The sequence below is a fragment of the Procambarus clarkii genome, chromosome 1 (assembly GCF_040958095.1).
Source record: "Procambarus clarkii isolate CNS0578487 chromosome 1, FALCON_Pclarkii_2.0, whole genome shotgun sequence".
NCBI lineage: Eukaryota > Metazoa > Arthropoda > Malacostraca > Decapoda > Cambaridae > Procambarus > Procambarus clarkii.
In genome coordinates, this window is record NC_091150.1 from 33,771,743 (window position 1) to 33,893,867 (window position 122,125).

Sequence of the window (122,125 nt, forward strand, 5' to 3'; positions counted from 1 at the left end):
CAAAAGAGAGTGCTATAGAAGAAAAGTCTGCACCATCAAGCATAGATTGCTTGAAAGAGGTTGTTGCAGTAGTTTTGTCTGAACCTTCAAGCATAAAGTGCACAAAGCATGGTACTGTAGACACATTGTCTGTACCTGCAGAAGCTCTCTCTGCACCTTGAGTCAGATTGCTTGATATTTTTGACTGACAATCCTGTTGCAAGAAGAGAACATTTGCATTTTCTGCTTTTTAAAGCCATAATTATGTATCCTCCAAAAGGATTCCTTATAGTTTTCACTCTTTTCATGTATAGTGGTACGTGAAATATCTGTCTTGTTATTGGACCATGTAGCTCTTGGTGAGCCCATGGTGACAGATTTTAAAACCATGTTAACAATTGGGTGTAATTACCTAGGTGTAGTTACAGGATGAGAGCTACGCTCATGGTGTCCCATCTTCCCAACACACTTTGTCATATAACACTTTTAAATTACTGACGGTCTTAGAATCCTCCACCTTCTCACCTTGTGTGGGTGTGGGTGACCTTCAATGATATCTTGAAAACTATATGAATTGTTGCCCCCAAATTACTACACACTTGTCCTGATAGTAAAACAAGTGTGTGTAGAAATATTATTATTGTGATGATAATAATTATAATATTCTCTGTAACACAATAAATTAGGGAGCTTTGCAAAACAGTGAAAGCTCGCTTGAATGGAACCGGCATCTTTGGAAAGTTGTATGCAAAGGAATCAGCGACTCCCAATGTTAAAAATCGGTTGACACCAGTCTTTCTGAAAAATATAGGAAAAGTTCTGTGTAAATAGAAGGTATTTTTGGGAATAGAAAATTGTTGAGATAAACATAAATTTAAGTAATTAGGAGAGGAGAAGCATGGTTTTCCAACCAAACATATTTGGCTCTCTGGAAGTCACAGTTCTGGATAAATCTGGTTGGTCCATATTTTAATTTATAGGCCTTGGCTACAACCGACTTGTATATTAGCTCACTTTGTTTCATAAATTATGAGCAGCATACAAAAAATTTATTTGCCTTGGGTTAGTGAATGTTCTTAGATTTGCCAGTCCCTGTTTATTGGTTTCCCCTATTTAATAATGTCAGTAAGCATATGTAAAAAGCCCTTAGGATAGTAAATAGAGAAAGTATAAGACAAATGACATTATACAATAAATTTATACAAAATACTGTATAAAATCTTAATTAAATTTAATTTAGTTTTTCTGAGTTGGCCCCTCAGTAGTTGCCAATGCATTAGGCTCTGGTACAATAAAGCGAGAGAGCACTACCAGGCCTCTGGACATGCTCATGCATACTGAACACTAGGAGCAGAATCTCCTAGTGATTCTGAATTCACTAGGAGCAGAATTCTCCTAGTGGTTAAATCCCCAACTGACCAAATGGTTGGGCACCATTCCTTTCCCCCATCCCAATTTCTTATCCTGATTTCTTCCAAGTACTATAGTCATAATAGCTTGTCACTTTCTCCTGATAGTTTCCTTCCTTCCTTTGCTAGTGATTCTGCACCTAAAATCACTAGAAGATTCTAGAATAGACAAAAAAGAACATGATGACTAGAGATTAATCCAAAACAGAAAACTAGCCCTAACTGCAGTATGCCAGTGGAAAATGATCATTAAGTTGATGGACAGTGCATCAACAAAGTGGCAGTGACGGAAAGTGGCTGACTTTGGGACTCCTGTTTCTCTGTACCAGTACTATACTATTCTCTCCTGTGGTGCAGGTACATATGCCACTCTGTACAGTACTGACAAAAAAAAAAAAAGACTTCTTGAAACCTGTAACTTCAAGAACAAAAGGCCATAGATTCAAACTAAGGAACCTCAGAAACACTGACCACTCGTGCTACTGATATTTTAAATTTCTATATAAATATTGAATTCCAGGTGTCAGAACCCAGGGCTAAGTGCATGGGCATGTTGTCAATTTCTCTTCCAAAGTTTGCTGTGCATATGCTATATCAGTTATATTGTCAAGGGTTGGATAGCATTCATAAAGCTGCTGTTCAGACCTTCAACTTTCATGTGGTTTATTGATATTATTAACCCTTAAGCTGCTACAGCCTGGGCTGTAAATGGTGTTTTACAAAACACACAGAAATCACAATTGTGTGATGTATCAAATGAACAAATCCACAAGGGCCGTGACGAGGATTTGAACTTGCATCCGAGAGCATCCCAGGCGCTGCCTTAATCGACGGAGCTCAGTCGATTAAGGCAGCGTCTGGGATGCTCTTGGACGCAGGTTCAAATCGTCGTCACGGCACTTGTGGATTTGTTCTTGTGTTTTACATAAGCTGGGGCTGGGCAAAAAAAATATTCGAATTATGTGAAAATTAATATTAATGTTAAATCTCCAACTTATTGGCTTCAGCGTCGTGAAAGTTTCATCCCAATATTTTCAGAAATGGATTTTAGACGAATTTTTTTGAAAAAAGAAGAACGTTTTATTGATAAGGAGAACAGCTCATATTAACTGGAACTGATGATAATGCAGTAATAAAGAGATGTAAGCACCAGTTCGACGCACAAAGAAGAACAGTAGTAAGAAGTGTCCACAAAGTGGATATGCAGCTGGTGCCTTTATAGCATTGCTGAGTAATACATAATAACACAATAATAATGAGTGAGTATGTTATTATGCTCTATTTTGTTATACTGTATAAATTTTGTTGTCTAAATTTGGCACATATTTCAAATGCTACATTGACAATTTTTTATTTACAGTAAACTAAACTGAAAACCTATGTTCTAAATCTATGAAAATGAAAATCATATGCTATTCTGAGAGCATAATAACACCAAATGAGTAATTAGTGATACAGTATTTTATATTTTTGCAGCTAATTTGAAAATCTGAAGTTTTTAATATTCAATTTTATAATTATTTTTTATTTTCTTATTTTTCAAGTTATGTTTGTGATCATTTAGACACAGTTGGAGGATTTGCTAGTAGATTATGCACAAATAATTGGAAAGCATTTTAGCAAGTTTGAAAAATTTAACTTATGGTACCATTAAATCCTGCCGTATATGTATGCCATGTGCAGTTTAAGGGTTAAACATTACCATTTAATGTTCTTTTAGGATTTCACTAATTTCTTTATTGTCCTTTGATTACCTGATGTACCTGAGGGCCACTAACCCTAGTGGTCTCGATGAGGACAGGAAGCCAGCAGCTTGTCAAAGGTCCTCCCCATTTACCTTCATGATCTTTTCCAGGTATATTTTGAAATTCAGCACAGTTTTAGCAGTTACGACTTTGGCGGGTAGGTGGTTCCATGGGTTAATAACACTGTGGGTGAAAAAGCATCTCCTGTTCTCAGTCCTACATTGTTGGCTTGTTGAGGTTGAAACTGTTGCTTCTTGTTTGCGTTACATCTGACCTGAAGAAAATATTCAGATCAACATCCTGTAACTTGTTCAGAATTTTAAAAGTTTCAATGAGATCCGCCCTGTCATGCCTGGTTTGCAGTGTTGCCTTCAAGCGTTCTTGATATGAGAGATAACTCGGCTGTGGAATGAGTTTTGTTGCCTGGTGTACTGTAGTACCTTCTCTAGAACAGCTATGTCATAAAAATGAGGTCTCCATGCTTGGATACAGTAATCTCAATGGGGGTGCACCAGAGATTTATACAGTTAAACCATTGCCTTCTTTTCCTTATAACCAAAAGTACACTTGATTGATTAGCTTTTCTGACTGCTGCACCCACCTGTTGTGCAACTTTTAATGAGTGGTGGATCTTGACTCCAAGGTCCATTTCTTCTTCAATCTGCTGTAACGTAATGCTATTATTTGGTAGTCGTGGCATGGGTTGTTATGCCTCACGTGCAGGGTCTTGCATTTGTCGATATTAAAGAGTATTTGCCAGTCTTCTGACCATTTGTGGAATTCATGTAAATCTCTTTGAAGGGCTTCAATATTGTTACCCTTTCCAACTTTACCATACACCTTTGTGTCATCTGCAAATTTGATGTGGTTTGTAATACAGTATTCTCGTCTGTGTCGTTGATGTATATGACAAAAAGATTAGGTCCCAAAATGGATCCTTGTGGCACCCCACATATCAAATTTCTCCATTCAGATTCGTTTCCATTTAGCACAACCCTTTGTTTTCTTTCCTTCAACTGTTGCTTTATCCATTCTAATATTTTATAATTTATTACATGGGCCTGTAATTTCCTGGCCAGTCTTTCATGTGGTACCTTTGTGAATGAACCTTCATTTGTAAGTATAGGTCCAACACTGGTGGAGGTATTTATTTCTTGCAATCCATGTATGCATATCTACACTTATATGTCCTGTCCCCATAATTTCTTTGCTACCTTCTTAAGACCTCTAGTCTGTAGCAGTTTAAAGTCGTACTAATTGCTGCTTCCAATGAGTCCACAAGTCACTACCCTATTTTTTATATACAGTCCTTACCTCATGTGCACTCAAATTCTTGTTGATAAATGGTATTGCACTATCAAAATACCTGTAGTGCCTTTCAAGTCAGCCATATACTGTACACTGAACCATGGCAAAACTCCACATATAATAGGAACCCCTCCTTTTTTATACACTTGTCAAGTGCTAACTTGAATTTATTGGTTCCTTACTTCAACCTCACCTAACCAAGAGGCAAGCAATATGATTGTTCTCATTAGCCGATACAGTATCCATCCTATTCCCTGTCCCAGTTCCAAGAAAATGCACCATCATTTTATGATGTACTGTGTGTGCATTCCTTAAACAAACTATCCTGTTTACATCTTATCAGAATCATCAGTAACCAAGATTTTCCTACCTTTCTAACACTTTCATGTTCTGGTGATGCTAAACATGTCATTCATTTGTTATTCATAAACATTTGTATATTCTTTGCTGTAGCACATAATCTATTTTAAATACATTTTTGTTTTTGATTCTGTTCTCTAGAGAATTTATTTGCAAACATTTCGACACCGAATTTGTAGTTATAATCTAGTAAATAACTGAGACTATAAAATAATTGTTAACGTTTTCATCATCGCTGATTGGGATCTGCTAAGCCCACTATGTTTAAGTTTGGGAATGCACAGAAAGGAACAAAATCTATTATAAATTCACTTGTTTTTGCAACTATTTTCTAGACAATTCATTTGCAAACATTTTCACACCAAATTTATACAATACTGTAGTTTTAATTCAACAAATAACTTAGAAAACGTAAAATGATTGACAACATATTTTGCATAGCTGAGTGGCCTGAAACATTTATGATTGGGGAACACATAGAGAAGCCGGACTGCTAAAGTGTTAAGATACTCCATCACCCCACCCACTGAATTCCTTCTTAGATTTTACTCTCACAGCATAAAGAATTTGTTTGATGTCTCTACTGTCAACTTCCTCATGGTTATCCTGTCATCCATATTGGGAGGATTCTCATCTCTCCACAACCATCCAGCTCCAAGGTGGCACTGTTTTGCTCCATCTTTCTACACTGATGTCTGCTCCTCATTATGATGTCTCCTACCATCTGTTAATTGACATACTGTACAGTAAAAGCTTTCAGCTTTAACTGCCATTACAAGACCAGTACCACCAATAATCCATCTCCCAGGATCTCATGCTGAATTTGAAGGTTCTCGTAATCCATCTTATCATTTTTCTGCCTGATGCTATACAGTATTTCCTTGGTTATGCTCCCTAAACATTAGGTCATTAGACATTGTTATTCCCAGATCCTTTACATGCTGCTTTCCAACTATGAGAAAATGTAGAAGTAATTATCTAAATTAGGCATCAGGCCAGGAATACTGCAGGATATTCAGGTCCAAATATCAGGAGGAATACCAATAAGTGACTAAAAAGACAAGACCAGTAATATAAAAGGCATCAGTTTCACCCACAATTCTGTTTAGGGACAAGTGACTCAAAAGGATATTGAGAAAGGAAGACTTTTTAAGTCATCCTGAAATTCTGGACATTTACATCGGAGCTGCACGACTAAGCAGGATAATGCAATTTTAGATAAGGAGCAATACAGGTAATATAGGTTGAGTAATATAGTAGAAATATAAATATTAGTGCAAAGTGACATTATTTTACTAATAAATTTAGTTTTGTTCTGATCTGTGAACTCTATTAGACAGGTATGTACAGTGTTATACTTGTTAAAAATGTACTACTACTACTACAATAAACTACAGTACTCAGAAATTGTATTTCACTTAGGATTATTGATGAAAATGTACACTACAGTATTAGAGGCAACTACGAATTTGTTAATAATGTCCTAGAACATTTTAATATTTGTTTAAAAGCATTTAAATTAATAATAGTGTATTTTAATACAATTATGGTTTTGTGTGGATTTATCTTACCTTGAGGTTACCTTGAGGTGCTTCCGGGGCTTAGCGTCCCCGCGGCCCGGTCGTCGACCAGGCCTCCTGGTTGCCGGACTGATCAACCAGGCTGTTGGACGCGGCTGCTCGCAGCCTGACGTACGAGTCACAGCCTGGTTGATCAGGTATCCTTTGGAGGTGCTTATCCAGTTCTCTCTTGAACACTGTGAGGGGTCGGCCAGTTATGCCCCTTATATCTTAAGGCAAACCTGTTTATGCATTTTTGTACAGTAGTTGTAGGCCTTTTCAAAATAGTGGAAGAGTTTAAAATTAAAATTTTGTATAAAATATTGGTCGTTTGGGGATGGTCAAGGGCCTTGACAGATTGAAAGAAATCACAGATGGAATGAATATGCTCCATCCCACAAAGCAAGGTTCCACTGTTGTTCAGTGGTAAAACTAGAAGCTTCAGAGGAGGGGCACATACCCTTATACTGTATGTTGTGTTTGAATGCAATGGAAAATCACACAACAGTTACAGATTTAAAGCCATCGGTACAAATGGCTAGAGAACAGATATGTACCAAAATATTTCAGAAAGAGTTGCCATGATTCGCCTTGTATTTCCCATAGGGACAGAAATTCCGTTAGGTTTATCGAGGTCCCCCTAGGCTAACTACTTACCTTCCCCAGGATGCAAATCCACAACAGCTGCCTAATTTTTGAGTACCTATTTATTGCTAGGAGAGCAGAGGCATCAGGTGAAAGGAACATTTACTCAGACACTTCTATCCTGCCATGGGAATTGACTCTTGGATCTCTCAGCAGTGCACTAATAATAATAATAATAATAATATAATAGCTAATAATTATAATATATACACATTTATTAATGAGAAGAATCTTGGAACATGTGCATCATGTCCAAAAATAGGTTTGTGAAATAAAAGTCTTAAGATATGTAATAAATACTTGATTTCCTTTACAAAACAACACAGTCATAACATTAGGCATATTTGTTCTGCCTATAAAATTCCTCCAAAATTAATTATTGAATACCTAGCACATTAATAGTTTATTATTAATTCATATGAACAAATATGAAGCAACTTGAGGAAAGTAAGATACCTTGCCATCATGATATAAATAGTAAGTGGAATAGAAGGTGGTTTAACCCCCACAACTTATATCCTCCAAAATTTCAGAACCAGAGAACTGACAAACTCACTTGTAGTTGTAAAAAATTATACTGGTTTGGAATTGATCATTTTATTATTATTTGTTAATTGATCTCACCTTTTTACATATAAAATATACTGCATTTACTTAATGAGTACGTTTTATGGCCTACACAATCTTTGTTGAACCCACAATGAGATTTGCATCACAGCAGACTGCACATGCTCCTGAATTTAATATTGCTAAAAGGTGAGTTTTGGAGAAGCACCAGTGTTCTAGTTAATTTTAAGATGAGGGATAGCAAATAAGATTGTAAAACATATGGGTTTCTCTTATTAGCCTGGTGCAAAAATTTTAGGAATGCAGAAACTAGGAACTAATGTACACGTGTCACTCATAAAAGCAAACAGCAGCTTGTGATGGATTATGCAGTATTACTTGGAAAAATAAACTGTCATTTGAATTACTGAACAATTAACACTGCCCTAAAGATCACAATATATTACTGCGCTGGATGCCTCACCAGGAAGGAAGGAATAAGATATCTACAAGGAGTTTAAACAACCTAAAACCCCTGATAAAGCTTTTAAACAGACCCTAATATTGCTGCTTATATATCTTGTATTGTGTTCTGAATACACTGTACAAGTAATTTTGCAAACTGCTAAATTTAAGGCAAACGGAGTTTATAAATACAAACCATGTACAGTACAGTACTGTAATTGAATGCCTCTAATTAGCAATGTAGATGTCTAATGCAAATAAAATAAGATTTAATTAAATAGATGAAAATTAACTTTCTGGAAGATTTTAACAGAAATCCTGAGATTTTCTGGAAGGCATTGAGACATCAAAGCTTCTCATCCAAAGCACCATTTGAATACCATAAAAGATAATGGCAAAAAGCAAATAATAGATATCACAGACTATGATTCCAGGTAATTTGTGGGTATTCCTAGATGTGGCTTTATGCCTTTATAATATATACATGTAATAGCCAGAAAATAAGTACAATTCTACTGTTTTATGTATTCACAGCAAAGCAAAAATAAATTTGGTTGTATGGTAAAAATTATTCAAATTATTACAGTCAAAGCACTTAATTTCTGACATTTAAAAAGCACATCTAGGATTGAAAATAATACTGCTTAAAACAGCAAATAGCATATGATTCAATGGAATTATGTAAATTTTTGTACAGTCCACACATCCTTCACATTACATAAGAGTGCAGTGGTTATACAGCGGTTGATTCACTTGTGAAAAGTAAGGCATGATGATCCGCTATATTCATCAACATCAAGTATTCCTCTTTATTTTACATCTGAACATAATCGGTTTCTTAAATTTATGTTAACATCACTACACATGTGGGTATTGCACCAACACTCTGGCCTAATATGGTATTACTTTGATTATAAATGACTAAACATTACAGGTCATAAGAGAGCACCAAGGATACAGAAGTACAGTAGCATATACACAAATGACTCAACAATCGAAAGCTTTTTTGCTTTAATGGGGTAGAAATCACAGTATTAAAATAACGTTAAATTGTCTGGTATGTCAAAGTGAACACCAACAAGATCACCATTTGCCAGTTAATCGAGATGTACTGTATTGTGTATAGTATAATGAACCAAACGCTACTTGGCTCTATCTTAATTTCTAAAATATTGTCCTTTTAATCCCCTTTGAGCAACAAATCACAGAATGATGTATTTTTTTCACTAGCACTCATGAACCTAAGCTCATACAAAATTACTTGTCTTTCATATAAAACTCTGAGGAAGTTCTCTGCTGATATGTATGTAGACATGCTAATACATATACTGACTTCCAAAAACAACTGATTATTAATGACTCTTTCACATTTTCTGTTAATTTATATTTCTGTTTATAGTACACAAAGAATATTTAAATATGAACAGGTAAATTCCAGATTAAAGGCTGCATTCCACTTTGAACAAAGCAGCATTTATCAGGAATATAGCCGAGGAAATATGATGTGCAGCTGAAGTGAATCTTGATAAACAACCGAGTTCATAAGTGCAAAATCTGCTTGTATTGTACAGTACAGTACCTTTCATTTCAGTACTCTCACAAGCATTTTTTCCAAAGCATAACCATCTACTCTTGTGAAGTATCCACTACTATACAGTATTCATAAACTTGCAGCCCCAAAAAAATGATTTCTTTGGTGGTTGCAAGGTACATTCTTTTAACATAGTCTTCATGAAGGTAGCGGAGACTCTGCATCCCTCTGATCCCAAGGTTCTTCTTGGCTTGCAACAGTATTTAATGGCTTAATTTCTTCTAAATTACAAATAGCTGTCTCTGGAGATCTATAATTTGGTGGTTTCTCATCATAAGAGGCTCTGAAGTTCATGTGAGCCATGGAAGAATTCTTGGTTATAGATGAATGGTAATATATTGGATGATGAGGAATGGGCTCTGAAGCACCCCCAGGATATAAGGGGTCTTTCAGATAACGCTCTCCTATAACCTAGTGAAAAAAGTTATTAAAAATATGATGAATTCATTAATGATAACGTTTTCAATGCATTACATGAAAATTTCAAAATTAAATACAGTACATACAATGTAACCTCAATGAAACAGAATACAGTACTTGTTATGCCAGAAATCACGTAATGAATGTGATTAAATGCACTTTTTCTGGTAGGCACTTTGTAGCTTCATTGTGCAGTACGAGCTGAGAGGAGTTTGGAGGTCAAAGAACTACCCAAAACTAAGGAAAACCGGCCAGAAAATCAGACAATACACAACAAACCACTGCTTGAACAAATTAAAAAGGTGAAAACAAGTGAAGAATCAAGCTTGCCAGCAGTGATAAGCATACACACCCAGTCAGGCAACAGGTTGACTATTAACCAAGGTAAAGTTAAAAAAAAAAATGCAAAAGTAGTTGATAAACTTGGGTGGAGAATGACAACAACCAAACAGTCTGTACCTCATTTTGCCCGGAGGAGGTAATTCTAATGTGCCAATAAAAGTAAAAGATCCTGACAAAAAAATGAGTGATCATGCTGTGTGAAATATTCACTAAAGCCTATTGCACAGAAACAAAAGTTTCAAGGATAAATGCAAGGTTAGCTACTCCCTGTGATTCTGTTGACATGTGTTATGTTGCCACTGTCTGGAGGTCGAGGGTAATGGCCAGATGGGCCTATTAAGTTAGCAGAGCAATGCTTGGTGATCACTGTGAGGGCCAAGTATCATTTGGGAGGGGGAGAAAGGGAACTGGTGGGGGGTTAAGATTAAGCAAATGTTTCTTCTGATGGTCATTCTAGACTGGAATAATGTTTAGTGTCTTACAACAGTGCTATGGCATACCCATATGAAAAGATGCCTACCACAACATGAATTCTGTGATTATACTGTAATTACCTAAGTGTAGTTACAGGATGAGAGCTACGCTCGTGGTGTCCCGTTTACCCAGCATCAACAGAGATGTGTTATAGCATCCATTAAATTGAGGTCACAAATTATGTACTGTGGTATATTTCATTGGCAGATACAAAATATAATAAATCATAAAAATAATTACCCATATCTTATTACTAAATTAATATTTACCTGTGCCATTCTTTGTCTTTTATTTTCTTTAGCCAGCATTCTACTAGCAAGGAGAACTAAAACAATCAGGATAAAGCCTCCTGCTATGGGAACTGCTATAGTTGCAGCTCTGAACCATAGTGTCTCCATCATCTCAGAGTCCCGTCTCTTCATATCTGCAACATTGATATACAACTCAGGCAAATAAGACAATACCGTATTTTAAACACGTTTTATCAATTCCAAGATAATTTACAATACAAAAATAATTTTTCAAACTGCCAAGGTTGAGATTCAATACTGTATTTGTATTTAGAATGAAAAGAACAAATTTAAATGGTTCGATCTGAGTGATGGATGGCGTAATAAGTGTAATTAATCATGCCCATAGTGATTGAATGGGGAATCAACACCAGTCAATTTCCTAAAAGACAAATATGATGACTCGTTGCATAGCATATAGAGTATGTTTCTCCGCAAGAGAGTATCGCCACTCAACTTCCCTAGACGGGAGGTGGGCTGAGGGATCTGTCTGCTGTCTCTCACCTGTCTGGCTGTCGTAGTTGCCATCCACCTGGATGTAAACGTCAATATCGCGGTAGTTGCACATGTCCTGGCTGCAGCAGGTGAGGTCGGGGTCCGGCTGGGGAGCGGTGCTGGGGGTAGGAGAACCAGGCGACTCCACACTCTTTATTCCTCCCTTCCTGGCGCACTCCACATGTCGACCCCTGAGCCAACACAACCACCAGTATTATTATACTGATTGTTCACATGTAAAAGTTAACAACATTCATTCAGTAAACTTACGTTCTAATACACGTTGGGGAGGGGGCAGGGAGGGAGGGAGAAAGAAAGAAAGAAAGAAAGAGAGAAAGAGAGAGAGAGAGAGAGAGAGAGAGAGAGAGAGAGAGAGAGAGAGAGAGAGAGAGAGAGAGAGAGAGAGAGAGAGCACGAAATAGAAAGAAAGAGACTGCGGGAAATGCACCTCACGTCACTGGACGACAGAAGAGTAAGGGAAGACATGATTACTACCTAAAAAATTCTCAGAGGAATAGACAGGGTAGATAAAAGATAAACTGTTTAACACGGGTGGTACACGAACAAGGGGACACAGGTGGAAACAGAGTACTCAAATGAGCCACAGGGACGTTAGAAAGAACTTTTTCAGTGTCAAGAGTAATTAACAGATGGAATGCATTAGGCAGTGATGTGGTGGAGGCTGACTCCATACACAGTTTCATATGTAAATATGACAGAGCCCAATAGGCTCAGGAATCTGTACACAAGTTGATTGACAGTTGAGAGGTGGGACCAAAGAGCCAGAGCTCAACCCCCGCAAGCACAACTAGGCGAGTACAGACAGACAGACAGACAGACAGGGGGGGAGGGGGTACAGACAGGTGACACTTACATGGGTAGGAACTCGACACAGCCGTGCATGGGTGCCCAGCGGTGGTAGACCTTACGGGCCTGAGTGTAGGCGTGAGTGGGTGTGGGCGTGTTCCTCGTGAAGCAGGCGCCCAGGAGGCTCTTGCACATGTAGCCCATAGTGACACACCTCGGCAGGTTACAGTGGCACCGCACCTCGCCACCTGAGCGACACAAACATGTATTACTAACAATGCCACACATAATCACTTTGGTCATTGTCAGCTCGGACAACGTAGCTAACTAGTGGCAGACAGTGGTGGCCTATTCAGCAAGAATCAGAGGTAAATAATCAAATGTTTATTGTGTCTACTTTCTTTCCGCAAAAATGTTAAATTATTTGTTTCAGCGAACTATGACTGTGAAGTGGTAAATTTTAACAACAGGAGGAATGATAATATATTTAATGTTTATTTTAAATTAATATCTACATGAATGCACAATGGGCTCCACACCAATGTTGGTGTATAAAAAGGTACTTTCTCGCAAACCCAGTCCCTTTACAAATCAGAAAACGATGAATGCCTAATAAAAACTTACACATGCAAGAATTACATTGGGTACTGGTGATTCTTTCACAAGTTTTGGCGCATTTACAATAAGTATTGTAGTATTACTAGAAGTATTTACAATACTACAAGTATGAACAACAATAATTCAAAGATTAACTTCTCCAAGGAAAGCATTTGGTCATACAGCCTACAATACACGTAGACCCAACACGTCTTTAACAGCACGCAGCCACCAGAAACAAGGCGTGCGGCCACGAACCAGCACGCCGCCGCCACCCAGTTTTAGTTTAGTTCATTTATTATGCACATATTTTGTGGGCGGTAGTGGAAAGGGTTACAGAGGCACATAAATGAGCCTCTGTAACCCTTTCCACTACCGCCCACAAGATGGGTATGGGAAACAAAGGGGCGTGTATCACCGTAAATGTTTTTTATTTATATATTTACTGAGAGCACTAGAGCAATGGGGTGTAGCTCGACAGGAAACGGCGACGCCAGACTGTCTGTCACTAGACAATGGAAACTCGCACCTCGGAGTGCTAAGGTCGCACTATGACCCAGAGGTCAGGTCTTATGGTGACCAGTTACTCCTCGAAAGATGCTAAGCTGATAATTGCAGCGAGACGCCTGTACGCCGCCTGTCCATTGTTCTGTAGAAAGATTGTGCTCTCTCATGTAGGCGTGACCTAGCTCCTTAGCCCCAGATAAATACCCGCGCAAGTTTAGAGAGATAGGGAGAATCCACCCTGACATTGAGTTCGGCTTGTCAGGCAGGACTCTGTCCCAGGCGCCAGGCCCGGTGTGGTTGGGAACGAGGCCTAGGAACGTGACACCACCCCACTCCTCCCCCTCTCCTACAACCGACGTTCTACCTATTAAATTTCATCAATTGAAGTTTTAATGTTCTCGTAGATAACAAGTTGGAAAGATTTTTGTCTATAAATTGTTAAATGGCTGGTGACAGCAATTCTTTTTCTTCTATTATTAGCGTCTTTTCTTTCCCGTATTAATTATCTTTCTTAATTTCTTTCCCTTCTACTTTTAGTTTGCCTCCTCACTTCTTCCCGCTTTCCTCTCCAACTCCTCCAGCACAGTTCTTCTACGTTAAAGTTTTCATCTCTCCCCTTATTTTCCCCCTATCACTCACCACATTCATTACAAGCGAGCAGCCACCAACGAGCACACCACCACCAGGAACAACGAGGCGGGCGGCCACCAACGAGCACACCACCACCACCAGGAACAACGAGGCTGGCGGCCACCAACGAGCACACCACCACCAGGAACAACGAGGCGGGCGGCCACCAACGAGCACACCACCACCACCAGGAACAACGAGGCTGGCGGCCACCAACGAGCACGCCGCCACCACCAGGAACAACGAGGCTGGCGGCCACCAACGAGCACACCACCACCACCAGGAACAACGAGGCTGGCGGCCACCAACGAGCACGCCGCCACCACCAGGAACAACGAGGCTGGCGGCCACCAACGAGCACACCACCACCACCAGGAACAACGAGGCGGGCGGCCACCAACGAGCACACCACCACCACCAGGAACAACGAGGCTGGCGGCCACCAACGAGCACGCCGCCACCACCAGGAACAACGAGGCTGGCGGCCACCAACGAGCACACCACCACCACCAGGAACAACGAGGCTGGCGGCCACCAACGAGCACACCACCACCAGGAACAACGAGGCGGGCGGCCACCAACGAGCTCACCACCACCACCAGGAACAACGAGGCTGGCGGCCACCAACGAGCACACCACCACCAGGAACAACGAGGCGGGCGGCCACCAACGAGCACACCACCACCACCAGGAACAACGAGGCTGGCGGCCACCAACGAGCACACCACCACCAGGAACAACGAGGCGGGCGGCCACCAACGAGCACACCACCACCACCAGGAACAACGAGGCTGGCGGCCACCAACGAGCACACCACCACCAGGAACAACGAGGCGGGCGGCCACCAACGAGCACACCACCACCACCAGGAACAACGAGGCTGGCGGCCACCAACGAGCACACCACCACCAGGAACAACGAGGCGGGCGGCCACCAACGAGCACACCACCACCACCAGGAACAACGAGGCTGGCGGCCACCAACGAGCACACCACCACCAGGAACAACGAGGCGGGCGGCCACCAACGAGCACACCACCACCACCAGGAACAACGAGGCTGGCGGCCACCAACGAGCACACCACCACCACCAGGAACAACGAGGCGGGCGGCCACCAACGAGCACACCACCACCACCAGGAACAACGAGGCTGGCGGCCACCAACGAGCACACCACCACCAGGAACAACGAGGCGGGCGGCCACCAACGAGCACACCACCACCACCAGGAACAACGAGGCTGGCGGCCACCAACGAGCACACCACCACCAGGAACAACGAGGCGGGCGGCCACCAACGAGCACACCACCACCAGGAACAACGAGGCGGGCGGCCACCAACGAGCACACCACCACCAGGAACAACGATGGTTTGCCTTCCCAACAAAAGTTCCTGTCAAGGTCAACATTAGCCATCTGCACTTGTGTGTATTCCCAGTATGTGTTGGTGATTTTTGCAAGGTTGCCCTCGCCCGTTCTGTGTCACACTGCATACCTTCCTCGCCTGTTCTATGTCACACTGCATACTTCCCTGGTCCGTGTAGGTCGCTTTACACACCTACATGGCCGGTGTAGGTAGCTTTACACACCTTCATGGCCGGTGTAGGTAGCTTTACACACCTTCATGGCCGGTGTAGGTCGCTTTACACACCTCCCTGGCCGGTGTAGGTCGCTTTACACACCTCCCTGGCCGGTGTAGGTCGCTTTACACACCTCCCTGGGCGGTGTAGGTCGCTTTACACACCTCCCTGGCCGGTGTAGGTCGCTTTACACACCTTCATGGCCAGTTGTATGCCACACAACTCCTAGTGTGACGGGAGGTATGCGTGTTCCCGTAAAACAACAATGACTGCAGGAACACAGTACTCTGTATCATCCCCACCAGCTGCCTGGTAGAGGCCCCCCACCAGCTGCCTTGTAGAGGCCCCCCACCAGCTGCCTTGTAGAGGCCCCCCACCAGCTGCCTGGTAGAGGCCCCCCACCAGCTGCCTGGTAGAGGCCCCCCACCAGCTGCCTGGTAGAGGCCCCCCACCAGCTGCCTTGTAGAGGCCCCCCACCAGCTGCCTGGTAGAGGCCCCCCACCAGCTGCCTGGTAGAGGCCCCCCACCAGCTACCTGGTAGAGGCCCCACCAGCTGCCTGGTAGAGGCCCCACCAGCTGCCTGGTAGAGGCCCCCCACCAGCTGCCTGGTAGAGGCCCCCCCCCCACCACCAGCTACCTGGTAGAGGCCCCACACCACCTGCCACCTTCAGTACACTCACCACCACCAGGGGGGGGGGGGGGAAAGGGTGTTGGAGAGCGAATAACCGATGAAGACTTATGCTGATCATGTATTCACCTAGTTGTGCTTGTGGGGGGGGGGGGGGGTAGAGCTCTGCTCTTTCGGCTCACCTCTCAACTGTCAATCAACGACCTTCCCTCCTTCCGCACACACACACACACACACACACACACACACACACACACACACACACACAGAGGAAGCAGCCCGTAGCAGCTGTCTAACTCCCAGGTACCTATTTACTGCTAGGTAACAGGGGGCATCATGGTGAAAGAAACTGCCCATTTGTTTTCTGCCATCGCCGGGGATCAAACCCCGGTCCCCAGGATTACGAGTCCTGAGTGCTGTCCAATCAGCCACCAGGCGCCCTTGGTGGGAGGAAGACGCTTGTGGGAGACCGAGATCAACACATCTAGAGGAGGAAAATTAAAATATTATGCTCAACGAAATGAGCATTCCCTCAACCACTACTTGATCAACCGGAACACATTCCAGCAGGCAATAAACTACAAAATAAGACTATCACTGCCAGATCTACCCAAAACCCTATTTACAAAAGGAGAGTACAGTATTGTACACCCCAAAGAGCACTAATCTCTGTGAGTCTCCGTATTTGCCAACCCATGCACTCAGCCCTGGAATTTAATATTTATAAAGAAATGCAGTCCCAGTAGCACAAGCAATAAGTGTGGACAAAAAGCTTGAACACTGGGGAGATACCAGAAGCACTTAAATCAGCAGATATATTGATGACCAGACCACACACTAGAAAGTGAAGGGACGACGATGTTTCGGTCCGTCCTGGATCATTCTCAAGTCGATTGATATTCCATACACAAGAGAGGGAGCAAAGCATTGGCTAAGTATTATAGATCAGTCGCATTAACGTCCCATATAATAAAAAGATGTTGAGTGTGTGATCAGGCGTCAGATTTCCAGTTTTATGAAGACAAATGACCTCCACAACCGAGGTCAACATAGATTTAGAGCAGGAAGGTCATGCCTTTCGCAGCTACTCGACCACTGTGACAAAATCACTGACGCATTAGAAGAAAGCCAGAACGCAGATGTGGTAAACACGGACTTTACAAAAGCATTTGATAAATATGACAATGGAGGTTACACTTGTGTAGTTTGTGTAGTCTTCTATACTATTACCTGTGTAGAAGACATTTAAAAACTACATTAATTACTATTATTATTAAAAACTATTATTAATAAAGTTTTTAATTGAGCAGCAGAAAATAACAAATGTTTAACAGTGATAAATTCCAGGTGTGGTAAAAATGAAGATCTTGAACAAAATACAGGGACCAAAACACAATCAAATTTGCTCATAATAGGAAAGCAACATGTAAAGGATCTGGGAATAATGATGTCTGACGACATAACGTTAAGGGAGCATAACCAAGCAAATACAGTCGGCTAGTATAATGATAGGATGGATTATGAGAACCTGCAAATCTAGGGATCCCATCACAGTGCTCATACTATACAAATGACAGGCATTGTCCTGTCTTTAGTACTGCTTAATACTCACTTTTCCCTTCAAAGCGGGAGAGACTGCTGAAAAAGAGGGAATATAGAGAACATATATGGCACGCATTGACACGATAAAGCACCCAGACTATTGGGATTGTCTCAAAGCTCTCAAAATGCTTTCTTCTAGTCTCTTAGAAAGGAGACGAGAAAGATACATAATAATATATACATGGAAAATACTAGAGGGCCAGATCCCAAATTTGCACAGTAAAATAGCATACTGGAGTGAACGATATGGAAAGAAATGCAGAATACAACCAGTGAAGAGCAGGGGTGCCATAGGCACAATCAGAGAACACTACGTGAACATCAAAGGTCCACGGTTGTTCAATATCCTCCCAGCAAGTATAAGAAATATTACCTGAACAAAATTGGAAGTCTCCACGAAAAAAACTAGACAGTTTTCTGCAAGAAGTGCCGGACCAACCGGGCTGTAGTGGGTATGTGGGCCTGCGGGCCGCGTCAAGGAACAGGACCAGCCTGTTGGACAGCCTGTTCACAAGTCAAGCCTGGTCTCGGGCCGGGCTTGGGAAGTAGAAGACTCCCTGACCCACCATCCAGGTACAATCCACGGATAAACAAAGTGTGAAAATAAAAATACTGGCGTAGTTTAGAAGTGGGGAACACCAGCGAGCGGAGCGACACCTGTGTGGTGAGGAGTGGCCCAGCTTGCTCTTCAACAAGAGCCAATGATTGATTGATTGATGAAGATTAAGCCACCCAAAAGGTCGCACGGGCATGAATAGCCCGTAAGTAGTGGCCTTTTGGAGCCATTACCAGTATCATTAGCTGATACTGGAGATCTGTGGAGGTGCGACTGCAGCCTACGGAGAGGCCGTGACCTCTGAGAGCCAATGACAACTGCAGGTAATATACCACCCTCGGTGAAGCTGGTGACCTCGGCTACACTAATGCAATAAAGCTCTCTCAACGTGTCAATAATCCGAGGTGTGAGAAATAATATCCCAACAAACAAGCAACAGCCACAACGTTGCTTGCTGGAATACCTCATTCACAACTGCGTTAACCTGTTAACTGTTAACCTAAACCCAAATTGCTGAACAATGACTTGTATTTAACATATAGGATGGGTGTTGAGAGTGGTTGAAGGAGAGGGCGGTCCAGGTAGTGGGGAAGGTGTGGTAGTGTAATCAATACCTGGCGCCAGGCTGGCTGTCCCACCTGCCCCGCCTGGCTGCCCACACCTCGCCCCTCACCCCACCTCACGCACTCGCCCCTCACCCCACCTCACCCCTCACCCCACCTCACCCACTCACCCCTCACTCCTCACACATCCCTTATACCTCAGCACACTCGCACCTCATGTATACTCTCCCTTCCTTACCAGGCGATTGAGAGGCGGGACCATCAAAAGTCGCCACAGAGCCAAAGTAGTGGAAGGAAGATCCACTGCGATATGGTACGAACAAGCCACTGGGTACTACTCTTTCAAGCCTGGCAAAAAGATATCCAGAGACATTGCAGTAAGCATACACAGACTCAGACTTGGTTGCAAGTGGTGCTAGGAGGTGATAAACCCAATATTTAGAGTGTCATATCTGTGGAACAGAAGCGCCACTATTGCACTACTTACTGGAATGTGAAGCTACTGAAGCCCTGTGCATAAAACTCAACATTAATCCAACGACAGCAGCTGCATTAGAAGCACATTCCACAGCCACTACAATGATTAGAAAAGCCGTTGAAGAATGGGACACACTAATGAACATTCTGCACCTACATCCGCCACCAAGATATGTTATTAAAACAAGACTAAAACAGAAGCGGAAAAGAAACAGGGAAAAGGGAGGAAACCCCACCTCCATTTAATACTTTGACTCAAATACCAGAGTAACAAGGTTATCATGAATAACCCAACTCAATTACGGGCTCACCATAGCCCGTGCTACATGGACATTTCGTTCTGAGTAGCTAAATCTAAAACAACAACAACAACAACGTCTCCAGCCGTTTGGCGTCCAACTAAATTTCACAACTCTTCCTCCTGCTTATAAAGTAGTTATTTACAACTATGTGTACCATAATACTTATATACACGTAATGGTTAACTTGATAGTACAATTTAGTACTATTCACTTTATAGTCAGAAAAAATAAAGCCAACCCCCAAACTTAAATATTCCTAGGCCTAGTATAGTACATATATGTATTATATTAGGCCTCAGCGTGTATTAGGCCTAAGAAGGTTAGGTAAAGTTTTCTTAGCAACATCGGTACAAATACTTTTCCGGGTTGTCCAAATTCAGTACTACTGATTTGTACTTTCTAATTGCTTTCAGATCAATATACGTATGATGGCTCTCGTCGTTACTGTAAGTACTACATAAACACGAGGCCCGGCTCAAATTTCAAGATCATTTAACCTTACTGACTTTACATTGACTAGTAATTGTGTGTATTTCAACCCGCCGCCCATAAGTGCTTACAGCAACTGTGGCTGGACGTTACAGAAGTGGACTGTACACGACAAGACCAGATAATACTGTAAATTTGGTGTAAGTTTGTCACGAACAAACCTTCCGTGATATGTGGTCTTCAATGTAATAATTGTACTTCCAGGCAAGGCGGCTTCCTCACACATCAGCACTCGTGAATGCATGACCTGGTCTCCCATCATCGATGGCAGCGAGCCTGTTAGGCTATCGACTGACCCAGTATGCAACCCACAACAGGAAATGTGCCCAAACGTCTCACCTTGTCATGAAACTGAACCGGTCGGCCGAGCGGACAGCACGCTGGACTTGTGATCCTGTGGTCCTGGGTTCGATCCCAGGCGCCGGCAAGAAACATTGGGAAGAGTTTCTTTCACCCTATGCCCCTGTTACCTAGCAGTAAAATAGGTACCTGGGTGTTAGTCAGCTGTCACGGGCTGCTTCCTGGGGGTGGATGCCTGGTCGAGGACCGGGCCGAGGGGACACTAAAAAGCCCCGAAATCATCTCAAGATAACCTCAAGATAGTTGGTTTTTATTTGGTTTAAAGCGAACTTATCACAAAGTGGCTATATACACTGGCTTAGCGCATTCCCTTATCTTGTCACAGTCTCTCGTTAGTTCGGCTTTATGTCTGCCAATCTACACTACTTCCTGTCACTCTGTCAAGTATATTATTATTATTATTATTATTTATAATCTTACACTTCAATTCTGGAAGGTTGAAGTCTCCTGTAAGGACAATTATCGTGCCGGGTTTGTTGTCTACAGTCTTGATACTTTATATTTATATCTCACTCTGCGACTGCTGCATCTGAGGGTCGCTATAAGACGATAATTCCTAAACTTTTATTCACTACTTTGATCACTAATATCTCAACCACATCATATGAGTACCTTAACATTTCTTTATAACAAGTAAGAGTAGCATGCAGACCTGCTTCTTGATGCGTCCTCCATATGTTTAATACATGTAGATAATCTGGAATCCAAGCTTCACTATTTATGAAATTTCTAGAATGGGTTTCTGAGACTGTATTTGTACGAGGTCATATATGAGGGACACTAGTCTTCGTTAGGGTTTTTAAGTGTCATATTTGCCAAGATAGAGATAGTTACACTGAGAAAATGTTTGGAGCAGGAAGGATAGATCGACCTAGCGTCATGGATCACCCCAGGACTGCTTCAATTATTTTTTTAGACTCTTTTTGTTGATTTTTTTTCGAAGCATAATTTATTTATTTATTAATATGGGAGTAACAGTCTTTTTCATTTTATAATTTCCATGTGTTTATATCCGCTACAGCCCAAATGACCCCCCCCCCCCCACATTCATTAGCTCTGTACACTGTAATACATACACTAGCATGTATATATTACCCTATGAGGACAGGTTAAGGCAACTGATCCTTAATATCAGTTCTCCCCCTCCTCTCTCTCTCTCTCTCTCTCTCTCTCTCTCTCTCTCTCTCTCTCTTTCGTAGTGAGTAAGGGAGGAGGAGAGAGAGAGAGAGAGAGAGAGAGAGAGAGAGAGAGAGAGAGAGAGAGAGAGAGAGAGAGAGAGAGAGAGAGAGAGAGAGAGAGAGAGAGAGAGACAGACCCCAGGACACAGTCACAACATAAGATACTCTAAGATACAGGTAAAGTGACACGGCAGAATATTTTAATATGAATGAGACAGGAAGGACAAGACAGGAGTGAAAACAGGTAACATAAGAGGAACATTAGACAGTGTTCCTTCAGTGTCGTAGTAAAGAACAAGTGGGAGACAGATATAACAAAGAACAACAAAGGTTTACCAGCTTACAATTCATTTATGTAGTACACAACAGCAGTGACATTAGCGCCAAATAAAAATAATTCCATCTAACCAATTTGTTAACCACAGATGTTCCCGTTATCTTCCAGAGTAAATTGGAGAGGGGGAGGAGGGGGGGGGGCAGCACCCCCTCCCTAGAGGACACCAACACACTTAGTCCATGTCCTCTCCTAATGGCCAAAGTACTCACCTAATTGTGCTTGTGAGGAATGAGCTTCAACTCTTTGGTCCCTGCCTCTCAACAGTCAATCAACTGGTGTACAGGTTCCTGAGAATATAGGGCTCTATCATATCTACATTTGAATATGTATATGGAGTCCATCACACGTAATGCATTCCATTAACTACTGACATTGAAAAAATTCCTTCTAATGTCTGCGTGGGTCATTTGGGTACTTAGTTACCACCTGTGTCCCCTTATGTGCATACCACCCAAGTAAAATTATATCTATCTCTCCTGTCAATTTCCCTTTGAATTTTGAACGTTGTAATCATGTCTCCCCCTAACTCTTATGTTTTCCAGCGACGTGAGGTGCAATTCACGCCGCCTCTATTCGTAACTCACGCAGATGACGAGTGAAAATAACGTGGCTGAAGATATGATGACCAAACTACACATCAGAAGATGGAGAAACTACGATGATTTGGTCCGTGGTGAACCATCACACTACTTGATAACGGTCCAAGACGGACTGAAACGACGTCGTTTCTCCATCTTCTGATGTGTGGTTTGGTCACTATACCTCGTGCCTCGTGGCTCTGGAACCAGTCTAGTTGCATACCTTTGAACCTTCAACTTCCTCTTGTGCTTGACATGTATGTGCTCTCATGTTCTAGCCGCATTTTCTAGGATTGGTCTGACATAGGTGGTATACAGGCTTCAAAATGATTCCTTAAAAAGATTTCCAAAGGCAGTTCTGATGTTAGCCAGCCTTGCATACGCCGCTGATAATATCCTTTTTATGTGAGACAGGTTCGGTGTGATTAACTCTCAGGTCCTTCTTTCTGTCAGTTTCACGGAGAACTTTGGTACCTTGTCTCTGGCCTCCTGCTCCCTCCACCTAGCTTCATTACTTGACATTTACCAGAGTTAATATCTAGTGCCCATTTGTTGGACCATTCCTTCAGTTTGTGTAGGTCATCTCGTAGCCTCTTGCCATCCTCCACTGTCTTAAGCCGCCTCATAATTTTCACATTAGCAGCAAACATTGATAGGAACAAGTCTATTCCCTCTGGGAGATCATTTACATACATCAGTAACAGGATAGGTCCAAGGACTGAACCTTGTGGGGTGACACCGACGTCTCGCCACTCTGACACCTCAGCCCTCAGTGATTCGCTGTCTTCTGTTGCTTAGGTACTCCCTTAGCCTCAGGAGTACCTTCCCTTTTATTCCTACCTTCACTAGTCTCTCGTGGGGTACTGTGTCATAGGCTTTCTGGCAAACCAAAAAATATGCAGTCTGCCCCCCCTTCTCTTTCTTGTTGAATTTTAGTAGCCTGGTCATAGAATTCTATTAAGCCTCAGATGCAAGATTTGCCATCCCTGAACCCTTGCTGGTGATGTTACAAAATTATTTATCTCCAGATGTTCTTCTAGTTTTTTCTTCACAATCTTCTCCATCACCTTGCTTGGAAACCCGGGGGGGGGGGGGGAGGAGGTATCCCCCCACCATGCTGGCAGACCAGGGCTGGGCACCAGGCACCCCCCCCCACCATGCTGGCAGACCCGGGCTGGGCACCAGCCCCCCCCCCCCCCAGCCGCCAGTCATAACACCAACATACTGGCTGCCAAACTCCTGACAGACCGCTCAGCTTATACGCCCAGTTATCCTCCACCCAGACTTAAATATGACCTTCCAGTCGCGCCTCGGCCACACGTGTAAACTATGTTCACTTGTTTATTTTGTTCACTTATCCCAGTAATCCATATTTATTGTATATTTATACAATGTCTCGTATAAACAATATCTTGTATCTCCACGCAGCCGCCCACGACACTCACTTGTACACGCCCACGACCGCACCTTCACCGGTGTAGCTCCTAGGCTCCGGCACAAGTGTGCTTCACTGTGCTGAAGAAACAATTACTAAAAGAATTAATACCTATGGACCCGTTGACGACACAGAGTTGTTCTGCTCCCTCAGACTGGTCCCACTGCCGCCCCCCGGGGGATGGAGGGAGGGGGGGGAGGAGGAGGTTTGCCAGGCTGTCTTCGTGGCCTGAAGACCCCCATAGTCCTCACACGGAGGCTAATCTCGTAGGAACTTGTACAGGTCTCTTGAAATCTTGAAACCTTCTACGTAGCTTTATGAATTATATATATATATATATATATATATATATATATATATATATATATATATATATATATATATATATATATATATATATATATATATATATATGACAATGTCAGACCACGGAGGAAAAATGAAACGGGAAATTTCCTTAAGTACTTTCGTATATTAAATACATCTTCAGAAGGTCTTCAGAAGGTTTTTCGTGATATACACACACACATATATATATATATATATATATATATATATATATATATATATATATATATATATATATATATATATATATATATATATATATATATATATATATATATATATATATATATATATTATACATTATACATAGAGAATGTCTGTGTCTAAAGTAGTCCAGATACTTGGGGCTGGCCTGACCCAAGTTCCAAGAAGACACATGGTGGGTGTGGGAGTGTCATAGGCCAGTCGGGGGTCAGGCCCAGTGCTACCCTTTAGGGAATATTGGCATCTAGAGCGACTCCTGTGTTTTTCATAAAGTCTGACATCGGGGATTTGTTACATATAGTTTGAACAGTTTTCAATGTATATAATATTACATTTCCTTAGGGAGGGAGGGGGAGAGGGAGGGGGGAGAGGGAGGGGGGAGAGGGAGGGAGAGGTAGAGAGGAGAGGGAGAGAAGAGAGGGAGGAGAGAGGGGAGAGAGTGGTTGCACTCCCGGTTTCAATTATTTTAACCATGTCGTGGCACAGTCGATTAAGACGCGTCTGGGATCCTCTCGGACGTAGGTTCGAACCCACATCACGGCCCTTGTGGATTTGTTCACTTGATGCATCACGGTATTGTGATTACTGTGTGTAATCCTATTTCTAATTAATGTCTGTTTCACTTCCCACCACATCTCTCCCTCCACTATGCTCTATTTTTAGTGTGCACTGTGTATTCTGGCCTTGTAATATTTCCCCTGTGTGTATGTTATGAAATCTCTCTCGTCTCCATTCCGAGGAGTACAGTTACTCCGGCGGTGCCAGTTGTTTCAAGTGTTTCACTGCTGCTTCTCGGGCAGTAAAGGTCTCTGTAAATGTCCTAGTTCTCCTGCCACCTGCCTTGGAAGGGGGGATGCAAAAAGCAAACAATATTGCAATGGAGACTGTACCTCCTGAAGCAGTGGCACTATCACTGGTGTGGCACTGGTGTGGCACCCCTAGTTTTGAATGCTCTCATTATCCACCCTATCATTTTCCTGGTTCGTGTTGTGTTTGCATATTATGCTCTCTAAACATTAGGTCTTCTATTATTATTATTATTATTATTATTATTATTATTATTCCAAGATGCGTAACAGGACCAAGACTGCAGCAGCGCTACTGGTCCATGTGAGACAGGACCTGTTCACACTCTACTGGGTGTGGGAGTCAAGAATTTACACTCGTACTCGTGCATCTTGTTCTTAGGACCCAACAACGTACTCACCTCACTCACGTTACTCTCTATTATTCCTCCTCCCACCCATAACACCACAACTATTGCAAAACCATTACCTACTATAACCAGACCTTTATCTTTCCAAAATCAAAATTTGTTTCATTTTGAGTCTTTTGATGCACGTTGTACTGAATTAATATAATCAACACCCAAATTATATTGCTCTTCGTCCATTTGTACTGCAATCCCAGGAGCCGTGACGGCATAATCCAAGCGTGGTGCCGGCCGGGCAAGGTCAAGTAGTTGGATAGCCTTATTATTAACAAGTCTAAATATAATATCAAGTACCCAGCTGGCCTTACTGCGTTCCTCCGCACACTGCTCTCTTCATTTCAAGTCTTGAGGGGTAATAATCACGTCCAACCATAAACGTTGCAGATCAGACTGTTGGCATTGTTATTCTTCAGGTTGGTTACTTAGGCCTACTCCGCCAGTCATTCCAGCCTGGCCCCAGGCCGGGCTCAGGGAGTAGGAGAACTCTCGGAACCCTCTCCAGGTATGCTCCAGGTATTCTACTTTCTGGTTACTCCTAGTCATTCTACAGCGTGGATTCGCAATCTGGGATAAATTACCCTTTGTAATTTACAAAGGGGTAACTATACAAATTCTATGTATAGTTGGGCGTAAGTTAGGTTAGGTGTTTAGGTTCCGTTGGCGATTATTTGTAGTACGTGGGTGAAGCATTTACAGCGTTGTGGTTCGAACAAAATTTGTCAGTGATGCACTTGTTTGGAAGTGTTCGAAGGAAATCAGTTGTGAGTCGTGTGTAAACCGTTTATCATTCATAACAGGGGGTTTGGCGGGTGCATGGAATAGACTTTGGCCTTTGTTTATGAGGATGGGCTGCAATATCAGCCCGTCCTCCTAAACAAAGGCCAAAATCCATTCCATGCAACCGACAAACCTCCTGCTTATGAATGAAAAACGATAAGTCGACAACCGCCTGCATGCAATACCTACATTAAGCTTATTCATATAAGACACTTTACTAAGATTTTATATTTTTACTAAGATCCACAAGTCTTGGTCCCTGCCAATAGTAACCATTCCACAACCCCCAACATCAGCGCTAACTAGCATCTTTGCAGGTAATATTACTAAGAGCTTGACAGCCTTAACTCTGTCCTAAGAATACATCCTAACGCTAAGGAGAGCGCGTGTCCGACATTAAGCAGGCCGGCTAAAGGAGTCAATCGTTGGTCGAGGGATTAATAACACGCAACTGCTCCTCATTTGCATAGACCCTTCCTGTGGTGGATTACAGGAAAATCGCCATCTATCACTGTCGGTATTCGGGCGCTGCTCTTGAAATAACCCAAGCGTCCTCAGGTGGGCAGGCTTTTCTCCATGTCCTACTCGAGTCAAGTAACTCTCCAAGACTGTCAATAAACAGCCGAGGGAGGTGGGAGAAGCGTCCTTCTGAGCCGAGCTCCAGTAAAGTGCATTCCATGTCGTCCACCTCCCACATACACACACACACGCTCCTTGCTGGTGGATAACAGGTGACAGATGAAGGGTGGCAGTGTGCAAGGCGGAGTGAACATTGTAATACAATTATTAAGTATTCTCCCATACCTACAACGGAAATAAGACTATGCTAAACTCACGCACTAGGAAGTGATGTGATGGAGGCAGACTTCATACACAGTTTCAAATATAGATATGATAAGAGCCCAATAGGCTCAAAAATCTGTCCACCGGTTGATTGACAGTTGAGAGGCGGGACCAAAGAGACAAAGCTCTGGCAACTACTGGTAGTCCACGGAGTTGGGCCAGGTGCAGAACTTTGAGGATGTTGGCCTTGTACATAACAGTAAGGCCACCAACGTCACGACGGTGTTACAGGTTTTGATGTCCAGACCGTTCCCACCAGACTTGGTCAACAGTAGAGATGAGCCTTCTTGCCCGTCTCTCCACTTTGTCCAACAACATGAACCCTCGCATACACAGCTAGGCGAGTACACTTTGTAGCCAGTAAACCATATACTCGCTCCAGTCTCTCATTACCTTAATGACAGACTAATTAGCACTACTCACAATCGACTTGAGAATGGTCCAGGACGGACAGAAATGTCGTCCCTTCAACTTCTAGTGTGTGGTCTGGTCAACTACTCATGACTACTCAAATCCTTTCCCTAATTACAGTTTTTTTCATCCTGTTGAAGGAAGCTGAGGTGGAGTCACCAAATATAAGCAAGCTTGAAGTGAATAGCCAATTACGGGCTATTCATGCCCGTGTCACCTCTTGGGTGGCTTAATCTTTATCAAGCAAAATAGCCAACAGTTACAGCTCCGCTCCTGTGCCAGGTAAATCCACTACGGGCTCACCATAGCCCGTGCTACTTGGAACTTTTTGTTCCCAGTAGCTGAATCATGAACAACAACAACATGAATAGCCAAAAGTACAATTTCCACAGTGATTCAGTGAACTACAATACAGATGGTTAGGACGTACCACATCTCTTCAAACCTCAAGAATGTAGCACTCTGTGTGTACAGGTCTAATCGACCCCAAGACGCTACAGCTTCGACACAGAGCAGACAGAAAACTACGACCACATCAAGCTACATTGCTCTCGCTCCCCATTGAGTTCAGACACTCACAATTCCCCATCGAGCCGCTACACTCTCCCACATACAGCTCCACGACTTCCGGCCTCACTCAGCTCTCTGCTCTGCTCCAAGCTCCGTCTGAGCATCTACGATAATGCTAACAACCTACTACTGTAATCAAGACTACTAAATAAATATGAAACTCACTAAACACTTGTATCTAATCTAAACGTAACTTTAACTGTACGTTACAACTTGGACTTGTGAAACGGCACCAACAAGGTAACAAATATTTAATATTATTGGCCTTGGGTCCCAGTGAAATGCCTCTCGCGACCCTATTTTTTAGAAAACCCCGACTAGATCACTGTGGCTGTTGTGAGACGTCTCTCCGAGTGTGGCATAAAGAGCTACAAGGCTTCTTGCTCAAGGTTGGCCGATGTTTATGTACCTCGTTTGTATTAACAACATTACAGAGTTGTTCCATTTGACATTGAGATTGATGGTCAACATCTGGTACCCATGTTGGCGTGTGATAATTATGTAAGTTGCAGTCAAGAAAAAAACATGGTGTTCCTTACTTAGCGGAAACCCAGCTTTCCTCTGCAATTTTAACGGAATGTGTTCTCTATAGTGTTTCTAGTGTTCAGAAATATGTTAATACAAGAAAGACCCAGGTAAATGCTGTGGTGAGAGCGGTCAGCAGTATCCATTAAGGTGTCACGGTGTTAATTATCTACTACGAGGGGAACATAAATGGCCTTGGGAGCGGGCCAAGAATCGGTTAGACATGGCGGCCGAGTCCCCGTGCCAGGAGGCTGGAAATGGAGAAAGAGTTGAGTAACATAGGCCTAGAGATAGAAAAGAGGGGAAGCAAAGTCCACCCATCTCCATGCAACCTGGAGCCTTTGCCTGAAAGTGGTTTGTAGGCTCAGTGACTGGGAGACGAGGCTAAAAAAAATTACCAAGGGGTAAAGGGGACGCGATCTTTTCTTGCCTGGAGACAGAAATGAGTTCAGAGAGGGGGATGTATGGGGGGCAGTGGGGGGTAAAAAAAAATAAGAGGAAACCCAACCCACAAACCTGAAAATGAATAATTGATGGTTCATCCCAGAGCATTATCAAGTAACACACGTGATGTGACTAAGCTCAATCCCTCTCTACACTCGCTCTCCTTTCTGACCCCATGTTGCTAGCTCTTTGTCTCCGACAATTGGTCTCCAGCAGCTTTCCTTTTTGGCCTTGTATACTTTTATCTTTTTCTTATATATCTACCTTATTTCCACTCTTATTCCTTTGTCTTTCCCTCGCTTCTAACCTTTCATATATGTTACCTTATTCTCTTAATTCTTACCCTATCAACCAGGAGGCCAGGTCGACCAGACGACCCACCAGGAGGCCTGGTCGACCAGACGACCAACCAGGAGGCCTGGTCGACCAGACGACCAACCAGGAGGCCTGGTCGACCAGACGACCAACCAGGAGGCCTGGTCGACCAGACGACCAACCAGGAGGCCTGGTCGACCAGACGACCAACCAGGAGGCCTGGTCGACCAGACGACCAACCAGGAGGCCTGGTCGACCAGACGACCAACCAGGAGGCCTGGTCGACCAGACGACCAACCAGGAGACCACTTTCTAAACTGGTCTGAAAGCCTCTTCAAGAACAGTACACACATTATATCCTTCAGTAACGCGTCCTCAGTCCCTGTAATCTATAACACTGGAGAATTCAGGACCTTCACATTCTTTACCTACACACATAAATGATTTTTTGGCAAAATCTCGACAGTGGTAAAAAAAAAGTAGTTTTTGCTGACGAAAACTTTATATATCACAGGTAGACTATCACACAGGTGGAAACTGAGTGCCCAAATGAGCCACAGAGATATTAGAAAGAACTTTTTTAGTGTCAGAGTGGTTGACAAATGGAATGCATTAGGAAGCAATGTGGTGGAGGCTGACTCCATACACAGTTTCAAGTGTAGATATGATAAGAGCCCAGTAGGCTCAGGAACCTGTACACCTGTTGATTGACGGTTGAGAGGCGGGACCAAAGAGCCAGAGCTCAACCCCCGCAAGCACAACTAGGTGAGTACACTCCCAAACCTTGAGGTGCTTCCAGGGCTTAGCGTCCCCGCGGCCCGGTCGTCGCCTAGGCCTCCTACATCAACACATTATATACAAATTTAAATATACTTCAAGGGAGGGGAGTTTTGTAGCAGTCTTTCCCTTAACATTTGTAAGGCTAATAATTATGGAACACATTACTAGGTAACTTCATGAGCGTGGGATCGCTGGAGTGTTTCAAGAGTAGGTTAGACAACATAGAGAAAATTGTTCAACTTCAGGTCTTCAACTCCCTGTAGTCCCCCGCCTATTTTTCTAAGATCTAACTCAAGAAAACCGGAAAAATCCCTAATTAAAGTAATATATACGAATTGTGTAATTCAATGGAGACGGGACCAGACTTAGCCACAACTGCTTAACTTGTCTGACACTTAAATGATCCATCGATCTCTTTATATACAAATGTCTTAACAACCCAATATACTCGTCAATCATTCACAATAGTAGAGAAATGTGGCCGTGACGTGACACGTGTATAGGTCCCCCCCGCCTGCCACTCAGCCACCAGCCCTGCTCCGGACAACATGGGCGTGGCCACCCCATGGGTACCCGACCCCCCCTACAAGTGCATGCAACATTGCATATCATGACAGAAGTTCCTATTATAAGTATATACTAATTGTGTTTATCCCTGACCTTTCTATGGAAGTTCTTATTATCATGCTTAATTACCTGCTTAATTACCTGCTTGATGGTGTTCTGAGAGTTCTTTTACTGACTTGTGAGAGCTTGGTCCTGAGCTTGGCTTGAGACTTGCTTGGAGCGGCCCGCAGGCCTACATACCAATCACAGCCTGGTTGGTCCAGCACGCCTTGAAGAAAACAGTCCAGTTTTCTCTGGAAGATGTCCATGGTTGTTCCGGCAATATTTCTTATGCTCGCTGGGAGGGTGTTGAACAACCGTGGACCTCTGATGTTTATACAGTGTTCTCTGATTGTGCCTATGGCACCTCTGCTCTTCACTGGTTCTATTCTGCATTTTCTTTCATATCGTTCACTCCAGTATGTTGTTATTTAGTGTGGTTGTTATACAACCACACTGTGTAGATTTGGGACTTGGCCCTCCAGTATTTTCCACGTGTATATTATTTGGTATCTCTCTCGTCTCCTTTCTAGTGAGTACATTTATAGAACTTTGAGACGATCCCAATAATTTATATGCTTTATCGCGTCTATGTATGCCGTACATGTTCTCTGTATTCCCTCTATTTCAGCAATCTCTCCTGCTCTGAAGGGGAAAGTGAGCACTAAGCAGTACTCAAGACGGGACAGTACAAGTGATTTGAATAGTACCACCATTGTGATGGGATCCCTAGATTTGAACGTTCTTGTAATCCATCCTATCATTTTTTCTGGCAGACGCAATTTTGCTCGGTTATGCTCCCTAAACCTTAGGTCGTCAGACCTCATTATTCCTAAATCTTTTACATGTTGCTTTCCTATTATTGGCAGATTAGATTGTGTTTTGTGCCCTGTATTATGTTTAAAGGGAAGTGGGGTATGTTTAGGAAGGGGGGACAAGGCCTGGAATAGAGGGGGAGGGACAAGGCCTGGAATAGAGGGAGAGGGACAAGGCCTGGAATAGAGGGGGAGGGACAAGGCCTGGAATAGAGGGAGAGGGACAAGGCCTGGAATAGAGGGGGAGGGACAAGGCCTGGAATAGAGGGGGAGGGACAAGGCCTGGAATAAAGGGGGAGGGACAAGGCCTGGAATAGAGGGGGAGGGACAAAGCCTGGTATAGAGGGGGACAAGGCCTGGTAAAGCGAGGGGGACAAGGCCGTGGTATAGAGAGGGGGGGAGGAACAAGGCCTGGTATAACGGGGGAGACAAGGCCGTAGTAGAGAGGGGGACGACAAGGCCGTGGTGGAGAGGAGGAGGTGGGGTGGGGACAAGGCCGTGGCGAGGACAGAGGTAGAGCACGGGTGTGGGCGCAGGTGACCCAGCGGAGCGAGTAGGAAGCATCCTGCCAACACCCCCACCCACCAACCACACTGCTCAGCAACATGTCGACTGTTCGTGATGCGGGTAAACAATACATGAACACTAGAACGCGGCGGTACTAGCATGAGCTACCCCATCCCTCTGTGTGTACTTATATTTTATTAATAACACCACGTACGCTGTGTGTACCCAGAGCACACCCGGCTCCATGCTTGCCTACTCCACGCCGAGACGAGCAGCCACGCCAGTAGAACTCTGGATAACCTCCACAATGTCTCCCACACCTTCCAACATGGTTACCCGGCTCTTGTATATATATAATTTCAATTATATTTTATAATACAGCAGCAGGAAATGACACGCTACCAGAAGAAAGTATTGAGGCCACAACAGTGGGATCTAACCCGCATCTCTTGACTCTCCAGGTAAAAACAAAACAATGCCTGTGTCCAGGGGGGGGGGACCACAACCCGATCAGGGATGCGGGTCGGAGCCCATTTTATGGCCCCAATATTTTATCATAAATAAATCGTGTTGTGATATCGCTGTACATACTACTAGATTATCAGCATAAGAGTAATATTTGGGCAGAGAATATATACACGTATCGGCAGCAGCCTCGGCAGTAACGCCAGAGAGAAATTCTCTGGAAGTGAAGAACAAATGCACGAGGTGTGTGTGTGCTTGTACCTAAACCATCCGTATCCAGTGGAGTTGTTAGAGCGCCGGGGGGACGATGGTGGCAGGACGGCGTGTCAGAACCTATAGTCTGGCCCGGAATAAAATGATGAGGTGCTAGTGAGGTCAGGCGCCTTGTGGTGGTGGCGTTGACTGAAGGCCGGGCTTGGGGAGTAGAAGAACTCCCAGAACTCCCAGAATGAAGAGCAGAGGTGCCATAGGCACAATCAGAGAACACTGTATAAACATCAGAGGTCCGCGGTTGTTCAAAGTCCTCCCAGCAAGCATAAGAAATATTGCCGGAACAACCGTGGACATTTTCAAGAGGAAACTAGATTTATTCCTCCAAGGAGTGCCGGACCAGCCGGGCTGTGGTGGGTATGTGGGCCTGCGGGCCGCTCCAAGCAACAGCCTGGTGGACCAAACTCTCACAAGTCGAGCCTGGCCTCGGGCCGGGCTTGGGGAGTAGAAGAACTCCCAGAACCCCATCAACCAGGTATCAACCAGGTAACTCCATCAGCCAGGTATCAACCAGCCGGCGACGATCGAGGGAGGGGATGCGCCCACACGCCGCCTGCATACCGCATATAAAACAAATTTGAGCTCATGCTTTGGTAAGATTAGGTTAGGATAAGACTGATTATGTTAGGCTGGGCTTACTTAGAGAGTAGAGATGACGCGGTGGTGACAGTTCTCAGATGTTAGAGCCTACTTGGCTCTAGACGCGGCCTGAACCAGCACACACCACACTGCTCCACCACGACATGCCTCATCACCAGGTACACGCACTGGCTCAACTAGAAGCAACACAACCATATCTTCTGACAACCCATCCTCCCAAAATGAGACTACCTACAGCTGCTACATATGACGTGTACGGAACATGGAGTGTTCTACTGAGGAGTGTCCATGTTTTCTTTATAGTTTAGTCATTTATTATGCACCCAATACCCATCCCGTGGGCGGTGGAGGAAAGATTGATTGATTGATGAAGATTAAGCCAGCCAAAAGGTGGCACGGGCATGAATAGCCCGCACTGGAGGAAAGAGTTAAATAGGCACATAAGGAGTTCAGGAACTAGACCTCATAGTTCATTTAGCTAAGCAAGTAATCTTGTGAAGTAACTTTTTTTTAATATGCACATGCACATGTGACAAAGGCTGCATGAACGCGCGAGCCATTAATCACTAAGAACTCTCATGACTCGACCAGGATTCGAACCCCCGCCGTCCGGGATCACCCCACCCTGGCGTACAGGATACTGTATCCAGGCGGTCATTGGTGTAGTGGCTACACCAATGTACGCCATGGGGTGATCTCGGGCGACAGGGGTTCGAATCCTGGTCGGGTCAAGAGAGTTCATAGTGACACACACATACACGAGTCTAACACACACACACATACATGATTCTAATACACACACATACTATACACCTACAAGCGATGTCTGGTTGCTGCCTTCTTTCTTGGACTCTACGAAACAATTGTACAAAATGTGAACTTTTTTGTGGTAAAGAATCCATCTTCATTAATGGAAGCTATAAGTCTACCACTACTATTGTTGTTGTTGTTGTTGTGGGGGGGGGGGAGAGGGTTGGCTGTCTACTTAATATACAAGACGTTTAGAAAGTCCCAAGCTGCTTCCGCCACTGTCACTGTGAAGCTGTAACCTTTACTAATATTCTGACAGGATCCGATACTGGCTTATTACTCTATACTGATACTTAATAATACTTTGTTTAGATGTTAGACGTTACCAAGACATAACGATGGTGCTTGTTATCTCAGGCGTTGTAAAGGACGACATAGTAAATTAACAACCCAATAATTATACGCATAATAGTACTCAGAGCACAACTAATTCTGCAGAATCTAGAAATGATACTTTAATGAACTTCCCAGCAGTGATTACTCAATATTAACTCTAATAAATAAAACTATAGCTATTTTACATAGGCTACCAACCCAGTCCTGAAGTGGTTAGGGATAAGATACCTTAAATTACCACTTATGTCGATGTTTAAACAACTGAATGGAACCATAAGTGTTCTTTAAAAGGATTGGATACCTTCTTGAAGAGGCAAGACCAAAGAACTGAAGTTCAGTTCAAGCAAGCACAATTGGCACGTGTCGAGCAGAAGGGTGCGGCGTGGCGGGGGGGGGGGGGGGGGTAGAGGGGCGATGTTGGCAGGAGTGGGTTGGGGAGGGGGAAGGGGGAGGGGGAGGGGTTGGTTTTCCACCAAACACTCCCACCAAACGGGTGACCCGCGCACAACTCCTGTGCCAGGTAAGTACGACGGGCTCACCATAGCCCGTGCTGCTTGGAAATTTTGTTTGTTCCGAGTAGCTAAATCTAAAACAACAATGGGTGACCCCAGAACGCTGGTTCCTATGGTCCCGGGTTCGATTCCGGGCGCCGGCGAGAAACAATGGGCAGAGTTTCTTTCACTCTATGCCCCTGTTACCTAGCAGCAAAATAGGTACCTGGGTGTTAGTCAGCTGTCACGGGCTGCTTCCTGGGGGTGGAGGCCTGGTCGAGGACCGGGCCGCGGGGACACTAAAGCCCCGAAATCATCTCAAGATCATCATCATCTAAAGATAACCTACAAACTCTGCCCCAGGAACAGGTCCACTCGCAGCCTCAACACCCACACCTGCCCTATTTAATGTGCACAAACATCCAGCTAAAACAGCGATAGCGTGCACACAACTTTGTCTCAAGTTGAAATACCACAGTGTTGAGTGCTCCCCATGCAGGGGACTCTCCTTCAGCGACACCCTATGTCTACAATAGGCAGTACGGCTCAACCGACAGTTCCTGTATTTCAGTGACCCTTCGCCTCGTTGTCCTATTTCACATCGAATTAAATTGCGTTTTTGGTGGGGAGGGGTTGAGACTCAAGCTAACAGATAAGGACTGCATGGTTTGAATTGTGTAAGTAGCAAAGGGTGGCACTTAAAGAGTTTCAGAAAGCATGGAGAGAAGCCTCGCCTGTGCTGGCTGCCTTGCAGAGAGAATCTCGTTTCCTAATAGCCTGAAATATCTGTCATCTCGCCTTCCGTTATTCAGAGCTTAGGTTAATCGTGAGTGCAAGAGTAGCAGCAGTATTATACAGGCAATAGGAAAATGTAGATGTTTATCTCTCAGAATGTTTGGTAATATGTTTATTGTTTGTGATGTGTTTATATGTATGTATTAACACGATGTACTGAACGGGGTGAGAATAGCTTGAGCTACCTCATCCCTTTGTGTGTATTTTACCTCAATAAACTTATTTCAATTTCAATATACACGCAATGGTTATATTTTGGGAAGCCTGGTCTATACTGTGAAGGTGTCTACAGTCCTTGGATCAGTTCATCAGGTTATCATTCTAAACTCTCTCAGATCGTTGTACAAGGGGGCGCTGATGTAAATGGGTGACGCACAATAGGAGGGAGCGAATTATCACTGTTACAGCACCTATTAACGAGACAGGGGGGTTCGGTCGATCAATCATTATCTCTCCCTCCCTCTCTCAATCTCCCCCCCCCCTGTCCTTGTCTTTCATGTCCCTCCCTATTTCCGTTAGTAGCGACACAGTGCAAGATTACAGGCAGTGTAATGAGTACAGAAAATGCTCTTTACACGCAGCATACAATATTATATATATATATATATATATATATATATATATATATATATATATATATATATATATATATATATATATATATATATATATATATATATATATATATATATTACTGACTGCATCATCACTTCTCCCGACTCAAAACGAGGTATTTGTACAGCTCAATCTTGAAGGGGGGATACAGTACAGAAGAACAAGTGTACGTGTAAACCCATAGCAACACTTTAAAACCCACTAGAGGTAAACCTGCAGCTGGTATACAAGACCATAGAGGGGGTGGGGGGGGGGGCAGACACCAGTGACGGTGTAGTAGTCAATAACGGTAGTGTGACGTGCGTGACCCGTCAGGGTGCTAGACATGGTAATGTGTAGGGACACCTCACACAGTGTGTGTGTGTGTGTGTGTGTGTGTGTGTGTGTGTTATAAATATTAGAAAGAACTTTTTTAGTGTCAGAGTGGTTGACAAATGGAATGTATTAGGAGGTGATGTGGTGGAGGCTGACTCCATACACAGTTTCAAGTGTAGATATGATAGAGCCCAATAGGCTCAGGAATCTGTACACCTGTTGATTGACGGTTGAGAGGCGGGACCAAAGAGCCAGAGCTCAACCCCCGCAAACACAACTAGGTGAGTACACACACACACACACACAACCATTACCAACACAAGGCGACATTTTCAGGGCAACCTTAACCCAAGTGTTCCTTCTTGTGTCACATCAATGCTGACGCTTCTGAACTAAGCCCATGGAAATAATGCGAAGTGGCTGGTCAAGAAAAAACAAGACAAAAGTGGTGGAGGCGCGAGGCCTGGCGCCAAAGTGCCGGTGACAAGCGGATGAGCGGCGCCACCACCGCCACCACCACCACCGGGAAATGTGGCCCACCTGTTCTGTATACTGATGGCCGCCGCCGCCGCCGCCCTTCTCCTCAACACCCAGTAAGATGATCTGCCACGCTTACGCTCCCTCCCTCCCTGCCTCAGCTGTGGGTAGTGGACACTCCTTACCACACCCGCCTTCTCTACCACTACTACCACCCCCCACGCCCTCTCTAGCACTACCACTACTACCGCCCCCCACGCCCTCTCTCTAGCACTACTACTACTCCCCACATGCCCTCTCAACCACTACCACCACCCCCCCCCTGCCTTCTCTACCACTACCACCACCCCCCACACGCCCTCTCTAGCACTACCACTACTACCGCCCCCCCACGCCCTCTCTAGCACTACCACTACTACCGCCCCCCACGCCCTCTCTCTAGCACTACTACTACTCCCCACACGCCCTCTCAACCACTACCACCACCCCCCCCCCTGCCTTCTCTACCACTACCACCACCCCCCACACGCCCTCTCTAGCACTACCACTACCCTCCACGCCCTCTCTACCACTACCACCACCCACCACACACCCTCTCAACCACTACCACCACCCACCACACACCCTCTCAACCACTACCACCACCCCCCACACCCTCTCAACCACTACCACCACCCCCTCACACGAGGAAGGCAACAGGAGTCGGAAAGAGTAAAGGATTAGGAAGCGGATATACATGGATCTCTCCAGAGCCACACACAAGCATGGTAACATCAGCAGCGTATGGGACGCTGCCACACATTACAACGTCGCTCATAAACCTAAATCAGGAGCTCTTTCGAGGCAATTTACACAGCTAAGCCAAAACTCAAAAAGTCACAGGTTTGCAACAAGATTAGTGAGAGAGCAAGGGAGGGGTATGTAAGGAGTGGGTGGCGGCTGTGGTAGAGTAAGGGGAGCCAGTACCGCCAGCAGTACTGGCGGTACTGCTGGCTGACACATGTCAGTCATGACATGTGTCACTCACATGTCAGCCATGACATGTGTCACTGGCTGACACATGTCATGAACACAAGGGTAGAGAACATAACAGGAGCTGGGGGAGAGGGGAGGAGGGACACTGACGCCACCACACAAGGGGAAATGCCTGAGCACTGGCATAAGGTTCATCAAGAGCAGCCCCCCACTGCCTTACACTCATCAAGCTTTGCAACACCCTCAACCCCCACTAACCTCAACAATGTGCAAGATGGGGGAAGGTGGGGGGGAGAGGAGACATCTCTATATCCCCCCCCCCCCCTCAACGGCAGTACCAACCCCCCAACCCCCCTCCACCACTCCCCAGCACCCCCTGCCTCGCTCGGCCAACCTGTACGCTGTATAGTAGGTCGTATTTTGTCGAATAATTTACCCAAGGCCAAAAACTGTCACACGAAAAAATGGTGGCGGCTCGCGAAATTGACAAAGTCACATTTTTACATCAATAATAATAATCCCCTACCACCCAAACTCCACCACAACCAAACCCTAACCCAACGACCCAGCCCAACCCAACCCCCATTTGCCTGAAATTATAAATGTTGTACAAATATATTTTCTTTATACTGCTCCTGTCTCTAGTATACCCTATGACTGTGTGGTATAAGTATATACCACACAAGTATATATAAGGACACCGGCTGTAATGGTATAAAGGATTATATATTCACAAAACTACTTTATTATGAAACGCTGCTTTGTACCCAAGTGTACTATAATTATAGGGACTAGCTACCACGGGTTGTGTCTGGGTGCAGTGTATCTTCTTATCTTGTGATGATTTCGGGGCTTAGCGTCCCCGCGGCCCGGTCCTCGACCAGGCCTCCTTTTTGTAATCCACATTATCTGCTTGATACCTGCTTGATAGGGTTCTGGGAGTTCTTCTACTCCCCAAGCCCGGCCCGAGGCCAGGCTTGACTTGTGAGAATTTGGTCCACTAGGCTGTTGCTTGGAGCGGCCTGCAGGCCCACATACCCATCACATCCCGGTTGGTCCGGATTTTTTTTTTTTTTAGAAAACAGTCTAGTTTTCTCTTGAAGATGTCCACGGTTGTTCCGGCAACATTTCTTATACTCGCTAGGAGGACGTTGAACAACCGTGGACCTTTGATGTTTATACAGTGTTCTCTGATTGTGCCTATGGCACCTCTGCTCTTCACTGGTTCTATTCTGCATTTTCTTCCATATCGTTCACTCCAGTACGTTGTTATTTTACTGTGTAGATTTGGGACTTGGCCCTCCAGTATTTTCCACATGTATATTATTTGGTATCTCTCTCGTCTTCTTTCTAGTGAGTACATTTGGAGGGCTTTGAGACGATCCCAATAATTTAGGTGCTTTATCGCGTCTATGCGTGCCGTATATGTTCTCTGTATTCCCTCAATTTCAGCAATCTCTCCTGCTCTGAAGGGGGAAGTGAGTACCGAGCAGTACTCAAGACGGGACAGCACAAGTGATTTGAAAAGTACAACAATTGTGATGGGACCCATGGGATCCCTAGATATTCCTAGGAACCAAGCAGCACATGGCAGCTGTCTAACTTCCAGGTGCCTGCTAGGTGAACAGGCGCATGAACACCTGCTAAGTACCTGCTAGGTGAACAGGAACAGGCGTTCACCTGCTAGGTGAACAGAACATTTACTGCTAGGTGAACAGGCGCATCAGGGTGCAAGAAACTCTGCCCATTTGTTTCCGCCTCCGCCTGGGATCAAACCCGGAACCTTAGGACTACGAATCCCGAGCGCTGTCAACTCAGCCGTCAGCCCCCCCCCCCTGTAGCAGGCACACTAAGAAATGCTTACAGTATAAAACCATTCTAAGTGGAAGAGTCTTGATATCAAGCCACCTTGGCTTAGTGTAGATAAAGTGTCCCCCGCCCGCACAGCTGTCGGCCCCACTAGTGTTTACCTCGGAGCCTGGTGGCTGGAAGTGGCGCCAACACGCCCCCAGGCCGCCACACCAGGCTGTGGCGCCACACGTGGCCACCACACCAGACTGTGACGCCACACGTGGCCACCACACCAGACTGTGACGCCACACGTGGCCACCACACCAGACTGTGACGCCACACGTGGCCACCACACCAGACCGTGACGCCACACGTGGCCACCACACCAGACCGTGACGCCACACGTGGCCACCACACCAGACTGTGACGCCACACGTGGCCACCACACCAGACCGTGACGCCACACGTGGCCACCACACCAGACCGTGACGCCACACGTGGCCACCACACCAGGCCGTGACGCCACACGTGGCCACCACACCAGGCCGTGACGCCACACGTGGCCACCACACCAGACTGTGACGCCACACGTGGCCACCACACCAGACCGTGACGCCACACGTGGCCACCACACCAGACCGTGACGCCACACGTGGCCACCACACCAGGCCGTGACGCCACACGTGGCCACCACACCAGACCGTGACGCCACACGTGGCCACCACACCAGGCCGTGGCGCCACACGTGGCCACCACACCAGGCTGTGGCGCCACACGTGGCCACCACACCAGGCCGTGGAGCCACACGTGGCCACTACACCAGGCTGTGGCGCCACACGTGGCCACCACACCAGGCTGTGACGCCACACGTGGCCACCACACCAGACCGTGACGCCACACGTGGCCACCACACCAGGCTGTGGCGCCACACGTGGCCACCACACCAGGCTGTGGCGCCACACGTGGCCACCACACCAGACCGTGACGCCACACGTGGCCACCACACCAGACCGTGACGCCACACGTGGCCACCACACCAGACCGTGACGCCACACGTGGCCACCACACCAGGCCGTGGCGCCACACGTGGCCACCACACCAGACCGTGACGCCACACGTGGCCACCACACCAGGCCGTGGCGCCACACGTGGCCACCACACCAGGCCGTGACGCCACACGTGGCCACGACACCAGACCGTGACGCCACACGTGGCCACCACACCAGGCCGTGGCGCCACACGTGGCCACCACACCAGACCGTGACGCCACACGTGGCCACCACACCAGACCGTGACGCCACACGTGGCCACCACACTGGGCTGTGGCGTCACACGTAGCCACCACACCAGACTGTGACGCCACACGTGACCACCACACCAGGCCGTGGCGCCACACGTGGCCACCACACCAGGCTGTGGCGCCACACGTGGCCACCACACCAGACCGTGACGCCACACGTGGCCACCACACCAGACCGTGACGCCACACGTGGCCACCACACTGGTGTAACGACCGCTTACCCTGCCGTAATAACCGCGGCCTCTATTGTAATAACCCAATGTTCCCCAGTATTAATCCTGTTATCTTGTGATCTCTCATAATCGTACTATACGCTCTCTATTGTAATTCTCCGTCTTTCTTCACTCAATACCCCAGCTTAACACTGTTACAGTCCAGCATGACCCCTCACTGGACTGCCACGTATGTAAGAGGAATATTAAATGAGGAAGATACACCAAGGACAAGGGTTATTAGTAAAAAAAAAACAATAACAAAACACATTTACACTGCCACCACCTTCCTGACCAACCATACCTGAATGTGTCAATCACCGATCCCCCAGGAAGGCAAGGAATCAGTAACCATGGGACTCCGGGTAATATGAATTTCAGTAATAAATTTTGGAAAATTAGTTTGTGTAATTTACGTTACTTATTTGAATCCAAGGGCAACTTTAGTATCTATTAATAGTAGGAGAACATGGGGGCTTCCAATACAACACCTAAAAATGACAAAGTAGCAAAATATATCAAAGGGGAGTTAAGTGAATACCACTGGACAAGCTATACAATTTATTTTATGAAACATGTAAATTAAGACAATTTGAACACATCACCTATTCTATTTCCCTAGAGGCAGAATGGATATTTACCGAGGACACAAAACTCAAGTGCACTATACCTTAAATACCCGCACCACGGCCACGATGTTGATGGCTGCCCTCAGCCCCGAGGATACGGGCTTGCGGCCCTGTTCCTAATACACTCCCAAGGCACACTGATGAAATTTGGTTTTACCAACTTATTGCTGGGAAGGATTACTCCTCCCACCATCTAATACAGCCCCAGGGCTCCACCCATTATTTTGGCCCTGGCCAACCATTTAACACGTAGGCCTGAGGTCTGGCTCTCTAGGGCCAATAAGGACTTGGCCCTTATCTCAGGCCAATCACCTTCACTGATCTGTCGTGGAAGCTACATGAATTTCTGAAGATTGAGTCAGCTCTCCCCAGCTAAAGAGAAGAGGGACAAGGCGCGTCTATGGAGCCCAGGCACCTGCGAGCAATGTTTACAAAACTGATAATTTATGTTCAAGCCTGTCTCCTCTAAGATAGGAGTAGGGACATTTGACTCTGCCTGGTATGGGGAAGGCCGCTGCTGAGAGGGACAGAGAGGGATGAGAGGGGGTGGAGAGGGAAATATCTGAGTGGGGAAGTTGAGTGGGAGAAGCCAAGGTATCCACGACCACCCTACCCTCAGGTCAACCTCTTGACCCTGACAAATGGGCGACAGGGGGGGGGGGAAGAGGAGGAGACGAATGACGGCCAAGGGGAGGGGAGAAGGAAGGAGGGGAGAGGGAGAAGGAAAGGAGGGGAGAAGGGGAGGGAAAAGAGGGGAGAAGGGAGAACCAATGATCTGAGCCCCAGATCATTACAACTCCCCCTCCTCGGAAATTAAGAAATTTGTGTGTAAAGCAAGTTACACACACTTTTCTTATCCAGAAATCCTGCCCTACCCTAACCATTAACTCCAAAAACAACATTTTTAACCCAACACTATTTTCAACCAATGCCTCAAAACAAAAGAAATTATCTAATCCTAACTAATTCCATACAATACTCCAACAACAATAACGGCACACCCAAAAGGTGTGCTCCAGCATGTATTTATACCTATCAACACAACAGTAATAATACATAAAACATAAGGACAGAGACCGTCCCTATAATCCTGACTGTCCACTTGGATGCAGCCCCGGACCCTTCCAACTACCTGGAAGACAAAACATCCTATACCTGTCTTGATATAGTAACAAATAACTGGAGAAATCCCAACCTAACAATTACTAACTAGCTAAAATCAGCTGATAGCCTTCCGCTATCCCAGTATTCCACCTGGAATAAAGATCAAACACATCACACAAAACATTAAAAAAAAATCAATGCCATTAAAAAATTAACAAAATTATAAAATTATATCAAAATAGAAGAACGCTACCTCTCAGGGACCTAGTGTTCCACTCCACACCTGTGGCAACTGTCCACCACAGCGCATCCCAATCTTAAAATCTAAAGAAAATACACAAAAATATTTTTATTATTAAAAAAAAATTCAATGTCCACAGACATGTCCCTTAACCAACAACAACACTCTGGATATAAGTTCCTCCAACTCCTAATATCCCAGAGTTCATATTCAAGTCCACAACAACAGCGGGTGAACACATTTGTCAGACTGTGTACCACACCCTTATTGTTCAGTAAACCACAAAAAAAAATAAAAAAAATATATGTATAACTATCAGTATCTAGGATCTAGAAAAATCTAGATAAAGTTCCCCACTGATCAACGTTTCTAGAGACCCTACTAGATGGTTCTCAAACCAGTTTACTCATACAACTTATCTAGAGACAGGGTCATTTTCTAATGTTCACTTTCTAGATTTATTTCTCTATTTCACTAGTTCTAGTTTTCAACATTTAATACTGGTCCAGAGGACTTTCCGAAGGTGTATAGGTGCTTACTATCAGATGGAAAATTAAAAGTTGAACTGTTCCGAGTTACCACAGTTTACTATATTAAGAGCGTTTATTTGTATATGAAACTTTTCTATAAATATTTTCTCTCGTTCGTTCCTGTTGACATTTCGTTGCTGTAGATTCCGGCGACTACCTCATGTTGCTTGAAGATCCTGGTCGTCTGGAAGTTCCATTTCCGGCCTCGGCCAACTACGGACAGTACAGGGGGTCTCGTACTACCCGCACCTGACTTGAGTGACAGCTGACAGCTGGCGGCTGTCAGCTCAGGTGGACCCCGCTAACAGGAACCCGGGTTCACCTCTTCTTATCGCTCCCCAAACAGTCGTGATGGATTATTGTTAACCATGGCTGCCACAGTAGAGCACAGCTTCGACGTGTCACGATGTCTCGCGTTGGTAGTGAGGTTCGAGTGGCGTTGAAGAGGATGGCATGGTGACAGGACAGGTGGGCCCTGCCTCAGCTCCTGGGCGACGTCATCTACCGGCGTTTACTTGTCATCCCGGTACTACTGGGCCGGTACACCTTTCGTGCAACCCCTCGTGTAGCTGAACTTGGGCCGAGGTACAGGATTGTACCTCATCTGGCGATTCCGCAAGCACTCTGTAGGGGTAGTGCTGTTCGTACCTGAGACCACCGCGTTGCATCTTGGTTTCCACAGACGACGCAACCGCAGGTTTTGACAAGAGCTGACAAGTCCTTGCAATTAGCGTTCTTCTTCGTAGACCACTCGTCTTCCACTTCCGGTTTTCCCGCAGTCTTGACTACGCGGCTGGTGGGCGTGGTTGGTGACCTTGAGACAGCTAGCCCACGGTTGTAATGGTGACTGGACTCTGCTCCGTGATGACAGCATGGCTGGACTGGGACAACCTCGTTAGTGACGTGAGGTGTCGGCCGGGTGACTGTACGCCAGTCACCCCTTCCGGATAACCAATTGACGAGTTACCGGGTACAAGGGGGGAGGACTTTATGTAACGTGCCTCAGACCCCGATCTTATCAGCCAGGTGGGTCATCCCCAGACCTGCTGATCTCGATCCCTGGTTCACGTGTGACTGGGAGGCTGGAACTGGTGTACCATCAGACCTGAGAAAGACAGACAACAACAAATGGCGGAAGCATGGGTATTACTCTGAGGTATAGGTAGTTGGAAACCCCAGAGCAAGGCAAGTATGCTACCTGAGCCATGCACCTCAGTAAATACACACCAGTGCCTCTACAGGATAATTATTATGAAATTACTAAACCTGACTAGGGGAGATCATTACCAATTTACTGTACAGCTCGCGACCTCGTTACCATAGGGTGACAAGATTGAACTTGACTACTGATGAGATCTGACAGAAGGTCATCCTCATCATCTGACTCAGCACTTGGATCATTAGACAGGTCAGGAATTAGACTTGCTGAAGGCAGCTCTAGTTCCTCCCTCGCGTGATAAGGTTTTAACTTATTAATGTGAATCGTTCTCTCAACTTGGTCTTCAAAAATACCTTTAATAACAAAATTAACCGGACCTTTTCTTTCAATTACTCGGTAAGGGCCCCGCCATCTAGGTGCAAGTTTCCTACTCTGATTGGCAGGAGCCGCCTCATTAACTCTCAACACAAGACTCCCGACTTTCAACTCAAGAGGTCGTACCTTCTTGTCATAATGCTGAGCATAGCGGTCTCGTGCTGTCTTGGAAGCCCTAGCTGCAATTCTCCATGCATTTTTCATCTTATTTAAAACTTCTGATGGGTAATCTTCCCCATATACAATATTATGTCTGTTAAGCAGACCTGACGGGAAATTACATGAATGCCCTGTGAACAGCAAAAGGGGTTGGGTGTTAATGGACTGATGGATGGCAGTGTTCAGAGCTAGCTGGACATAGGGGAGTTGTTCGTCCCACGAATTTGCATCATGCTCTGCAAGAATTGCAAGCATATCTTTAACTGACCGGTTCGTCCGTTCTGTCATGCCGTTAGCCTGAGGGTGATAAGCCGTAGTGAATGCTGACGTGGTTTCTATAATTTTACATACTTCTCTAAAAATATTCCCATTAAATTCCTGACCTCGGTCAGAAACTAACACTTTAGGGGGACCGAATACAGTGACGAACCTATCTAAGAACGCCTTTGCAACAGTTCGTGAATCCTTCTGAGACAATGCAATCAGTGTGGTGTACCTGGACAGGTGGTCTACCAACACCAATACGTAACGGTTTCCTGAATGACTGTGATGCAGATCAATCAGATCAGCCCCCACCCGATCTAAAGGTTCCAAAATTTCTGGGAATTCTTGCAATGGAGCTTGTACCTTAAGGGTACCTTTCCTCCTTTGACAATGACCACAGGACTTAACGAAGTTAATGACCTCTGTTAACATACCGGGGAAGAAAAAGAGTGACTTGGCTTTCATGTGAGTTTTAAAAATCCCCGGATGACCTGCAATCTTAGACGAATGTGCGAGTTTCAACGCCGACTTCTTCAACACCTCTGGGATAACCAACTGAAAAACTGCACGATCCTGCTGTCCCTTTACATAAAATAAGACCCCATCCTTCATTTCAAAATCATGAATTGCCAAATTACGTTTCTTCGACGGATATTTTCCTCCCTCCAAAAGTTCAATAATTTCCTTCCACCTTGGTTCGTTCATCTGGAATTCTCGCATTTTCTCACTGGAAATATTTTCAATATTAAGATTTACGTTAATAGTAGCAATGTTTCTACTCAAAGTGTCTGGTACAACATGTGATGGACCAGGCTTGTAAAGTATTTGGAATGAGTGAGCAGCTAGTTCATGAGACCAACGTGACATGCGAGGGCACTTAGTTCTTTTCTTAAAAATATGAGTCAACGCCCTGTGATCTGTATAAATGACAAAGTGACGTTGGAAAAGATACGGTTCAAAGTACCTGACACTTTCTACCACAGCCAAAGCCTCCCTATCCGTTGCAGAATAGCGGACCTCCGGACCCTTAACCTTCCTGCTGAAATATGCAACTGTGTGAGGAAGATTGTCATTATCACGTTGCATTAAGCACCCACCAAGAGCTATGCCACTGGCGTCAGTGTGTACTTCCCACTCCTTATCAAAATCAGGTACTGCCAAGACTGGGGTGGTAATGAGTTGACTTTTTAATTTTGCATAAGCGTTATCATGCTCAGGTTTCCAAACGAATTTAACATTTTTCTTAGTGAGCTCAGTTAATGGTGCTGTTGTACTTGCAAAACCCTCAATGTGGCGACGGAAATATCCGGCTGCCCCCAGAAACCTTCGAACATCCTTTGCTGTCTTAGGTGTTGGCATGTCAGCAATGGCACGACAGGAGTCGGGGTCAGGTCGGATACCGTCTGTGCTCACCTGGAATCCCAGAAACTTAAACTTCTGAGATGCCAGAGTGCACTTACTCACGTTAAGTTTGAACCCCGCCTTATCTAACAATGCCAACGTCTCAGTCAAATCTCGTAAGTGCTCATCAAACGTCCTGGAGTAGATAACCACATCATCCAGGTACGCTAACGAGTGCCTCCCCAAGACTGGACTGAGGATATAATTAATTGCCCTCTGAAATGATGAAGGCGCTGTCTTTAACCCGAAAGGCATCCGCTTGAATTGATAAGTATGAACCCCATCAGAGAAGGCGGTCTTTTCTCTATCTTTCTCAGCAACTGGGATGGCCCAATACGCAGATTTCGCATCCAGAGTGGAAAAGTATTTGGCTGCCCCAAACTGATCTATTATTTCTTGTATCCGTGGCAAAGGATACACATCACCTTTAGTAATTTCGTTTATCTTTCGGTAGTCAACACAAAACCTATAACTACCATCCGGTTTACGTACCAACACTACTGGCGACAACCATGGTGATGTACTAGGCTCTATCACATCCTGTCTCAACATTTTCTGACACTCATCCCTAATTACTTCCTTCGCCCGTTCCGGAAGTCTCCATTGACGGGTGTAAATAGGAGGATGATCACCTGTAGGAATAACATGCTCGATCCTATCCAGAAGCCCGATCTGATCGTCTTCTGTTGCAAACAGTCTCGGGAATTTACGTAAAATCCCTCTCAAAAGTTTCCTATCTGACTGTTGCACATGTTGCAAATCCAGAGCCGAGATTAACTTATCAACTTCTTGAATATTACTACTTTTCCCTGTCTCGGTCTTGTGTTTCCCTTGTGTACTACTTTGTGTAACATTAAGTGCACTACATTGTGCTGTGGTGGCTGGCATCTCCTGGCTTTGATACTGAAAAATTCCTGTATTTTCTACAATTGTAGCCTGAGACACCCTATCACCTGCCCTGAAACGATAGGTTTTGCGCGAGAGATTGACAACTGGAATAAGGGCACCTTTATCAAGCACTGTGATCAAATGATGAGGGATCAACAACCTGTCACATCTCCCAGCCACCTGAAGGGTGGTACCTGGTGCAATGTGACGTCCCACTGATACTTTAATGAATTTAACTGAATGTGGTGGGCAACATTGTTTCACCAAGGCATGTAACCCACATGATTTCTTATCTGTGTCTGGAAGAGACTTAAACAACAACTTAGGGTAGTGAATGTTGTACTTCTGTTTCTTACTAATGGAAGCAATTACTGGTGGATGATCTACCATTTTAATGGGATAAACTACCTGACCCAGCTTCAATCTGCACTTCCTTGCTCCCTCTTGAGCCGACAAAGAAAAGTTAACTCGTCCCAGAAAATCCATTCCCAACAAAATGTGACCAGGGAATGCAAGATTCTCGACAACCGTGCAATTGTGTGGGTAAGCTTCCCCCTTACCCACTTCAAAATTGAGAGTGGCCTGGCCCAAGATATTGATATGTTGACCATTCACTGCTGTTAAATGCTTCCCACAACGCTTAAGGCGTGTCTCTTTAAGTGTGCTGAAGGCCGACTTTTTAATGAGAGTTGCTTGACTTCCGGTGTCCACAAAAACTGTCAATCTCACACCTTCAACCGTCATCTCAAACGTAGGTCTGCCAGCCAACGTGCTGACCTGTTCTGGGTCACCCTTGACCCGTGTGCTCGTGCACACATACCTGTAATGGCCTCGGCCATGACACTTCCAACAAATTTCATCATCAATTTTACGTGTCCCAGAAGCCCGCTGGCTACCTTCCCCAGCAACTTCTGTAGAGGCGACACTAGGAATGGGGGTAGGAGGGGAAGAGCGGTGGAGGGGAGGTGAGGAGCAAGGTGTAGGATTAATGGAGGGGGTAGGGTGGGTAACAGGAAGGGTTGGGGGGAGGGGTTGGGGGGATAAGAGGGAGGGTGAAGGCAGGCCGGGGGTGGGTTGTGGAGGGGGGTTGTAAACAGGGGGTTGTAAGGGTGGGAGTTGCGAGGGAAATGTAGTTTTCCACAATTCTAATAACGCGTCGACAAGGGGTTGGGTGGTATTTGGCTGGGGTTGGTATGGGACTGCCAGGGATTGGGGTGGGCATGGGTTGGCCTGCAGGCAAGGTTGGGGAATAGGGTTGTAGGTAGGGGGGATTTGAGGTTGGGGGTTGTAGGCAGGGAGGGGTGCTTGGGTAAGGATGGGGTATTGGGGAGGGTGCGTCTGCATACATTGTCCATTCATTGATAAAAACCATTTTCACCCCAAGACGTAACTTCAAGACCCGTCGTCGGATCAGGGTAAAATTTTAACACACCATTTGGTTTCATCAATAACTTCTAGCAAACCACAAAATGTTTCCTAACCTCAATCCTTGATAAAAATGTTCCGTGTGACCAACCGGAAGTACCATATATCGCCACCCTTCCTAATCGATTTCTCGAGCCCCAGTGAGGACCGTCGCCCGTTGACAAGGCGATGACAGCTGTCGGCGTCAGAGTCTCGCTGACTACGCTACACCAATGAATGAATTTCTTTAGTCATATTATCCTCTTCTCTCATTCGTAAAATTTATATGCGGACAGATGGAAATACGCAGCCGGCATCGACTACTAATCATCACTTGTGAAACAAACACTGTATACGATGTTGAACCAACTATATATGCGCCTTATAAACCACACAAAAAGGTGACGTTAATTATTAATTGATCGAACTACTAGAATAAACTAGAAAAAAAAATGTAATTAATTTCCACTATATTTATTAGACACTCGAAGTGGACTGGTAACGCAAATATAAAAATAATTATAGTACGACTTTGTCTGTAAATGCAAATCCAATATAAATCTTAGAAAAATTGATAGTTCCCGAATTCTTTAACAAAATATACTGAAATTATACAAGTAATATTTACGCGAAAGAGACTACACTGAATTTACTGTAAATAATTTAGTTTCCACTCTGTTTTTATTTATCGAAAATAATCAGTCTAGTTCACCAGCGCACAATAAATACAACACTTTACGTTAACTGAATTTCTTAAATTTTTCTTGAAAATCTTAGGCGCACTAGGAATGAATGACGTTATCGTTAATTTAACACTGGCGCGATGTTTATATCTTCAACAATTATTTTTAATTCCGTAACGCCCGACGCTAACAACGGCGCTCGGATATAATTATAAGTATTATTAGTTAAACCAAATTAATGTTAAATTAATTATTTACGTTATTGTATGAACTCGATGTTTACATAGCATACACTTGTTCACCGCCGGTCGCGTTGTAGAATACTGAGAAATATACACTGATAGCTGCGACACTCACGGCTACAGAGTCGCGCTGAACCTTAAGTAAAAATTAGTAAATAATTTCCCAAAATTATAATTTAAATACTGGCGCGTAGTTGACTTGTTACTTTAACCGAATATAACACTCGCTAACCACTTGGACACGTTGATAAGTATACAAAAATTGAAAATGCGCTCACTGTCACGAAGCCTAATCCTCAGAAAGTTGTCTCCGCACTAATTCTTAATTAACTAAGTATTTCTTTTCTCAAAATTATAAATTAAGTACCGACGTGTAGTTCGCTTAACACTTGAACTGAATATACTACTCGCGAGACACTTAGACACTTGGTTGAGCGCAAACAATTACTGAGCGCTGTCACACTGGGCGCTGAGTAAAACCGCTAGAAAATTCAGAGTCCCAACGCTAATTCGCTTAAATGACCAAAATTCGACTTTTGGTCTCTCAAAGTTCGCACTCGGATCACTTTAATCGCACACTTGAATTACCACTGACGACCCGATGATCGTATGGCCAGGCACAAAACTAGAATTTATTCCGAAATTGAGATTTTCCAAGCGACTTTGAAAAATGTCATCACAAAAATTTTCCACGATTTCACTGATTTCAGTTCTTTCACTGACTTCACTTTATACACCGCACTTCACTTGAACACAGTAAACCACTCACCTTTTAGTAATCCTCTCAAAGAATTAATACTGCACAATACGAAAACAAAAATTCCAGACTTAAACATGTAAAACAAATACTTAGAAAGATAATAACACTTATATATGAGAATTAGGTAACCAAGGGGGAACACTTAACTACCGAAGGGATACTTAACCTGAAAGGGAACTTAATATACAGGGAACTTAATTTAGTACTTAAGGAAATCTCGATTTAACCTATAACCGTCCCGTCCCGGCCCGCCCTGTCGCTTCTCCAAGCCTAGGTAACCACATCCACCTAGATCCCGACAGTACCAAATAATCCTGTCCTTCGCGGTCAACGGTTAGACTAGAATGCGGAACAACCGACGGATCTAACTGTCCGACACCACCGTTATTCCGTTGCTAGAGAATCTACTACGCCATCCCTCAGTGAACTCTTGGTACCTTCATGGCTGTACCGTAAAAATCTAGCGATTGGGTCGCCTACCACGCCCTCGGGGATAATAATTAGCGTCCTAATACTTCCCCGCCCCGACAATTCGACACCTAGAATTGTTGCTGCGAAAACCACCACGCAGCACCCTTGTCCGTAGTTGCAGAGGGTCGAGAAAAAAAATACCCTGTCCAACTACCCAAGGCGGCCTCCACGCTAAACTGCCTGCTTAGCGCATACGCTTACTGTATATACTTGAACTTCCCAGCCCGCACGACCCTAGAATCGCCTACTCTATGCGAATCGCACCACATAGGATTACCGTCGACTCTATCTCATGGGCCCCGGCTGCACCCTCACCACATAACATAACCGAACGGACAGGCGCGTGAGGCTTCAATAATCGTCAAGAAATTATTGAAACACCGCTGCTACCATTGTAACGACCGCTTACCCTGCCGTAATAACCGCGGCCTCTATTGTAATAACCCAATGTTCCCCAGTATTAATCCTGTTATCTTGTGATCTCTCATAATCGTACTATACGCTCTCTATTGTAATTCTCCGTCTTTCTTCACTCAATACCCCAGCTTAACACTGTTACAGTCCAGCATGACCCCTCACTGGACTGCCACGTATGTAAGAGGAATATTAAATGAGGAAGATACACCAAGGACAAGGGTTATTAGTAAAAAAAAAACAATAACAAAACACATTTACACTGCCACCACCTTCCTGACCAACCATACCTGAATGTGTCAATCACCGATCCCCCAGGAAGGCAAGGAATCAGTAACCATGGGACTCCGGGTAATATGAATTTCAGTAATAAATTTTGGAAAATTAGTTTGTGTAATTTACGTTACTTATTTGAATCCAAGGGCAACTTTAGTATCTATTAATAGTAGGAGAACATGGGGGCTTCCAATACAACACCTAAAAATGACAAAGTAGCAAAATATATCAAAGGGGAGTTAAGTGAATACCACTGGACAAGCTATACAATTTATTTTATGAAACATGTAAATTAAGACAATTTGAACACATCACCTATTCTATTTCCCTAGAGGCAGAATGGATATTTACCGAGGACACAAAACTCAAGTGCACTATACCTTAAATACCCGCACCACGGCCACGATGTTGATGGCTGCCCTCAGCCCCGAGGATACGGGCTTGCGGCCCTGTTCCTAATACACTCCCAAGGCACACTGATGAAATTTGGTTTTACCAACTTATTGCTGGGAAGGATTACTCCTCCCACCATCTAATACAGCCCCAGGGCTCCACCCATTATTTTGGCCCTGGCCAACCATTTAACACGTAGGCCTGAGGTCTGGCTCTCTAGGGCCAATAAGGACTTGGCCCTTATCTCAGGCCAATCACCTTCACTGATCTGTCGTGGAAGCTACATGAATTTCTGAAGATTGAGTCAGCTCTCCCCAGCTAAAGAGAAGAGGGACAAGGCGCGTCTATGGAGCCCAGGCACCTGCGAGCAATGTTTACAAAACTGATAATTTATGTTCAAGCCTGTCTCCTCTAAGATAGGAGTAGGGACATTTGACTCTGCCTGGTATGGGGAAGGCCGCTGCTGAGAGGGACAGAGAGGGATGAGAGGGGGTGGAGAGGGAAATATCTGAGTGGGGAAGTTGAGTGGGAGAAGCCAAGGTATCCACGACCACCCTACCCTCAGGTCAACCTCTTGACCCTGACAAATGGGCGACAGGGGGGGGGGGAAGAGGAGGAGACGAATGACGGCCAAGGGGAGGGGAGAAGGAAGGAGGGGAGAGGGAGAAGGAAAGGAGGGGAGAAGGGGAGGGAAAAGAGGGGAGAAGGGAGAACCAATGATCTGAGCCCCAGATCATTACACTGGGCTGTGGCGTCACACGTGGCCACCACACCAGACTGACGCCACACGTGGCCACCACACCAGGCCGTGGCGCCACACGTGGCCACCACACCAGGCCGTGGCGCCACACGTGGCCACCACACCAGGCTGTGGCGCCACACGTGACTTTGATTGTTATTAGACTGACTAAAATATCATTGACGTCTTCACCGGGTAATCAACAGCCGAAGTATAAACACATTGGAAAAACATGGTGAAGGCATTAGCCTAAGCAGCCTACGTGCACCCTAATCGCAACTAAATATAACCTAGCTGAAACAGTTGGGGGCTAGACCCCCCCCAATCAGGACTCAAACCTAAGGGATAGAGCACTACCCATAGGATGGGGGGCGGGGGGCTGTAGGATTACAGTGCCCCTACAACAGGTGGACTTGTAATGAGCAGTGCTTCAACTTGTTTAATCCCTCCGCGTCTGGGAAAGGTGGTACGGGGAATGGAAGAGTGTGGTGGGGTGGGGGGTGATTATTGACCAGGCAGGTTGTGTGGTGGTGTACCAACGCTGGCTCTGGTAACCACGCCACACTATGTACACCACACACTTTCCGCTCATCAATAAGTGTACCTTACAACCCTGTCCCCCATCCCCCACCGACCTTTATTTTAAAACAATTCCGATTCTGTGGCAATGGTACACCTCGGAATAATATATATATATATATATATATATATATATATATATATATATATATATATATATATATATATATATATATATATATATATATATATATATATATATATATACACACACACGCACACGAGTGGTTGGTGTACTGGAAAATTATGATGAAGCTTGGAGTATTAATTTAAATTAAGGTAGAAGGGAGTCGAACCCTCAGTAACAATGCCAGAGCCACCCGGGGCGTGGCGGCCCCCTGGGCAGGAGACGCCTTGCCCCCCCACACCGTCACTCCCCCCCCCCCCCCCCCACAACCCCCCCCCCCCCCAGCACCAGTCATCAACTAGCCTCAGACACACACATTAGGGCAGGAATATATACACAAGCGGTGTGTATGTACCCCCCGCTTCCTGATGTATATACACTGAGGTTTACTATAATCCTGGACTATGTTCAGGACTAAAGTATACTTTGCTGTACAGTCAGTAAGATATTGTTATCTTATCTTGAGGTTATCTTGAGATTATTTCGGGGCTTTTAGTGTCCCCGCGGCCCGGTCCTCGACCAGGCCTCCACCCCCAGGAAGCAGCCCGTGACAGCTGACTAACACCCAGGTACCTATTTTACTGCTAGGTAACAGGGGCATAGGATGAAAAAAACTCTGCCCATTGTTTCTCGCCGGCGCCTGCGATCGAACCCAGGACCACAGGATCACAAGTCCAGCGTGCTCTCCGCTCGGCCGACCGGCTGCCTTGTGGCCTTAATAACTCTCTCGCGCCTGATAGACCTTAACACAGAAACTAGCTTTATGGTATTCCAGATTATATGTCCGAATGGGCGAGTTTACCGGGGAGCGCCACTCATCCTATGAGCGAACACGTTGTTGTAGATTTAGCTACTCAGAACGAAATGTCCATGTAGCACGGGCTATGGCGAGCCCGTAAGAGTGAACACGCCGCCATAGCTACATGTACATCACCTACCGAGTAGGGGGTAAACCCGTTGTGTTCTTCGTCTTGTCACTTGTACCCAGTACCTTAGCTGTCAAGTGAACATTCAAATGGGGGATTAACATTGACCAAACTCTGAATTAGGTTATCTTGCCAGTGCTAAGTGGGGGATGGGGGGGGGGATTCCTTAGTATTTGGTAGGGTGTGTTCATAACTCAAACAATGTGGGCTTTGGTATACTATCACTTCCCAACCACTTGGGCTGAACGGTAGAGCGACGGTCTCGCTTCATGCAGGTCGACGTTCAATCCCCGACCGTCCAAGTGGTTGGGCACTATTCCTTTTCCCCCGTCCCATCCCAAATCCTTATCCTGACCCCTTCCCAGTGCTATGTCGTCGTAATGGCTTGGCGCTTTCCCCCTTGATAGTTCCCTCCCTTTCCATCCAGAATTTCAACCCGTTCTCGCACTTGCTTATAGTCAATATTGGCTTATTTAATAAGTGCATATGTGACATACTAATTGATTGTGAATATTTTAGTTTACCTTGAAAAGCTTCATAGAAAACACCGACCTCACCTAACCTTCTTAGTTTGTTAAGATAAGCATCTTATTGCTTCTTATTTACAATTATTACTTAACCTATCAACGGTATAGGTTAAGTAATAATTGTAATTAAGAAGCAATAAGATGCTTATCTTAACATACTAAGAAGGTTAGGTGAGGTCGGTGTTTTCTATGAAGCTTTTCAAGGTAAACTAAAATATTCACAATCAATTAGTATGTCACATATGCACTTATTAAATAAGCCAATATTGACTGTAAGCAAGTGCGAGAACGGGTTGCAACATAATATAGATTATCCCATCTTGGCGAGCGTTAGTGCTCTTGTTTTCCCCAATCAACGTTAGCTGCCAGGACAGTGATTGGGTGCCCCTAGTTGTTGTTACTATATAAAGCTCTTGCTCTCCAGGTACAGTATGTCGTAGGAAGCGTTCCTTACTTATTTCTACATGGGAAAGGTTGATGCCGCACCACTCTTGCCTGTTACTTCCTCAACCTCATCATTGTGAGGCCTGTGGAGCAGGCCGGGTTCTGCTCCCGTTGCTATATGTAGTTTTGCTCTCACTTTTCATGCAGATGTTTTTCTCCCACTGGAGCTTGCGAAGTTGAAGCCAATGTCAACTACTGTCAACGCCTTCCTGGAGGCTCACCATCACCGCAGCAATATTTACATAAAATAGTTATTTGGATGACGTTATTGCAAAGTGCCCGGGCCGGGCTTGGGGAGTAGAAGAACTCCCAGAACCCCATCCAGGTACAAAGGGCTACAACAGACCCACAAGTCTGTTGGCAGGGGCGCAGCGGACCGGGTAGGGGCGCAGCGGACCGGGCAGGGGCGCAGCGGGCCGGGCAGGGGCGCAGCGGGCCGGGCAGGGGCGCAGCGGACCGGGCAGGGGCGCAGCGGGCCGGGCAGGGGCGCAGCGGGCCGGGCAGGGGCGCAGCGGACCGGGCAGGGACGCAGCGGGCCGGGCAGGGGCGCAGCGGCCCGAGGGATCACGTCAGCCGTGTTAGGGGAGGGGCAGGAGACGCCAGCAGTGACGCTGCCATCACCAACACCAGACGCTGAGCAAAAAATACAAAGTGAAAGCTATAAGGCTAGGAAGTTATGGTAGCCTAGTCTCCAGGGGCGGGAGCTAATGGGGCATTGAAGGAGAGGGGGGGGTGGGGAGAGAGAGTGGGGGGGGGGGAGAGAGAGAGAGAGAGAGAGAGAGAGAGAGAGAGAGAGAGAGAGAGAGAGAGAGAGAGAGAGAGAGAGAGAGAGAGAGAGAGAGAGAGAGAGAGAGAGAGGAGAGAGAGAGAGCACTAGACATCTCAGGCTCCATCTTTTAGTTAATAAAAGACTACCTTCAAGAACGGACTCTAAGGGTTGTCCTCAATGGAGCAGAATCCGATAGCCACTCAATTAGCGGCAGCGTTCCACAGGGTAGTGTACTTGGCCCTCTGCTGTGGAATGTTTATTTCAACGATCTACTTCATCTCATTCCTGAAGCTCAAGCCTATGCTGATGACTGTACTCTAACCGTCACATACAGAAAGGAAGAAATGCCAACTGCTACAAGAATCTTCAATCCACGACTTGCAGCGATTTCTACCTGGCGTTGGAGATGGCAGGAGATGGCAGAAGATGGCAAGAGATGGCAGGTCACATTTGCGGGTGAGAAGACACAGGCGATGATGATAACTAGACTGCACATGGCAAATCGGACAGGCCTGCAAGTGAGTGGCAAAACCCTAGAATTCATAGATGAAATTGACATCGTGGGAATGAAGTTCGACTCTTCAATGACAATGAAGAGCCATGCTTGCCAAGGCCGACTCTGCCTGTCCCGAGGACCACATGTATAAACTCTGAGCAATAACTGGGTCATGATCTCTCACGCTACATTATTTAGTCATCAGGCTCTTCAAACCTGCGGGTTTAAAGCACACCCTGAGCTTTAGAATCACTTTATCTTGAGTTCTTGGAGATATTCACACGATGCATCTAAAGTTTGCCAGTGCAGACTACTGATCACATGCCCATGTATGGCTGACCATTCTCTGAGATAGGGCTATAGCTAGAAGTAATATATGTAACCCTTCGTATAGTCTAGGGTAGCTGTATCAATGCGGGTGTAAACAAGTATGTTAATAACAAGAAATGTGCCTAGTGTGCGCGGGCGACACTTGCCTATGCAGCTTCCTAAGATAAAGATTAAACATCCAGGTCAAACTCGATAAGCTAATCAAACCAGAGGCAAATAATATTCCTGCCAAGAAGGTAGCGGCTGAGGTGATATAAATCACGAACACACATCATTATCGTCTAACAGCCTGGTTGATCAGTCCAGCAACCAGGAGGCCTGGTCGACGACCGGGCCGCGGGGACGCTAAGCCCCGGAAGCACCTCAAGGTAACTTCAAGGTAAGGTACCCTACGATTCTTTCGTTAGAAAAGCGGTGCACTGGATAGGTGACCGCAGTGATAGGGCCTCGCCCTTGGTGGCTAGGGGGACCTCGACAAGTCGCGAGCATACACGCTATGCCTGGTGGTTACCTTGCCATGATTTCAGGGCTCAACGTCCCCGCGGCCCGGTCCTCGACCAGGCCTCCTCGTTGCTATGGTCACGTTCTCCAGACAGTTCGTCTACCACTGGCGCCACGATTACCATTGGCTGGTAGGATTTTCAAGAATTACTTCCTTTGTAAATTCTTATTTTTTTATCTAATTGTAACCAATCTTTATTGTTGACATAGAACACCAGACACACACCCAGCAAGCACAGGGCCAACTGACACACACACCCAGCAAGCACAGGGCCAACTGACACACACACCCAGCAAGCACAGGGCCAACTGACACACACCCAGCAAGCACAGGGCCAACTGACACACACCCAGCAAGCACAGGGCCAACTGACACACACCCAGCAAGCACAGGGCCAACTGACACACACCCAGCAAGCACAGGGCCAACTGACACACACACCCAGCAAGCACAGGGCCAACTGACACACACCCAGCAAGCACAGGGCCAACTGACACACACACCCAGCAAGCACAGGGCCAACTGACACACACCCAGCAAGCACAGGGCCAACTGACACACACCCAGCAAGCACAGGGCCAACTGACACACACCCAGCAAGCACAGGGCCAACTGACACACACCCAGCAAGCACAGGGCCAACTGACACACACACCCAGCAAGCACAGGGCCAACTGACACACACCCAGCAAGCACAGGGCCAACTGACACACACACCCAGCAAGCACAGGGCCAACTGACACACACCCAGCAAGCACAGGGCCAACTGACACACACACCCAGCAAGCACAGGGCCAACTGACACACACCCAGCAAGCACAGGGCCAACTGACACACACACCCAGCAAGCACAGGGCCAACTGACACACACCCAGCAAGCACAGGGCCAACTGACACACACCCAGCAAGCACAGGGCCAACTGACACACACCCAGCAAGCACACGGCCAACTGACACACACCCAGCAAGCACAGGGCCAACTGACACACACACCCAGCAAGCACAGGGCCAACTGACACACACCCAGCAAGCACAGGGCCAACTGACACACACACCCAGCAAGCACAGGGCCAACTGACACACACCCAGCAAGCACAGGGCCAACTGACACACACACCCAGCAAGCACAGGGCCAACTGACACACACACCCAGCAAGCACAGGGCCAACTGACACACACACCCAGCAAGCACAGGGCCAACTGACACACACCCAGCAAGCACAGGGCCAACTGACACACACCCAGCAAGCACAGGGCCAACTGACACACACACCCCACAAGCACAGGGCCAACTGACACACACCCAGCAAGCACAGGGCCAACTGACACACACCCAGCAAGCACAGGGCCAACTGACACACACCCAGCAAGCACAGGGCCAACTGACACACACCCAGCAAGCACAGGGCCAACTGACCCAAAACCAACAGACTGAAAGTCACTAAGTTAATATTAATTTAAAACATACCTAAATTAAAAGTTTATTTTTTTAAACAAATGAAAATGAAACATACAAATAAAATATAAAGTTGCATTCAAGTTATCCCCACAAACTAAACAATTGTCCGGGAAAAAGATACTCCTAGATACCTCGGCCTAAATGTTCCAAGCTTCATGACAATGAGTAGGAACATTAGCAAGATACAATGAGTAGTTTTTGGGGGGTAGAAATAGCCTAAGCTACTCTATCCCTTTGAGATGTATTTATTGCTTATCTCAATAAACATACTTGAGTAGGAACATTAGCAAGATACAATTTTCATCTTTTATATTTTAATATAAATTGGGGTCTAAACGCGACTGACAAGTGTCACACCACCAATTAGTTGTATTTTTATTATTATTTTCTCGTTTAAGAAATAACTTTAGCAATATATTGTTTGACAGCGTGACACTCGCGAAAATTAAAGACACCCTCTTACAAAAAAATAAAGTATACAGCAATTTAAACCAGTAACAAGGCTGAAGAGTGACGTAACATTACGCCATAAGACATACACGGGCAAAATTTTCATCGATGTATTAAATTAACATCATTGAGATATTGGCCCAAAATGCACTATACAATATACATTAGAGAGATGTAGATATATTTCAGTGTCAAGAGGAAGGCCTCCGTGACCCTGTGGTCGGTGCACCTCGCAATACAGTAAATATTAAGCCCGTCCTCTCAGGCGTCCTCTCTAAACTGATGTGCTAACTTGGTGGGACCTGACCTAACCTAACCTAACCTAACCTACCCGAGGACCCACTAATAGAAATTAGGACATCACGTCAATTTTGCGATCTTCTATGATTTTTTGACCTCCGGAAGGGGGAGTGGGGGGGAGAGGAAGCGGGAGGATCTATTGGAGAGTACGCAGGGCCATATTCACGAAGCAGTTACGCAAGTACTTACGAACGTGTACATCTTTCCTCAATCTTTGACGGCTTTGGTTACATTTATTAAACAGTTTACAAGCATGAACACTTCCCAATCAACTGTTGTTATTGTTATAAACAGCCTCCTGGTGCTTCGGAGCTCATTAAATTAACTGTTTAATAATTGTAAACAAGCCGCCAAAGAGTGAGAAAAGATGGACATGTTCGTAAGTGCTTGCGTAACTGCTTCGTGAATCTGGCCCCTGGTAGATATACTGGTTACCGCTACAGATCGATGAAATATGCCCGTTTTCTATGTATAGGCTCAACGCTGCACAGGTTTTTATCGATTTGTGAAACACTGTTCTGTTTGGACACAAGAAAAACATTGGGTTATAAGCTGTACATTAGGTCCAGCAACACAAAATACTTGGACGTGGCAAAAATAGGGTATATGATACACTTACGTGATATTTACTCCAACGTTGCCATCCGCAAAGCACAATAACCTAATCGAACTGAATCTAACGTGCACTATTAGGCCCCAAAGAATTGTTGGTACTCGCTTAGCTATGCTTGCGCGGATTGAGTTTCAGCTTTTTGATCCCGCCTCTTTAACTGTCAATCAACTGATAAAAGTTGATTAGCTGATACCAATCAACTGGTATCAACTAATTGGTGGTGAGCGATCAGTGATTAGTTAACAATTGACTTCGTCCTCGACTCTCAGAGATCCAGAGTTCAATTCCCAGTTGGGGGTATAAATGGTTGGGCACGTTTCCTGCCAACTAATGCCTTTGTTCATTGAACAGTAAACAGGTAGCCGGGATTTGAATTGACGAAATACTTCTCAATTTAGGACAAAGGTTCACTTGCCAGTTTACAAATAGATCATTACTGGAACCGTAATATGCTTTGAGACTATCACAAATATCTGGATAACTATCCAGGTGGTGTGTGAGTGGGTTTGGTGTCTCACCTTAACATAACATAACATAACATAACATAACATAAGAACAAAGGTAACTGCAGAAGGCCTATTGGCCCACACGAAGCAGCTCCTATTTATAACCACCCAATCCCACTCATATAAAACCTTACCCTGAGGACGGGTTTATATTAAACAGCATGAACACTGATACAGGGAGGGAGTGTAACATGCAGCTACAATCCTGGGGTACTGTATGGTTCTATGTGGATGTGAGGATAGGTTATCTTCTTGAGGTTATCTTGAGATAATTTCGGGGCTTAGCGTCCCCACGACCCGTTCTTGGTTGATACCTGGTTGATGGGGTTCTGGGAGTTCTTCTACTCCCCAAGCCCGGCCCGAGGCCAGGCTTGACTTGTGAGAGTTTGGTCCACCAGGCTGTTGCTTGGAGCGGCCTGCAGGCCCACATACCCACCACAGCCCGGTTGGTCCGACACTCCTTGGAGGAATAAATCTAGTTTCCTCTTGAAGATGTCCACGGTTGTTCCGGCAATATTCTCAACCAGCAAATTGTTCCGGTAATAATCCTCGACCAGGCCTCCTTTTTGTTACACATCCCCAGGAAGCAGCCCGAAGCAGCTGTCTAACTCCCAGGTACCTATTTATTGTTAGGTGACGCATCACCTAACAGACGCATCAGGGTGAAAGAAACTGCCAATTTGTTTCAGCCTCCACCGGGGATCGAACCCGGAACCTCAGGACTACGAATCCAGAGCGCTGTCCACTCAGCTGTCAGGCCCGCCCCCAACCTACTCTACCCTAAAGGTCCACCTACCTTTAGGTGGACGGTAGGGCAGCGTCCCCGACTCCCTATCACGGTACCTGGACGCTGCACGAGTCTAAACAGCAGCTATGTCGGCTTGTGCTTTACGTAGTAGACCAAGCGGTGTTGGACAGAGAACCAGACACCGTCTTAACAGGCAAGGCGAGGGAAGAAGATTAGCGAGGGTTTGCGCAGCCGAGGACAGTGGGTGGTGGGTGTAAGGATTGAGGGGAGAGATGGATACGGGTGACGCGAAACAAAGTTGGGTGGAGTGAGGGAGGGATGCACATTTAGCGTGTTAAGGAAGTGTTTACATTGAGAGCATTAAGTCGCTGGCAGCTCCACCTCTCCTCTCCCTTCACTCCAAGAGAGGGGAAGCAACGGGGGAAAACGAAAACACAGGGGGGAGGGCGAAGGAGGGAAGGGGGAGAGAGAGCCAGGGCAGGGAAGGGGGAGAGAGAGAGCCAGGGCAGGGGAGGGGGAGAGAGAGCCAGGGCAGGGAAGGGAGAGAGAGAGAGCCAGGGCAGGGGAGGATAGCTGTGACGGGGAGGCAAGGGGTAAGGGGCACACATGGCCGGCAGCACAGCTGGGAGGCGGGTCTTTTGTGTGGGGCACCACCGGAAGCTAGGTGTCGGTGGACATCTTGGCAGAGTGAACCGGATTACCGGGAAGTGGAGCGAATATTAAGAGAAGCTCGGCAAGTAGGTTGTAACTGGGTGAGGGTGGGGAAAAATGCCGGAGGGATGGGAGGGAGGTGGAGGGGTACGGCCTGCGATGCTGAGGAATGCGCCCTGTGGGATTAGCGAGGGTGGGAGACCGGGAGGGGGGAGACCTAGAGGATACAAAAGCAGAAAGCTGCTTTATCACGTGTTAACATGCTAACATCTCTGCTAGCCACTCCCCTTAAGCCTTACCCCTAGCTCTAGTTCACCCCGGAACAGTTAAGTATTGGCGCCCATTCGTCTCTCCCGTGCACATGGGTCGAACCCGGTTAGTTGTGGCTTGCATGGTGAGCGGAGCGTGGGTGTAATCCACTCGAGGGGCGAGGCGTGTGAGGGATGGGAGCACCGACACAGGTCAGGGAGCATCAGCAGGAAGTGTTCTGCGTAACAGTGGCTTTAGGCATTGTATGTACTAGCTCCATCTATAAATTCATCAATATTTGTATCACCCCTTGTATGTACTTTACCTGAATAAACATTTGAATTTTGAATTTGTTTGGTGGCGTCACATGGAAGGGTAGCGCCGCGCCCAGGGCAGCTACTGTGCTGCAGTGTTCGTGAGGCCACCACACACTGTCCCCAACCTGTTCCACCACCAGCACTCACCCCTCACGCTGCCTCACCACCAGCACTCACCCCTCAGTCTACACACACACACACACTACACCAACAGCGAACCCTCACACTACACTGCCTTGTCTCCACTACAACAAGCACCCATGTTATCAACGAACACAAACAAACGTTTAATATCGAGAACAATCAATGGTGAGACAATATTTATAACAACAATACTACTCGGGGTCCTTCTTTTTCCAGGCGTCAGGCCAACTGCCTGGTGACCCACCACGTGAAGGTAACAGGACGACAACCTGGTGTGGACATCCCCCCACCGTCCCATCATCATCATAATCGGTCCGCAGGTGATTGGTGGAGCCGGGAGGGGCGATTGGTCTTGCACGCTTCTTATTGGTCGATCGCTGAGGCCGGTGTGTGTTGACGTACCACCATTTCATTTCTCAAGACAAGCAGGACGACTACCTTTAAGTGCTATCTCCATTACTTGAAACGTATTTTACTTAACGGGCAAAGCAGTATCTTATTATTTAGGAAAAATCCTTACTCAAGCCTAGGACCACTCAAATGAATAAAATCAAAAACTTTAATTCATAAATGGTTGTGCATATATAATTGGGAATGTTTGTGTATAAAATTACAATACATAAGTGTGTCACATTATTGTAGTAATGTGTAGTCATTATAAAAAAACAGAGACTTTATTCATAACTTATACAAATCCTTACAACAATGACTGGACTAAACAGCTTGACTATATTACTCTTCTTGACTGCTGTTGCAAGCTACGTCTTCAAATCAGTTATGAATGACGTCTTGTTTAAGCTAATCAAAACCTTAAGCAACTACCAGACCATTGGGTACATTCTCTTAATACACACTATTCGAGTTTGGCTTCTCTGTGGGTAGTCCTGGTCTTGTGGTGTTCCCATAGTGATGATTGGTCATGAGACACTAATGGTGCTATTGAAGTACTTACAGACTCTCTCGGGGTCCTCATCAAATTCATATAAAAGTGACTAATAGCTGGTACAATGCTTAAAGCCTGAAGGAGCAATTATAGTGTTATGACACTGCGAGTAGCGAGTATCTTTGGAGTGGCTTAGGTACTTACCCTGGAAACACAAACCGAAACTGTCTCTATTTTCCGCTTGTTACAACTTGTAATAAAGTTGTTACATTTTGGCTTAACGTGTTTATGACGTATTAGAACGTTGTTACAACTTGATATATTGGTTGTTATAACTGGTTAGGTGTTAAAACTTGTTCGAACGTTATACCAACGTCGTAGTTTCGGTGTGTGTTTGGCGGGTTAGTGACTTCACGAAAGGACAATTAACTTAGTTTAATCAATAAACAGGAGGTTGTATTTAATCGCGATTGGAGTCAAAGATAAACCGCGTTAGACATGGGGCGCGTCTTACCGATAACCACTGTCTGCCGGAACCACCACACTTAATTAACACTTAGGGGGAAGCCAAACATTAACGTGGCTCGTTAATCACCGCCTGTACTCAACTGGGACAAAGGAACCTACTGACGCTCCGCCAGTCACAATATATACTTAATAATCCAAATTCCTAGTCAATCGGACAAATAAGATGTGCAAAATTATTACACAATAATCAGTGGTTAATGTGTATGTAATCACTCAATAACCAATGTAACATTCACCTGTCCAGGAAGAGGTGCTGGGTAGGCGAAAAACCATTGGTGTTCACTCAGAACTGTACGCAGAAAGATAATCTTGAAGCAGAATACTGTACGGTGGCCGGCCCTTGTTACCACTCAACTACTCAGGTACTCAATGGTGGATAGTGTCCTTGGCACAGCAGCACGCGGCAGTCTTCTTGGGACGACAATGCAACACTCCCTTGATGATACGTGGCAGAGTGGTGATGAAGTGGTGGTTGGTAACACTGCACAATCCGTTCTCGCACTTTCATATAATCAATATTGACTTATTAAATAAGTGCATATGTGACATACTAATTTATTGTGAATATTTTAGTTTACCTTGAAAAGCTTCATAGAAAACACCGACCTTACCTAACCTTCTTAGTATGTTAAGATAAGCATCATATTGCTTCGTAATTACAATTATTACTTAATCTATACCTATAATAGGTTAATGTAGGTATATAATGATCATGTAGGCATTTTGAGGCTTAGCCACAAAATGTATTTGAATAATTACAAAATTGCAGTATAAAACACTGCACCTGTTGCAGACGGTGAGTTACAATAACGCGACTGAAGATATTATGAACAAACCACACATCTGAAGATGAAACGACGACGTTTCGGTCCGTAATGGACCATTATCGTGTGTCGATAACACACGACTTGATAATGGTCCAGGACGGACAGAAACGTCGTCGATTATTCATCTTCCGAGATGTGTTTTGCACCGGTTACGAATGTGACCATGTCTGAAGGTTAATTTAATATGAACAAGATAATTATCTCTAGGATATGGTGAGTGGTCCCTAGTAGGGTGGACGTGCTGATGCGTCACTTGTGACAAGATGGTCTCAGCCCGTGATCAGAGAACCATCTCTGCCTTCCAACTGCGGTTTATAAGGCTTTGGGATAAGATGAAATCATTGTATCGTTTTCCATTAGGCTAGTGCACCTTTTGTGGTCAGCTCAGACCTTCACAATGGGGCGGGGCAGCGGGAGTGTGTCAATCAATCACATATTACTATAAGTCAGCTATCACCTTCACCTTAAAAATATTTAAATAATTAGGCCTATACTGTTTTCCACGCAATCAAAAAAAAATCGAGACCTGTAGTTATGATAAAACTCTGTAAAATAACTTGGATGTGTAATGTTATCTTATATTGCATGAAGAGTTATGCAATTACAAGTGATGCCTCATGTGTTCAATATATTTTTGTATTTGCGATGTATTATGGATGCCACAGAGACGGTACACAACACGGGATGTACGAGATATCAGCATGAAGGCGCCAGGTAAAATTTTTCAGCCGGGGGCTGATAACACAAAGGACAATTGTCTGCAGCGTTCGTTCTTACCCCACAACAATTTTTATCATTTACACAGGTGAGTACAGGGGGCAGACTACTACAGAGTTCTGTTAACGGATTGATAACTGTTGCCGCCGGAGCCGACTCCTTTATTGTGCACTCAACATCCATCCTGTGAGCGGTTGCGCAAAAAAGATTACAGAGGACACAAAAGTGCTTTATCATTCCTCAACGGATATTATTACATAAACAATTACATCTATTACAAAAGGGAGCCGGTCGGCCGAGCGGACAGCACACTGGATTTGTGATCCTGTGGTCCCGGGTTCGATCCCGGGCACCGGTGAGAAACAATGGGCAGAGTTTCTTTCACCCTATGCCCCTGTTACCTAGCAGTAAAATAGGTACCTGGGTGTTAGTCAGCTGTCACGGGCTGCTTCCTGGGTGTGGAGGCCTGGTCGAGGACCGGGCCGCGGGGACACTAAAAAGCCCCGAAATCATCTCAAGATAACCTCAAGAAGATATCCTGCACACATTATAATTATTCTGTCGGCAAGTTACATAGATTGTTCCATTTCATTAGCTATATACTTACAGTTAAGCATTATACATTAATGGTAAGTCTTTTTGTCAATACATAATTGTTTTAGCTATGGAGATATTACAGGGTGATAGGGGAGCTGCTGTTTGTTATTATTGGTCGTCACGCTGCACTACTTGCTTCTTAATCTCGTGTGTGTCATTTATCTACTGGAAGCGAAACGTGGATACAGCGCAAGGATTTTAGATACAGTTTATTTTATCCTTGATAATAAGATGGCTTGCCATTTCCTACATCGTGAGTTTAGATTTCTCTCTAAATGGTTCAATTTTATCACGGTCTAAGATGTAATGCTGTAGTGTGTGTCCCTGTCTTTGTCCACACGCTTTGTACTTTACTTCATCTAGATCCCTATACAAGCCCAACTGCCAGATACTTGTAGCCAAGTCTTATTCGAGCTGTGATTACGTCTGTTAGTCTACTATTTTCTTACTTGCCCCATACACACGTTTTACTTGACACATTTCATTGGAATGAACAATGGGCCTGCTAGTTCCAGTTTGCACTGTTCTACTTTCTTCGACCAGTAGCCCTACTGGTGTTTGGTGTAGCTCTTAAACTATAATTAGATTATATTGAAGCATATTACATTGGTTTAAAATCATTATTTGATAAGTTTCAAGATGCATTTTACCCCTAGAAGGCGCATTTCGTTCTAAGGCGAGACAAAATTCACATGAATCAGCAGAGGCTCTTGTGGGTTTTCCCGTGAAGGACCTCTCATGTGAGTCAGCTCAACAAGGAGACCATTAAGACCCATCTAGATGTGAACGAACACTTATAAACATTAGTCAAGTGTCACCGAGGGTGGCTCCACTTCTCATTATCATGCTGCAAGTTTAGTCATGACACGTGCATCACCGTCTCGGATCTTGACGACGTCTCCTCCAGAGGCACCCCTCGCCAGTCCCTCCACCACCCACCATACACCCCTGGGACACCCTGGCCAGTCCCTCCACCACCCACCATACACCCCTGGGACACTCTGGCCAGTCCCTCCACCACCCACCACACACCCCAGGGACACCGTGACCAGTCCCTCCACCCACGATACACCCCAGGGACACCGTGACCAGTCCCTCCACCCACGATACACCCCTGGGACACCGTGACCAGTCCTTCCACCACCCACCATACACCCCTGGGACACCCTGGCCAGTCCCTCCACCACCCACCATACACCCCAGGGACACCCTGACCAGTCCCTCCACCATAGAGGTCGGGGAACTCCAAGAGTCAGCAAGATTTTTTTTTTTAATAAATTTACTTTCATTTAAATATTAATTACCAAGGAAAACACAGTGAAGAATAACCGACTTAAAATGCAAGAACAGCAACTGGCGAGTCACCCTACATGAGGAAGTTAGCCTACAATGCAGGATATCATGAGAGATGGATATCTTGAGATGATTTCGGGACTCGACCAGGCCTCCGTTTTGTTTTTGCATGGAGAACATTTATATCATTCGACAGGCGATTCATCCATTCCATACACGGCAATCATTAACTAGTCTAGTGATGATTTACTAATTCAGTATCAATACAAGAGAATGTGTGTGAGACCAAGGATGGAGGCCAGACGCCCCAGGCTGTGACGCCGGGTATGTTAATTTAACAGAGGGGGGGATAATGGTTTTGATTTAACTAAGATTGATTCCTGCCAGAGACTTACTATTAATATATTTATTTCGTTAACAGACACAGAAATCAGCCGAGAATGAAACGGTAAAGAGTAATACTTGATTTCGGTCCTAATTATTTATTAATCAACAAAATGGAATTGACATCCTAACACGAGAGACAGGCGGGCACCCCACCTAGTAACGTGGTGTTTCACAGGCATTCTATTAAGCCAACTAGCTGATTTTTCAATTAACTGCGTAAGCTTGGGGAGCCGGTCGGCCGAGCGGACAGCACACTGGACTTGTGATCCTGGGTTCGATCCCAGGCGCCGGCGAGAAACAATGGGCAGAGTTTCTTTCACCCTATGCCCCTGTTACCTAGCAGTAAAATAGGTACCTGGGTGTTAGTCAACTGTCACGGGCTGCTTCCTGGGAGTGGAGGCCTGGTCGAGGACCGGGCCGCGGGGACACTAAAGCCCCGAAATCATCTCAAGATAACCTCAAGATAAGAAGCTAATTTGCTTGTATTCGAATAGGCCTAAGGTGATGATTCCATAAATTCATTATAACGAATAACCAAAAGATTTTGGGGAATAACTTATCGCTAGTTAGATATCTAAGAGTACGTTCGCAACCACCATAAGGAGTCTAAACATATATTGCCTAGGTCACCAGCAATTCTGAAATTTCATGTAAGCTTCCCCTTTTATACGTCAGCCTGGATTAAATAGGAATCCATGAGTCAGTCGCAGTTTTCCGAAAACCTGAATATTCTTCAGTTTCAACCTTTGTGGGAATATTTTAAATATAGCCTCCCCAAAAAACCCACACTGTGGCAGCTCTCAACCCTTTTTCACCATCTTCACGACGCGCATTGTCCAGCAGTACAATCTAGGCCTGTGACAGGATGAACAACCCAGCGGGTTTTTTTCCTATTGGGGAGTGTTGTACATGCTGCTATGGCGGTGTGTCCACTCACAAGATGAGTGGCGCTGCCCAATAACCTCGCCCCTCGGGGCAAAATTTAAATTTAAATTCACAATCTAGGAGATGGTCTGCCACTTGTCCTTGTCCTCTGCGTCGGACAGCTTCGCCATGACGAAACAAGTGTCGATATTCAGGTAAATAAAGTGTTGGATATGCTCGAACAATTGCGTAGCCTAGTTTAATATACATTACTTTCAAAATAGCAAAACATGATCAGCACATCCTTTACTGGTGATTCCTGGTGTCGTGCCATTATTTTTTTTAGTTGCGGTGCGCTGGTCATTTTTAACATTAAAATATAAAGACTATACACACAAAAATCACAATAGCGTGGTATATCAAATGAACAAATCCACAAGGGCCGTGATGAGGATTCGAAACCCTCATCTCGCCCCCTTGTGGATTTGTTTATAAAGACTATTGTCTGGAAACTTTAAACAATAATAATGAAAAAATTACTGAGATAATAGTTTGAACATCTAGGCGCAAGTTGATTTCTTTGAAGAGAACCAGAATCCCATTACCTAACACTTCTAGAACTAACTAGGCCACAAATAGCCTACGGTAAGACATTTTAAACATAGCTGTCTATTTCTTCCTGCCTCTTACAATTTATGACGACTCTTCTTTAATGTGCAGACATCATTTGTAATGGGAGGTGTGATGAACTTTGATGATTCTATAATTTACTAATAAAGGACAAAACAAGAGTTAAACAAAAGCTGTGAATTTAGTTTACTTTATATTAGCATTCTTAAAACTAAGAAAAATCATTGAGTTAAATGAAGATTTTAACACATTTACTACCTAAAGTCAATCAATAAAACACTAAATTATGAAAAGCTGTCGAAATCCAAAAAAAATTATTCCCTACACTCAAGAGTTGATAAATATTACAGCTAATATAGGATTATCGATATGTGGAAATAATAAGGACCGAGCTCAAATCTACACAACGAAATAATGCCTATTAATTCCATAAGAGACCAAGAGGCACGGTAGATAATGCAAAAAAGCCCAAATGAAAAGTAGACGTACAATATAGCCTCAGTATACTATATTATTCTATCAATATAGCCTGAGTATACTATATTATTGAATAAACGCCCTGACCATCATCGCCCCCATCAGTAACGGTGAGAACCATCACTCCAGCTCTCACAGTTACTCACTACCCGCCTCCTGGCCCCCACCATTCCCCTCATCGCCCCAACCCCCAGGAACCACCCACACGCCCCCTCGCTGTTGGAGATACCTCCAAGCTCAGCCAGCTGGCCGACCCCTCACATGTTCCTCTTGCTGACAACTAAAACATTTGTTGTGACAACCACCATTACGCCCAGCCTCAATTGTATTAAAATTTACCCTGGCTGCCACGCCACCTTCGCTTTCTCCATACTTGGCAACGTTAACTTCTTTTTTTATATGCTTATTGTCAAATGCTATGTAATAGAGGTCTAGAAATGTAAACATTTAGTAAATAATAGAAGACCTCACCCAGCTCTTGGGAGGTGGGATGCGTGCCCAAGATACAACAAGCATTTCCTCTCTGGATCGCGACACTTGAGTCGCTGGAACAGGAAACTGGACACCCGTGAGTCTCTATAGTTTGCCTAATCAGTTCCTGCCCCACTTCCTTTAGGAACTTAAGTGCACTTTTACCCCAGGTGTCCAGGGTCTCAGGAGCCTATTGGCGCATTATATATATTATATATATATATATATATATATATATATATATATATATATATATATATATATATGACAGTGTCAGACCACGGAGGAAAATTGAAACAGGAATTTCCTTAAGTACTTTCGTATATTAATACATCTTCAGAAGAAGTCTGAAGATGACTCCTTCTGAAGATGTATTAATATACGAAAGTACTTAAGGAAATTCCTGTTTCAATTTTCCTCCGTGGTCTGACACTGTCACATTTTTAATCACGTGTTTATTTTCGTGATTTATACACATGTGTATAAATCACGAAAAGTGTATATATATATATACACACATGTGTATATATATATATATATATATATATATATATATATATATATATATATATATATATATATATATATATATATATATATATATATATATTTGTTGAATATGAACGAAAAAAGTAAGATTAATAATTCTAACACGAATTTGTTCATTATTTGTTATGTTTTTCTTCACTGTCGGTGGTAATAAAAATATCAATTCTCCAAAATTAATTTTTATTAATAGTCTGATGCCTAGAAGCGTTTCGTAAGGGCTTCTTACATTCTCAAAGACTTCTTTACACTTAACACTACACTTATGATACACTTGATACTCTGTGTATGAAACATTTGACATAACACGATTTTTATTGGTTTGGGTGAGGTGGGTACATGAGAATGGAAATAACTGTAGAGGGCCTATTGGCCCATACGGTGCCTTGAAGTGGGTAGAATATAGTTGTGCATTAATTGGCTGTTGACGGCTTGTGTTGACTTTTTGATGTGTAGTGCCTCGCTGATGTCGAGCCGCCTACTATCGATGATTTCTGTGTTGTTTGTTAATATTTCTCTGGTGATGGTATGGTTGTGAGATGAGATTATATGTTCCTTGATGGAGCCCTGTTGTTTGTGCATTGTTAGTCGCCTGGAAAGAGACGTTGTTGTCTTGCCTATATACTGAGTTCTTTGGGGCTTACAGTCCCCAAGTGGGCATTTAAAGGCATAGATGACGTTGGTTTCCTTCAAAGCGTTCTGCTTGGTGTCTGGGGAGTTTTTCATGAGTAGATTGGCCGTTTTTTTTGGTTTTATAATAAATTATCAATTGTATCTTCTGATTTTTGTCTGTAGGGATGACGTTCCTATCAATAATATCTTTCAGGACACTTTCCTCCATTTTATGAGCCGTCGAAAGGAAGTTCCTGTAAAATAGTCTAATTGGGGGTACAAGTGTTGTGTTGGTTGACTCTTCAGAGGTTGCATGGCGTTTTACCTTTCTATTTATGATGTTTTCAACAAAACCGTTAGAGAAGCCGTTGTTGACTAGGACCTGCCTTACCCTACAGAGTTCTTCATCGACTTCTTTCCACCCTGAGCTGTGGCTGAGAGCACGTTCGACGTAAGGGTTGACAACACTCCTCTTGTACTTGTCTGGGGAGTCACTATTGGCATTGAGGCACATTCCTATGCTTGTTTCCGACTGTTACATCCAGAAAGGGCAGCTTCCCATTATTCTCCATCTCGTAAGTGAAACAACACAGAATTCCGCTCAAATGCCTCCTTCAGCTGCTGCAGACATCTGGCATCAGGTACCTGTGTAAAAATGTCAACATACCTATAGCTATATACCTGCAGTATATGGCGGGTCTCAAGTCAATGTCAACTAAGACCCTCTGCTCGATGGTGCCCATGTAGAAGTTCGCAAACAGGACACCTAGGGGAGAACCCATGGCGACCCCCATTTACTTGCTTATACATGTGCCCATCTGGGTTCAAGAAAGGTGCCTCTTTAGTGCAGGCTTGAAGTAGTTTCCTCAGTATGCTTTCTGGCATGTCAAGAGGAGTGCAAGCCGGGTCACGATACACTCTGTCTACTATCATCCCGATTGTTTCGTCCACAGGTACGTTGGTAAATAGTGACTCTACATCTAACGATGCTCTTATCCCTGTGGCCCGTGCTCCCCGCAGTAAGTCGACAAATTCCTTGGGAGACTTCAGACATTCGATGCGTCCGACAATCTTCGCATCATCATCAGGTTGTAACACCGCTCTCTTGTATCACCGCCACTATTAAAATGCACCACTATAATGGAACACCACTATAATGGAACACTAACTATCCTGAGTAACACTTCCTCATCGGTTGCACTTGGTAACACTGTTATGGGCTGACATATGATGGTTACACCGGGACTACAAAGTACACTGCCAACAAGGAGATGCTAACACAGGATGAAATACGCTGCCACCATCTGCCTTTGACCATTGAAACTATATCAAGCAACGAGGCAAGAAACATTGCTTGACTAGGAGAGTACTTTCTATGACTGTCATTAATTATGAAAATGGTTGTCAGCCACTATATCCAAAAGGCTAAGAGGATTCAACAATTGACACAGACGGGAAATTTCACGTAAGTTTATTGAGACCAAAATTATGTCAATCACCAATTATAAATCCTACCCTAACACTGGCAAAAAGTTAAGAAATTTGGACATGGAACAAAAACTCAGAGATCACACACAATACCTTAATACCTCTGTCTCTCCCTGGCTGAGATGTTCTTCACAGCCCCGCTCTCGATCCCGGTGTACCGCCCTCTGCCTTTCCTATGTTCCTACAGGCCCTCTATATACAACCCCCCACAGGGGGGAGGGGGAGATCTGCTGTTGCTACCCACCAAAAGTGTACAAACACTCAAGAAATATTTCAATAAGCTTGTTTGACATTCACCATACACTCTTCAAGAGAGGAGTTATTAATTACATGTGACTGACCTCTGACCTGGCCAAAAGGGGGAGATCCAGGGATGTTTACACATAAGAATCTGGAGTCTAATTTCCTTGCATGAAATATTACATACTTGAAACTATGCTGACTAAGACTAACCCAGGAATTTTTAATCAATATACAAGATAAACCGGAGGTCATCTGGGCTGACCTCTTGGAGAAGGCTTCCCTGGGTGTGAACTCTAAGGGGGGGGGGGAGGTCACGGGTGTTACAAGGTGATTAGATTACCAAAAGGAGAATGAAACACAATAATGATTATGTAATGTATGTGCACAACGTTTCATTCCTGCCTGGAACATCTTCAGGTGAGATATGGCTTTTAACATGATTGATGATTGATAAAGAGTAAGCCACCCAAGAGGTAGCACGGGCATGAATAGCCCTTAAGTTGTAGCATGTATGGTAAGGGGGATATCGACTCTGACAGAGGTGAGGTAGAGGGTCAGACGGGTCAAGCCGCGGGGCTCAGGTGCCGGCGTAGAAGCAATGTTTTCTCTGCTGTGGCATTGGTGTTAGTTAACTCTCTATAGTTGGTTGGATTTGTTTGATGTATAATACCTCGGCAATGTCCAATCTTGTTTAGTCACTTTATCTGTCGATTATTTTGTTGTCAGGATATATCTGGTGATGATCTGGTTATGTGTAGAGACTTTATATTCCTCGATACCTTGCTGTTTGTGCATTGTTGGGCACCTTGAAAGGGATGTTGTCTTCTTATATATTGAAATTGTTAAGGCTGAGAGTCCCCAAGTGGGCACGTGAAATCATAGCCGACATTCGTCTCTTTTTAAGGAGTTTTATTTGGTGCCCTAAGTTTTTTATGGGCAAGTTTGGCTGTCTTCTTGCACCTATAGTATAATATTAATTCAATCTTCTGGGTGGTATTGGTAAAGGTCACATTTCAATCAATAATCTTTTTCAGGACACTGTGCCTGTCACTACGTCTGTGTCTGTACTCACCTACGGGTGGGCGCCTGACAGCTGGGTGGACAGCGCTTCGGATTCGTAGTCCTGAGGTTCCGGGTTCGATCCCCGGTGGAGGCGGAGACAAATTGGCAAAATGTTTCTTTCACCCTGATGCCCCTGTTACCTAGCAGTAAATATGTGCCTGGAAGTTAGACAGCTGCTACGGGCTGCTTCCTGGGGGTGTGTGTAAAAAGGAGGCCTGGTCGAGGACCGGACCGCGGGGACGTTAAGCCCCGAAATCATCTCAAGATAACCTAGTTGTGCTTGTGGAGATGTTAATGATAATAAAACGAAATGTAAATCTATGTCTCACACCCTTACCTTGAGGTTACCTTGAGGTGCTTCTGGGGCTTAGCGTCCCCACGGCCCGATCGTCGACCAGGCCTCCTGGTTGCTGGACTGATCAACGAGGCTCTTGGACGCGGCTGCTCACAGCCTGATGTACGAATCACAGCCTGGTTGATCAGATATTCTTAGGAGGTGCTTATCCAGTTCTCTCTTGAACACTGTGAGGGACACTGCACCCTCACTCATTATGTTATTGATAGCCCGTTGATTAATGTATACAGAAACACTGAGATAAGGATTGTTCCTGAACAAATAGCCTGAATTTGTCACAACGGAAAGATTGCCGATATTCTGGAGATATATAAGAATTTTGCACCAAGATTGTAACTTTGTTGAATTGTCTGAATGTCTATTGCACACTGTTTGTATACCTAGTCCTAAAAGTTTGTGGGTTTACGTCTGGTAACATCCTGCATGTGTAAAGGAAGAAAGGAATATGTTTATCACTCAGAATGTTCGTTAATACGCTTATTGTTTGTGATGCGTGTGTGTGTATTCACCTAGTTGTGCTTGCGGGGGTTGAGCTCTGCTCTTTCGGCCCGCCTCTCAACTGTCAATAAACCGTTTCTAACTACTACTATTTTTTTCCACACACACACACACACACACACACACACACACACACACACACACACACACACACACACACACACACACACACACACACACACTTCAGGAAGCAGCCCGTGACAGCTGATTAACTCCCAGGTACCTATTTACTGCTAGGTAACAGGGGAATAGGGTGAAAGAAACTCTGCCCATTGTTTCTCGCCGGCGCCCGGGATTGAACCCAGGACCACAGGATCACGTGTCCAGCGTGCTGTCCTCTCGGCCGGCCGACTCCCGGTGAGTGTGTGTGTGTGTGTATAGATGGGTAGAGTGAAATGTACATTTCTTCCTTTTCACATGCAGGATGTTACTATTTGTTTAGGAACAGTCCTTATCTCAGTGTGTCTATATATCCTTATCTCAAGTTTTTCGACTGGCAGTAAGTTTTTATTTATACATCTTTCATTGAATATGGCTGCATATTCTGTATTAATTGTTTTCATATTTAGGGGATTCTATCCCTCTGACTATTGCTCTTGCATCTGGGTTTAATTGGAAGAGGAATTCTTAAAAAGTCATGTTCGTTCGAGGTGAAGGAAAAGAAATAAATAACTGTAGAATGTATTACACTTATTATAAATTTACACAACATTTCGAACATACATGGTTCATTCTCAAGTGATGTGACAGCATAGGGCATATTGTATTTATACCATTAAAGGGTCAGATGATGACAAATGGAACGAACAATGGGGTCAGGTGTAGACAAATGGATCGAACAATGGATTATATAGGGGTATACAGATGGATTAAGAATAAGGCATAAAGGAGAAAAGAGAAGAACAAAGCAAAATAGAGTACGAAACACATGCAAAGATTAATCAGGTGTAGTGGGCGTGGCATGTTGAGCAGTGACTTCTATGTTGGCATCTTCACGTCTGGTCTTGCTCTTACTCTCATGATGGGTAGAGTGAATAGTTTCGTAATTTGGGTATTCATGGTGAGTTGTTCTATTTTTATGTGGATTGCTTCAAGAATTTGTAATCTTCTTACATCTTGGGTTTTGTCTATTATACAAGTGTTTTTATTCAACATTTCTTTTCTTAGGGTGAATATATATATATATATATATATATATATATATATATATATATATATATATATATATATATATATATATATATGCAGAATAACCACATGTGAAAAATAGAGAACGCTTAACGCGTTTTCGGCTAATTAGCCTTCATCAGAGCAAAGTAGAATGCACATTTTTATCTATTTTCATCTATTTTTCACATGTGGTTATTCTGCATACTTGGATCAGTGTTTTTGTGATCATTGTTGCATATATAATATGTTGTACCTAGTAGCCAGAATGCAGTATGCGGCCTACTATGCAAGGCCCGATTTGCTTAATAAGCCAAGTTTTCCCGAATTTATATATTTTTCGTGTTTTTTTCTTATGAAATGATAAAGCTATTCATTTCATTATGCATGAGTTCTTTTAAGTTGAGTTAAAATTAACTTAGATATATGACCGAATCTAACCAATCCAACCTAACCTAAACTAACATAACTAAGTCAATAATTTATGTTCTGAACATAATATAATAATAATATTTCAAATAAATAAATTGGAAACAAAATTTTGAAAATAAAGAAAATCACTCGGCCTATTAGGCAAATCGAGTCTTGCATAGTAGGCCGAGAAGTGCGTTCTGGCTACTAGGTACGACATTATATATATATCATACATAAATGTAACACGTTGTACTGAACAAGGTGATAATATACCTGCTTGATGGGGGCTCTGGGAGTTGTTCTACTACCCAAGCCTTGAGCTATCTCATCCCTTTATGTGTATTTATACCTCAATAAACCTGTTTCATTTTGATTGTATTCATCAGGAATAAAACTATAACGTTAAGTAATTATTTTATAAAAGACATGAGCCAGGAACCAACTGCGTGCCAGAGCCTTCATATGGTTATCTGTCTGAGTGTCTGTATTAAAGCAGCTGGAAATCCACGAGTACAGTATTGTAGACTAGCAAGGAAAGTGGTGATGCGAACCTAAATTGAAGATGATGGAAGTTAAGAAACCTCCATGCATAGCTGTCAGTACAGATATGGCGTACTGCATGTACAATATGCGCACATAGATAAGCAAATGTATCCTAGCCTAAGTACGTATTTTTACTTTTTACTCACAAAGTTCGTAAACGTGCAGGGAAAAACAGGTTACGTTCCCTGTCTCATTGGTGTCTAGCTCACCTTCGGTGATCCGAGGCATGTTCTGGTCTCAGCGCTACATGAAATGTTCCCAGCCTCACCTTCAGTACTACACGTCATGCGCAGACGAGGAGTCACAATAACATGGCTGAAATATGTTGACCAAACCACACACAAGGAAGTGAAGGGACAACAACGTTTCGGTCCTTCCTGGACCATTCTAAAATCGTCTTGAGAATGATCCAGGACGGACCGAAACGTCGTCGTCCCTTCACTTTCTAGTGTGTGGTTTGGTCAACATACTACACGTCATGTTCACAGCCTCACTCTCAGCTCTACATGTTCCCAGCGTCACCTTCAGTACATATTCCCAGCCTCACCTTCAGCACTACATGTTCCCAGCCTCACCTTCAGTACATATTCCCAGTCTCACCTTCAGTACTACATACTCCCAGCCTCACCGTCAGTACTACATATTCCCAGCCTCACCTTCAGCACTACATGTTCCCAGCCTCACCTTCAGTACTACATGTTACCAGCCTCACCTTCAGTACTACATATTCCCAGCCTCACCTTCAGCACTACATGTTCCCAGCCTCACCTTCAGTACATATTCCCAGTCTCACCTTCAGTACTACATACTCCCAGCCTCACCTTCAGTACTACATGTTCCCAGCCTCACCTTCAGTACATATTCCCAGCCTCACCTTCAGCACTACATGTTCCCAGCCTCACCTTCAGTACATATTCCCAGTCTCACCTTCAGTACTACATACTCCCAGCCTCACCTTCAGCACTACATGTTCCCAGCCTCACCTTCAGTACATATTCCCAGTCTCACCTTCAGTACTACATACTCCCAGCCTCACCTTCAGTACATATTCCCAGCCTCACCATCAGTACATGTTCCCAGCCTCACCTTCAGCACTACATGTTCCCAGCCTCACCTTCAGTACATATTCCCAGTCTCACCTTCAGTACTACATACTCCCAGCCTCACCTTCAGTACATATTCCCAGCCTCACCATCAGTACATGTTCCCAGCCTCACCTTCAGTACTACATGTTCCCAGCCTCACCTTCAGTACATGTTCCCAGCCTCACCTTCAGTACATGTTCCCAGCCTCACCTTCAGCACTACATGTTCCCAGCCTCACCTTCAGTACATATTCCCAGTCTCACCTTCAGTACTACATACTCCCAGCCTCACCTTCAGTACATATTCCCAGCCTCACCATCAGTACATGTTCCCAGCCTCACCTTCAGCACTACATGTTCCCAGCCTCACCTTCAGCACTACATGTTCCCAGCCTCACCTTCAGTACTACATGTTCCCAGCCTCACCTTCAGCACTACATGTTCCCAGCCTCACCTTCAGCACTACATGTTCCCAGCCTCACCTTCAGCACTACATATTCCCAGCCTCACCTTCAGCACTACATATTCCCAGCCTCACCTTCAGTACTACATATTCCCAGCCTCACCTTCAGCACTACATATTCCCAGCCTCACCTTCAGTACTACATGTTCCCAGCCTCACCTTCAGCACTACATGTTCCCAGCCTCACCTTCAGCACTACATGTTCCCAGCCTCACCTTCAGTACTACATGTTCCCAGCCTCACCTTCAGCACTACATGTTCCCAGCCTCACCTTCAGTACTACATATTCCCAGCCTCACCTTCAGCACTACATATTCCCAGCCTCACCTTCAGTACTACATGTTCCCAGCCTCACCTTCAGCACTACATATTCCCAGCCTCACCTTCAGTACTACATACTCCCAGCCTCACCTTCAGCACTACATGTTCCCAGCCTCACCTTCAGTACATGTTCCCAGCCTCACCTTCAGTACTACATGTTCCCAGCCTCACCTTCAGCACTACATATTCCCAGCCTCACCTTCAGTACTACATACTCCCAGCCTCACCTTCAGCACTACATGTTCCCAGCCTCACCTTCAGTACATGTTCCCAGCCTCACCTTCAGCACTACATGTTCCCAGCCTCACCTTCAGTACTACATGTTCCCAGCCTCACCTTCAGTACATATTCCCAGCCTCACCTTCAGTACTACATGTTCCCAGCCTCACCTTCAGCACTACATATTCCCAGCCTCACCTTCAGTACTACATGTTCCCAGCCTCACCTTCAGTACTACATGTTCCCAGCCTCACCCTCAGTACTACATGTTCCCAGTCTCACCTTCAGTACTACATATTCCCAGCCTCACCTTCAGTACTACATATTCCCAGCCTCACCATCAGTACATGTTCCCAGCCTCACCTTCAGCACTACATGTTCCCAGCCTCACCTTCAGCACTACATGTTCCCAGCCTCACCTTCAGCACTACATGTTCCCAGCCTCACCTTCAGCACTACATGTTCCCAGCCTCACCTTCAGCACTACATGTTCCCAGCCTCACCTTCAGCACTACATATTCCCAGCCTCACCTTCAGCACTACATGTTCCCAGCCTCACCTTCAGTACTACATATTCCCAGCCTCACCATCAGTACATGTTCCCAGCCTCATCTTCAGCACTACATATTCCCAGCCTCATCTTCAGCACTACATATTCCCAGCCTCACCATCAGTACATGTTCCCAGCCTCATCTTCAGCACTACATATTCCCAGCCTCACCATCAGTACATGTTCCCAGCCTCACCTTCAGTACTACATGTTCCCAGCCTCACCCTCAGTACTACACGTCATGTTCCCAGCCTCAAAACCCTGGCGTCTGGGCTCACCTTCAGTGGCGTCATCGCTGGCGTCGACTCCCCTCAGGGCGGGCGTCGCACTCGTGTCCACGACGCTTTCAGTGAAGTTTTTGTGTACAAATTCTCCCCTAGCAACGACAATGTCTCCCAAGACGTGCAGCACCAACACCCAGATGACACAGAGCGGCATAGTCCTGCGCCACGCCTCACGCACCGAGTAATCCATTGTATCTTGCTAGAAAACCTCCAAGATTCTCTCTCTCTCTTAAGCACAGACGGGCATGACGGCAGCGAGACCGTCGACACCCTTACACCACCACTGCTACACGCATACTGAAACGTCTCGCTGCTATTAGCCTAATTATAGCACGACGCTGATTGGCCGCCGATACGAGTTCCTGGTTTTCATTGGTAGACGGCCGGAGAGGCGAGGTTCCTATTGGTTGGGCTGATCGTGTAGCCAGATGACAGTTCTGTACGGACAAGACTGTCCGCTAATGTCTCGGTTACTTTTATTAGCAAAAACTTTACATAAACTTCAGAATTTCTTTATAAAGTGACTTTAAATAGATTCATATATAAATACAAACCTTCGTCCATCTATAATTAAAACGTATTAGAGGTGCTAGGTCTGAAAATGATATAAATATCCTCACTTGACATCGGCGTGTGTCAAGGGAGGGGAGACTGCAGTAGACAACAACAGGACACAAACACTCGCTCCATCAATACAGTACACCTATCATTCTGATATTAAACGAACAATTCCATCGTCTTGTTTCTATGTACATAACAACGATTAAAACCTTACCTACTTGTGAGTGGCAAAGGGCTGTCAACATATGATACAATACACACACACACACACTTAGGGCGAGTGTGCGAAAATTTATAGATGGAGAGGGATGGTGGGGAGTCGGAGGAGGAGGCTTTGTGTCGGGGGGTTTGTGGCACAGTTACTGGGTGCTGTGTGTGTGTGTGTGTGACGTTTACGACACCAGCCTGGCTGGACATGTTGTGACGTGGGACAACAGAGAGATAACAGGTCGGCGCCAGTCCAGGCAGGGGGAGGAGGTTGACGCTGTGGCGTCTAGGATAACAGAGATAAAGGTTGGCGCCAGTCCCGGGAGGTGGTTGACAAGTTGTATAACAAAGAACACAGGTCGGTGCCAAATCCAAGGAGAAGGTTGATGTGGAGGATAACAGATAACAGGTCAGCGCCAGGCCAGAGAGAAGGTATTGACGTGGGATAACAGGTCAGAAAGAGACGAAGTTGACACTGTGATGTGCAGGGTAACAGGGTTAATGTCTGTACAGGGAAGAGGTTGACACTGGTTTAGGATAACAGAAATAGCAGATCACAGTCAGACCAGGAAGGGTGGAAATTGGGGTGAGCAGACGACTTCTAAGATCTGTTAGCAGGCCGAGAACTTTCCCACCATTGAACCTTCATTGTACCTTGATCGAGTACTGAGAGTTCTACTTGCAAAGTCCTGCCCAGGGCCAGGAGCAATTTTTTTTAATAAAACTAATTATAATTTGTTTTTAATATATGTTATTGTGATAGCTGAGAGTCATAGGCATGATTTCAGTTGACATTTTTGTTTGATAATCGTTTTTGACCATTTTTGGAATTTTTTTTGATACATAATTCAATATTTTTTTTCTTCTTTCCTATTTATGCTATGATGCTGAGACTTGGACCAGATGAAACCCTTTTTATATACAACTTGTCAAAAAAGTTTGATTGAAATCGAACGAGTTTTCATTTATTGCATTCTTCCCAAGTCAGACCCCTTAGTCCAACAGGCTGTTGCTTGGAGCGGCCCACAGGCCACATATCCACTACAACGCAGTTTGTCTGGCACTTGTTGCAGACAACTATCCAGTTTACTATTGAAGACGTCCACTTTTGTTCCGGCAATATGTTTTATGCTCGCTTGGGCTGGACGGTAGAGCGATGGCCTTGCTTCATGTAGGTCGGAGTTCAGTCCCCGACTGTCCAAGTGGTTGGCACCATTCCTTATCATCCCCCCCGTCCCATCCCTAATCCTTATCCTGATCCCTTCCAAGTGCTATAGAGTCGTGGTGGTTTGGCGCTTTCTCCTGATAGTCCCTTATAATCGCTGAGAGTATATTGAACAAGCGTGGACCTGTGGTGTTCATGCAGTGTTCCCTGATTCAGCCTTTGACACCTCTGTTCTTCACTGGCGCTATTCTGCATTAGAGACATAGGTGTATGTGTGTATATATATATATTATATATGTATATATATGCATATATGCAATTGACGATCACAAAACACTGATCATTTTATGCGGAAAATCCACAGAGAAATATGAAATGAAGTGAACGTTTCGGCTTGTTAAAGCCTTTGTCAACACCAGACTGACTCAGACTTAGTCAGTCTGGTGTTGACAAAGGCTTTAACAAGCCGAAACGTTCACCTCATTTCATATTTCTCTGTGGATTTTCCGCATATGCATCTATATATATATATATATATATATATATATATATATATATATATATATATATATATATATATATATATATATATATATATATATATATATATATATATATATATATATATATATATATGCGAACAAGCCTGAATGGTCCCCAGGAGTATATGCTATATATATATATATATATATATATATATATATATATATATATATATATATATATATATATATATATATTGCTTGTGAGGTTCATAAGGTGGTGGTGGTACCCCTTTTAGGTATTATACTATTATATATATATATATATTTTTTTTTTTTTATATGTATAAATATATAAATCAATATTTATATATATACATATATATAACTGTATGCCATGTATGTATAACAAGCCATTCAGGCTTGTTCGCATATACATACATACACACACACACACATATATATATATATATATATATATATATATATATATATATATATATATATATATATATATATATATATATATATATATATATATATATATATATATATATATATATATATATATATATATATGCTAGCTGTACCCGGCCACGCGTTGCTGAGCCACTGCAACCTTCTCCTGTCCCTCAGTCCTCCCCCATCCCCTTGTCCTCCCCACCATCCCCTACTCCACCGTCCCTTCGTCGTCCCCACTCCATCGTCCCCTCATCCTCCCCACCATCTACCATGTCCCCTCGCCCTCCCTTCCATTCCCCTCTCCCCAGTCCCCTCTTTCTCCCCAACATCCCCCACACCTGTTCCCTCGTCCTCCCAACTCCCTCGTCCAATGCAATCCCAAATGATTTGATGTTCCCATCAGAAAATTGGGAACATCAAATGATCTGATGTTCCCATCAGAAAATTGGGAACATCAAATGATCTGATGTTTCCATCAGAAAATTGGGAACATAAAATGATCTGATGTTCCCATCAGAAAATTGGGAACATCAAATGATCTGATGTTCCCATCAGAAAATTGGGAACATCAAATGATCTGATGTTCCCATCACTGATAAATAAGAAGAACAGTTAAAAAACGAAATGAAAAAAATAAAAAAAATAAAAAATAAACTATCCTCACGAAATGAACGGTATGGTAAACAACACAGCTCAATTCCAATGCAATGTCACACAAAATAATTAAATCAGAATGAAAATAAATAGAAATTTATGAAAATTTCATCTATTAATGCAATCGGAAACAATGAAATGTAATTGTAACATATCTAGTATAGTGTGTGTTGCTCTTACGTCCAATAGATGGCACTGTTTAAAAAAAACATGTTTTTTTTCCCACTCACAGGTGAGTCATGTATATAGTAGGTATACAAAAGAACGTGCCTATTCGAATTCAACGTTGTGTCAAAATTTCAAAGCAATCGGTAAATAGGTTTCGAAGATTTCACTCACATGAAAAAAAAAATCAGTTTAACAAAAAAAACATGTTTTTCCCCGTCACAGATGTGACATCTATATAGTATGTATATAAAAAGGGTCCTAGGTAACTAGGGTGTTGGTGAGGGTCCTAGGTAACTAGGGTGTTGGGAAAGGTCCTAGGTAACTAGGGTGTTGGTGAGGGTCCTAGGTAACTAGGATGTTGGTGAGGGTCCTAGGGTGTTGGTGAGGGTCCTAGGTAACTAGGGTGTTGGGAAGGGTCCTAGGTAACTAGGGTGTTGGTGAGGGTCCTAGGTAACTAAGGTGTTGGGAAGGGTCCTAGGTAACTAGGGTGTTGGGAAGGGTCCTAGGTAACTAGGGTGTTGGTGAGGGTCCTAGGTAACTAGGGTGTTGGGTAACTAAGGTGTTAGTAACTAGGATGTGAGTGAGCTCGTTGTGATGTGTGCAGTGAGTGACAAGGGCTCCATACAAGTGTTGTGATTTGCTATCATTTTATAATATTAATATTTTACATTTCAACAGCACGGAATCGTCTTTCTGTTCGCTTTAATTTAAAGATAACATGTTATTAAGAGTGTGTATTTGATCTGTACGTTGCTAAGGGTGAGAGAGAGAGAGAGAGTATGGTCTTATCTGAATACGTTGTTTCGAAACCTTAGGATAACCATATAGCCAACCTGGCTTGGAACCAGCTACATTGTCATAAATCTTATCTCATATTTGAATTAAAAACTCTTATGAGCTTCTGTAATTTATCTTCGTGTTTCAAACTAAAGAAAAACTTATCCACGTTGAAAAGCCTAATTTATTAATATCCATTACGATAGTGTAGTGAAAGATGGTTTCTGATAAACTAAAGCAATTGGGAATGACCACCACTAATAGTAGTTAATATATTCACGTTAATGAATCTGTATGACTAACCATCCTGTGTGATGGGGATTTTTTGCATCACGTAGCTAGTTCTTGACACACTCTGAACGCCCCTTCATACAGTCTAAGTTAGCTGCACATAGGCAGATACCTGTATACCTAAATGTGTTAACAAAAACAATATTAGGCATGTCGGCAAGAAGTATCTGGGAGATTTTATGCCATCGTCCAGACGTTACTCTGATCTTTTTGAGTGCAGTTTCAAGTTCAAATAGAAATGAGTGAGCTTGATAACAACTAAGTTGGCCTATTAATCCAACTCTTTCTTTCCGAACTTAACGATGGCATAAACCTTGAGATTTCTTGTCGACATACTTAATATTTTTTTTTGTTAACATATTTCTGTACATCTGTATTTGTGCGGCTATCTTAGACTATGTGAAGGGGCGCATATAGTGTCAAGAACTAGCTACGTGATGCTAAAAATCCCCATCACACAGGATGGTTAGTCATACAGATTCATTAACGTGAATACATTAACTACTATTAGTGGTGGTCATTCCCAATTGCTTTAGTTTATCAGAAACCATCTTTCACTACACTTGGGTTACATAACTTAGGCTTTTGTACTACAAAAGAAGAATACCATTAAAACTTTAATTATTTACTAAGTTATTTGATTTTTTTTTTGTGTGAGATTTCTAATTGGATATTTACACACAAAAATATTTTATAATATTTTGAGGAAATGTATATACGTGAAATTTTCACCAGATATTAAAATTTGTGCAGTCCCGAAATAGAATACAACAAATTTATATTATTTAGGTCCTATAAGCTGTCATATTCACGAAGAACTTATAAATATTTTGAGAAATAACTTTTCATAGATAATTAACTTAATATGTATTCCCAATCATCCAAACCATCTTTCTAAAATTAAAAATTCTTATAGTAACTATTTGGTGGAAAGTACCAATATTGTAGTGATATACCATCAGAAAGTTGACTTTTCTGCTATTGAATTTGGACAAATTGGACACTTTTTTTTAAGCGCAACATTAGATCTAACATAACAGAGCCTAACCTCTTCCTGCCTTTTAATACCCGATAAGTCCTAATTTAAAGAAAGTCCTGTAAAAGTAAAAAAAAAATAAAAAAAAATAAAATATATATATATATATATATATATATATATATATATATATATATATATATATATATATATATATATATATATATATATATATATATATATGTCGTACCTAGTAGCCAGAACTCACTTCTCAGCCTACTATTCAAGGCCCGATTTGCCTAATAAGCCAAGTTTTCCTGAATTAATATATTTACTATATTTTTTTTCTTATGAAATGATAAAGCAACCCTTTTCTCTATGTATGAGGTCAATTTTTTTTTATTGGAGTTAAAATTAACGTAGATATATGACCGAACCTAACCAACCCTACCTAACCTAACCTAACCTATATTTATCGGTAAGGTTAGGTTAGGTAGCCAAAAAAAGCTAGGTTAGGTTAGGTTAGGTAGGTTAGGTAGACGAAAAAACATTAATTCATGAAAACTTGGCTTATTAGGCAAATCGGGCCTTGAATAGTAGGCTGAGAAGTGCGTTCTGGCTATTAGGTACGACATATATATATATATATATATATATAAAAGTTTGTGAGGGTACCACCTCTGGTGCCAATGTGGGGACCCATAGCCTCGGATAAGAAAATAAAAAGTATTCAGAGGAGACCTTGTGGTTTCTCACTGAACACTAATATTATCTTCTCCTACCACCCCCATTCTTTTGTATGTACACATATATATTTACTTTATTTGAACTTTGTTACAAAAAAGGAGTTACATATGGGTTATAAAGATGGTTATCATCAATAACACAAACAAAAAAGGATTCCCATTGTAAGTTGGGAATAAGTAAAAAATTATATAATAGTTAATAACTATTTGTCCTTTTGTCGGCCACAAGACCTACTATTTGACAGCTTAAGTTTCAGTATATAAACTTAGGGCTAGTTACCATCCACTTAAAATGACTCAGTTTATCTATGCAGGGTAGAATCGAACTTATTTTAGCAGTCTATCCAACACAGTGTATCCAACTCTTTCATGGTGTTTACTGTTAGAGTTGCAGGCAAATTTGAGTCAAATATTTTAACTGTGAATTTATATAGGCATCCTTATAGTTTCCAATAATAATAAAACTGGCTTTAAATTTAATTGTGTGAAGTACGTACATATTATGTATACAATCTTCACTAGAGTATTCACATATATCCTCCGTTGATAAACAGATCAAAGATAAACAGTATAGAATAATAAATAGCAGAGACGTGGTCAATTTATGGACAACTGAGTTTAGGGTGCCGCAGGCTGCTGCAGCCTCGCCTCTTCGCCGCCTCACCCACAGTGACACGCCAATTGTATCAAATGTCACTTTAATCACAACACCAGGGGCGTTTGTACTTATCACAACAAACATGAGATAATAATATAGCAATGTTCCTAAATAATGCAAATTTGATCAAGCTTGGCTAGGTTATCTCATATTCCAATGTATATAACACCTCTCATATGTAACAAAATCATGTAAGTTCACTAAATATTTGATCTAGGTCACCAATGACTGAATCAGTAACATGTTTTAACTGAATTATATTAGCTCGCAAACTAAGTAAGCTTAAAAGATAGTCTCTTAAAGCTTCACTCTTTCAGGCAACACTTAGCACAAAAACGGGCCGACCTCTACACAAACAGAATAGCGGCACTACAACTAGCTACCAGAACATACAAAAATATACGAGGAAAAATAATATTTTGTGATCTAAAGTTTGCTCTTCAAGCAATTGAAAACTTCTGCAAAATCGACAGCAAGAACCTCATACTAGCAATTATAAATGACCTAATTGCTGCACAGAGTAAAGGGTTTCGAATCTCATTTGTATGGATACCATCACACATAAATATAACCCATTATAATGACACAGACATTGCAGCCAAATTAGCGTTTAACAAAGATGAAGTTGAATTACATCTAGGTATCCCCATCTCTGCTATCAAAACTATACTATACCAAACACTCAGGTCTGATAGGAGATAAATTACTGACTCCCAACGACCTAAAAGCACCTGCATAAAAAGCCATGATTTGTTCAGATCTGAAACCTAAGTTTATGAGCAGCACAAAGCGTCCACCAGACTGTGCGACAAAGTGGTTGCCAGGATCAGGTTGGGTTACCGTTTCCTGTGGCAGGTGGCTACAGGTGACGGATCTCCCAATCCTGAGCACTCTAGGTGCAAACTCTGTGAACAGGAACTGCGGCATGATCTCCCACACTACATCACCGAATGCCCGGTTATTAGACTTCTCAGACCCATTGGCATGAAGTACTTGTAGCTTTGCATTTACTTTATTCAGTCTCGTGTTCTTGAGGATATCCTCATATTGCACCCAAAATTTGCCAGTGCAGACTACTGAACATATGGCCCTGTATGACTATAACCATCCTGCGAGATGGGGACTTTTAGTATCACTGCTGCCTTATTCACTCTTGTGTTCATGATATCCTCATACTGCACCCAGTGTTTGCCAGTGTAGACTAATTATCACATGCCTTTGTATGACTAACCATCCTGTATAATGGGGATTTTAGCATCACGTAGCTAGCTTTTTGACATGCTTTACTCCCCTTCATATAGTCTAGGGTTGCTGCACAAATGCTGATGTACCAAATGTGTTAATAAAAAAAATAATTAGCTCACAAACTAAGTGAGCTTAAAGATAGTCCCTTAAAGCTTCACTCTCTCAGACAACACTTACCACAAAAATAATTAAAGCAGGAAATACAGGAATACTGGGAAGGTAATAACATACAATGAATATGCTATTGAGCAGCTATGAGATATTACATATCGGCAACTATAGAGTATTCCCAACTTGTGCGTAAGTGACCACATCACTTTAAAGAATTAAACTGATCAATTGCCGCCGACCTGTACACTTAAGCTGGTTAATAATAATAATTTTAATAAAAATAGCAACGGGTCACCAGGAGGCGCGGCGTCCGTACCCAAGCGACCTCCCTCGTGTTGACATTGCCATTGTGTATACTCTCGTCCGTGTCCTGTGCACGTATATTCGCCCTCTGCAGGTGTAGAACTTGACTTGCCCACAGCAGACATGTGCGGACTGCGGCACCAAGTGATAGTGGCGCCTCATAGATAACAAAAAATAAACCAGGAAAACTAAGTTTAGAGGTGAAAATGAGTGTTAAATGGTGTTGATACTTGAGAACGGTGTGCGCACATTGCCTCTGCTCTTGGCCTGGCACCAACGATTGTCAGGACAATTATTTAAGACGCTGACAGTAAAGGAGAAAGTGCTATGTGTGTGTGACTTCATTTAGTGCTGCAAAAATTATAAAATGCAAACATTGACTTTTGAAAGAAAATTTGAAATTTTAAAGTGTTTGGATTCAAACTCATGTAAACAGGAACATGGCCGTTAGTTTCTTGATGATTATATCATAGACTTGTTATAGACAAGACAAGACATTGTCACAGACAATACCATTTATTTATTTATTTTTTGGGGTTTGTGAGAGTACCTTGAGGTTATCTTGAGATGATTTCGGGGCTTTTTAGTGTCCCCGCGGCCCGGTCCTCGACCAGGCCTCCACCCCCAGGAAGCATCCCGTGACAGCTGACTAACACCCAGGTTCCTATTTTACTGCTAGGTAACAGGGGCATTCAGGGTGAAAGAAACTTTGCCCATTTGTTTCTGCCTCGTGCGGGAATCGAACCCGCGCCACAGAATTACGAGCCCTGCGCGCTATCCACCAGGCTACGAGGCCCCGCCTAATATTGGTATTTTTTCCATTCTTGCAAAACCACTAACACGCATAGCGTTTCGGGCAGATTGAATTTAATCTGCAAATTGAGAGTTCATTGACGATCAACTTCACAGCAAGCAAGGAGTGCATTAGAAATAATTGCAACCTTCACAACATGAAGATGAGAGATGAAATGCAAGTACAAACAAGGAAGCACTAAAACAGTATCTTCGGATAAGGAACAAATAATTGAAGGAGATGGCCACACTCTCAGACAAGTTCACAATGTGACGAAACAGACTTAAACTGGAAACTAATGTCATCAAGAACATACCTCATCGGGAAAGAAAATAAAGACAGTCCTCCCTCTAAGTAACTTTTCCAGAAACGTGGGCTTCTTTACCAAGCCTCAAGAAAAGCTCCGCTGTTCTGTCTGGTAAGTGCAACTGTATTTTACTAGTACTGTATACTACCCTATATATATATATATATATATATATATATATATATATATATATATATATATATATATATATATATATATATATATATATATATATATATATATATGTATATATATATATATATATATATATATATATATATATATATATATATATATATATATATATATATATATATATATATGTGTATTTTAGATGTAGATTTTTTGTTAAGGAATGCATTCTTAAATTATGTTATTGAATCCTATCGAAAAATAGGTTAAAATTTGCGTCGGTTTTTATTTAGGGTCATGTTTCCAGAAACATTTCGAACGTAAATAGAGGGATTGCAGTAAGTATAATACAGTATATATAATGTTGAATATGACAGGGGTTTTATCATTGATTCTAACATGAATATTCTCTGTATTTGGCATGTTCATCTTAGCTTGAGAACGTTAAAAAATTAACTCCACAGTTCATTTTAAGGTTTATATGGTCTGACGTTAAGAGATGCGTTTCACTGAGTTTGTAAACAATTCCAAAGGTAGAAGTGAATGAATTGGATACAAATTAGCTGGGGAAACGAAGAAGGGTCGAGTGAAGTACGGTACATGGGCCCAACAACATTTAACAGTTCAAATTAACTTATTAAAAAAATACATTTGTATATTACTTTCTATAAAGACTAACCATCAAAAACCATGTAGAACAATTTAGAAGAAAAAATGAAAAAACCTAAACTTGAGAAAATGGGAACTCAAGAAATTGGCTGAGATTTTTTTTATTAACACATTTAGGTACATCTGCATTTGTGCAGCAACCCTAGACTATATGGAGGGAAGTAAAGCGTGTCAAAAAACTAGCTACGTGATGCTAAAAATCCCCATCACACAGGATGGTTAGTCTGCACTGGCAAACTCTAGGTGGATTATGAGGATATGAACACATGAATGGATAAGGTAGAAGTGATACTGAAAGTCCCCATCTCGCAGGATGGTTAGTCATACAGGGCCAAATGTTCGGTAGCCAGCACTTGCAAATTTTGGTGCAATATGAAGATATTCTCAAGAACACGAGAATGAATAAACTAATTGCAAAGCTACAGGTACTTCATGCCAATGAGTCTGAATGGTCTGATAACTGGGCATTCGGTGATGTAGTGTGGGAGATCATGTCCCAGTTCCTGCTCACAGAGTTTGCACCTGGAGTGCTCAGGATTGGGAGATCCGTCACCTGTAGCCACCTGCCACAGGTAAACGGTAACCCAACCTGATCCTGGCAACCACTTTGTCGCACAGTCTGGTGGACATTTTGTGCTGCCCATAGATATAGGTTTCAGATCTGAACAAATCATAGCTTTTTATACTGGTGCTTTCAGGTCGTTGGGAGTCAGTAATTTATCTCCTATCAGACCTGAGTGTTTGGTATAATATAATTTTGACAACAGAGATGGGGATACCTAGATGTAATTCAGCTTCATCTTTGTTACACGCTAATTTGACTGCAATGTCTGTGTCATTATGATGGGTTATATTTATGTGTGATGGTATTCATACAAAGGAGACGAAACCCTTTACTCTGTGCAGCAATTAGGTCATTTATTATTCCTAGTATGAGGTTCCTATTGTCGATCTTCCAGAAGTTTTCGATTGCTTGTAGAGCAGACTTTGAATCACAAAATATTTTTCCTCCTATGTTTTTTAATGTTCTGGTAGCTAGTTGAAGTGCCGCTAGTTCTGTTTGTGTGGAGGTCAGCCAGTTGTTTAATCTGACACTGATAGTCTGTGTGTAAATATTATTTCTATAAAATCTACATGCTGCTGCAGTCCGTCCAGTAGAAGATTGGACTGAGCCGTCGGTGTAGACACAGTGCTCGCGAGATCTTAAATTTTCGATGGAGGAGACAATTGTTTCAAGTATGACACCTTTGAGAAGAGCAAGATTCTCATTACATTTCTCATTACTACTTCGCTCATAATGCAAGTTGATTTTTTTTATTCCTTCTTGTATAGTTAGGGTTAGTTTTAGAGTAATTTTAAAGTTGTTTAATTTTGGTTTCTAGTAATGAATATTTACTTGACTAATTTTTGCTAGGAATATTGTAAACTTAACGTTTTAGTAATTTGTTAAATTGTTTCTTGCCTTTTGGATCCAATAATGAACACTGTTCGAGACGTTATGAAGTTTGTAAATAATAGTAGTACAGTATTCAAAAAGATATTTGCCACTGCATTAGTCATCCTTTTTATTTTCAAATTAAGATTTCCAAGTGGAACCTTTATCACACACACAAACACACACACAAACACACACCTTTGAGGATCACCCTAAACGGTGCCAAACAGATGGAAGAAGTACTAAGGAATGCTAGAAAATTGCAAAGGGATGAGGATGGGAAAGGGTGGTCGTTAAGACGAGATCTTTCAAAAGAAGATAGAGAGAAGCTGAAACTGAACCTCGCCGAGGCAAAACATTTAAATGAGAGCAGGAATGAAGAAGAAATAAATTCTTTTTTCTACAAAGTGATAGGGGTAGGCAAACCAGTAAAGTGGTACATAAAGGCAAACCAACAAAATCAATAGAGAAAGGGGGAGTGAAGAATAAGGAGAGGGGGAACAAGTTCCTGAAGATTGCATACACCAACATAGATGGAGTGAGATCGAAGATACTGGAGTTAAGTGATGTAATACAGCTGCAGACACCAGACATTGTTGCACTCACGGAGACAAAACTTGAAGATGTAATTTTAAATGAGGTCATATTCCCAAGGGGCTACTCAATTTGGAGACGGGACAGAAAAATTAGGAAAGGCGGTGGCGTTGCTGTGCTGGTAAAAGAACACCTAAAGGTGAAGGAAATAATGACTGCCAATCCACAAGAAGTTGACATAATAGCACTAGAGATCTGCTATGAGGATGATAAACTAATGATGATAAATGCATATAGTCCACCGCCAAGCAGCACATGGTCAAAGGAGGAGCTAGATAGTAAACGTGAAGGTCTTATAACAATAATGAGAGAGATTATAGCGAGAGCGGATAACGATAGATCACGACTGTTGATAGTCGGTGACTTCAACTTGAAATCCATAGACTGGGAAGCATATGAAGCTAAAACAGAAGATTTTTGGACCTGTAAATTTGTAGACCTCATCCTGGAAACATTCTTGTATCAACATGTTAAACAAGCTACGAGGATGAGGGAAGGGGACGTTCCCTCCATGCTAGATTTGATATTTACCAGGAAGGAGGAAGAGATATTTGACATTCAGTACCTTCCTCCCTTGGGTAAAAGTGACCATGTCTTTTTGGGAATAAAGTATGCAATGTGTTATAAGTTGGAAGAAAATAAGGAGGTTGAAGCAGTTGAAAAACCAGACTTCAGGAGAGGACATTATGGTGACCTTAGAAATTTTTTTAGTGAGTATAATTGGACAGACTTGATGCTAGGCAAGGAAGTGAATGAGATGTATGGCAAGTTTTGTGAAATATATGATAAAGGCACAAAAAAATTTATACCAAAACAGAGATGCAGAACTAGGAAACAGGATTGGTTCAATGGAAATTGCGAGAGGGCTAGAGACCGAAAGACACAAAAATGGAATCAATACAGGAAGAGGCCGAACCCCCAAACATACCAGCGATACAAAGATGCGAGAAACAACTACACGGCAGTGAGGAGAGAGGCAGAAAGAAATTTTGAAAAAGGGATTGCGGACAAATGTAAAACAGAACCAGGTCTATTCTATAAATTCATAAACAACAAATTGCAGGTAAAGGATAATATTCAGAGGTTGAAAATGGGAAATAGATTCACGGAAGATGAAAAGGAAATGTGTGAAACACTAAACGAAAAGTTCCAAAGTGTGTTTGTACAAAATGAAATCTTTAGGGAACCAGATACAATAAGAATTCCAGAGAACAACATAGAACACATAGAGGTGTCTAGAGACGAAGTGGAAAAAATGCTCAAGGAGCTCGGTAAGAACAAAGCAGCTGGCCCAGATGGCGTTTCACCATGGGTTCTGAGAGAATGTGCATCTGAGCTCAGCATTCCACTTCACCTGATCTTTCAGGCATCCCTGTGTACAGGAATCGTAGCAGACGGGTGGAAACAGGCTAACATAGTTCCAATCTACAAAAGTGGCAGCAGGGAAGACCCCCTCAATTATAGACCTGTATCATTGACAAGTGTAATAGTGAAAGTATTGGAAAAACTAATCAAAACTAAATGGGTAGAACACCTAGAGAGAAATGATATAATATCAGACAGACAGTATGGTTTTCGATCTGGAAGATCCTGTGTATCGAATTTACTCAGTTTCTATGATCGAGCCACAGAGATATTACAGGAAAGAGATGGTTGGGTTGACTGCATCTATCTTGACCTAAAAAAGGCTTTCGACAGAGTTCCACATAAGAGGTTGTTCTGGAAACTGGAAAATATTGGAGGGGTGACAGGTAAGCTTCTATCATGGATGAAAAATTTTCTGACTGATAGAAAAATGAGGGCAGTAATCAGAGGCAATGTATCAGAATGGAGAAATGTCACAAGTGGAGTACCACAGGGTTCAGTTCTTGCACCAGTGATGTTTATTGTGTACATAAATGATCTACCAGTTGGTATACAGAATTATATGAACATGTTTGCTGATGATGCTAAGATAATAGGAAGGATAAGAAATTTAGATGACTGTCATGCCCTTCAAGAAGACCTGGACAAAATAAGTATATGGAGCACCACTTGGCAAATGGAATTTAATGTTAATAAATGTCATGTTATGGAATGTGGAATAGGAGAACATAGACCCCACACAACCTATATATTATGTGAGAAATCTTTAAAGAATTCTGATAAAGAAAGAGATCTAGGGGTGGTTCTAGATAGAAAACTATCACCTGAGGACCACATAAAAAATATTGTGCAAGGAGCCTATGCTATGCTTTCTAACTTCAGAATTGCATTTAAATACATGGATGGCGATATACTAAAGAAATTGTTCATGACTTTTGTTAGGCCAAAGCTAGAATATGCAGCTGTTGTGTGGTGCCCATATCTTAAGAAGCACATCAACAAACTGGAAAAGGTGCAAAGACATGCTACTAAGTGGCTCCCAGAACAGAAGGGCAAGAGCTACGAGGAGAGGTTAGAAGCATTAAATATGCCAAAACTAGAAGACAGAAGAAAAAGAGGTGATATGATCACTACATACAAAATAGTAACAGGAATTGATAAAATCGACAGGGAAGACTTCCTGAGACCTGGAATTTCAAGAACAAGAGGTCATAGATTTAAACTAGCTAAACACAGATGCCGAAGAAATATAAGAAAATTCACCTTCGCAAATAGAGTGGTAGACGGTTGGAACAAGTTAAGTGAGAAGGTGGTGGAGGCCAAGACCGTCAGTAGTTTCAAAGCGTTATATGACAAAGAGTGCTGGGAAGACGGGACACCACGAGCGTAGCTCTCATCCTGTAACTACACTTAGGTAATTACACTTAGGTAATTACACACAAACACACACATATATATATATATATATATATATATATATATATATATATATATATATATATATATATATATATATATATATACATATATATGTATACATACATATATATATACATACATATATATATACATACATATATATATATATATATATATATATATATATATATATATATATATATATATACATATATATGTATACATACATAAATACATACAAGGTTTCCATCGCCTAGTTGAGAAAACCCTTGTAAATGTGGTGTAAACAAAGGGTCATAGTATAGTGTATATATAGTATATATACTATAATATAGTATAGTGTATAGTATAGAATGGATCAGTATAGTGTTACGTTACAGCAGGTGTATGTATATCTTATACATTGTTCACCTGCCAGATTTTTACAATCCAGTGGACTGGACTAATACAAATCTTTTATTGATATAGTTGAATTTAGCCTAATTATATTTTAGTAATAATACATTAAATATGAACCTTAGTTTGTATAAGATTGATCTATTTTTGGTTAAAAGAATCATTTCCAAGCCTCTGGATAATAGTGTAACCTAACTCCGTATGAGTCATTTCTACTCTCACATTTTAAGTCTAGCCAGGTCCCATCAACAAAGGCTAAGCATGATTCCATGAAGCCACCAAACACCCTGTTTGTGAATGAAGAACGTTTTAAACATGATTCATAACTGATGGCATTCGACTTGGGTTATTTCAAATTCAGTTATGGCTAACCTAGCCTATTTCAGGACTCTTTCCTCCGTTTTGTCAAACTATTCTTCAGGAACTTCTTTTCTGCGGCTCACAAAATGGAGGAGTCACGAAAGACCTTATTAACAGAAACGTAATCCCCTACCGACACCAACCAGAAGATAGTTGACAATCTTCTACAAGAGCAAGAAGACCACCAACTTGCTCACGAAGGACTGTCCTTACATCAAACAAAATGCTTTGAAAGGGACGAATGTCGTCTATGTTTTTATATGCCGACTTGGGGACTTGTTAGCCCCCAACGATCTCAGTATAGAGGGAAGACAACAATATCTCTTTCAAGTGCATAATAATGCTTAAACAATAAGGCTCCATCAAAGAACATATAATTTTAATGCACAACGCGATCATCACCAGAGATCGCGTTGGTTATACCCTTCTTGGTTATATTTGCAGTTGCCCCAGCTAATTTGTATCCACTTCATATTTGCCTTTGAAAAATTGGATAAACTAAACGCTTCCTATTGCGTCAGAGTTTACAGTATAGTAAACTGTAACATGAACATTGTAGAGTTAATTTTTCAACTTCTTTCACAAGAACACAAGAAATATATATATATATAGTTGCGCACTTCAGTTATTGATTTAAGCTTTGTGATATTCAATAACACTATGTAAATATGTATGTTGTACTTAATAGGCCAAGTTGCCTAGCAAGCAGAGTTTTCCTGAAATTATATATTTTTCACAATTTTCATCTTGTGGGATGATCAAGCTTACCATTAATTTGCACAGTAGAATAACATCATATTGGAACAAAAGATACGAAAGGAAATGCAGAATAGAAACAGTGAAGAAAAGAGGAGCCGTAGGCACAGTCAGAGAACACTGAACGTCAGAGGTCCACAGCTGTTCAACACCCTCACCGCAAGCATTAGAAATATTGCCCGAACAAAGGTGGATGTCTTCAAGAGGCACTTAGAAAAGTTCTTGCAAGAAGTTCTAGACCAACTAGGCTGTAGTGGAGATGTGGGCCTGCTGGCCGCTCCAAGCAACTGCCTGTTGGATCAAATTATCAAAAGTCGGGCCGGACTCGGGGAGCAGAAGAACTCCCGAAATCCTCTCCAGGTAAACTCCAGGTATTATATATGATTTTAATTTTTTATAATTTGAGTTAAAACTACCACTGAAATTTAAGCAAACCTAACCTACTGAACTATCCTAACCCATCCTATCGTATCCTAACCTAACTTAACGTATCCTAATCTATCTTAACCTAACTTAACTAAGACGGTAATTCATGTTCTTTATGTAATATAATAATATTAATTCAAATACACAGAGAAATCACATTAACGTGATATATCAATGAACAAATCCACAGGAGCCTTATTGAGGGTTCGAACCTGTACGGCGTGTTCCCAGACACGCTCTAGTCCACTGTACCACCACATGGTCAAAAGAATGTACTGAGTATCGAAGTCAGAGGTCGTACTACTGGTTGACAAGAGCCCGAGTGTGTGGAGGGAATTATGTGAAACCCCAGATAGGCTTCAATAGAAACCTCGGGACCCTGGTGGGTGCAGTAGCACTCCAGGTTGCAATTTGTTGACCGTGTTGGGGTACAGTTGACTAACAGTAACCCCGTGTCGGGGTACAGTTGACTAACAGTACCCCGTGTTGGGGGTACAGTTGACTAACAGTAACCCCGTGTCGGGGTACAGTTGACTAACAGTAACCCCGTGTTGGGGGTACAGTTGACTAACAGTAACCCCGTGTCGGGGTACAGTTGACTAGTATGTAAGCCTCCGAATAATCGGGTCTTGCATACTAGGTCGAGTAGTGCGTTCTGGCTATTAGGTACGAAATATATAATATATAAATATATATATATATATATATATATATATATATATATATATATATATATATATATATATATATATATATATATATATATATATATATATATATTACACACGTGTGTGTGTGTGTATATTTGTATAGCGATAATTCCAAGCCAAACCCGTTGTGGCGGGGTGACGGCGGGCGCTCAGCGGCGGGGCGCCAAATATGGGTAAACACGCCAGACTGGTTTATGCTTCTTAGGTTAGAGTTGGTTTTCTGCCGCATGCAAAAAGCTGCATTGTTGCTCTTAATGCAATGACAGTGTCGGCCTCAATATCCAGAGACGCTGTCCACAATATACCAGGCAGTTGTCGCACTAAGTGAGCGCCCGGGGTAAGTGTGGGACACCCGGGGGTAAGTGTGGGGCACTTGGGGTAAGTGTGGGACACCAGGGGTAAGTGTGGGACCTTCCCCATTCCCCTATCATTCCTCCCGCCTATCCCTCCTCGTCACCCCTTCCCCAATAACTCCCACTAACCCTTTTCCCCGTTCCCTATCACCCCTCCCCCCCCCCCGCCTCGCCCCCTCCCTACCCACAATAATATTTGAACAAAAAACTTGCTCCTCCTTAATTAAATATTTTCATTCAGTAGTGCACTTGATGTTGAGATGGGCGGAGGGGGATGGATGGTGCGGGAGATGGGTAGCTGCAGATAGGTGGCGGGACATGCCCTATAGCAAATATATATATATATATATATATATATATATATATATATATATATATATATATATATATATATATATATATATATATATATATATATATATATATATATATATAATGTTGTACCTAGTAGCCAGAACGCACTTCTCAGCCTACTATGCAAGGCCCGATTTGCCTAATAAGCCAAGTTTTCACGAATTGTTTTTCGAGTACCTAACCTAACCTAACTTTTTCGGCTACCTAACCTATAAAGATAGGTTAGGTAGGGTTGGTTAGGTTCGGTCATATATCTACGTTAATTTTAACTCCAATAAAAAAAAAATGACCTCATACATAATGAAATGGGTAGCTTTATCAATTCATAAGAAAAAATTAGAAAAAATATATTAATTCAGGAAAACTTGGCTTATTAGGCAAATCGGGCCTTGCATAGCAGGCCGAGTACGACGTTCTGGCTACTAGGTACAACACATATATATATATATATATATATATATATATATATATATATATATATATATATATATATATATATATATATATATATAATGATTTTTTTTTATATTATGAACATTGCCACACACGTGTTTGTGCACTTATGTCCAGGCAACTCGGACATAAGAAATTAATTAAACTAAATTGTAATGTAACATTAACATATTTAAACTGAGATTAACTTGAGATTTTCACCAAGTTGACGTTGGTGAGCTGCGCAGGCTTACAGGATATTACGCAGCAGTTATCCTTTCCCAGAGATAGAGCGCAGACTAAGGCCGTCTGCAGTGTTTACTTGTCTGAAGCAGTTAAGAGGCAGTGTTGGGTCGCTTAGCTAGTGGGTCGCCTCGCTAGTGGGTCGCCTCGCTAGTGGGTCGCTCAGCTAGAGGGTCGCTCAGCTAGAGGGTCGCCCAGCTAGTGGGTCGCCTAGCTAGTGTGATTGTCAAGTAGTGGTCAGCAGTCGAGACCGAGCACTAGACTATGGACTCCGCCTTGTAAACACTACGCTTCCTGCCAATAAGAGCCATTTGTGTCGTGTTTCTTCGTGTTTCTTAGTCATAAAACACAGATTGAACCAGTTGTGTCGCGTTTCTTAGTCTTGAAGCAACCCGTCCTCGACTCAAGTCCATTCCATCCAGCGGTCGACCCCCACAGACGCATTCATAAATTTTGACATGCTGTTCATTCAAAACGGGAATTTTCCCAAATACAAATTAATATTATAATATATTAGCATATTGTGCATATATAGGCATAGGTTAGGTTAGGTGTTTAGGTTCTGTTGGCGATTATTTGTATTTGTAGTACGTGGGTGAAGGATTTACAGCTTTGTGGTTCGAACAAAATTCGTCAGTGAAACACTTGTTCCGGAAGTGTTCGAACGTCAACAGTTGTGAGTCGTTTGTAAACCGTTTATCATTCATAAACAGGGGGTTTGGCGGGTGCATGGAATCACATTTGGGTCTTTGTTTGGAGGACGGGCTACAGATTGAACCAGCTGTGTCGTGTTCTTGAAGCACGTGCTGAACCAGTTCTGTTACCATGTGTTTCTTAGTCATCAAGGACAGATTAACTATCCGCCCTCATCAACAAATGGCGAATTCTCGTGTTCCAGACACCAAACCCATTTTTATGAATTAAAAACACCTAACACACGACTCACAACAGGTGTATGTATTTTTTTTTCGAGCAATGCTTCTTTCACGTCCTCCGCTCGAATCCCACCTCTATACATGCTTCATTCACGTACTGCAAATACTAGTAATGGCAGCCCATCCTCCAAACAAAGATCCAAAAGTGATTCCATCCACCCGCCATACCCCCTGTTTATGAATGAAAAGCGGTTTACACACGACTCACAACTGCTGACGTTCGAACATATCCGGAACAAGTGCTTCACTGACGAATTTTGTTCGAATCACAACGCTATAAATGCTTCACCCACGTACTACAAATACAAATAATCGCCAACAGAACCTAAACACCTGACCTAATCTATGCCTATATATACACAATATGCCAATATATTATAATATTAATTTATACTTGAGAAAATTCCCGTTTTGAATGAACAGGATGTAAAAATTTATGAATGCGTCTGTGGGGTTGACCGCTGAATGTAATGGACTTGAGTCGAGGACGGGTTGAGTAATGGCCAACAGAACCTAAACATCTAACCTAACCTAAGTTAGGCCCAACTATTCAGCACGTTCTAATAAGATATAATATTACCTTATATATAAGGAAATGCAAATTTTTGAACAAGTAGTACGTTAAAATTGATGAAAACATCTTTGGGTTCAGTCGCCGGCGTCTTAACGAACGTAGCTTGAGGACAGGTAGCAGATTGAACCAGGTGTGTTGTTTCATGTGTTTCTTAGTCTTGAAACACGGATTGAACCACTTGTGTCGTGTTTCTTAGACATGAAACACGGATTGAACCACTTGTGTCGTGTTTCTTGGACATGAAACACGGATTGAACCACTTGTGTTCTGTTTCTTAGACATGAAACACGGATTGAACCACTTGTGTCGTGTTTCTTAGACATGAAACACGGATTGAACCACTTGTGTCGTGTTTCTTAGTCATGAAGCACACAGAGTAGGCAAGTCACGCAGAAATTACTTGTATAAAGATAAGTTATTAACTATCAGATAACACTGTCCTATTAGCGTGCATATATGCCAACTCTCACTCTTAAGTTGTCGTATCTAAATATTTTGTTATGCCCACTGGAAGGAGATGCAAATACTGGCAACTATGTAAATCACTTCATCTGTCAGTTTTTGCACGCAAAGTCCTCAACACATATTAAAAATGTAATTATACAAAGTAAGACTTTGTAATTATACAAATGGAGACTTTGATGAAACCGCGAAAATGATTGTGATGTAATCTGCGCACAGTGTAAGGCGAGGGATGACCCTGACTAGGCTACATTTTTCAATAAATAATTAATAATTCCGGAAGTGAACTTTGAAACAGATGTTGCAGTTTAACTTCAGATTTCAGCGTTGTTCACCATCTATATCCATATATTTTTTTTAGTTACCCTGTAATTTTTTTTGTTACTCTTAATATACTCGCTCTGTACTATTGTGTGAGTCACTGTAATGTACAGGTTGTGGAGTGTACTTTAATACTGTCTGAATCACTCTGTAATATTATTTGAGTAATTTATATTGTCTCTGTAACAGTTTGTTTAAAATCAGTGAATTGATTAATTATTAAATATGTGGCACGTTAACAAGGTGGTCGCTGGCGCGGGATACAGTAAAACAATACAAAAATTAAACGTTAAAATACGACGGTAAATGTAAAATACAGTAATAATATTACCTCGGAAAAAATAAATAAAAATAAATTCGTCAGGTAGAGGTATTCTGAGATCAGCCTCTCCGCTCTGTAACGGGTTGTATTTACCGGAATTTACCCGAGGCCACTAACACACTAGTGGCCTCCACGAGGACAGGAAGCCGGCGTCTTGCCAGTGGTACCTCTCAATTGTCCTCTTGTCATGAGAGGTGTACACTGATTATCAGTTAATATACACTTGGGAGTTTACTGTAGCCCTGGACTATGTTCAGGACTGAAGTATACTTGGTTGTTGGTATACCAAGCCAGTAAGCTGACGTGTTGATGGTTAAAACTACTCAAGACTGGTACTGCAAGTCTCGCACGGAACCAATGGTCCCTTCAAGAAAAATACATAATCTCAATTCAAAGGAGAAGCACCGGATGCCACCACCCCATTACCCATTAGTTACTACAAGGGTATTAATAACAACCAATTAGGGGATCACCAGTGGTTCATGGGGGAACCATCGCGGCCTAGCTGTTGACTTTAATTACTGCCGAGAGAGTTAGTCTTTTGATGTAATCATTTACTGACAGTTGTGTTAAACAATTTAATACTGGAAAAGTTGGGAGGTTCATACAAGGAGATTCAACAGCCTTGATGACATGCACGGGAGATGACGGGCACGGGAGATGACATGCACGGGATGTGACATGCACGGGGAGATGACATGCACGGGAGATGACAATAGAGGGAAAACTAGTGATACATAAAGATGGACATTTAACAAGATTTTATTTAATCGAAATTATGATATTCACCACAGATTCCTAAGTCACCTACGCTGGCAAATTCCTAAGTCACTATCCTACACCGGCAATTATTAATTAAGTAATTTAAACAAGGAAAATACATCAGAGATATCACAGTTACTTTTGACCAAGGCCTCTCAACCGGCTGGAGATTCACTGCCTCTCAACCCGCTCCCTGGATGTTACGATATCAACGCTTTCTATGGAGCGAGATATGGTGATATCTACGCCATCTATGGACCTGCACTCCAGGGGCCAGATTCACGAAGCAGTTACGCAAATACTGACGAACGTGTACATCTTTCCTCAATCTTTGGCGACTTTGTTTACAATTATTAAACAGTTAATGAGCTCCGAAGCACCAGGAGGCTGTTTATAACAATAACAACAGTTGATTGGCTAGTTTTCATGCTTGTAAACTGTTTAATAAATGTAACCAAAGCCGTCAAAGATTGAGGAAAGATGTACACGTTCGTCAGTATTTGCGTAACTGCTTCGTGAATCCGGGTCCAAGGCATTAAGTGAGACGAAGACAACGCCATCTGTTGGCGGAGGTGTGGCGTCTGTGAAAAGGCTCCTGTTTCATCCCTCAGTTAGGAGGTGAGGTCGATGATGACCTCTGGTGAGTGAAGTAACAACTTCACTCACCAGTCAACGCCATATAGATATCAACGCCATCTAGATTGTTCATCCGATTACATTTTACAGTTCCCCGGTGAAAGGTTGGCATCCTATGTTCTCCGCGTGTACTTTCTGTCTGGCTAATGACGTATATCCAAAGAGGTGAAGTGTTGAGTCTATTGGGCTGTGGAAAGCAGTTGACTTTGGGTAGTCGTGAACGCCTGACTTTTTCCTGTGAGAGGACACGTGGCCGCTATGGGCAGTAAGTAGCGTGTTAGCTGTTGTACTGTTGTAGGTAGTGTTGTGTGGGCCGACGTACCCGGGAATTGGTCAAGAGGAGTTACAAGATGACAGTAGTGGCCGTCTGCTGAGAGGTGTTGCTAGTGTGTTTGCTAGAGACTACTGCCAAGGTGTTAATTATTTGTGACCCATGTCAGCGTGTTGCTGAAGTCCTCTGCCAGTGTGTTTCTGGAGAGCAGGTATGTGGGGTATTGGGACATGGTGACGATTAGGTGTGTGGACTGGCTCATGTTCGAGGAAGGTAAACTGGCCGGTGATTACCAATGAATGTGGACGACGTAGTTAGTGGACTACGTTAGTAGTCCACTAACTTAGTAGTATGGTTAGTAGAGTTAGTATGGTATAGTTAGTAGTATGGTTAGTAGAGTTAGTTAGTGGACGTAGATAGTGGACTCGCCGGGATTTGAAGAACACTGCAGATATATTCAGTGTCCTGTGTGACAAGAGACAATGTGTACTTGTGAGTAGTTATACTTCGATAAATAATATAAGCCTGACCCACCTGCATCTTGAAAACATAACTCTGCGTTTTATAAAAAAATATTAATTAAAAGCTCTTTGACAAGTCATCCCAGACTGATCTCGTAACTAATGGGTGAAAATATACCACTCCAACGTCTTTATGGGAGAAGATCAACTGCCCTCTACTTGGCATGTGAGGCCAGAAACTTTTTAATTTGAGATAAACCAGCCTAATAGAGGAATTTCCCTATTGAAAGTTGTTTGACGTGTCTCTTAACTAATGGAGGCCGATGGCAACCTACTGGCCTCTTAGTCATACTCGCCAGGACAGGAGGAGAGGGAATTAAGAAGAAGGGAGGGAGGAGGGAGAGAGAGAGAGGGAGAGAGAGAGAGAGAGATAAAGGGAGGAGGATTTTCCTGGTTATTATAAGGGTAAGACATTTAGGTCAGAAAATATATACAACCCAAACATGGAACCTAAACAAAGTAAGAGAAGAATATTGTGAAATTTCGGAGGAATACCAAGAAACAATTATCAGAGAATTAAAAGAACTACGCAAATAGGCTAATAAACTAAGTTTAACGACATTGGAGGACAGTAAGACCAAAGGAAATATGATCACAACGTACAAGATACTAAATGGTCTAAATTGAGTCTTTTTTTTTCCCAGTTGAGGGACAAGAGAACATGCCAGAGAAATGTAATGAAATCCCCTTGTGTGGTGAACATGAACCACCGGGCGTGCACCAGAACACCAGGAAGTAGGCACATGAGCTTATGTGACAGGCGGGTCCCTAGAGCTTGATCTCGCTCCCTGTCACCACAACCTTCTGTCTAGCCTGTCCTTTGGATGCCTGTCAAATGTTCACAATTAATCTGTACATTAACTGATCTTTTATTTGACCTTTTTAGTATCTCGCAGAATCCAAGCTGTGTAAGGGAAGACATATTGGGAGTTAACACTATTATAAAACCTCGCACAAGAACAAGAGGAGAAACGACGACAAACTACATCACAGGGATTAATTAGCATGTGTAAGTGTGATGGAAGTTGTATTAGGTAATTAACTACTTAATGTTTACAAGGATCAGGAATAAGGTCGCTATTATTTGCATACATTTTCTTGTGTGTGTGTACTCGCCTAGTAGTGCTTGCAGAGGTTGAATTTGGGCTCTTTGGACCCGCCTCTCAACCGTCAATCACCTTGATTTGATTTTTGATTGTTGCCGCCGGAGGCGGCTAGTTTATTGTGCATCGCATACCTATCCTGTGAGCGGTAGCGCAAAAAGCATTACAGAGGGCATAAAAGATCAGACATCAATTTAGATTATTACATAAACAATTTCATCTATCCTTCACACCATATAGCTACAATGTCAGCTAGTTAGAGAATGTTCTATTTCAAGAGCTATACATTTACAGTAAGTCATTATACATTAATGGAAGGTCTTATCGCTCATACATAATTGTTTGAGCAGTGGAGATATTGGTCATAGGGGAGCTTCTGTTTATTATTAGTCTTCACAATACACTACTTGTTACTTAATCTCATATGTCGTTCATCTACTGGAAGCGAAATTTGGATACATTGCAAGAATTTCAGGTAATTTATCCATGGTAATAAGATAGGTTGCCATATCATACAGAGTGAGCTTAGATTTATCTCTAAATGGCTCAATTTTACTACATTCCAAGATATAGTGTTCGCGTGTGTGTCCCTGTCTTTGTCCACACACTTTACACTACATCATCTAGATCCCTATACAAGCCGAACTGCCAGAGATACTTGTAGCGAAGTCTTATTCGAGCTGTGACAACATCTGTTAGTCCACTGACTTTGTTACTTGCCCAATACACATGGTTTAACTTCACACATTTCATTGTGATGAACAATGGACCTGCTTGTTTCAGTTTGCACTATTCTACTTTCTTCAAATCCATCCAGGAGTTCTCGTCTAATGGCACTTTTAAGGGACCTATTTGATAACTCAAGATTCCATTCAATACTGTATTTACTGCAGCCTTAGCAAAGGCGTCAACTTTATCATGTTCCTGCATGCCAATGTGAGAAGGAATCCACAACATTTTTATATTTACCCTCTTGCTAAGTATGCTTATATATCTATGTCTGGCTTCTGAGACAAGCGCCTTATTACTTGATTGAAATCACCTGTTGTACAGATTCCTGAGCCTACTGGGCTCTTATCAAATCTACATCTGAAACTGTGTATGGAGTCAGCCTCCACCAAATCACTGCTTAATGCATTCCATATGTTAACTACTCTGACACTGAAAAATTCTTTCTAATGTGCGTGTGTGCGTGCGTATTATGAGTCGTTCAGTAAAACATGTATAAGCACATATATCTACATACTTATCTACAAAATGTGTTAAGTGTGTTTATATAACAAACTAAAAGACTGCAATGTCTTATTATGCTCCTGATTTACTATAAGAATATATATCTCCCGCTCACGTATTTACTCTGTAAATGTGGTGCTTGGACAAGCCCAGTTATTGTAACGAGGTCTCCAGCTGCGTCTCCTGAGTGGCAGAGCTGTGGTGAAGATCAGGGTGAGAGGGACCTGAGTGGCAGAGCTGTGGTGAAGATCAGGGTGAGAGGGACCTGAGTGGCAGAGCTGTGGTGAAGATCAGGGTGAGAGGGACCTGAGTGGCAGAGCTGTGGTGAAGATCAGGGTGAGAGGGACCTGAGTGGCAGAGCTGTGGTGAAGATCAGGGTGAGAGGGACCTGAGTGGCAGAGCTGTGGTGAAGATCAGGGTGAGAGGGACCTGAGTGGCAGAGCTGTGGTATACACTTGACCGTCACAGATCACTTACGGGCTCACCATAGCCCGTGCTACATGGACACTTCGTTCTGAGTAGCTAAATCTATAGCAACAGTCACTGGGACACGAAGTGTGACAGATCTCTTTCTCTTCTGTGTCGTAAATCCTGTACACAGACCTCATAACACTTTCCTTAACCTCTACTGATACATAGTGGCACAGAACACAGATGGTAGTGACACAGAACACAGATGGTAGTGGCACAGAACACAGATGGTAGTGGCACAGAACACACACACACACAGATGGTAGCGACACAGAACACAGATGGTAGTGACACAGAACACAGATGGTAGTGGCACAGAACACAGACACACACAGATGGTAGTGGCACAGAACACACACACACACAGATGGTAGTGGCACAGATTTACCAGTTGTTGTCATGGACATAATGGGACTGTCACGTGAGTAGTGTGTGGTCCTAGCCTGCTGTTGGAGCTCTCCTCTCTCCCATCCCTCTCCCATCCCTCTCCCACCTCTCACCCACCCCTCTCCCACCTCCCACCTATCTTCTACCCGTCTACCATCCATCTTCCACCCATCTCTCTCTCCTTGCCACTCTAACATCAATCTCTTCATCTCCAATATTTTGTTTTTATATGGAAATAAATGAAGTTGAGAGGTACAGTGGAAAATTGTAGAAATGTTAGATATGTGTGTGTGTGTACTCACCTATTTGTGTTTGCGGGGGTTGAGCTCTGGCTCTTTGGTCCCGCCTCTCAACTGTCAATCAACTGGTGTATAGATTCCTGAGCCTACTGGGCTCTATCATATCTACATTTAAAACTGTGTATGGAGTCAGCCTCCACCACATCACTGCCTAAAGCATTCCACCTGTTAACTACTCTGACACTGAACGAAGTTCTTTCTAATGTCTCTGTGGCTCATTTGGGTACTCAGTTTCCACGTGTGTGTGTGTGTGTGTGTGTGTATTCACCTAGTTGTGTTTGCGGGGGTAGAGCTTTGCTCTTTCGGCCCGCCTCTCAACTGTCAATCATCTGTTTACTAACTATTTTTTTCCCACACACACACACCCCAGGAAGCAGCCCGTGACAGCTGACTAACTGCCAGGTACCTATTTACTGCTAGGTAACAGGGGCATTCAGGGTGAAAGAAACTTTGCCCATTTGTTTCTGCCTGTTGCGGGAATCGAACCCGCGCCACAGAATTACGAGTCCTGCGCGCTATCTACCAGGCTACGAGGCCCCCTAGGTCCCCTGTGTGTGTGTGTGAGTTTTGTCTTAGAAAAATACACACATACACAAAAAGTCTTACAAAGCTTTTTATAAGCTTTCTTTCGCCAGGTACGTGGTGAGTGTTTGTGAGGTTCTTTACGTGTATGTCACTCGACACGTGTGGTTATACATTCCTGAATGCTTTGGAGTATCTACAACACTCAGATGCTTATGCACGTGTTTGGCTGGTCCTCTTTGTAGGCTCATATTGTGTGCATGTGGCTTTTCTCGTATTCGGCAATTATGTATCGTGGGCCTTGGTTGGCCTTGAGAGGATCAGAGCTCTATAGCCACAGCAGTACGCGTAGGCCACCTTTTTCTGGAGTAATCTTTCTAGTCACACACAGAGATCACACTAACGTGATGCATCAAATGAACAAATCCACAAGGGCCGTGACGAGGATTCGAACCTGCGTCCGGGCAGTGTCTGGGATGCTCCCGGACGCAGGTTCGAATCCTCGTCACGGCCCTTGTGGATTTGTTCATTTGTTTAATCTTTCTAGTACTTGATGGTATATTTTTTATGGTATTCCCACAACTTGGTGACTTACTGTTGTATGTTGGGAATTCCTGGAGCTCTCGGTTTGTCTGTTCATACGGTGGATGGTGTTTTCTTGCACTTCTCAGTCCCTTTGCACAGCCGGTAGTTTATGCGTGTTGTGTTTCGTTAATTAAGGTGCGTAGTGGTACTGGAGGGTGGTGGAGATGCGGCCAGACTATAGCCTTGAAGAACTGTAGCTGTGTGTTGGTGCCGAGGTCACCGAAGCCTCTCACTTTGCCTAAGGCCCAGTTTTTTTGTAAGTTTTTTTTTGCTCTTCGTATTCTGCCATGTGAATTTTGATTCTATTTCTGTTAATTCTAAGTTTAGCTTAGTTTAGCTTAGTTTAGCTTAGTTTAGCTTAGTTTAGCTTAGCATTTTAAAAGCACCGAATCACCTTCTGTGGTTGAGTGTTCAATAAACCCTTGAACTATATGTTTAACACTTCTCTAACCCTGTCCATAGAGGACAGAAGAAAATGTATATATGCTGGTTAGCATTGTAAATGTCCGGCCACGTTTGTGGTAGAAAATAATAATAATAAAAAAAATCCTAAGTTTCACTTTTCTGCCAACATTCGTATGTTGGATTGGGCGGTTGTCAAGGATACTGGGCTCCAGATTCATCAAAACGATGATTATTTTTGGACTTTTTGTTGGTATTTGTTTTTCATGGGTATTTCTAAGTAATTTATGAATCCATTCTGAGGTCTTACAAATCACAGTAACACTCTGCTTTCTGTTGCTTAGGTAATGTCTTATCCACTGGAGTAACTTACCTGCTACTCCTGTCTTTTCAACAGCTTATGCACCAGCTTCGTATGGCGTATTGAGTCAAAGGCTTTCTGACAGTCCAAGAAAATGCAATCTGCCTGCCCTTCTCTTTGTTGCTAATTTATTTTTACCTCGTCATAGAATTCTATTAAATCTTTGAGGCAAGAGGAAGAAAATTTACTTTTAGATAGAAATGAGGCAAAAATTAAAACAACAGAAAATGGGATTCACTATAAAGGCGTGAACGATGAAGAAAACCTTCACTTGAAATGAAAAATAGAGCCACTTTGCCCATTTGAATAATGAAACATATTTATTGGTGGACCAATATCTACTTACAGGATTATACAGCCCTATAGCTGGGCTACTGTTTCTTGAAGGTAGTATGACACTGGCCACGGGACACAGCTGTAAGTTAAAACCACGATGGCCGACGTGGCATTATTCTCATGGGAATTACAGCTTTCGACAAAGTTTGGCACACAGGCCTGAAATACAAGATATCTGAGCTAGGATAACGTCCCAACCAAGGGGTACTTGACTAGGGTTGAAGGCTGGTGAGGGAGGGGGAGGAAAGGCAAGGGGAAGGGGAGGAGAAGCAAGGGGAGGGGGGGCAGATGAAACAAGGGGAAAAGGGAGAGAGGGGGAAGAGTGGGAAGGGGAAGAACGGAGGAAACAGTCATTACCAATGACCGTAACACTTTTAGTGTTCTAATTGCAGCAGTTACTGGAGGGTGAGGGAGTGTTATGTGGTGTGAGCACGAGGGAAGTGTTCCTTTATGCTACGGCACTTATCCATTTGTTTAGTTATGTGTTCATGCCGGAGGGTTTCTTGCCCTCCAGTCAGAAAGTTGCCCTCCAGTCAGAAAGTTGCCCTCCAGTCAGAAAGCTGCCTTCCATTCAGAAAACTGCCTTCCAGTCAGAAAGCTGGCTTCCAGTCAGAAAGCTGGCTTCCAGTCAGAAAGCTGCCTTCCAGTCAGAAAACTGCCTTCCAGTCAGAAAGCTGGCTTCCAGTCAGAAAGCTGCCTTCCAGTCAGAAAACTGCCTTCCAGTCAGAAAGCTGCCTTCCAGTCAGAAAACTGCCTTCCAGTCAGAAAGCTGCCTTCCAGTCAGAAAGTTGCCTTCCAGTCAGAAAGCTGCCTTCCAGTCAGAAAGCTGCCTTCCAGTCAGAAAGTTGCCTTCTAGTCAGAAAGTTGCCTTCTAGTCAGAAAGCTGCCTTCCAGTCAGAAAGCTGCCTTCCAGTCAGAAAGCTGCCTTCTAGTCAGAAAGTTGCCCTCCAGTCAGAAAGCTGCCTTCCAGTCAGAAAGTTGCCTTCCAGTCAGAACACTGCCTTCCAGTCAAAAAACTGCCTTCCAGACTTAAAACAGCTTTCCGGCCAGTTTGTGATTATTAATTCTTGGCTGTGGGGGGGGGCGTCTGTATTGGGTTTGTTCATTGCTGATATGAAGCAATGCACCAATATTATTGACGGGTTCATAGTTGCTGGTGCTTACCGGGTCAGATTCATTGGTTGTTTGCTAATGTTTTATATAGTTTGCCACTATGGCTGCCTCTGAAATGAATAGGGAGATCGGGGTCCCGGATTGCTGTATTCCTGTTCTTTATATTGTGTATAGTTCTCCTATCTACCAGTTTCTACTATGTCCCAGGGTTCTACTTGGTATTCAGGTTTCCCCAGGAGATGGCGAGTTTGTTTCCTCTGATTATTTTCTGACTGTGGGCCATGGGAAGGTAGCCTGACTATTTCTGACTGTGGGCCATGGGAAGGTAGCCCGTTTCTGTTGCTTTGGTATTGTCTTATCCACTGGAGTAACTTACCTGCTACTCCTGCTACTTACCTGCTACTAGAAAATGGGGCGTCTTGTTTGTGACTCTGCACTGTGATAACTAACGTTTCAGTGATCCTTTTGGTATTTCTCTACACTGCTGACATTTCCTCCTCTCTTCTGAAACATGGAAGCCAATTTATACCATGCACATGGGGTATCCAAGCCTGATGTAAGTGCACTTGTGTTCTTCTATTTGTTCCTCTCTCCAAAATATAAGTGGTTCATAATTAATTGAACTCTTTTTTTTTTTTACCATCTCACAGTTCCTGATGATGCAACCGCTGCATTGTGGTCACTGTACATCTTCTGCATTGCTCTAGCTATAATTATTTTCTTAATCTGTGCTAGACACTGTGGAATGTAACTGTCTACATTACTCATCTTAGTTGCAAGTTTTGCAGCATCATCTGCAATGTCATCCCTCCCCACTGGTATTGCAAATGACTTGGCGCCCACTTGACATGTACTCCACGGCCTTGATAATTGGGTGTTTTGCATGAATGCAATAATATCTATAGTCGGGTGGAAATTGTTACATAGGACCTCTTTTTGGAAAGTTCCCATCAAAGTTCTCGCATTTATATGAATGATGATGATGTGTCGGCTGTGTTCAGCAAGAGTGTATTTCAAAACTTTCTAAGTGGCTTATCTCTCTCTGTAAAGTTAAGACACAATTTTGACTGTCTCCGACTAACTGTTGAACTTCCGGTTTTAACTGCAGCGCCATGGTCTTGTCTCTCCTGATCTACTGGTCCGTTTGCAATGGTAGCTGGTACCATGCATTGATATGAAGCAATGGTGGCTGGTACCATGCTTTGGTATGAAGCAATGGTAGCTGGTACCATGCATTGATATGAAACAATGGTAGCTGGTACCATGCATTGATATGAAACAATGGTAGCTGGTACCATGCATTGATATGAAACAATGGTAGCTGGTACCATGCATTGATATGAAACAATGGTAGCTGGTACCATACTTTAATATGAAACAATGGTAGCTGGTACCATGCTTTAATATGAAACAATGGTAGCTGGTACCATGCTTTAATATGAAACAATGGTAGCTGGTACCATGCTTTAATATGAAGCAATGTTAGCTGGTACCATGCTTTAATATGAAGCAATGTTAGCTGGTACCATGCTTTAATATGAAACAATGGTAGCTGGTACCATGCTTTAATATGAAACAATGGTAGCTGGTACCATGCATTGATATGAAGCAATGGTAGCTGGTACCATGCTTTAATATGAAACAATGGTAGCTGGTACCATGCTTTAATATGAAGCAATGTTAGCTGGTACCATGCCCGGCAACCCTTTCGGTTGCCAGAAAGTTCCCCCTAAATCTATCTCCCTACAACCTATCCTAATAGAACGTCGCATTTTGACGTAGACTCTTACCTAAGGGCAAAAATCGTCGTACTAGAAAATGGAAGCGGCTCGCGAAATTGACGTACTGTCCCGTTTTCTGTTTTGGGTCCTCTGGTAGGATAGGATAAGGGGTACTTTAGTATGTTAATTTCTTAACGTTGGGAAAGGTGGAGGGGGGCTGCTCTCTCACTATCTTCTCTCCAACCTCCCTCCCTCTCTCTCTCTCTCTCCATCCTCTGCCTCTCCCTCCATCCTCCATCCCTCCTCCCTCTCCTTGCTTTAACACACTATAATTAACCACAATATATATTCAAAACAAATATATACTCTGTTTAATTGTTTACATTATACAGCGATAAACCTTCACTCGAGAGTCAAGTTATCACGTGAACTCCCTCGCGAGCACAGCCCAGTCGGAGGGTATGGTGGCACGCGTCGACACCTGTACACCCCACACGGTGGAACATGTCGACACCTGTACACCCAACACGGTGGAACATGTCGACACCTGTACACCCAACACGGTGGAACATGTCGACACCTGTACACCCAACACGGTGGAACACGTCGACACCTGTACACCCAACACGGTGGAACATGTCGACACCTGTACACCCCACACGGTGGAACATGTCGACACCTGTACACCCAACACGGTGGAACATGTCGACACCTGTACACCCAACACGGTGGAACATGTCGACGCCTGTACACCCAACACGGTGGAACACGTCGACACCTGTACACCCAACACGGTGGAACATGTCGACGCCTGTACACCCAACACGGTGGAACACGTCGACACCTGTACACCCAACACGGTGGAACATGTCGACGCCTGTACACCCAACATAGTGGAACATGTCGACGCCTGTACACCCAACATAGTGGAACATGTCGACGCCTGTACACCCAAAGTGACTTAGAGTGTGTCGAGGCACTACACGTTGTGAGAGACTGTGTGGGGAGGGTGTGGGGAAGACTGTGGGGGAGGGAGTGTGTGGGGGAGTGTGTGGGGGGTGACTGTGGGAGGTGGGGGGAGATCTGCTGCGGGCGGCCGGGTCGTCCCCAAGACCGGGCGACCCGCCGTCACTGAGGTCCTCCTTGTTGCTGGCCACAGCCGCTATGAACAACATGTGAGCTATAAATCTTATCACGTACACACTGCAGATGTGCGGTGTTGGTGGAGCATAATGGTGGCTCTGGTGATCACTCGTTGGTGGTGGTCGTAATATTGGCCCTCGAGGGTCCACCATGTCAGCGGTCGCGGCCGATAATGTTGACATTCCAGTTGGAGAAGACCTTCAGCAACCTGTCAATGCTGAGGTGGTGGTGTATCACTATATTATATTAATTAACCCTTGGTAATTCAGAGATAAACTGAGTAACACTTCCTACTGGTTGCACTTGGTAACACTTTGTAACGATTGATTAAGGTAAACCTTTAGTATACTGAAACACTGGTGTTGTAGATGCAATGTACTATATGAACTGAGACAAGGTGTACCACGGATGATTACACCCGGAACTAATGGGTCGGGGTGTAATCCCTTCCAAGGAAATGCTACACAACAGGGATCAAATTAATTAACTACGCCGCCACCATCCTGCCTGATGTTTAGCTATATCAAGCAATGAGGCAAGAAGCATTGCTTGGCTTTGAGAGTCCTCGTCTAGCTGTCATTAATGACTGACCGGTTGTTAACAAAACTGAATTCAGATGATTAGGTGGTTCCATTAATTGACGGAAACACAGATGGAAAGTTTCACATGGGTTCACCAAATTATAAGTCCCTACCCTAACACTGGCAATGGTTAAGACATCACACATGGGAAAATATCAAAGACCACACACATTACCTTCTGGGTCCTGCGCTACGACCTGGGTGAATTCACTGTCTCTTGGTGGCCAGCTTGAAGACCTGCGGCCCACACTACCTCTCTGCCTCCAGCACTCTCCCTGCCTAACTCCCATACAGGAGTATATATACACACCTAAAGCTGCTCATATCAGCTGGAAAAGAGGGGGGGGGGGAGATTTGCTATTGCAAACCTACATTGCAGCTTGTAAGTAATCTCCCCCCCCCCACGTGTACAACACTCAAGAATTTACCATTAAGTTGTTTGACAACCACCATACACCTCTTTAAGGAGGGGAATATTAACTATGGGAGTGAGAGAGGGAAGGAACGTTTTCCTCACAAATGTTTGCACAACCAACCACTCACTCTGCAGGTGGCTGACCTCTGACCTGACAGCACGGGCAGGTCTCTGGGTGTTTACACCTAGGTCTCTGGGAGTTATAAATACATTAAAATGGCTGACAAGATTATCATGATTAATATCACCTCCTTCAAACTAGCTGACTAAGGCTAGCCAGGAATATTATTATTAACTTTGCAAGACGATCCAGAGGTCATCTGGGCTGACCTCTTGGAGGTCACCTTCTCTGGGTGTGAGCTCTGGTGGGAGGGGGGGGAGGGATCATGGATGTTACAGCTGTGCTGCAGTTCCCAGCAGCACACCTGAGGTGCTGTGCAAGACTCATGGTGGTGGTGCTGCAGTGTGTGCATGTGTATACTCACCTATTTCATATATTTATGTCTGCACGATCGAACATTGGCTGATGGATCCCGCCTTTCTTGCCTTCGGGTGATTAAAGCAATGACTCCTGTCCTACTTCTCTATCATACCTAGTTTTAAAGCTATGAATAGTGTTTGCTTCCACAATGTGCTTCTTTAGGTAATTCCATTTCCCCACTACTCTCACGCTAAAAGAAAACTTTCTAACATCTCTATGACTCTTCTGAGTTTCAAGCTTCCACCACCCATGTCCCCTTGTTCTGTTGGTATCCCGTGTGAATATTTTGTCTATTTCATTCTGTCAATCCCCCTAAGTATTTTGTATGCTGCTATCATATCTCCCCGCTTCCTCATTTTTTCTCACGTCGTTAGATTCAGTTCTTTCAGTCACTTCATATCTCATGCAACTACGGGACTAGCCCTGTCACAAATTTATGAAGCTCTTCCAGTTTCCTTATGTGTTTCTTTAGGTGGGGGCTCCATTGCTGGGGCTGCATACTCTAAGACTGGTCTCACGTAGGCAGCGTAGAGCGCTCTGAATGCCTCCTTACTTAGGTTTCTGAATGATGTTCTAACGTTTGCCAGTGTAAAGTGCCTGTCCCCTTGTACGCTGCTGTCGATATCCTATTTATATGTGCTTCAGGAGATAGATTAGGTGTTACGTCCACGCCCAGGTCTCTTTCTCTCGTCGTCACAGGTAGGCAGTTCCCCTTCATTGTGTACTGTCCCCTTGGTCTCCTATCAGCTAATCCCATTTCCATAAGTTTACATTTGCTCGTGTTGAACTCCAGTACCCATTTCTCTGACCATCTCTGCAACCTGTTCAAGTCCTCTTGGAGGATCCTACAATCCTCATCTGTCACAACTCTTTTTATCAACTTTGCGTCATCCGCAAACATCGAAATGTAGGATTTTACTCCTGTAAACATGTCATTAACATATATTAGAAACAGAATTGGTCCCAGCACCGATCCTTGAGGTACTCCACTTGTTACTATTCGCCAGTCCGACTTCTCGCCCCTTGTGTGTGTGCGCGCGCGCGTGCGAGCGTGCGTGCCGGAAAGGGTCTGCAGACAGCACAACAAGAGCGCCTTGGACGCCGTCTACCGTGAAGAATGCCACACCATTATCCCAGTAATAAGTTTTTTCAGAGACACCCAACCTGAGGCTTCTTGTGCCCCCCCCCTCCCAGTAACAACCCCCCCCCCCCACCACAGTGGCCACACCCACCACCGTGGCCTGGCCCCCCCCACCCCCGACCCTAGCCACACCTTCCACCCTGGCCACACCATGAGCCACTCTGTTGCATCCCACTGAGACTCACCACTGAAGCGCCTCATTTAAAGCATTGGGCAGCCCACTGAAGCAGTTCACAGAGGCGGGTTACTGAGATGTACCACTGAGGTACACCACCGAGGTACACCACCGAGGTACACCACTAAGGTATACCACTGAGGTACACCACCGAGGTACACCACTGAGGTACACCACTGAGGTACACCACTGAGGTACACCACTGAGGTACATGACTTGCAAAGTGACTCATCACCATAAAACGAACGCACCCTATAAATAGTGCCAAAGTGACTTGCAAGAATGTCTATACAAGCACAGTGAAATGTGAGCCATGATGTTGGGTCTCCTTCTGGTCCTCTGGGAGCCCCCTCACTGCTCGGCTCCAGCCTCGCCACTGACCTCTGTCAAGGTGAGTCAACATCTAACACCGAGTAAATATGAAAATAAGTCAACATCCAACACTAAATAAGCATGAAATACGTCATTCATATCAAACCTTCATTTATCCATGTATTAATTGATATGTATTGAATTATTTACTAGGAAATATCACACATTTTCATTTACCTATACTATATTTGAGAAGCACAGACTTTAAATTTTAATATAGTGAAAATTTCCAATTTTAAAGATTATCATAAAGATTTAATACCCTTAATGAAACCACCAGTTATACAACTGAATCAAGATGTCCACCAATCAAAAACAGTACATGAAAGTCAACACATTTAGGAATTCAAGTCAATCAAGAAAACTTTAGAGTGAAGAGAGCGAAAGACCCAGGCGAGGCTACACCACCTAGGCTACACCTCTTGGCGGGCGCTAAGCCAGAGAAAACTCGCCTACAGAAAGCTACCCGGCATCTCTGGCGGTCGGAACAGGGAACGGTGATTAGTGTGGGTACGTTAGAGGTAGTTTATGACTGTCATGGCACCTCTCGAGAAGAGTAATTGATATTTAAGTTGGAGAGTAGCAAGCGGCAATTATTTCCTGGCTGAGGACCCATTGTGCAGGCCCCATGGTCATGTGCTATGAGACTCGCGGGTAGCAGTGAATCTTGGCTAGGTTCAGCATTAGATCAGTATCGTGAGTTTTACCCTTAAGATTGTGCTGTGATTGTGAACTTGAGCAGCATTCTATCTGCGCGGAAACTTGATTTGTAAATATATTTTGCCCTGAAGGGCGGATTTATTGCACGGCGTCACTCATGCTGTGAGTGAACCGACCGACATGCAGCATGTCTTACGCATGACTCAGCTTTAAGAGACATTCTACAGGTGTTCTGGTGTCAGTTGAAGAATACAATTATTCGCTATTAATCACCATTACTTGAGAATAGTCTATAATCAGCGGAGACGTAGTGTAGCCTCGCCCAAGGAAGGTTTACCTATCCAATCCCATTTTAATTAATTTTTATTTCACCAATCCAATTTCAGGGTTGGCAGACCTTGCCAAGCACAGACGTCTTAGAGTGGGATTATCATTGTTTCCAGGAATGATCAAGCTTCTGTTAGGCTCTGCAATTTTGTTTTTCATTCAGAAAATATAAAACCAGTGCAGTATTTCAACATAAATAAAGGACACGAAAAGAGTAAACTTGTGTTTATTTTTTTCTCGTAAAATAAAAATCCCAGTGTATGATTATCTGTTTGAGGTTACACGCCAGATGCCTCACCCAAATCCTAGGCTCTTTTAACCCTGTCGTAGCTCAGTCGATTAAGGCAGTGTCTGGGGATGCTCCCGGACGCAGGTTCGAATCCTCGTCGCGGCCCTTGTGGATTTGTTCATGCCTCACCCAATTTTTACCAGTATTTGTTGATGGGTACGTGCCTAACATGGGCAGGTTGGAGTTGGCATAAATGAAATGCGTGCCACTTGACATAGTGTCAGTGGGACTACCCCACCAAATCTTGTATTTTCACATTAACGACTGAATTATTATTTTGTTTACTACAATGTCAAACATTAACCACTAATGTCCAAAAAATTTTCAGACAAATTCTATCATACTTTACCTGTAAGTGTTGACGACATCACCACCAACACCAGCTCCACAACCTCCATATTGTCCCCAACCCACAACCCATTATACCCACACTTGCACTTTCTCTTGCACTTCCCTCATGTTGTGTCGCCAGTGTTTGCACACCACCTACACACTGGTACTAAAAGAGAGAGAGAGAGAACACATCACACCCACGACCATGATGAATACAAGATCTTCTTGAGTTTATCTTGAGATGATTTCGGGGCTTTAGTGTCCCCGCGGCCCCTCGACCAGGCCTCCACCCCCAGGAAGCAGCCCGTGACAGCTGACTAACACCCAGGTACCTATTTTACTGCTAGGTAACAGGAGCATAGGGTGAAAGAAACTCTGCCCATTGTTTCTCTCCGGCGCCCGGGATCGAACCCGGGACCACAGGATCACAAGTGCAGTGTGCTGTCCGCTCGGCCGACCGGCTCCCTCAACATCAAGATCAACAAAACCATTTACTGCCCCCAGAGTACTAGATGTGTTAGTGTTGTCGGGTGTTTGGCTTTGGTCAAGAGGGAGTATTCTTATTGAAGCTTGTATTACCATTGTAACAGTTGGCTTCCTATCATCTGGGGACAGGAAGCCAGTTGGACTTATCTAAGTCCCTCTCTTAGCCAACGATTGGCCTTCCCCATGGATAGTTATCTAGCCTCCGGATACCTTCTTACGACAAGGTAAACAGAGGTATCAGGTGACCACTCCCCCAAAGATACAACCTACAGCAATTGTTTACTCTCAGGTACCCTATTTACTGCTAGGTGAAGAGAGGTATCAGGTGTAAGGAAACATCTCGCCCTGCTTGGGAATTGAACCAATGACCAATTTTGTGTGAGCCAACTGTGCTAACTTCAGCGCTTCTCCAGATTATTACGCTAGAGTTTATATCTCGTACCTTCCGTTAATATAGATATTTGACCAGCATAGCAGGAGAGCTGCTTGCAAGGGCACGCAACATGCACACGCCTTAAAACCATAGTAATGCGCGCCCCTTGCAAATCCTTCCAATCCCAGGATTAGAATGGGAGGGTCAGACACACGTGGACACTACTTCCACAGGAACGTATCACGTAAATCAATACTGTCGGGATAAAAACTGTGTGTGTGTGTGTGTGTTTACTAGTTGTGTTTACTAGTTGTGTTTTTGCGGGGGTTGAGCTTTGCTCTTTCGGCCCGCCTCTCAACTGTCAATGTGTGTGTGTGTGTGTGTGTGTGTGTGTGTGCGTGTGTGTGTGTGTGTGTGTGTGTGTGTGTGTGTGTATGTGTGTGTGTGTGTGTGTGTGTGTGTGTACTCACCTATTTGTACTCACCTATTTGTGCTTGCGGGTGTGTGTGTGTCTTTCCTAGGGTGTGTGTGTGTGTGTGTGTGTGTGTGTGTGTGTGTGTGTGTGTGTGTGTGTACTCACCTATACTCACCTATATGTGCTTGCAGGA

The 122,125-nt window shown here is 43.6% G+C and overlaps 2 protein-coding genes across 2 annotated transcripts in view; one reads left to right on the forward strand and one right to left on the reverse strand.

Annotated features, from left to right (window-relative positions):
• Positions 1–1,214, forward strand: part of LOC123764021 (THAP domain-containing protein 5) — a 5,637-nt gene extending 4,423 nt beyond the window's left edge. Inside the window, exon 5 of the mRNA XM_045751514.2 lies at positions 1–1,214. This exon is cut by the window's left edge and continues 352 nt beyond it. Coding sequence (XP_045607470.1) covers positions 1–161 — 161 coding nt within the window. The 3' untranslated portion in view covers positions 162–1,214.
• A 6,076-nt stretch (positions 1,215–7,290) lies between these two features.
• Positions 7,291–82,155, reverse strand: LOC138366184 (uncharacterized). The gene is made up of 5 exons (XM_069326921.1): positions 81,849–82,155; positions 12,503–12,683; positions 11,638–11,819; positions 11,113–11,267; positions 7,291–10,018 (listed from the first exon to the last, which is right to left on the reverse strand). Exons 1-5 carry the CDS (start codon positions 82,042–82,044, stop codon positions 9,746–9,748), a joined length of 987 nt encoding a protein of 328 aa, XP_069183022.1. The 5' UTR covers positions 82,045–82,155; the 3' UTR covers positions 7,291–9,745.
• Positions 82,156–122,125: the final 39,970 nt, after the last annotated feature.

Bases quoted from the DNA above. Each gene is read 5' to 3' on its own strand.
- LOC138366184 (XM_069326921.1), bottom strand. From the start codon at position 82,044: ATGGATTACTCGGTGCGTGAGGCGTGGCGCAGGACTATGCCGCTCTGT. The intron at 11,268-11,637 runs GTGAGAGACAGC...TCAATGTTGCAG, and splicing joins CAACTACGACAGCCAGACAG to ATATGAAGAGACGGGACTCT. The intron at 10,019-11,112 runs GTAAATATTAAT...TTTTTTCACTAG, and splicing joins AAAGACAAAGAATGGCACAG to GTTATAGGAGAGCGTTATCT.